The sequence below is a fragment of the Nelusetta ayraudi genome, unplaced genomic scaffold (genome assembly GCF_046127955.1).
Source record: "Nelusetta ayraudi isolate G7.1 ecotype Tasmania unplaced genomic scaffold, CSIRO-AGI_Nayr_v1 ptg000057l, whole genome shotgun sequence".
Taxonomy (NCBI): Eukaryota; Metazoa; Chordata; class Actinopteri; order Tetraodontiformes; family Monacanthidae; genus Nelusetta; species Nelusetta ayraudi.
This window is the reverse complement of record NW_027466107.1, coordinates 2982043-3120747: the sequence shown is the minus strand read 5'-3', so window position 1 is coordinate 3120747 and position 138705 is coordinate 2982043. Positions and strand designations below refer to the sequence as shown.

The 138705-nt window shown below is 45.3% G+C and overlaps 10 protein-coding genes across 25 annotated transcripts; 9 read left to right on the top strand and 1 right to left on the bottom strand.

The window, feature by feature from the left end:
* Positions 1-12342: 12342 nt before the first annotated feature.
* On the top strand, positions 12343-20491 carry LOC142896759 (hemicentin-1-like). The gene is made up of 11 exons (XM_076038642.1): positions 12343-12579; positions 13778-14041; positions 14122-14442; positions 14663-14890; positions 15012-15239; positions 15341-15604; positions 17049-17312; positions 17409-17567; positions 17802-18017; positions 18564-18806; positions 19609-20491. The coding sequence occupies exons 1-11, from the start codon at positions 12516-12518 to the stop codon at positions 19812-19814; spliced, it is 2457 nt and encodes an 818-aa protein (XP_075894757.1). The 5' UTR covers positions 12343-12515; the 3' UTR covers positions 19815-20491.
* Positions 20492-20757: 266 nt separating this feature from the next.
* Positions 20758-24550, top strand: LOC142896762 (intercellular adhesion molecule 2-like). 2 transcript variants are annotated; one of them, XM_076038645.1, is made up of 5 exons: positions 20758-20917; positions 21564-21827; positions 21959-22285; positions 22387-22650; positions 23397-24550. In XM_076038645.1, exons 1-5 carry the CDS (start codon positions 20830-20832, stop codon positions 23537-23539), a joined length of 1086 nt encoding a protein of 361 aa, XP_075894760.1. In that variant the 5' UTR covers positions 20758-20829; the 3' UTR covers positions 23540-24550. The 2 variants fall into 2 exon arrangements, with proteins under 2 accessions (XP_075894760.1, XP_075894761.1); XM_076038646.1 differs by lacking the exon at positions 23397-24550 and adding an exon at positions 22745-22984.
* Positions 24551-25343: 793 nt separating this feature from the next.
* Positions 25344-28064, top strand: LOC142896763 (intercellular adhesion molecule 2-like). Its single transcript, XM_076038648.1, has 5 exons — positions 25344-25592; positions 26168-26434; positions 26833-27165; positions 27246-27500; positions 27588-28064. Exons 1-5 carry the CDS (start codon positions 25487-25489, stop codon positions 27593-27595), a joined length of 969 nt encoding a protein of 322 aa, XP_075894763.1. The 5' UTR covers positions 25344-25486; the 3' UTR covers positions 27596-28064.
* A 139-nt stretch (positions 28065-28203) lies between these two features.
* Positions 28204-29066, top strand: cmc4 (C-x(9)-C motif containing 4 homolog (S. cerevisiae)). The gene is made up of 3 exons (XM_076038649.1): positions 28204-28495; positions 28602-28664; positions 28746-29066. The coding sequence occupies exons 2-3, from the start codon at positions 28604-28606 to the stop codon at positions 28880-28882; spliced, it is 198 nt and encodes a 65-aa protein (XP_075894764.1). The 5' UTR covers positions 28204-28495; positions 28602-28603; the 3' UTR covers positions 28883-29066.
* Positions 29067-29524: 458 nt separating this feature from the next.
* On the top strand, positions 29525-33019 carry LOC142896761 (hsp90 co-chaperone Cdc37). 2 transcript variants are annotated; one of them, XM_076038644.1, is made up of 9 exons: positions 29525-29710; positions 29775-29897; positions 30475-30756; positions 30964-31069; positions 31153-31268; positions 31424-31546; positions 31785-31967; positions 32054-32125; positions 32479-33019. In XM_076038644.1, the coding sequence occupies exons 2-9, from the start codon at positions 29790-29792 to the stop codon at positions 32620-32622; spliced, it is 1134 nt and encodes a 377-aa protein (XP_075894759.1). In that variant the 5' UTR covers positions 29525-29710; positions 29775-29789; the 3' UTR covers positions 32623-33019. The 2 variants fall into 2 exon arrangements, with proteins under 2 accessions (XP_075894759.1, XP_075894758.1); XM_076038643.1 differs by having other exon boundaries at positions 29525-29897.
* Positions 33020-34314: 1295 nt separating this feature from the next.
* tyk2 (tyrosine kinase 2) lies at positions 34315-44607 on the top strand. 2 transcript variants are annotated; one of them, XM_076038640.1, is made up of 24 exons: positions 34315-34468; positions 36072-36274; positions 36441-36564; positions 36676-36808; positions 36910-37073; positions 37273-37651; positions 37752-37943; positions 38235-38392; positions 38519-38636; positions 38722-38905; positions 39017-39123; positions 39221-39391; positions 39480-39567; positions 40134-40261; positions 40499-40634; positions 41178-41329; positions 41432-41573; positions 41669-41760; positions 41839-42022; positions 42216-42334; positions 42991-43163; positions 43259-43376; positions 43463-43573; positions 43666-44607. In XM_076038640.1, exons 2-24 carry the CDS (start codon positions 36091-36093, stop codon positions 43756-43758), a joined length of 3450 nt encoding a protein of 1149 aa, XP_075894755.1. In that variant the 5' UTR covers positions 34315-34468; positions 36072-36090; the 3' UTR covers positions 43759-44607. The 2 variants fall into 2 exon arrangements, with proteins under 2 accessions (XP_075894755.1, XP_075894756.1); XM_076038641.1 differs by lacking the exon at positions 34315-34468 and having other exon boundaries at positions 36137-36274; positions 36488-36564.
* Positions 44608-45485: 878 nt separating this feature from the next.
* raver1 (ribonucleoprotein, PTB-binding 1) lies at positions 45486-56742 on the top strand. 2 transcript variants are annotated; one of them, XM_076038628.1, is made up of 15 exons: positions 45486-45888; positions 46961-47027; positions 47872-48341; positions 49421-49612; positions 49719-49839; positions 50377-50477; positions 50628-50696; positions 51118-51196; positions 51777-51973; positions 52092-52173; positions 52282-52424; positions 52886-52957; positions 53054-53185; positions 53423-53485; positions 54414-56742. In XM_076038628.1, exons 1-15 carry the CDS (start codon positions 45559-45561, stop codon positions 54558-54560), a joined length of 2265 nt encoding a protein of 754 aa, XP_075894743.1. In that variant the 5' UTR covers positions 45486-45558; the 3' UTR covers positions 54561-56742. The 2 variants fall into 2 exon arrangements, with proteins under 2 accessions (XP_075894743.1, XP_075894742.1); XM_076038627.1 differs by lacking the exon at positions 50628-50696 and having other exon boundaries at positions 45490-45888.
* Positions 56743-68387: 11645 nt separating this feature from the next.
* On the top strand, positions 68388-109861 carry pde4a (phosphodiesterase 4A, cAMP-specific). Of its 3 annotated transcripts, none has more exons than XM_076038697.1 (15): positions 68388-69600; positions 97772-97957; positions 98907-98943; positions 99181-99251; positions 100040-100089; positions 100945-101057; positions 106427-106520; positions 106626-106789; positions 107090-107188; positions 107286-107450; positions 107562-107661; positions 107771-107925; positions 107998-108120; positions 108771-108953; positions 109160-109861. In XM_076038697.1, exons 1-15 carry the CDS (start codon positions 69305-69307, stop codon positions 109718-109720), a joined length of 2397 nt encoding a protein of 798 aa, XP_075894812.1. In that variant the 5' UTR covers positions 68388-69304; the 3' UTR covers positions 109721-109861. The 3 variants fall into 3 exon arrangements, with proteins under 3 accessions (XP_075894812.1, XP_075894813.1, XP_075894814.1); XM_076038698.1 differs by lacking the exon at positions 68388-69600 and adding an exon at positions 94449-95245; XM_076038699.1 differs by lacking the exon at positions 68388-69600 and adding an exon at positions 95240-95343.
* A 3886-nt stretch (positions 109862-113747) lies between these two features.
* prkcsh (PRKCSH beta subunit of glucosidase II) lies at positions 113748-119257 on the top strand. Its single transcript, XM_076038700.1, has 18 exons — positions 113748-113898; positions 114284-114410; positions 115046-115162; positions 115287-115382; positions 115466-115523; positions 115639-115756; positions 115967-116096; positions 116222-116306; positions 116531-116609; positions 116704-116787; positions 116871-117026; positions 117120-117216; positions 117453-117522; positions 117635-117724; positions 117818-117892; positions 118022-118121; positions 118217-118374; positions 119056-119257. Exons 2-17 carry the CDS (start codon positions 114329-114331, stop codon positions 118361-118363), a joined length of 1584 nt encoding a protein of 527 aa, XP_075894815.1. The 5' UTR covers positions 113748-113898; positions 114284-114328; the 3' UTR covers positions 118364-118374; positions 119056-119257.
* A 355-nt stretch (positions 119258-119612) lies between these two features.
* On the bottom strand, positions 119613-138491 carry elavl3 (ELAV like neuron-specific RNA binding protein 3). 10 transcript variants are annotated; one of them, XM_076038703.1, is made up of 7 exons: positions 138031-138491; positions 130869-131088; positions 130667-130770; positions 128224-128377; positions 127476-127701; positions 126517-126555; positions 119613-125614 (listed from the first exon to the last, which is right to left on the bottom strand). In XM_076038703.1, the coding sequence occupies exons 1-7, from the start codon at positions 138037-138039 to the stop codon at positions 125266-125268; spliced, it is 1101 nt and encodes a 366-aa protein (XP_075894818.1). In that variant the 5' UTR covers positions 138040-138491; the 3' UTR covers positions 119613-125265. The 10 variants fall into 10 exon arrangements, with proteins under 10 accessions (XP_075894818.1, XP_075894823.1, XP_075894816.1 ...); XM_076038708.1 differs by having other exon boundaries at positions 119613-125593; positions 138031-138489; XM_076038701.1 differs by having other exon boundaries at positions 127476-127704; positions 138031-138487.
* Between the last annotated feature and the right edge of the window lie 214 nt (positions 138492-138705).

Below are 138705 nucleotides of genomic sequence, written 5' to 3'. Positions count from 1 at the left end.
ACCTCAACCAAACATTTTTCTACAGTATTTAAGAGTTTACTTTGTAATTTGGAACCTTTCAGCAAATGCGTAAAACGACATTGACCTTTGTGGGGTTTTGTGAGCCAGTGTTTGGACGTGACACAGCCTGGAGGCAGAATTAATCGATGCGCAACAGATCTGAATTTAACGTGTATTCACTTGCCACAGTCGAGGGATAAAAGAAAAAACAAACACACCAAACGAATGAAACACTTTTGTGATAAGATTCCATTTGAATGTCGATTTCTACACCGGATGCTCTGTTACTTGGTGGCCTTTTCCCCTTTATTAACACAGACACCAAAAATTAAATCGATGCCAAAACCCAGAACAAATCAACAGGTTTTGGCATCTCCAAGATGAATCATCGCTGGGTGATGTTCCCACTCACGTCATTTGTTGAGCTTCGGCAGGAAGGGGGCTGACAAACAGTCAAGGTTATTGACCCACCTCAGGGGGAAAGAACAACCAATCGCGCTGCGTGTCCAAGCTGCTTCAAATTAATGATTACCCCCCTTTGACGTAAGAGGGACATCGGGGGCCAGTTTTCTATTACTGGCCTCCCGCTGCCACCTCATCTGTCTTTGTCCATTAATGGTTAAATATACACGAGCGCCCTTTTCGTCATCCGCCGAAAAGCTCCTTCCTCTTTGCTCCTTTCTTTTCTAATCTCATCCCTTCCTTTGCATTGTCCTGCCGCCGCGCCGCCACTGTTTGCAGCCAGGGAAGTGAAGACACCTGGATCTGGCGGACGGTTCCCCTGATATTGTTCTTTCCTCCAAGAGAGGCTTAAGGCCTGGGACAATGATGATGTGGCGACGACGTCTGGCAGTGAGAAACTCTCAGGCGTGGGGACTCCACACCCCCGTGGCCCCCAGAGCTCTCTCTCTCTCTCTCTCTCTCTCTCTCTCTCTCTCTCTCTCTCTCTCTCTCTCCCTCCCTTCTACCCGAACCCAGCATGCAGAGATGTGTGGGATTATTCTCACACGGGGGAACTCGAACCCCTCTGACTTCCTGGCCGCTGATGAGGTCACCGGTCTCACTGGGAGTGTCCGTGAGACGCCTGCTCAATAACAGCCTGCTTGACGGCCGGAGAGGAGGGTGGAGGGTGGAAAAAAAAGATGGGATGGGATGGAGAGTGAGAGGAGGAGGAGGAGGAGGAGCGGTAGGAGGAGAAGCAGGGGTGTAGATGACAGGTTGATGTAGAGGGGGAGGATTGGGGTGGGAGGGAGGTAGGTTGCCTTACTCTGGTGGCCCCTGAGGCCGTGTGTGAAGCACAGCATGTGTTCATTTTATGGAGAGGACTCAGCTCTCTCTTTAAAACACAAACAAAAAAAATTAGAGAGAGAGAGAGAGAGAAAGAGGGAGGGAAAGAGAGAGAGAGAGGGAGAGAAAGAGAGAGAGAGGGAGGGAAAGAGAGAGAGAGAGAGGGAGGGTGGTCGGGGATGTGAAGGGAAACACGGCCAGGAAAATCTCACAAAGCGGCTGAGAATGTTCCCATCTGACAAAACTCTCTGTTTTTCATTTATCACGTATGCGTCACGAAGCAATCGCTCGGCGAGGCACGCACGTTGCAATCTCGACTTCTGAGGCATTAAAGCGTAGGTCAGGTGGGGGTGTTGAGGTGGTTGGGGTGGGCGTGTGGCGGAATGCCTCGAGGCCGACCGACCGACCGGTGTTTACGACCACCAACGAGAGGCCTTCAGCGTGAGCCAGATGACTCTGCAACTGGGCCGTCGCACAGGCCCGGGTCGCTCTGCACGCTTTAACTCTGAGATCTCACCAGCCTCTGTTTTAACCGCTCGCAATTTTCAACAGAGTTAACAAATAATCAACTTTCATTTCATCGTGACAGAACTGGGAGGCTTCGAGACAGGACGCCAGAAAAATCTCCCCAAACAAATTCCAACGTGAAGCAACTTCTAGTTTTTCAGTTTTTATCAGAGCTGCGCTGCATTTTCACATTAAAGGGAAGAACAAAGAATTGCTGTGGAGGTTTTTTTTCCTCTGATGGTTTTTCCTTGACTCCATTCACTTGCCAAGAGTCCAGTCAAGCACTTGGGTGTGCAGCGGCCGGCGGTCACATCCTGCAGATGTCGACTCACGCACCTACAGGAAGCCTCCAAATTTAGTCATCAGCCTGAAATAGGACTGACGAATCCGATTGGTCCACTTGAAAGTGATGGACAGATGTCCTGCCTCAGCTTTTGTGCATGGCTGACCTGGAGGGTGGTGGGTGGGTGGGTGGGGAGAGTCCGAGGCCGACAGCCAGACCTGCGTCTCGCTGTTCTCTATGATGTCAGAGTGTGTTTACCTTCAGCAAGTCCCGCTCCCTGAATGACAACAGAGCCTAAACTGGGGGGAGCACCTGGCAGGCAGCGCCCGGGGGCGACCCTATAGGTGCATGTTAAAGGAAGGAAGGGAGGGGCATTATGGCGATTGCGCATACAAAGCCATCTTGTTCATAGAGTGGCTCCGCTGCCAAGGGTCCAGAACTCTACATCCTGCCACCCAGTTTAAAAAAATAAAATAAAATTAAAAAAAAACCAAAACTAATACGAGTGTTATGAACAAAGAAGCATACAGACTCAGTGAACGAGCCCCCTTTACTGCTGGTGCACATTCTAATGGTTCACGGTACTTTGCTATCTCCCATCATCTGAGTCTTGTTTTTTTCTCTCTTTTCAGTTCCAATCCCACCCTCATTCAAACTGCATTTCTCAAGAGGTCACGGTCTCACACACTCACGCACACACACACTCACACACACACACACACACACACACACACACACACACACACACACACACACACACACACACACACACACACACACAACAAAGTAATTAGCTTGTTCGTTTCTCTGTAAGAAAAAAAAATGCGCAGAGCTTGGTCCAAACACACACAAAATCTCTCCCTCTCGCGCGTCATTGGGTCCCAGTCGTTTCAACCTCGGGCAGCAACACGCTTAATGCCTTCCAGATGTTGGGATGCTGTACTTTCTCCGAGGGCCAGCCAAAGCTCTTGAAGCAGTGCCCCGCTCGCACAGTGCCCAGGAGGCCTTTGAGTGGGGGGTACGGGGAGGGAGGGAGGGAGGGAGGAGGGGGGTCACGAAAGCCCTTGGAGCCCCCGCTGAGCCTACAAAATAAAAAGAAAAAGTCCCCGCATCCTTTCCCTTTTCACAGGGTAATCGCTGCTCCGTCCTCCCTTTGGATTTCAAATGAGACGCTGCGTGGGGAGCGCGGGTGTGGTTATGAGAGACATCCTGGTAGCATTTTGATAAAAGGTGTGCTTATAAATAGCATGACAAAGTCCCGAGCTGCTGTTCAGCTGAAGAGCGGCAGTGAATGCTGTTGGTTTCAGTTGGTTTCAGTTGGCCGCATCCTTGTGGTGGGACTCAGGTACCTGGTGCCAGCTGCTACCAGTTTCACCGCTGCTGCTTTTCTCTCTTCTGTTACCACAGGCTGAGTCAGTTGAAAATATATTCTCAGCAGATGAACACCTGTTTATTTATCACGTCGGGCCTTATATGCCACTGCTCTCGTTAGTTTTCATTTGGCTGGAAAAAGAAACGACTGTGCCGCTGCACCAGTCGAAAGGGCAGCACTCCGGCGTCACCCTGCAAACATGTTTCTCTCATCAGCGACTTCCATCTGGGAAAGGCTGCACTTGTTTCTGATCGCCCACTTTGTGTCACATCTTTCTCATACATGGGTGTCTGGCTGAAATCGTGAGACATCCTTTTGTAAAGAAAAATAGTTATCAGCAACTGAAAACATGTTTTTATGAAACATGCAATGCATGTGTAGATGTGTTCCATTTTGTCTCGGTCATCCCATGTGTATGCTACACATTTGGCCTTTAAAAGTGAATTTGTCGAGCCATCATCCCTCTGTTCCCCGTGGCGTGAACCTCGCTAACCGATCTTGTGTCACACTGTCAGATTTATGCTCCGTGCAATGTTTCAGGCAGTGCACATTAATCCTGAAAAGGCCAATATTTAAAGCCCTATCTGTTTCACGGTATAGACAGAAGGCTCCAGGGCAACAGCACATGGTGAGCAGCTCCACTTCATCAGGCCATGTATGCATGAATAGTGAGAGAGAGCGACAGTCATTTATTGATTATGCTTATATGGTGAAATAAAAACTGTTTTCATGGCATAAACTGGAATTCTTGGAAAATACATATATAGTCAAAGGGTATTTCAGCAGCAATGCAATCAAGTCGATGGCTATACTGAGCCTCAAGTCAAAAGAGGAGAGAGTAAGAGCTGCGAGAAAGAGCAGAGAAGGGCTCCAAGCTGCGGCGCTGTGAGAAAATGTCCATGTGCGGCACGTTGGACAGGGCCCAAAACAAACAAGTTAAAATTAAACCACCGAAAGATGGCCGATCTCCATGTTTAAAGTTCTTACAAACAGAGGATCAACACGTTGCTATCTCAAAGCTTGAAGAAACTGACTTGTCTGCGCTGCCTGTCACTTTAATAAAGCACGGCCAGTCGTGTCTAAACAGCTTCACTGCTAAACCAGGCACGGCTGTTTTCTTTTCTTTTGTTATTTAAATCAAAAGTCATTGAACCATAGAATCAAATCAAATCCAAATCATTGGTCTGACTGGTCAGATTTTTAGAAAAATGAGGGAGACGTTTATATGTATTTTTTGGGCGAAAGTGTTTTGTTACATGGCTCCAGCAAACCTCTGTGACCCTTGACCTTTTTAACATCAGCAGTTAAAAAAGATAAACATGGCAATATCCTCACATGCAGTTGCTGCTGACATTTTTTTTTTCTTTTTTTTTTTTTTAAATAAACCCATGATGTCCTAAAGGGAACCAAACCCCATCTGTTTTCTGGAAAATACACTAAAGACAAAGCCAACCCAACAAATTAAAAGTCTTCTCTTTAAACTGCAGCACGTCATAAAATCAGCATTTGAGTCACATTTCCTGCTTAAAGTGCCTCCAAATGTTTACTCGCAGGACCAGCCGTGAAACTTTGAGCAGTTTCTGATGACAACTGAGGAACGTGTGGGTCACGGCCCGAGACCTCTGTACTCGCCCTGCCATCTGTCACTCATGGAGATTAATTCAAATTTAATCTGACAAACAGGAATTTCACTATTCAATTTGGTCGACTTTGACCTGGCTAATTGGGTTTTTCCAAGAGGTTTTGTTATGGCCTCAGTGTGAGTGTATGTGGTCGCTGCGGTTGCCCCTGCTTGAGGTTTCCCGAATCCATATGATATCCAAGTGTTGGCAGCTGGCCCCCTCCACTACCTTTACCCACAGGGCTGTCTGGCCCGCAAAGTCTCTGCAATCGGGAGAGACGATATAATCCGTTTGAACGTTTGAGGCTATGGAGTTGAACCTTACGCTCTGCTGCCATCTAGCGATGTCTTGTAATAATCGTGTTTTGCATTATTGCGGCGCAGTCAAAAACAAAAAGTGGGGTAAAGGAGTATACACTGTGGCGATTAGAACGTGCATGATTTCACAAACAAAGTCATTATTACTAATGAGCCCCGCTGCGCTGTGATTCAGTATCCGATGCCTTTTAGACTTCTTCAACGCACGGGGGAGCTCGAGATCGCCCTCCGCGCAGCGACTTGTGCCTCAAAAGATACGAGAGACTTCAACGAGTGCTTGGAACGAGGCGGTACTAGATCTAACACACACATGCTTCTCTTGTCCTCCGGGAGACATTTAAAGCGTCAAACAGATGTTTTCTGTAGGTTGGGAGGAGGTCTCGCAAACAGGTTGCAGGCCCTCTCGTGGGGGACTTTTCACACCAGAAGATATATGAGGGTCTGCGCAGCCAGCCTCAATGGAAAAGATTTTTTTTTTTTCTTTTTTTACAGTTTATTACTCCCACAAAACCTGACATCATTGCTCGTGAGCTCTGTAAAATCTCCCATGTAAATCCATGTGCCTCTAGGATGAGGCCTGTTTTGATTCTGCTGATAAAATCGACCGAAGTAATGGATGCTTACCAAACAGTTTTCTCTTTCTGTGTCAGTGTGTTTCTCATTTAATCAATTCAGAAGTGAGATTTGAGTGGTTGGGAGACAAAGACATTGTGTGCTTCTGTTTCAGTCGTAGTGCGTCACCGTGCACCCCTCTGAACATTACCATATGCCTGCGCTGTCGTGCTTGATATTGAAAAGAAGAGATGAAGAGGTCCCTCTCTTGGGACCTTCACACTCACACCCTCCTTCCTCCAGAGGACCTGAAACCACTCCGTCAGCGAGACCTCGTTCCTGTCGGACATTTCCTGAGCAGGATAAGCGTTTGACATTTCCTGGCTTCAGCTTCAGTCCACATCTTCTTTAATGTTTATTGCCATTATAGTCCCATCCCCTTCCCCCACTCTCCCCAAATGATCTAATTCTTATGATGTTCACTTTTGTGCCATTCGCCTGTTTTTACTTTGTGGTCGCTTTCGTGAAGCTCTTTGTGACTTCACATTTGGAAGTGATCGACAAATAGAGATTGTTGTGATGATGATGGTGATGATGATGATGTTGATGACCACATCTTCTCCATGAGGCAATCTCAAGAGAGGTTACACAGCAAGGACAACACTATAATAGAGTTAAAATATTTGTTACTGTATCCTCATATTCATCACTATTGTAGTTCTTGCTGTTGTCCCAACCAATACGAGAACTGACAGCCCTCAAGGGGAAGATAAGGTTGTGGTGGTCACACTTTTACTGAGAAACTGCCGGTCAGTCACTGTTTTATCAGGAAGTCCATAGTGTCCGTCAGTCTTCGTTTCCAGGGGTTTAGTTGTTAATCGGAACTCATTCTTTCCCCCTTGTTCGTGTCCGGATGAGGGTAAAGCAAGAGCTCAAGCAACTTTTATTGTCATCATTCATTATGTACAACAAAAGTCCCAGATCACAATAAGTGTTTCTGCTTGACCCTTGTCAACCGGTCTGCATTGGGGGAGTCCTGAAAGGCGCCCTGTGCTCCGACTCAGCTGTACAGGGGTGAGCCTCCTCTCACGCAACAACACAACCAAAAGAATTTAATTAGTGTGGACCAGCACTCCCCCATTTCCAGGAACATGGACACAGTTATAAGGAAAATGAAAGGGGCAAGTAGAAAGTCAAACAATGAAAGGGAAAACGCAACTGCCGGCAGAACTCAGACCCGCTGGCTGGGCTCCAGCTGCAGTCTAAGGGGTGGGGTCGGGGGGCAGGGGGGGGTGTTTGATAAACAGGATGTTAGTGCCTGAATGCGGATGGCGGGCACAGCCTGAGCGTGTGCACCAATTACGTGAAGTGCAGTGCTAATCTAAACAGGAAGTGGAACCCACAGGTGTGCCCCCAGTTGTGTACTTTTACTGCTTTAAATACAGTTCAGCCACTGAATAAAGCAGCCAGTGAGCAAAACAGGTTAGGAACGGCAAGTCGCCTCCCACCTCATCTGAGCTGGGTTGATCTGGCACCTCCTCCTGTCTCCAAGACAGGAAGGATCTGACTCCTGCAAACAGTGCACTTTCTCTTTAAACTTCCATTGCTAATTGGTTTATAATGTCTCTGGACTGTTTTTAGTTTTTTAGTTAGTTTAGTTAGTACTTTTTTCAGGTTTATTTGAGGTGGTTTCAGAGTGTAGAACTTTGTCAGAATTTCATACTGACACACTTCCAACACAAGAGACAAGTCACACTTATTGCTTAAATTAATCTGCAAAACATCCCATCAATCTATTTCCACCCATGGACATTTCCTGACCATTGTTCGAGTGCAGTACAATTTGAGCAACAGGGCTCAAGGTTAATGCTTAATTGCTGGGACTTCACGTTTCGCGAATGCTAAACCCTAAATTACTTTTAAAAACATTCAGTGTGTTGCCTCAAGACTTACATGCAAACCCGCTGCTTGATTTTTATTAACTGTCTGATGTTATATGCTATACGGGCATGTATGAGCAACATCACAAGACTCGTAGGCAGGTGTTAGAGCACCAATAACAGGTTGGAGACAAGATATTAAAAGTAAGGAAAAGAGTGACAGTGTGCGGAGAGCTGAAACGAGACAAAAGCAGCAGGAGACTTGACACAGGAAAAGGCCATCAATAAACACAGGAAGTGACGCAATGAGCACGAACATGGGTGTTCGACTGGCAGTTAACAGGAAGTAACACTTTGCGCGGTGAAGACTGATGACGCTGTCTCCTCACGACGCCGCCTGAGTGATCAATCATGAGTCTCTGTATGCTAATCAAGTTTAGCTCCAGTGCTCTGGGAAGTCTGGCAGGTGTTACAGCAGGAATAGCCGAAGACATGGGCCTGGAATAGCATAATCAAGTTAAATTAAATTGTTTAATTTTATAAAAATGTAATTACTAAATATAAAATAAACTAATGCTAAATTGCAAAACTGCAATCGTCAGTGGTATTTGGTATTCAACATACGTTGTCAGAAAATTCCAAAGTAATGAGGGTGAAAAAAAAATTCAGTCCTTCCTAAAATGTTTAGTTCTGGAAAGCATTTCTGCTGTGACATCAGCGGAGTGATACCTCTCCCAGCCTAGTGGCAACACCTGCAGCCAGATGCTCATTCCGCCTCGCAGTCAACTCCCAAACATTGAACATGTGAAAGGTCCAACAAAGTTTTCACAACTTGTGTAGGCTCACAGGTTACACCACTTTTTTTTTTTTTTTTTTTTTTTTTTAAAGCAGATCACCTTCATTATTAAAATCTTACGTCAAGTATGCATGCAAAATGTCCATCTTTATTCATTATTAATTGATCACAATATGTCTGACAACAGCACCTCCATGAATGTTCATGCTTTTTAATTTCACAACTTGCAGCTTTTTTAGGACAAATATTCTGAAATTCAAGCAGGCTTTTGCTTCTGGAATGTTCAAATCACAAAACACTGTGCTTATTCGTGACAGTGTCCTTCGCCAAAGCACACATGCAATCCAGAAACGACCCCTGCTCCGTTTAGTGACTGGGGGAAAGAATACAATCCCTGGCCGAGATTCATCTGACTCAGTGTTGAGGTATGTGGAGCCTCGGCTCTTGGTGGGACCATTGTGCCGCAAGAGCGCAGCGCAGAAATCAAGCAAAACTGAGAATAAATTCAAATCTTAATTTGTCTTCTGTGACTAATAATTCATTCCACTCTAGTTTTCCTGCCAAAGCAGGACACAAATAATCAGTGTGGAGGAAAGAATAATATCAGTCAATTATCTCATGAATGAATCCGTCCCAGTGGTTTATCTCTGGAGCGTCTTTTCCAGCCACTGCTGATCTTTAATCCACGACAAAGACCACGTCTTTGAGATAACAGAATATGGATACAAAGGAATCTCTTGGACACAATGGGACCTCTGTTGGACTCATGCATTTTTCATGATCATGTTACAGTGAAGCGCTGCCTCAGTGAGTAGATGCACAAAAGCCTTGTTGTTGCCCAGAGTGTTTTCTCTGCAGCTTTGCAGTTTCAGGTTTTTTTTCTTCTTTTTTTTTTGCATACTCAACTGACAAATGTTCAAAAAAGGAAATCTGCTTGTTCGAACAGAAGGAAGGTGAGGGGGAAAAATGTTCATGGGCTATTGTGGCTTTCACACTTCTGACAATTTATTTTTTTTACCACTGCCGAAAGTCTTCCGTTGTGATTGTCATCACACACATATTCACCCGGTTCCTCTTTCTGTACTGGGAACCATCACAAGTCACATAGTTTCCTGCATACCTACATGAGTGCAAAGATAAGCTGTACTCCCACGACTTCCCTCAGTATGTCCACTCTGTGCTTGCAGATGAGTAACCAGCACGCTCATTAAATAAAGATCCATTAAATGTTGTGTTCACAAAACAAAATCATCGTAGTTTCCTCCTTGGATGATTTATGTAACACTTTAGGTCACACAAAGTGGCCCCATTCCAATGATACTATAGTGCAGTGGTTTTTAGACTTTCTCTGTCATGTCCCCCTTTGGAGGAAGACATTTTTTCATGCTCCTCACCCTGACAAAATGGTGACAGAATAGGCTGTTCTCAACTTTATTGAAACAACATTAAAAAAAAAAAAAAAAACAACACACCATTCCTCTCACCTGTTTTAGTCATTTCTGTTGTGCAAATAACTTTTAACATTCATTTAACTTTTCTCTTAGTCAAGTCTATGTGGTGCAAATAAACAACAGCAAACCCCACCTCATGTTTCGCACCTCCCCCGACATGACTCCTCAGGGTGCCCACCACCCACTTTGAGAAGCACTGCTAAAGCGGAACCTGACATGAGAATGTTTTTCAGAATCCTGTGAGATTATTTCACATACCCACTTGAAAAAGAGACAACTGAAAAAGGTTTCAAAAAGGGGCTATCGTTTTTGGAAAATCTCTGCTCTGCCACCCTCAAAGTAGGAGCAGGGGGTTACTTTGACGCCCGCCGAGCCACGGGGTGACAAAAAGGGTGACATTGAGTGGGTCATCAGACGCTGTCCCTGCCCCTCCAGTGAGACAAGATATGCGGCAAAGCCAGTCTGGATTCAAGCAAGCTCTGTAATGCCAGTGAAAAATTGTTGTCGGTGCCAATCCCTCTTCTTCTCAAAACACCATCCAGATGTGATCAGCTGCAGCAGCACCCATGCTAACTCCATCGGCTGTCCCAGGGCTTGCAGTCGCTTCCTCTTCTGTGGATACTCAGCGCCTTCCCAAGAAAACAGAAGCTACACAACACAGCACAACACTGATTATAACCCTTCCACTGTGACGATACTTCCTTTCCCCCATGGTTTACGAAAAAAAAAAAAAAGTTACTTTTTCCTATCTGTTCTGTGCACAAACCTTCCTGAAATCAAAGTCAAAGTCTTTTATCCATGTTTGTTGTTACATTATGTAATATTTTGACTGGCTTGGGTAAATATGATAAAAGAGAAAAAGGGTCTTAAGGTCACATCCTCCAAGTCCATGAGCAGGAAAGGGGAACAGAGCGCTGTCAGTTCCAACACTCAGCTTTTCAGAAATTTAGGTGAATAAAGGAGGAGAAGAAAAAAAGTTGATATCATATCAATTCCTGCTCCTTTGGCTTTCCAGGAAACACATGTTTTTCTATCATGAATTCCCCACGTCCAAAGAAAATAAAGCACTGCCTTGGCATTGGGCCAAAAATAATTTATTAAAACATGAACAGTCACATTGCATGACTGATGCAAGTGCAAAGCACCCTGGTGTGAGTGAAGACAGAGAGAAAAAAAGAGTGCATGTATTCCCTGCTTTTAGATTGTGTGAGTGTAGCAGCTACATGAGTGGAATTTTAATGCTTGTTGTCTTAAACGAAGCCCAGTGTTTGTCTTCAGGCTCTCCCCTGGTGCTTATCTCTTTCTATCAGCCCTTTTCTGGTGCCATCCACTGGGCTGCCGAACTAACCTTCGACCCCAAGTGTATTAAAGACATCTCGCTGGGTGCAGCTGCGTCTTCTCCCTCACGCCACTTTAACTGGAAACACATTGTTCTGCTTTCCATTCATCACCTCCGCACGTCACGAGAGTGTAGGGAGGATATGACTATCCCGCTCGCTCCTTACTCCTTTGCAAAATCATTCGTATCGTCCCTTTCCTTTTCGCGCCCCCTCATAGAGATCCTAAACAAACGTCAAAACAGGATGGAACTTCATATTCGCTTTGTGTGATAGTGGAAATTCCAGGGTCCAGGTTTAGGATCCTGACGTAACTCTGGAGAAGCAGGACTGAATATTAAAATCAAGCACAACTCAATATACACATGTGTACATATATGCTGATAGATACTGAAGACATCAAATACATGAGCAAGATATATGTAGTATTGCAGCAAAGAAAAACACGTTAAATAACTCTAAATGTGCTTTTTTATGAAAGGTGGCTATTTTGAAGAATTTAAATATAAAACGTGTTTGAGTTATTTTACACTTTAATTGTTTCCTACATAATTCAAAATTGTGTGTGTTTTGATGCCTTCAGTGAGAAACTGCAATGTCATTAGTCATGAGAATGAAAGAAAAGACATTAAATTCATAGGGTGTGTCCAAACCTTTGACAGGTAGTGCATATATATATTCCTTCTTTTTTTTTTTTTAAATGTATACTCACTCACACACACACTCACAACACACGCAAATTCATACGCTTTTCTTAAGCAGTAAACTCTGTAAAAACAAACCAAAAAAAGCCTGATGTTGATATGATCTGTAGTCGGAAACAAATAAATGCGCCTCCCGAACGGCAAAGAGTGCAAGTTTCCAGTAATCACAAACATGCACTGGAATCGTGTGTGTGTGTGTGTGTGTGTGTGTGTGTGTGTGTGTGTGTGGGAGGGAGGGAGAGAGAGAGAGAGCGGCATCGAGATGTGATGTTGCCAGTTATTTATCCCAATCTCCGAACATAGGAGCAGGAGAGCGCAGCTCCTGCCAGAGACTGAAGTGCCGGGGAGAGATCGAGAACAGCCAGTGGGCAACAAAACAGCGGCCATTAAACTCACAGCGAATTGAAATGGACGTTGGCGCGACCGCGTTCGTCGCACTATCTGTCGCGGGATTGTTCCTCACCACGGCAGGTTCGTTGCACGCCGACACAGTGAAGTTGACTTTAAATGTATTTTAAATGATTTCTCTGTCACGACCACAATCATTGCGTTCAATTGTCAACTTTAAACTAAGACTTTATTGACAGACAAGCTGTGTTAAGTTAAAAGATAAACAAATAAATAAAAAAGTGCGCATATTGCAATATAACGGAACAAGAGAAAGCGACAAAGAAATATGTGAAACTTAACCGCAAGGGGGCGACATGATGGATAGAACGTGTCAGCAAGTTTTCGTCTGTTATGGAGCAAGCTGTACATTACAAGGATACGTTTGATAACCGTGGCAGTATTTTTTTTTTTTTTTTTTTTTTTTAATAGCAGAATCATGACGTAATTTCTTAAGATTAATCGCTAAATCTCAAGTGGACAATTAAACGGTGTTTTTGAAAACAAAGGTCTCTTCATAGAAAAGCTCTCCCTAAGCAGCCCAAGCCCCCTAAAACTCTTAAATGACTGAAATCGCCTTTTGTGTCTTTTTTTGTTTGTTTTTTTGTTTGTTTAACACTTACTGTTCGATTCATTGACCCGGAGTGTGGTCTGTAGCTCTGAAATCAATTTCGGACTGTCTTTAATGGCCTTAAACAGGCTTGTTAAATGAGAGGAGTATGTAAGAAGTGCCACCACAGTTGCACTTTCATTATTCTTTCATCAGCCTAATTTGAAAACCTTTCTGACCTTACAATTCGGGGTTGGAATGATATGTTAAATAATTGTGTTGTCATTCATTTTTTTTGTTTAACCACCCCTTGTCCTGCTCTAATATGAGGACCTCCAGCTGTCTTTGTGAAAAAGCACCCTGTGCAAGTTGCCAATCTATCACAAGGCCAACTAGGGAGGCAAACACACATCCACAAACACTTTTTGGAGAATTTGGAGTTTCCAGTTAACCTACGTGTGTCTTTGGACTGTGTGTGGAAGTAGGAATTCCCACAGGGAACACACAGAGACAAAGAAAGAGCAAGCAAACTCAAAATAGAAAGTCTTGGGTGGGTATATTCTACTCCAAAGAAAGTGAAACTGGAACTCAGACACCAATCAGTCGGTTGGATTGCAAACCTTTTTGTTTTTTTGGGGGAAAAAAGAGAACGTTTTAAACAGATCCAATTTAGGTTAAGAAAATGTTAAACATACAATCACTTGCAAACCACATGTTCTTTTCACTCTGTAGGTGAGCCTCCCTGTCCTGTTCAGCTGAGTCACTCCCGGGTCGTAGTAAAATACGGAGATCGGGTCTCGGTCAGCTGCACAACAGCAGACGGGAAGTTTTCCGATATAGGTTGGGAGGCTAAAAACGGAGGTATATCAATAGGCCGTGCCACCCAGGTCAACTGGACAGTGGAGAGTTTAAAAGAATGGGACACCACTCCCGTTTGCTTCATTAACTTAGAGAGGGGAAAACAGTGCACCCATGGCCCAAAAGTTATACTATACAGTAAGTCCTTCTTTTGTTTGTGCAGAACACTAAAGAGTGTGAACAGCACAATCCCATAACTCCTGTTTTTCCCTCTACAGCATTCCCAGAAAGCATTGATATCATTTCCCCTGCTGGCTCAAATGGTGTCATGACTTTAATGGAGGAGCGCAACCTTACATGTAGAATCAACAATGTTGCACCTGTTGAGTACCTCGTTCTAAAGTGGTTTAGAAATGGAAAATATTTTCACAATCATACCTCTGCCAGTACCAACAAGAAACCAAGGAATTTGACATCAGAAATTCAGATAAAGGCGACTAGAGAAGACAATGGAGCCGTGTACAGATGTGAGGCACACTTGGACTTGGAGCCTGGACCACAGTTTGTTGCATCTCAAGAGTATAACATTGAAGTTCACTGTAAGTAAACTGCTTAATTTACCTTTTTAACACGTCATACATTTTAAGGTATGCTACATCAGTCTGACGTATAATTGGATCCACATACATGAAAGGTCATCATTTTAATATCAGACATATCTGCAGTAGGAAAACACGAATGTTGAATCTTGCTTTTATTTTTGTAAGATAAAAGTTCAAAGTTTCTTGTACATTTTTGTTTGTGTTTTTCACGGTGAAGACGGACCAGATGTGAACTGCTCAGTTTCACCTGTGATGGTAAAAGAAGGGACCGCCTTAGAAGATGTCTGCACAGTGACAGGAAATCCCACCACATCTGTCCAATGGTTAATAGATGGAAAAGGCATTAACCAGAGCATCCCTCTCACCAGGGATAAAGCGGGAACATACACTTTAAAAGCAGAGGGTCATACATCCATTGAAAAGAATTTTACAATACTTGTATTGTGTAAGTATCTTGGCAATTTTATTGTTTTTTTGTTGCTTTTATAAGGTTTTATAACCTTTTATTAGGTTGTCAAAGAATTTAACCTTGTACAGTTAATATTTTGTGCTTGTTTTGATTGCAGATGGACCGGAACTAACATGCAAAGACAATCAAACTGTAATGCAGAATGTTCCTTTCAATCTCAGCTGCATTGTGGAGGGCTTTCCTCAACCTACATTGACATTTTATAAGGATCACGATGAAATAGAGCTCAAAAACAAACTAACAAGAAAAGATGCAGGGCTTTACACAATCAGTGCTTCAAACCGTCAACAAACAGTGACATCCCAAATTTATATTTTTGTCAACTGTAAGTCACTTTTTGGAATGAATTCCTCCTCAATAAATCAGTTTGTTGTGCTTTGACATTTGTCATCTTCCTGTCTGACTTGTTGAACTTGTCGTCTCCAGACCCGCCATCACAAATTATTGAATTGGAGGACACTGTCGTGGATGTTGGGAGTAATTTTTCCCTGAAGTGCTCTTCTAGTGGAAACCCACGACCTGAGTACTTGTGGAATTATTATCAAACTTCCAATGTGGATGAAGAGCGTGAGGACGGCGTGACCTATCTATCTATCACCAATGCCACGGCTGACAACATGGGTCTTTACACCTGTGAAGCCCGGAACAATTTCGGAAATGTTTCAAAAACAGTGACAGTAACTGTAAAAGGTAGGACAAGCTTTCAAAATACATTCACCATGCTATGTGTAGAGGCAAACACAAAATATAAAGTCCTTGCCCATTGTAAGAAGTCTTCTTTGTACATTTTTATTATACAATTTTGTTTTACAACTAAAGATTAATAGTCCTCTCTCGGTAAATGGAAGAACCCTCTGTCTATCACATTCCAAACAAACCTATGCTATGAAATTGTGATGTTGAGCTGACGTTGATGTCAGTGATAACAGCATGCAACCCTCCATTCTGCAGCATCAAGCTTGCTGTAGTTTGTTGCAACTAACCCCTGGGGAAGCTCCTGCCCCTTTGTGTCTTATGGCTTCTGATTGGTCTGGTCATAATTTTCCTTCTGCACCGTCCCTCTAAGCGGTGGCGGTGGTATGATAATGCTACCATTTAGCTGTGCCAAAATACCAAATCTGTTCGTGTCAGGACTCGGGCAGACCAGACATGAGTGACTTGCACCAGCAGCCGGTCACATTTATAGCCACGGTGGGTGTGAATGCTTGTGTGTGTGTGTGTGTGTGTGTGTGTGTGTGTGTGTGTGTGTGTGTGTGCGCGCGCGCGCCCTCTATGGGGGGAGGGAAAACTTGTTTCCACTTTCCTCTGGGTGATGCTGCTGTAAAGCCAGCCACAGTCACTTTAGCATAGCTTAGGATAGCTTCGACCCCGACGAGTCGCCGCTGAGCAACGGGAAAGTGTAGCGTGCAGCAGAAGAGAGAGAGAGAGAGAGAGAAATTGGAACAGACCTCTCCGTTTCTACTTTTTTTTTTTTTTTTTTTTTAACTTAAATGCCGATGGAAGAGTGCAACGCCGCCCGTTTCCTCTGTGCGCTTCTAATTGTGGAGCTGATGTCGCTGTGTAACGGAGCCGCGGCACGTAAGTTGTGACGCTTCGGACTTGAGCCAAGTTTGGTTTTCCACCAAATGAAGTGGCATGGCATTACGATTGTGACAGTTGAGCAACGAGACGCCTGGTTCTCCTGCTCAAATCTATTTATGAAGCCCTCGGAGCTAAGCAGGGGTAACTTCAGGCAACATTGCACCTTAATAGGAGGCTGTGTCCGGAAAAAGCCATTTCCCTCGTTGCTCTGATTTTAATGTCCACTCGTTAAACGTTCTTCAGACAATTGTATTTATTTAAAACAAACAAACCAACAAACTTATTGTGTTTTACTCTGCATCTTATGAGCTCGGTGGATTGTGATTTGTTCCCTGATTTGGAAGCAGCACAATCATGGTTAGTTGGTACAGACTTTTCTCAGGGAGGGGTATATCCTTCCTGCCCCGTTACTTCCTGAGAAACAGCCTGTTAAAAGTTTTTTTTTTTTTTTTTTTTTCACTCTGGCGCCTGTTGTTTGGAATGTTTGAATAATAAAGAATGCCAGTAACTTGGACTGGACTAACATTTCTTGTTCCTGGCATGTGATCCCAAGGTGTGGTTCAAGATTGCCCTATCGAAATAACTCCAAACAGGATGGTGGTAGAATACCAAAGTGAGGGCCAGCAAGCAACATGCAAAAGTACATTCAGAGACAGCCATCTGGACTTATACTGGCTGGACCAGCAAGGAAACAAAACTGGTGGCCGCTCTTGGTCTGTCCGTACCAACAACAGCTTCAACCTAAAGCCCTCTTGTGTAGCAGAGCCCCAACACGGTTTACCACGATGTCAGAAACATCTCAACGTCACTGTCTATAGTAGGTTTTGTTCATTTGCTTTGTGTGGGCACCCACCATGAAGACCGGATTGTCATTTTTAAAAAAAATTGCAATTAACAATTCCTTCCCTTTCAGAACGGCCGGACAGCATCTCCATCGACCTTGTGAGTAGCGCCAGCTCAGTGGTGGAGGACAAAGAGTTCCAACTGCAGTGCAATATCACAAATGTTGCTCCGGCCAGGAACCTCACTGTTCGTTGGTATCAAGACGACCAAATTTTCAAGCCACCGACAGGTCAGGTCAAACTTTCACCTAAAAAAAAATAATAAAAAATTAATAATAAAACTAAAGTTTGTCAAACAGTTCAAATGTTCACAAAAGTATTACTTCAAGTCCTAATATGTAAGGCAAACAACAATCACAATGAGTGTGGAATAAATATTTTTTATTTCTTTTGAAACCAGCTGATTCATGCGAAGTGACTTTGTTCCTCTAATCTTCTTTCCAAAATATGCATTTGTTCATCAGGTGCCATGCTGACTGACTGCCAGCCCCAGAATGATCCAGCCTGTGATATCAACCTGGTTCACACGCCTGTGAATGTTTTGTTTACCATTAGCCTCAATGTGACAAGGGAGCAGAGCGTAGCACAGTTTCGGTGTGAGGCTCTGTTGGACCTGGGACCAGAGGGACCGCAGCCCCCTCCCCAAATCAAATCCAATCCTCTCAACCTCACCGTCCATTGTAAGATCATATTTTCATTAGTGATGTCATATGGTGATGGTACTATATAATGTGTGACAGCATGCTCTGCTTATAGCATACAAACAGCACAGGTGTGAATGACCCATCTCCAGCTTTTTTTTTCTTTTTTTTTTTATTATTTAAGTCTCATATCCATGATACTACTGTATGTCCAGGAAAGCCTTGCGTATTCTGAATACTCATCACAGATAACTCAGTCCAAGCCTAAGCTGCAATATAACTGTTGTTATTCAGTTCTTGGGCAATTAAAAACTGGTCAGAGCTCTTCAAAGGAAGCAGCTCCCTGATTGGAAAAGGTCAGCCAGACCCCTCAGCGAAACGTCGGAATCTTCAATGATGGGTTCATCCTCTGTTACGCTCTGCTTGAAGCCATTGATTACTCAAATAGTAGCTGTGAATTGTCACAACCCAAACTGACTGACCAGTCAGTAACAGTACGAGTTAATTTACACACAGGCTCTTACAGTACACCTGTGTGCATTCTCATACACTCTGCCCTCTCTGCTGCCTTTGTTGTCTCAACAGATAAGCCCACCATTAACGTCGAAAAACTTCCAAAGACAATCCCGGTGTTCAGCGGTTACCCCGAGGAGCTCGTCTGTGACGCTGACGGAAACCCCCCTCCTCGTATAGTGTGGCTCCGGAATGCCAACGAAGAGCCATTCGGTTTTGGAACCAAGCTGACAGTGTCTGAGAAGGGCTTCTACAGATGCAGCGCCACCAATGATGTTGGTTCGGTGACCCGTGACGTCCAAGTGATCCTTAAAGGTAAAGGCACTTGTTCATTCAACAACACAGTGCAGTGCAGGTCATGTTGCCACTTGGATCCTTTTCTTAATAAAAAAAAAAAAAAAAAAAATCGGGAGAGGAAATTAAATGTGCACTCCATTCTACAATCTATTTCTTTTTGGTCACAAACATCATCTGTGGTCGTCCTAAACCTGCTTCGAGGCCAAGCTTCTTTTTTTTTTTTTTTTCAAACATCAACATATAATGTTGACAAACAAAAGGCCCAGCGGGGCGAAACTCATAGGGCTTCGGGAAGGAATTCATCGAGATTTAGACGTTTATATCACAGATGCGCCGTGTGATTTGTCTGAGCACTGTGATGCTACGATACTTGAGAGAAAGAAAAAATCTGAAGGCTGGTGGAGGTTTTGGTAAGTTCTTTGGTTTCTGGGCAGTTTATTGACAGGCTACAGACACACGTTATTGCTAGAAAATGTTGAATTTTACATAATATGGGTAATGTAATGTTCATCCCAGCATAATGCATGGAGGTAGGCGGTTATACATGATATCTATTATGTTTGTTTCTGTATTTTATTCATAAAGGAGGCTTAAAGTATCTTTTTGTCTCTCACACCAATATTTCATGTTTATTAGCGTGTCAGCCTTTAAGAAAGAATTATTAGAAATGAATGTAAATTAAATCTATCGTATCTAGTTTTCATAAAGCATGATGAAACATAGACATTTTATTCTATAGTTTTATCTCGACATTCATTGACATCAATATGTTGCCAGATTAATATGTTGCCCGTTTTTTTTTTTTCTTTTCATATTGCAGAGGACTACCTTCCCCTCATCGCAGGCTTTGTGGCGGTAGTGGTCATCATCATCTCCGTCATCTTCGCCTTCATCTACTCTATCTACTACAAGAACACCAAAATGCGGCGCTACAGTCTGAAAAACGTCAAACTCAACAACACTTACAACGGCAACGTGGCACATAACAGCTGGGAAAGTCAGTTTCCCATGACCAGGCTATCTTAGCACAGGACAGGACGGTTAACCCCGCTTGGGACAGTCACCTTACAAAACAGCATAGTTTGGTGTGAGATGATGTACACATTTGTGTTTTCTACTGATTTTTATTTTTTATTTTTCACTGGACAAACAAAAGTGAAAGGAGATTTGGCTGCAATAGTGTAACTTTATAACAATGTTATTTCCACTTCATGTGTGAATGTAAAATATTGACCTTTCAGAAGTGCTCTGTTTCACCAGAACAGCTTTTCGTCTTTATTGCTACTGGGCCCTTTTTTGACAAAGAATCTGTAGAGATTACATTCACTCTATTTCTGGACTCATTGTGTCTTTGAGCAGTCACTCAGTTCTTTGCGAAACACTGCAATTCTGTCTTTGTCGATGCCGGGCTATAGTCCTATGGAATTATGTTCAACAGTTAAATGCTCTCGTATGATGACTGCCTAGTAGATTTGTATATTTGGCATAATATTTTTTATGAATGCAAAAACTTAAATATTTATTTAAGAGTTTGGAAAAGAGTAAAGACAGAACAGAAGTCTTGAAAATGGACTGCAGAGAAAAATTTAGCTTAAACTTTATGCTACTTTATGCCCCAAAAAAGGCACATCTGTGAATACGGCTGTATATATTTGTGAGTAATGTAAACCTATATTTTAATATTAAATTTTTTGTCAAACAAATGTGTTTGTCTAATCGTACATATCTGTAAGGTGAATTATCAGAAGGTGATGAAAATCATGTTGAAAAATACCAGCCTACCAGGCAAGTCCATGGGGGGGATAGAGAAAAACTTTTACTGTAACAGAAGTGCGCAAACCTTTAATGAAAAATCTAATGACACAATACCCTTTGCACAATTAAATTAGCTTATCTTTGAGGTGTGCCGACCAGACCGACATGAATTCCCCCTCCCACTGAGGACCTCTGGTGGCGGAAAATGCAACACATACCTTTCATTTTCCCAACTGTTGATTGAACTGAAGAGACGGAAGGACACGACACCGGAACAAAAAACATAATGCATTTTTTTCACCTTTTAAACGTCGGCCACTCTGCCGAAATGATGGTTTTATTACTTTTAATATGCGACCGGACAGCGACTGCAGGTAACACGCGGTCTTCGATAGTACAGTATATGTTAGCATTGCGATTGTACCACGCGTCGACGCGCCATTGTGTGTGTTCGCCTCCGCACGTTCATATCAACGGTCAATCGTCAGAGGTGTTGCTGTAAAGCAGTTAACGAAATGTGAAGAAGAAAAAACTAAATGCCCGCAACAAATACAACTGAATGGAATGAGTTTGGTTATGTTGTGGTACTAATGACGTCTTTCCGTAGTCCGACAATAAGCCAATGATTCATTGAAAGTACTTTCGATTCCGTCTCTCTGTTGTTTTTACAACTTTCTGACGCCAACCAAAGTGTCCTGCTGAAGTATAAATAGGAAATAACAATCTGTCCACCTTATGCTGAATCAGTTTAATAAATATGTATCATTATTTTTCGCTTATCGTCCTCAAAACTGCATGAGATCAATTGACCTCAAAACTACCTGTACCTGGCTTTTGGCTCGAACCGCGTGGATATAAAAGTGAATTTGGCTCTTGAATCTGCCACACTTGAATTATAAATTGATATTTTACACAATACAGCAATGGTATCCGGAACAGATATGGGGTCTCGAGAGCGTATTTGATATATTTTCACCTTTCTGTTGCTTTAGAACAATATTCCATTCTTTCTGCTACCAGAGGAGGCCTGTCCAATTCAAACAAACCCCACCAGAGCCATTGTGAGATACGGAAACCCCTTCACAGCCAACTGCAGCCTATTGTCCGACCAGGTGGAGGGAATGGGCTGGGAGTCTAATTCTGGCGGCGTTCCACTCAAACTGGGAGTTCGATTTCTATTGCTGACCATACCAAAGGTGAAAGAGTGGAAATTCGATCCGGTGTGCTTCATCAGCAACACTGATGGTGAACAGTGTCAGCGCATGTTAAACATTACTGTTTATAGTAAGTACCCATTGCTGTTGAGTAATGTCTCCTTTCAGATCTCTGTCATTTTTTTCCTTGTTCAATCGCGGCGGTATTGTGACTTTTCACAGTTGATCTTAATGTTATAACCACTTGTTTTGTCTTGACAGAACCTCCGGACAGTGTTTCGATTTCTGATGCAAATCCAAGAGTACCTGTGGTTGAGGGGGAGAATTATGATGTTAAGTGCGATGTGACAAACGTGGCACCCGTGAGAAACCTCCTGGTGTCCTGGCACAAGGGAAACAAAGTGTTCTCCACCCAGACGTTTGATGATTCCACCGTGTATCCAGTCACCAAGTCAACTGTCATCAGTGTGGTGGCCGACAGGAACGACACTGGAACTGAGATCTGGTGCGAGGCAAAGCTGGTGTTTGAGCCGACAGCACCAATTCTCCCCTCGAGTCGGTCCAACTCTGTAAAAGTGCAAGTACTGTGTAAGTTCGCTCCTCAAACCCTATGTTTTTAATCATAAGTGATACTTTTATGAACTTGCTTTATCTTTTTTAAGTTCACCCTCTTCTTTACACACCTCTAGATCCGCCGACCTTTGCCAGTCCTGCCGAGGAGGAGCTTGAATTATCAGCCAACTTTAATATGACTTTGAACTGCACAGCCACAGGAAACCCACCACCAGTGTACAGTTGGAAATTCCCACATGAAATACAGCAGACAACCGAGGACAAACATATGAATCAACCCGTTGTGACCCCGTCCTATCAGCTTGAGGGAACCTACATCTGCACAGCGTCGAACTCGCAGGGCAAGGTGGTCAAGACATTCAAAGTCACTGAAAAACCAAGTAAGTTAAACTAAGTAACTCCCATACTTGTTTAATTTTAATATCATTATTATTATTGATGCTATAATCGCTTCGTGCTGTTGTTTCCCATCAGGAAGTCGCCCTGGGACCACTGCTGCGATTTTAGTGGCTGTTTTTTTTCTTTTGATCACAATTATGGCTTGTGTCGTTTATCGAAAACAGAGAAATTCCAGCGCTGATAGACCATAAGGTTTTAAGCAAATGAGCTAAAAGAGAAAAATACACTGTATGGTGCATGGTCACCATTAAAAAAAAGTGCATGCATGACTTTGCACAAGTCTTCTGTTCATAAATAAATGTATTATGTGGAAAATGGCTTCATACATGCTACTTGAGTCACGGAAATTAAATGTGTGTTTCAATGTGACTGTGAATCTAAAAGCCCTAGCTGCAGACATGTATATATGACTGATCTCTGTCTCCAAATTCTTCACGACCAACATTAAGTCAAGGGAGGCAGAAATGTTGAAAACTCTCTTACTGATCAAACGTGAAGAGCTGAGGTCAAATATTCCAATATGAAATAAAGGAAAAACACCAGAACCAAGCCGCAACATGTTTACACATTGCATGTGTTATATGTACACAGGCTGCAACAGCACAATTCAGCATTGTGCATTAAAGCAAAAATGATTAAAGCTACAAAAAAATTGTTCAAATGGTTAAAACCATGTCTGCATGTATTTGACAGAAGAAATTTGACGAAAACTTCTCCTCTTTCACAGGGGATCACACGATCTTAGCAGCTATAATCGGAGTTTCCCTGGTTGTTGCTGCCCTGCTTGTCATCGTCGGCTTTTTTTTTGTGGAGAGCGACGGCACATTCGGGAAATGCGCTTCTCCACCAAGCCAGCCAGGAATCATTTGAGGCTGTTGTCAAGAGTGCTTTTTTGTAAGTGAATGGATATTGCACAGATGCTGTCTGTTTTAGACGATCACGTCCGCTGTCTTCAAAACTGTTTTTGAAACTGCTTTTTCTATGCAGCAGTTCAGTTATTTTATCTTCAAGAACCTGACTCGCTGACTTTGCAAAGCAAATAGTGCCTTCTTCTTTTACTTAACCTGTGCAACATCCAGTGCAACATCCTGTGCAGGCTAAAGACTTTGTCCTTAACATACTTTGAATGTAAGATCTGTGTGCGTTTTATTGCATGTTAAAGCTCAGATGGAACCCTGGTGCACTGAATCCCACAATTTGCTACGGTGATAAGCTTTCTTGCTTTTCTTGCTGCTTGTGTTTGTTTCTTCATTAGTATGTCCTGCGCACTCACTATTTTGTATCAAAGGTCTTTCTCTACACGGTGGACAAAAATGCTAAGCTTTTGGTAAATAATTGACATGTTTCTTTCATTTTGTTTTTGCTTTTTAATAATTAAATACCAACCGAACAAGTGAGCAGGAGGAACTGAATGTTCAGACTGAGCTGCTATTATTGCCTCTGTTCTTTGACCTCTTCTGAAGAGCTCAACCAATACAAGTACAACTTGAGTTACTACTGTTTTTACTTTCTTCTCACCATACATTACTCGCCATACACTTACAGTCAGAATTTCAGTGTGCCAAAACCAACTATCTGTACTTTCTTGAGAATCTTGATTCTTATGTTGATTATTCTCATTTTAATGGGCGGTAAATTGTTTGTTGATCACATTTAGCGTGTCATATCCAGTCATAATTTATTGTTGCACTTTTTAAAATGCCCAGTTTATTGATGTGCCTTGATTTCACGGACAAAAAGAACCATATATTGTATTGATATGAGCCACTGATTTCTCATTTGTGAGTGTATAATTTTGATATCTGTTGTGTTTGAGCAGCTTGCTGATGCAATTGTTGAATAAAGACCAGTTGTCTGCCTGACTCAAGCTGAGGCAGAATACTGAGTTTGACCTGCGTCTCTCATTGCTGTCCCTCTTGTCAACTGTCTGAGTTCTAATTTTGTGCCTTTCTGTCTCTCGCTATGTCCAGTTACGCTATACAGACCTGAGACTTCCATACTAATGGGCGCTAGGCAATGTGAATGTAAAGGAGATCATTTGTTACTTCATCTCCGGTTGCCAACCAGTCCCCCCTCCCCACCACAGCCTGCTTCTTTATGTTCAGTCGCTGTCATTCCAGCAGAGGGTTTCAGCCAGAGAGTGCTGTTTGTGCATACTCTGGCTGTTGCCATAACAACTTGGCTCAGTGCAAGTTACTCAACTTTTCATGGAGTTCACAAAAGCAAAAGTGAGTTCTGTAACAGACACTCAAACTTTTACAGCATATTTCCCCCAGTCCTGAAGGTGCAGAATATTTATAGTGAACCCCACTTTTGCTGGAATCAGTATACAGCAAGTAGGATTTTTTTTATTTTTTTTATTTTTATTTTTTTTTTGCGGTACAGTTCTAATGTGTTGTGTACTGCACGCCAGTACTCCTGCCATCTCCGATTTCACATCTTGAGGAGACCATGCAGAGGGAAAAATTGTAAAAGTATGCAGGCTTAACAAAAAATCAGATCATTCTCCCTTTTAGAAGGTTCCATAATATGTACTTCACAAAATTAAAAGAAAACAACAGCAATGCAGATCAAATTCTGCAGCTGCTGTATTTCACCAAAATAGTTTCACAATGTGCTGCTGCACAATATGGTTTCACAATACAGTGCAAAAGCTTTTCTTTTCTTTTGCTTTTTCTTTTTTTGTACTCAAAGGCTTAGCACCTGTTAGATTTCCCTTTTCCCTTTTCCACCCCCCACTCCTAGAGTCGGCTGGGATGAAGGGGGCCCTGTTGTTCCATCATAGTTCCCTGCAGAGTGGAGTTTGTGCAAGTTGGAATGTATTTTCCCCCTCTGCTGCGCCTTCATCGACGGCTCGGTGCAGAAAATAACATGGGGAACAGCTTTTTGACGTGGATTGTGGTGCTCTGCATGTGTAGTTCAGGTAAGGCTTTGTTGCATTAGTTTTATTTATTTTTTTTCCTTTTTTATAAAAAAAAAACAAACACTCGATAGGATCTCAGGAATGAATGGAGCTGAGCAGTGACCTCGATTTAGTATCATACCGAGCAAGAGCGCAGCCACTTTGATTTTGCTTCTCCATGAAGAACTTGAATCATCTTTAAACCAGTACAGCATGTCCAGGTTTCTAAATCTTTTTATTTCACATAAATATATTATGTTACAGGATTGATAATCCGATAAGAGACCAGTTACTTGTGCTTGAGTGTAGATCAGAGGTCCTTAATCTGATCTACATAAAGATTGTTCAAATCAAATCCTAAAAAACTTTTGCCATAAGGTAACTTTCACACCACGTGTCTTTATTGGCCGGAGTGGGCTGTTCCCAGATTGAGTGTGATTAGGACCTACTTATGATTTTACAGTTTGTGTTGTAACTAGCATTACATAACAGATACTTGTGGCCTGTTTGTGAATATTTTGTTATTTGTCTCTGTCTGTTTTTTTTTTTGTTTTTTTTTGTGTTGCTGTTTCTGCTGCTGCTGCTTTGTGTGTCAGTGTCTGGTGAGGGCTGCTCCCTCGTCCTCAAGCCCTCCAGAGTGGTGGTGGGCTTCGGGGAGTCGGTGTCAGTCAGCTGCGAGGCCACCCGTCCTGTCCGCGTCCTGGGCTGGGAGTCATCCATCAGTGCAGTGCACACCCAGCAGGACCTGTCTGTCCAGTGGAAGGCAGACAGTCTCATCGACTGGATCGAAGAGCCCATCTGCTACGGGGTCTTCTTCACAGCCCCGAGACAGTGTGAGGAGAAGCTAAACCTCGTCCTCTACAGTGCGTTGCCTTTAATATTTCAACAACAAAAAAGAATCTGTCCTTTTGCTTCTTTTGTGTGCTCCACTTTTGCAGGAGTTGTGTGCAAAACACACAGTCCCTGCAAAGGTTTTTTTTTTGTGCTAGCAGCAGGCAGCTGAAACCTCGTGTTTGGCTGTAAACACAAGGCTAAATTTGATGTTGATCTGGACATTTGATGGAGATTTTGTTGTTTCAGCCTGCTCCACCAAAGTCCAGGATGTAAAATAAAGATCTACATTAGAAAAAAAACAAAATACTAGAAACCAAATCATTAATCAGAAATCAAGTATTTGTATCAGAAAATTAGCACACTGGGATCTTAAATAGGCAACTCGCAAGTTTGAGCTACTTGTTATGTCTGTGTCATTTTCCCACAGAAACACCCGATAGCGTCTCCATCAGGCCTGTTAACCACACGGGGCCCATGGTTGAAGGGAAGGAATACCAACTGCTCTGTGATGTCCAGAACATTGCTCCGGTTCAGTACCTCACACTTAGGTGGTACAGAGGGCAGACTGAAGTGTACAACCACTCCTTCACCGACCTCACATCTTCCTCACCTGTTCAAGTGTCCTCCATCTTGGTAGTCACCCCAACAAAGGCAGAGAACGGAGCACAGTACAGGTGCGTAGCTGTGCTGGAACTGGGACCAGAGGGACCACAGCCACCTCCAACTGTGACTTCTGAGCCTCTTAATGCGTCTGTGTACTGTAAGTTGCAAAGCCGTTCCCCATACATGTCATGTGCACGGATATTTGTGTCTGTAATTTTTTTTTCTTGTTTTCTCAAGTTCCCCCAACATTTCTCAACCCTGAACCGGAAGTTTTGTACCTACTACCGGGTGATGAAATTACCTTGAACTGCACTGCCACTGGAAACCCAGCGCCCATGTACAGCTGGCAATCTTCCCAGCCCATCCAAGTGGGATTGGAGAACGAAGCAGCCATAACCTCCAACTCACTTCTCCCAGGAACATACATCTGCACCGCTTCAAATACTCTTCAGAAGAAGATTAAGAAGTTCACTCTGAGGCCCAAAAACAAAGGTAAAAGGAATTGTACAATGATTTTGAGCATATTGTTGTCGTCAAAATTGTGTGTTCTAATCGTTGTCTTTGTTTGGTCCCATTCAGGTGTCTAAATCGAAAGATTCTTAAGTGCAAACCGATGACAAAGGATTCATCCAAAGTACATCTCGATGTTGTAAGACTGTAGTTGGAAATGACTACAGTATATAGATATATGACTCAATATTTATGATGATCTGAAAGAGGATCTTGTTTAAAAAAAAAAGAAGCTAAATAGTATCTGAATGTACTGTGTTAAATAAATATCACTTAAATTCTGTGAGATAGATTTGTGATTGCAAAAGTTCTTGATTTGTTTTTGGTTCTCATGTGACAGCTTATATCTAATTTATCTTATTGCTAGAATTATTATTTTTAATGAAGTTATTTAGTCATCACATTAGAAATACCTATTCTTGATATAGCAATGTGTCTTCTTTATGTTTGATACTAAAAAGTATTTGGACATCGCTGTAAATACATTCAGTTCCTTGATTTGTGTATCTAAATTAATAAACATTAAAATAAAATAAAAAATATATATTTAAGACGTCATGGGATAATGTATTTTATTTGCGGTTCATATACAGCAATATGTCAAAAGATTGCCACTAGATGTCACTGATGTACCGATTAAAGTACATCCGAGAATGGATTCTAGGAGACGTGGAGCTGGAGCGTTTACAAATGTCGTTTGTTTCTTTAAGTAGGGAAAGATCAAATAAAATAAAACGTTTCGCATTTCCCATTACATTTTTACGATAGTGGTAATTTCCCCCACACCCTCACGGCTCTAATTGTCGAAAACCGGAGGAGTGAGGGGGGAGAGGAGGAGAAGAAACAGTAGAAGAAGACGAGGCGGTAACGCTAACATGGAGCCAATGTGGTCACGTGATGGCAAACTCAGTCAACTTCGAACACTAATTTACGACATTGCTTTGTTTTGAAGCGGCTCTGTGTTGGAACTCAGACTAGTAAAGGTGGGAGTCACTCCGTAATTCTTGGTGATGATTTACTGACTCGTTGCTAAGTATGTAGCTTTTTAAAGGGTACCACTTGTCTATTTCATTTCCGGGTTAGCTATGGCGCCGCAGAAAGATCCTTGTCAAAAACAAGCATGCGCAATTCAGCACTGTTTACAAGGTAGGCGGCACGTCTAAGTAAATAAAGCAATCTACTTCTCTATTATTTTCCTGTCTTCTAATAATGGTCATCTTCCTGCAGCCAACAAGTACGTGGAGAGCATGTGCGCAGATGTCATCAGGGACATGAGGCGGTGCTGCGAGATACACGCTGCAAAATCACTCTGCTGCTCCGGGTTCAAGAACTCTGAATCTAAGGAGGGCCATAGTAATGCATAGCTCGCAAGACATGTCAATCTGTGTCGGCATTGTTACTAAGATAAAATCTATGAAGTGTGTTGCAACGCGATTGTATGGGTTATTCGAATTGTGTTGCACAATTGATTTATTTTTTAAATACGAATTATGTTGTAAAGCTGAACATTGTATATTTTAAAGTGTACAGATTAAATGATCGATCAACTGGCCTGAGTTGTTCATCTTATTCAAATACTCTCTACCCCAATGGTGCATTATCTAATGTGTATGTGGAAGTAATTTTTCCACATACAGACAGTTTCCAGTTGGATAAGTCATGTATTTAGTCGGCGGATATACCATTATACACTACATGGTCCACCGGTGTGTTGAGAACCATTGGGAGCTGGTCGTTCTGACAAGAACTTCCCACCACACTCAACAGTAATTTGGATTTTCATGCATTTGCATACATACAGACGAGATATACTCTGGTACCGAGAGGAGAGAAATATAAGTATATAAAATATAAGACGCAAATTTTTTTTAATTCTGTTTGGATTTTTTCCCCTTGTTTTATCCTTAAACATAAAAAAAGAATATGAAAGACGCTGCTCGGCTGAGTCTTACGCACGTCTTACGTATGTGACGTGATGACGTAAACGGAAGTTTCCAACGGCAAATCTTTCTAGAATTGTGTAGCAGACTCTTGCTAGCCCACGCTAGGTCGGTTCGCCTGAGTTACCTCAGCAAAAAAAAAAGAAGAAAATAAATTAAATAAAAAATAACAGCTGCCGCATTCAATATAAAGATTGATAAAGCTCGGAGAACATCACATTAACTATACATAATCTTATATTTCTAAACAAGGTGAGCGTCTTGAAGACCATTAACTTCACAGAGTCATAATTTAAGCTAACGTTGTTTACGTTAGGTTCTGGTTGGCATCATGTCCGGAATAGACTACAGCGTTTGGGACCACATTGAGGTGTCAGACGATGAAGATGACACCCACCCAAACATCGACACACCGAGCCTTTTCAGATGGAGACACCAGGTAAATATAATGCTCAGTCACGATTTGCAACTTGTAGAAAAACATACAGGCTGTTAACAGTAGTTGCTATTGCTAGTGGTAAGCTGTTCCTACTTGAGGGTTGTGTGCTTTCCAAATATGAATATTTAAGTGGTCTTCAATCGACCTATATATCATATGCAATATATGAAATGATGGTGGAGGTTTAGCTTGGCTAACCATTTGTGTTGAAAACTTAACTTGGACCAAAAGTAAAGACAGCAACATAAATTGAAGGACACACTGAAACAACTTCAATAGAAATCAAGCTATTATAATGATATTTGCAGTATTTGCTACTTCGCTGATCTGTTTTTTAATGTTAGTCAAACAATTCTATTCAACATTTTCATGAAATGTAAGTATGTAGTAACTTACCACGCCCCCAGAACTGCACAAAAATCTGGACAAATACTTTAAAATGAGAAAACAGATGGCTTTCAAAATAGACTCTTTAAACTATAGATTATATTGGCCTTTAACAGCCAGACATTTAAACTCATTTGTGGTGTTTGCAGTGCCATAAATATATGTATATGTTTCACCTTTTGTCATTCAGGCACGTGTAGAAAGAATGGAAGATTTTAAGAAAAAGGGTGAAGACCTAAATAAGTCACTCCAAGAATCCAGGCGTAAGGTGGCAGAAGCTCAAAAGAAAGTACAAGAGTTGACCATTTCTGCTGCGGATGACACCAAAGCAGAACTGACCAAGGCCCAGACTGAGGAAAAAAAACTAAAAAAAGAGGAACGAGAGTGGGAGAAAAAATTTGATGAGTTCAACCGAGAAGAGAAGAAGATGCCATGGAATGTTGACACTCTCAGCAAGGAGGGTTTCAGCAAGGTGATGCCGACAAAATGACGAGTTGTTCATTTTATTGATCATACTACATTAGTGAATACGTTTCCGTTACTTATCCATTATGAACATATTCTTATGAGCCAAGGACCTCAGAGGTCTTGGATTGAAATCCTATGTACACTCACTGTATTTTTGAAAGTTGTTTTTTTTTTTCCTCCCCTCCCCCTTCCCTTTGTCCCACTTCAACAGAGCATTGTTAATGTCGTTCGTGATGCCTCTGAGGAGACTGAAGAAGAGAAGGAGAAAAAACATAAAACCTTTGTGGAGAAATATGAGAAACAGATCAAACATTTTGGTAACATCCATTCTTTTTCTTCTTCTGCCTTTTGCCAGATACATTGGTATTTAATATTTTTCTTCTTTTTTTTTTGGATAAAGGCATGTTGCGACGCTGGGATGACAGCCAGAGATACCTCTCCGACAACCCCTCCTTAGTGTGTGAAGAGACTGCCAACTATCTTGTCATTATGTGTATTGACCTTGAAGTTGAGGAGGTAAGCATTTAATAGGAGTTTTTTTTTCTTTTGCATTATGTGAAGTGTTTGCTACCAAAGTGTAGAGTTTTACCGAACAAAGTAACTGTTTCTTTAGTCTTCCAATGTGTTTAGTGTGTAAAGTAATCAAATATAATCTTATTTTCTTCCCCTAGAAACATGCATTGATGGAGCAAGTGGCTCATCAAACCATCGTCATGCAGTTCATTCTAGAGTTGGCAAAAAGCCTCAAGGTGGACCCACGCGGATGCTTTCGTCAGTTCTTTGAAAAGATTAAGGTAATTGTTTGGTGGCTAGAAAATAACCACAGTTTTAAAGCGCAAGTGGAATATAGACATGCATCAGTAGAGCAGGGTGACGGTTTAAGCCTGGAAAGCTTCCAAGCTATCCAGGTTCTAACAAAATTTCCAGTATTCCTTAGTTTATACAAATATTCATCAGAATATTTGCATAGTTGCTTATGTTTAGCCGTGGTAACTAACGTAGTCAACTAAGAAAATGTGTGTCTTCTCACAGACAGCAGATCAACAGTACCAGGATGCCTTCAACGATGAGCTGGAGTCATTTAAAGAGCGTGTACGGGGCAGAGCCAAGATACGCATCGAAAAGGCCATGAAAGAGTATGAGGAGGAGGAGAGACAGAAGCGCCTGGGCCCTGGGGGGCTGGATCCTGTTGAGGTGTACGAGTCTCTGCCACTTGTAAGTTCTCAAGAAGCGTTTTTGCACACTCGTCTTTTTTTTCTTCTCAAAAGCACCCAACTCACCAAGTATGTTCTGAATTGCAGGAGATGCAGAAATGTTTTGATGAGAAGGACATTGGGATGCTCCAAGAAGTGATAAGCAAAATGGACCCAACGGTAGGTCCAATAAGTATATTTTTTTTATTCATTTTAAAAAGAGGGATATTGTTTGATCTGTGAAAGGTATCGTGTTTCAATAGCATTCATAGGTAATAAAGCACATTACAAAACTAAATTCATGCCAATTTATTGTGTATAGTGGTTTGCCGACAGCCATGATGTTGCCGTTTTATCAAAGCACTTAAAGATTAAAAAACTATGAAAATTTAAATTTCATTTTAATTTGAATGAGGCTACATATAGGTATCTATATAGATATATTGGTATATATATATATATAATACATTGAGCATTTAAAACTTTTAAAATCTATATAACGGTGATTTTGTTTTTTTGACTATACCTTTTAGGAGGCAAAAGTTCACATGAAGAAGTGCATAGAGTCGGGTCTCTGGGTCCCCAACTCCAAAGTAGACGATGGTGATGGCGAAAAAGAGGAAGATGCTACATATGAGGATGTGAAACAGGAGCAGCAAGAAACTAAAACTGAATGACCAACGTTGATAGAATCATCGTTTATTGTTTCTGCAACATACTTGCCCACATTATTGCATCTCCATTATATGTCTGACTAGAAAGTTAAAGAAAACCCCAATGAACTAGCTTTATTCAAAACATTTTGGCTGACCACCGGAGAATTAACTTTCACCAACTTGCACTGCTGTGTCAGTGAAGACAAACTGCTCTGTTATGTTTTAATTGTTGCTGTAGAAGTTATTTTAATCCGTCAGCTTGGGTGTGTTTGTGCACACATCAGTCTGAATTATTGTGCTGTTGTGTAGTAGACAAAACCTTCTATACAACTTTCTAGACATTTTCAGATTGTCTGTTATCAAGCCGTTTTGCTATGTTTGGGTTGTGCATATAATGAATGAATTTGTCATTTCCAAATATCCGACTCTCCTCTTTCCTTCTTCTGGTATTATCTTCACCGTCAAAGCATTTTCTATAAACATGCTGAATGAAAGGTTTAATTATATCCAGCTGCACTTGCACCTGCAGTTGTGTGGTTGTTTTGAGTGAATTTCTGTAGACCTTTTGTATACTCAGTCATGAAAGAAATCCAGAAAATACCCAAGGGTGTAAGTACATGTGCAAGGATGGATTCTAATCTATTAGGACTTGATGCTTCAAGAGATCCTAACAATTGGCCAGATTTAATGTTAAGTTAAAAATGATTAGGTTTGAGCTAAGTTAAACGAAGCTATGAGAAGCAAAACCACAACAACAACAAAAGGGCCAATCGGTGTTGGCAAATCAAAGAAATGGCAAAAAGCTAGAAAGCAAAGGGACTCTAAACATTTCAAACAACCCAAACATTAAAAATGAAACCTCAAAAACTTGCCAGTGTTGAAAAACAGAAACAATGTAATACCTCGCCCAGAAAGTGTTGATCACGAAATACAAGTGCCTCTCAAAACAAATACAGATATCAAAACATCATAGGCACACCCACCATGTACAGAACTAACAGAGCTTGTTCTTCCAGACAGTCATGTCAGGTTTCCTCTTGGTATGTTAGCACACTAATCAGACTCCAGAGTGAAAGTGGTGTTGGAGGAAGGCCACACTAATTAGGCTTCAAAAGTGAGAAGTCGGGTGAGGGAGAGGAGGTCATCCTCCTCCACCATCCCCAAACTGAGAAGCAAAGCAAAACAGCAGGGATGAGCAGCACTTTGGGCTGTAACAAATCACGACCTATATGTCTCTGTGATTTATGCTGTGTGGAAAAAAGGAAAAAGAAAAAGTAACGCCTCTGTCGTCATTAAAAGCAGCCTCAAGATACGCTATGGGCAGAAAGAGGAGGAATTAATGGCCTGTACAGCAGGCAGCCATTGAGGCAGCCATTTGAGGCGAGCAATATGTTTGTGCTTCAATATCGTGCTGCTATAATTTCAAAATTAAATAAATAATAATTAAAAAAAAAAAAAGTCGACAACAATCTACCTTTGTGACAACTTAATACAGGCTACTTGTAACAACACTGCCTACCTCACCAATAGGCTCCTTGTAGAGCGCACCAGTGCAGGCTGCTGCTTTGCTGTAGCTTTGCTTATGCTTGTACGCGTTAATTTGATTTGCGAAATACGAAGTTGAGTTGAACGTACTAAGATGGTGTTCACTGTTGGCACGGATGTACAAACACTGCGATTTCTGGGAATTTATGACGACGACGTTCTCGGAGGCGTGGCCAAGACCGAGTCGGAAGCGGTGGCCGTAGGTCGAGTGTGTTTGTGTGTCGTCTACTGCTGGCGTCGGGCACAGGGGACGTGCCTCCTCCAAGTTCGCCAGCTGGAACCTTCCAGTGAATCTTAAATGTTTTTATTACGTCGTCTAATGGTAAGTCACCGTCCACCCTGAATGTGCGTATATTCTGTCAGTCACGTCTCTTGAATCTTTGTGTCGCGGCTGTCGACACGCAGTGAGATAATAAAGTGTGACGCGTCCATGTTTTAGCCCCTTGTGACGCAGCTCTTCCATAATATTTCTCGTTAAAAACATTAAAAAAAAAAAAAAAAAGTGAGGCATACACTCCGTAAAACGCACACGCTGTACACTGTGAAGCTAACATCAAATATTTATTTAAGCAACGCGGGCTAATTTGTAGTAGAGAAAATAAGTTTACGTTAGCTTACGTAATGACAACCGTTTCCCCAACGCAAATTCCTGAAAGTTCCTTTTGTAGTAAGTTAATGTTAATATCTAAATATCACAGCGAAGACTACATGTTAGAGCTATGAATTTCCCACGGGACAGACATTCATTCTCACGCAACATACGTTTTTTTAAACCCTTGACATCACGGTGTCTTTTTGAATTCTTCCTTCTTTTTTTTTAAAAAAAAAAAAAAATATTTGAAAGGGACAACGCGCACTAATGAACATCTTTATGTGAATAAAGATGTTCGCAAGCCTGATAATTTACACTCGTTGTCCCTTGGCAGGTAAAAGAACATAAGAAATAGTAGTAGCACTAATAGTAATACTAATACACAGTCACAGATAGAGACGAAGTGCAGAGTGAGTTCAACAAAGTGTCGGGTGTAATGTGCCAGTTGTTTCAGTGCAAATACATGGTATTCAAAAATGCATATACACAAAAGCAGTATCACAGTGTAGCATATAAAAGTACAGGTAAATATCTTAATGTCTTTGTGATTAACCTGTGGAGAGGTGCCAGTCGTTTTTTATAGGTCTGAACAAGACAGGACAAGTTCAGCAAAATCTGAAAGAGTGAGAGGATGCCCAAGGAATGTTTTTTTTGTTTGTTTGTTTTTTTCCAGACATGCATGCTAGCTACAGAGTAATACGGTAGTGCAATCATTCAGCGAAGAAGTGAGATGATGGGCCTGAGTGAGCATTTGTGAACTTAAGTAGAGTTCAATATCAACTACAGGTGCGGTATCATATCCTCTCTGGATGTTGTTATAGAATCACAGAGAAGGTCGGAGAGGGAGCTGCATTTTTGCCTTAGTAGGGTTATGGAAAGGGCAAGAAAACACAGTGATGTTTGGTTTAGACAAGAGACAGTGACACTGAGGAGAGCTGGAGGTAGCAGGGGTTAAAATTTTGAACGTCTCCTTGGGATCAGGAACATTAGATCGAAATGTTACTATCTGATGTTCTGGAGATAAAGCCAGAGAGGCCAGACTGATGGTTGGTCTGGACACATACAGAGGGGGTAGCGGATAGTGACTATATCGGCAGACGGACACTGAGGTTGGAACTGGCAGGCAGAAGGATTAGAAGAAGACCAAAGAGAAGATTGGCTGGATGTTGTGAAAGAGGATGTGTGATATTAGTTGTTGTCAGTGAAGAGGATGCAGAGAATAGGGTTAGATGGAGGCAGACGATTAGCTGCGGCACTTTTTTGTAGACAACATTCAAAATGAAGAAGATTATCTGTTCTCATGTTCACAACTCATTTTGTGTTTGTGTGTCAGAGATTTGCCCATCATCAAAATGTCGTCCATTCGGGGTTCCAAGCGTTCAAAACCAAAGGCAAACGGGGTTCCGTGTGATCCTCCCCGTGGTCCCGGCATCCACATTTACTTATTTTGGACGAAGGAGGGTGAAAGATATCTATCCCACACAAGTGAAGAGGTGACAGCAGAAGAATTGTGCATCCGTGCTGCAAAGGCTATAGGTGAGCCTCGGGCCAAACCCAACCACGCAGACCTGAATCAGGGCACTTTGTGTGTGTGTGTGTGTGTGTGTGTGTGTGTGTGTGTGTGTGTGTGTGTGTGTGTGTGTGTGTGTTTGTACCCTGCCTACTTGTTGCACTGTGTTTAACCTCACTGTTTATTCCCCAGGGATAACTCCTCTGTGCCATGTTTTGTTTGCGCTGTACAATCCACAGTCACAGTGCTGGTACAGTCCAAAGCACATTTTCAGACTGGAGGACACCTCCAGCCTTGTACTCCACTACTGTATGAGGTTAGTTGGTGTTTTTTTTTTTCTTTAAGAATACTCACCACAGTAGAAGGCAGATAAAGTGCAGTGAGTTTCTTCTTCTTCTTCTTCTTCTTCTTCTTCTTCTTCTTCTAGATTTTACTTCCGGAATTGGCACAAACTAAATGAGAAGGAGCCGAAGGTTTCTCGTTATTCACCCAAATTGGGGAAGGATGAAGGGGGTTCTCTTGTGCTGGAAGTCACGTCCTTGGACTACTTATTTGCTCAGGTTCCACTTTTACATGAATTAAAGTTCACTCTGTTTTATTTTAAATGCACTTTTCCATGTATGAGTCACACAAAAAAACGTGCTTCTCTTGTTTCCAACAGGCGAAATATGAATTTATTAACGAGGGAGTGCCGATGGAGGAAATTGAGTCGGACGACGAGCTAAGTTGTTTGAAAAGCGAGAGCTTGGGGATGGCTGTGCTTCACCTCTCACATCTGGCAGTCGAAACAGGCTGCACATTACAAGAGGTTGACAAAAGAATTAGGTAATTGTTCTGTAAGGACTGAATCTTGCTTTGTTGATTCTTTTTAACCTCAAAGGAAACAGTAACGAAATTCTGAGACTATCATTTCTGCTACAACTGCTACTGCTTCCAGTTAGTCCCATGAGTCATTAGGGGCTATTTAAGTACCTCTGAACTTTGTAATTCTAATAATAACCTTTCTCTGTTTCTTTTCTTCAAGCTTTTTAGACTGTATCCCAAGGTCTTTCGCCAAACACATTTCCAAAGCCAACATCCTGACAAAAATAAGGATCAGGAGGGTGTTTAGAAATTTTGTGCAGAAATTCCAGCAGCACACGGTGGACAATGGACAACTGAGCATTTATGAGATCATTTATAAGTACATATCAACGTTTGAACACATGGCGCCATCTTTTGGAGTTGAGACCTTCCTTGTGTCCAGCCTGGAGCTGAGAGAGGAGGCGGATGAGAGCTGCTCGTTCTCCAACACCACACATGCACAGGGCATCTCGAAAGACAGCTTCAGAACTTCTGCAACGTATGAAATCATGGTGACTGGCACCAAGGGTATTCAGTGGAGGAAACTATCTACACAGAAGGTTTGTCGGGATTTTCATTCCAAACTCCATCTCTGTTACTTGTTTTGCAAGAAGCCCTGCGTCAACTGTGGACTTTTCTTCTTTTCTTCTCTCCGCTCAGGCGAAGGACAACACTTACTTGAGGAATGGCCCAAATTCCTACATGAGGATTTCGAAACAGCAGAGCAGTGAGACAGCTGGCCATGAAAAGGCTTCCAATATGTGGAACATCTTCTGCGATTTCCCTGAAATAACCCACGTAGCCATTACTGATACCAATGTGTCCATTCTTACTCAGGACAATCAGTGCATGGTAAGTGTGCTTGCTTACCCTTTGACGTCAAAGCAAGAAGCCTGTGAAGTTTCTCTGTTAATGCCGTAAATGTGGTGCGTCAATATTCTTCGTAAAGGAATCACCAATGTATTAGGTAGTTAAATGGCTGCATGCTGCAGAGCGTATTGATAGCGTATATGTTTTTTTGGTCTATAAGAGCTCCAGGTTTCAAGTACACTTTGGGCATTTTATCTGACACTTTAAATGCGTATGCGTCTGTAGGTGGGAACGCCAATTGTAAGCCCGTGGTGTCTCTGTGTTTGTGTGTAGGTGGTTCAACTGAACTCCAGCCAAGAGGCCTGTTCCTTCATCTCCCTCCTAGATGGATACTACCGGCTGACTGCAGACGCCCACCACTATCTTTGTCATGAAGTCGCTCCCCCCAGGGTAGTGCTGAGTGAAGCTAATGGGCTGCATGGACCTATGCAGTGAGTTCTTTTTCTCTCTCTCTCTCTCTCCTCTCTTCCTATACATGCACAAACGCAGACACGCACAAGCAAATTGTACGAAAATGCCGAACAATACGTAACAAGCTTAATGTGCTCTCTCCACAGTGCTGATTTTGTGCTGTTGAAGCTGCAGAAGAAGGCAGTGGAGGATGGCACCTTCCTCGTACGTTGGAGCGCTGTCAACTATGACAACATCATCCTGGCCGTCCTCGGCAAAAATGAGGTATTAGTAGCAATGATTACTGTCCAGTTGCTGTAAAACCTTTTAGCCATGATTGTGTGTTTTTGTGTCTCTCCTGCGGTCATAGAATGAATCAAAATCAAGTCTCAGGCAGTTCCAGATCCAGTACAATGGTTCGGCGTTCTGTCTGGAAGGCTGGGAAGGAGAATCCTCCACCATGAAGGGGCTCACAGACGGCCTCAAGAATTTCGTGCTCAAGTCTGGTTCAGAAAGCTTCACTGTGAAAAAGTGCTGTTTTCCTCGACATGGAGGTTTGTGTTTCTGGATTTCTCCATTATTATTATTATTATTATTATAACTTATTTTGCTCCAGGATGCAACATTGCTTTGGGACGTTAATAAATGTGTGTGTTCTGATGCAGAATTGTCCAACCTTATGGTGATGAGGCAAGGTGCCAAACTGCCTGCTCATTGTGAGTCTTCATCCCAGCTACGATTCCATCCAATCAAGGAAAGGCAGATTGTGAAGGTGAGAATGCCTGCTTCTTCTCTTCCAAGAAGCTGTGTTTCTAGCTATGTAACTGGGTTCCAATGTTGGTGTTTTTTTTATTTTTATGTATAACCAGGGACGGCATTTGGGCCGAGGGACAAGGACGAACATCTTCTCAGCACAACTGCTGGTGCAAGGTGATGGAGATAGCGACGATGATGATGAGTTTAACAACGACCCCATCAGCTGCAAAGGGATACCAGTGGTTTTGAAGATTCTAGACCAAGAACACAAAGATATTGCGCTGGTATGTTTTGTGTTTTTTGCACAACGGCCAAAGAAAAAAAGTGACAGTTCATTGTGTAATTTTTTGTGTTTTTTTTGGTATTTCTTAGGCATTTTTTGAAACAGCAAGTCTCATGAGCCAGATTTCCCACAGTCACCTGGTGTTTGTACATGGAGTGTCAGTCAAAGGCTTTGAAAGTAAGAGCAGTGTTACTCTGTCTTCACAAATACATCTCCTGGGGGAGTTTTGTCTATCTTAGTATTTTGCCAATGTGGATCTCTTTGCCCAAACGTATGATGAATATAGTCTGATGAAATTGTCATCCACTGTCTTTAGAAGCCTTTGCACTAATCAAGCATTCCATGTGGTCCATGGCAGCGCTCCTCTCTGGTCTTTTTTCCAGGGCTTTCTCAGAGTAGCTTTAAGCAGCAGTCCTTCCTTGTTCTTGTGTCCCGGTGTCTTTATTTTCAAAGGAGACTTGTGGGTTATGCAATCTAGATTGAAAACGGAGGCATGTGGCTCCAACGTGCTGAAAAAAAGCATATAATGCAATATTAAAAAAAAAAAGACCGGCCACCACGGATCACATTTACTCAATTCACATGTCTAGATAGATGTACTGTAAGCATATACTTTAAAAAAAATAATGAAAAAGTTTGTTTGTTTGGCAAAAGACCTTTGTGGTTGACAAATAATTACAATGTGTGGAGAGATATTTTGGAAAAGCCTGTGTGCATGTGGATGACTTGTTCTACTTCCGCAGACATCATGGTAGAGGAATTTGTGGAGTTTGGGCCTTTGGATGTGTTCCTTCGGAAAGAAAAAGCCTCAGTGACCCATCAGTGGAAATTCAACGTCACAATGCAACTTGCCAGCGCCCTCAATTATTTAGTGAGTATATTTTTTTTCTGCAACGTTGTATGTGAGTTCAATTTCCAGCTTAGTTCTCATTTTTAGTACAGAGATAGTTATGGGAAGTAGAGAAGATATTCACGGGTTTATTTTTCGTTTTTTTTTGGTAACTAAAAAAATCAGCTCTTCTAAGAAAGTGTGATCAAGCAACTTAAACATGACTTTAAAAAACTAATATATAAATATATGTGTGTGTATTTTTTTTTATTATTGTAGGAGACCAAGCACCTGGTTCATGGAAACGTCTGTGGGAAGAACATTCTGGTTGCACGCCGAGGTCTGGAGCAAGGCACTACTCCTTTCATCAAGCTCAGCCACCCAGGATTTGCCCTCAACGTTCTGTCGCGGGAAGGTGTGTGCTGACAATTGGTGTCACACTGCTGCGTTTCTCTCAAGGCTCTGAAGAATCAAACTGCCAGACAGCTTAGGTTCTTGTGTAATTTTTGCCTGACTGTAATCTGATAGAGGAAGCAGGAAGCCTTAACCACAGCACTTCTTTTTCCATTTGTGTCGCCGCCTTGTTTCACTGAGTTTTAATGTAGCCTATTTCAAAATGGTACCAAAAAACATGGGCACATAGCATAAATCATCATAGCACTGCTCATATTTTTTGCTACAACTTTGAACACACATTGAACAAAAAAACAACTATGTAAAGCCACAAGCTGCCATTTTCCTGTACATGGATTGCACAATTTAATGAAATAACGTTGGTCTTACAAAATGTTTTGGCAACACTATGCAAGTTTTTTTTTTTTTTTTTTTTTTTTCAACATGGCACAAACTTAATGCACTGTATTTTAAAATACATTCTACTGTTGCTTTTTTTTTTAAAAAAATATATATATATAATACGCAAAACCTTTACTCCTCTCCTTGGTGCTCTTCACTTCAGAGCGTATTGAACGTATCCCATGGATTGCCCCAGAGTGCATAGACAGCGGTGCACCCATTCGCAGTGCCTCTGACCAGTGGAGTTTTGGGGCCACGCTGCTCGAAATCTGCAACAACGGCGAACTTCCCATGAGTGGCAGCTCCTTGTCTGAGGTTAGACCCCCCAACTAACCGTGCAGTGCCATGCTGCAATATTGTCACACCAGTTCTACTGAGGTATCATTTTTACCCCTTTGTGTGTTCCATTTTTGACAGAAAGAGCACTTCTATCAGCAAAAATGTCGCCTCCCTGAACCGCCATCGCAGCAGCTGGCCATGTTCATCAGCAAGTGTTTGGCCTATGAACCTGCGGAGAGGCCTTCGTTTCCTTGCATACTCAGAGACCTGATGAACATAAGTGGGTCTTCAACTTTTCTATTTGCTTCTTTTTCGATAAGATCCCCTGTTGAGTTTTCTTTTCTAATAATGTGGCTTCTATGTGTGTGTCCACAGATCCTGATATGTCCCCAATTGAAGCTCTTAATGACACAGGCTCTAGTTTGTTTCACAAACGGTACTTGATAAAGATTTGTAAATTAGGAGAGGTAAGTTGGTTGTCACATTACATGGGTAGTAGTTTTTGTTTTTGTTTTTTTTGTAAAACCTCTCTGTTTTGCGTCCAGGGTAACTTTGGTAAGGTGCATTTGTACATGTATGACCTGCAAAATGACAACATGGGAGAGCATGTTGCTGTAAAGGAATTGAAAGAAGGGAGCGGGAATGTGAAGAGCTGGAGGAAGGAAATTGACATCCTAAAGTCCCTTAGCCATCGCAACATTGTCAAGTATAAAGGCTGTACAGAAGAAGGTACAGTAAATCCTCAGTCATTGTTCTGATGGTAGATAAACTAACAAACACTGTTCAGGTGCTCAAATACGTCTGAAAGGGTTTTTTTTTTTGTTTTTTTTCAAACTCCAGATCAGACATTGTGTCAATGTTGCCTTTCAGATATGAAAGTAGTGATGGAATATCAAAATTCTGGCATTTGGTCTTTTTACAGGGGGACAAATCGTGCAGCTAATAATGGAGTACCTTCCTCTGGGGAGTCTGAAGGAGTACCTGCACAGTTGGAAACCTGATATGACCAGGTGCCTTCTGTTTGCTCAGCAGATCTGTGAGGTGAGTTTTGTTGGTTTTGTTCTGAGTTTACAATTTCACTTCAAATGTCCTTGTATAGATTGATTAAGTAGCACGTCTCATCAGATGTATTGTTCCCATTGTTCACCCATCACCCCTTTTTTGAGGAAGGATCTGGTGAAACATTTGAGTCTGCATAAACTATTCAGGAGTTTGACAGAGGGAAAGAGATTGACGTTACAAGTTTGGCCCTAGCGGACACGTCATATTCATGTGGCTCTGGCTGATTTAATTGATACTCGTTTCCTCTGTGGGTCTCCAGAACTGTTACGTTAAATAGGAAAAGGCACCAGAGGCCTCCACCTCTATAGTAGTGTGGTAGTAAATGGATGGTGTTTGAGATAATTACTTGTGTGTCTGTTTTGTGATCACTATTATATTTGTTATTGTTGTAGCTATTGTTTGTCATTGCCATTTGCCACTTCTAATTAAGTTAGATGATACCCTTGGTTGGTTTTACCACCTTGATCTCGTGTAAAACGATTTGAACACTTGAAGACGCAGTTGCCTTCTATCATCCTCAGTAATAGAAGTAAAATATACTTTTTTTTGCATGATTGAATAAGTTTGAATATCAAGCTATTCCAATTGAAGCCCTGTGTGAGCTATTTCACCCATCCTACTGCTTCTTTTCTAAGGGCATGGAATACTTGCACACAATGCGATACGTCCATCGAGACCTCGCTGCCCGCAATGTCTTAGTGGAAAATGACAGACTGGTGAAGATTGGAGACTTTGGCTTGACCAAATCCATCCCTGATGGCGAGCTCTACTACCGTGTCATTGAGTCAGAGGAAAGTCCGGTGTATTGGTACGTTGTGCAGCAGTGAACACCATCGACAGGAGCTGCGTTCCATGACTTTGGCCTCTAAACTTTATTTTTCTTGCTGACTTTGGAATGCACAGGTATGCCATTGAATGCTTAAAGGAAAATAAATTTTCCTTTTCCTCTGATGTTTGGTCCTTCGGTGTTGTGTTGTATGAGATCCTGACACGCTGCAACCCGGCTGAACACCCTCGACTGGTACATCATCACTCACCTGCTTTAACAGGCTGAAACTATTTCCTGTGTTAAACCCAGTATCTTATCCTTTCCCCTCCCCCCCACAGAAATACAAAGAAATGATAAAGCCCGACGATGGAACGCTGACTTTAGTATTACTCATAAACCATTTGGAGAGAAATATGCGATTGCCTTGTCCAAGAGACTGCTCACATGAGGTAAATGAGACAGAGTTGTCCTTCTGCTTAAACTGTGCGTAGCCTATTTACATTTATATATATATGTTTAGACTCTTCTTTTTTCCAAACAGGTGAAGGTGTTGATGGAGCAGTGTTGGGCAGCAGACCGCAATCAGCGTCCATCATTCTCTTCCCTCGTTGAAAGATTTAAGGAGCTCCGCTAACCATATGGTGTGCAGCCTGACATTGACTTTTCACTGGGCCGAGAAATTGTATGTTGTATGATTCTCTTTTATTCCCATTGATCCACGTCCAGACTTTTCGATGGCACACACATTCAATGCCAACTGAAGTCGGCTGACCAAAGGGCTCAACTCATCCTATTTTGCATTAAGTAGTTATTGTAATTGTAAAATTTCATCAGTGTGCTATGTCTCTTCAGTTTGTAAATTTATACAGAGGTTACTTTAAAAAAAAAGAAACAAGATTACTGTTGATGTGTCATGTTCAAGCAAAATGTGCAGCAAAAGAAAAAAAAAAATCACCACTTTTAATGTAAACATGGTACACAGATAAAGGACCCCAACTATGTACATGAAGCTTGAAAAAAAATCACCACTTTACTTGGACTTTGTCAGGCTTCTTTAATACGTTTGCACTTTTAAAAGGCTTTTCAGTCACCTTTTTGGACTCACTTTATAAACATGCAAAGTTTTAAAACAAATAATCAAAAATGAAACACCTGTACAGATGGGCATTGTACTTTAAAGTGCACTAACGTGTCTTGCTAAGCCATGCTGACTCTCAGTGCCCATGTCTTGTTTTAGATTGTGTTTGCATGTGATGCGACCATCTTATCATGTCTTTTAATGTTTTGGGTTATTTTGTTGGGCTGTTGAATGTCACAAAGTGCAGAGTGGGGTTGTCAGATTGATTGTTTTCTTTTCGAGTACATTTGTCAGAATGTTATGTTTTTCACTGGACTAAATGCTTTACAGTAAATGTTTATCTTTACCTTTGTATATAACAGCAAAAAAAATAAATCAACCATTTAACCTTGTGAAGAAAACAGATTTTTATGCCTTGTTGTAGTGCTCTCACGATACTAGATTTCAGACTTTCATACAATATATGGAAAAGTATTGATTTTCAATATTATTTTCAATACTAGCAACCGCAGAAGTTTGGCGGGGGAAGGGAGGGAAGGACTGAAGTCCCACGGATGTTTTGTTTCGTCGATGGGGTGGGGGTGGGCAGGAGGGAGCCCTCGGAGTGCTTGTGTGTGTGTTGGCAGTGCCGCACATCACCTCAATGTAGTCCCGATATATCGATACTACAGAGAAGTCATATTGTATCGTTTTTAATTTTCAGTATCGAAAAAAATATCAACATTTCAATATTTTTGACAACACTACCTTGTCACATGAATAAAAATGCTTTTCTAAAAACTCTTCTAAAAATGTGTCAGTTAAGTGTTTGCCCATACCATGTTAAAAACAGTCTGAATTGAAGAATCTGAAAAAATAATACAATAGAAAGGAAACTATATTTCTCCACAATTTCAAGCCCTCAAAACTGAAAACAAAACCACAACAATATCTGAATGCAAAATGTAAAATTTATAAGCGACACGTATGTTCCCCAATGTATCCACTTTTTTGAATTCTTCGAAGATTTGTTTCTTGCTACTCATTGGGGGTAGTTTCCCAACATTACATCAATACAAAAGCCTTCCTGTTATTTTTTACAACTCTCGTGTAAGCAAACGCTTTAATATACGCAGGGCTTGGAAATTCTTTTTTTTATTTTGAAGCGAGTTCAGTTGGTTCCACTGGGGTGACATGTCTTTACTGGGCGGTGCAACGAGCGGTGGCCCCGCCTTCAGCATCCGTTACGTCGTAGTCATGGTGAATGCGTCCCCCGTCGTCCAATGAGAAGCGCCGCTGGGACCATGTGTGTATTGTTTAAACTGCTCAAATCAGGACTGAATATCCGGAGCGAGCAAACTTCCATCAAACTGAGTGATGGCGGCCGCCGTGTCCCCGAGCACCGCGTCCGGCGATGAGAGCACAGACTCCGGACTCAATTTCGCCTCTCGGCCATCACAAGAAACCTACGTGCTCGGCGGTGACCCCGAAAAGTGGCTGCCCGGAGATCGTCGCTATCCCGAGGTAGAAGCGGGCGGGGAGGACTCGAAAACGGAACGCGAGTGTCAGCAGCAGCGGCGGGTCGACGAGGACCTGGCAACCCTGAGTGCTGAAGAGATAGAGAGCCGCTTGGAAAGAACTCGCCGAGAGTTTTACAACCGCAGAAAGATTATCATCAAGAACTTGCCCTCTGACGTCAGCAATCAGGTAGGATTGTATCACGCACGGATTGATTAATTGTTGTCTTTTTTTGTCAGGGGCGGAAATAAATTCGGGTAATTGATTGATTGACATGCTGGTTTGACTGAAGCTGGCCTAGCTGCCAGCACGCCTGCCTGCCATGCTACCAGTAGCCTGCTAGCCACTGAACCCCCCCTAGCTAACTCAACTAAGTTTTCAGCACGCCTTTTAATGACTTTCTAAAGCCACAATTGGTGTGTTGGAAAGCTTGAGCGTCGTCCAGGCAAGAGTACCCTGAGACAAAACAGTTGGCGTCAGGTTTTGCTTTTCAATCCCAGCAATAAACGCGAAGGCAGCGTGAGGTTGCCAGATGACTTGTCAATAAGCGGTCATCTGTGTGGCCTGCGAGGCTACTTTGACAACCCTCGGTTTCCCCCCCCCCCCCCCCGCACACACATTTAGTCGCTTAATCAAAGTGAACGTTATTTCATTATTTTTCAACCAGCTGTGAATATTCCCCCTTCCCCCATGTTTTTCGACAAGCCCGGTTGTTCTTGTTATTTAGTTTTCAGAACCCCCATTTTCCTCACTTTTTTTTTTTTAAAGTCTTTTTTTTTTTTTTTTTTTTTTTTTTTTTGGAACGTGCCTGACTCGTGGGGAGCGTTGGGCCTGCGGGCGCTACCATTGTTCGCGGGGGCGGGGGTCAGCTGCGGTGGCTGTTCGAGATGCGAGTTGTCGCATAACAAAAGGTGGAAGGTGCGTGTGACAAAACGCTTCAGAAAATGCTCGACAGCATCGCCATTTGGGTGCGTGTGAATAGTCGCCAAAGGCAGCAGCAGCAGCAGCGCAGAAACCATTTCTCCGGCAACAATGACCCCCCCTCCCCACCCCACTGCACCCCACGGTTGCACAGGTGCTCCTGTTGCCGCATTCACACAGTTGACATGAATCACTTGATCAGTCTGCGGCCCGAACTTGCATTTTAATCCTTCGTTGTGTCAAATCTGATGAGTATGAATGCTGCGTCTAATTGGGTTGTGCTCAAATAATTGATTCAAATGTCCCGAATTTACTTTTTTTGTCTTGTATTTTGTCACAGGAGGTCCATGAACTGCTGGGAAATTATGACCTGAAGTACTGCTTTGTTGACAAGTACAAGGGCACAGGTTAGTCCGTCTGCATTGTACATGGCTTGTTGCTTGTAGTCAGTTGAGATCAGCAGATAGATAGATAGATGGACTTTATTGATTCCAAATTGGGAAACTACACTGTGGCAGCACTAGAAAACAGTCTAAAAAGTAAACTACAGTAGTTTCAAAAACGTTTAAATCAATCTATGTACAACAACCAAAGCAGGTGTACAAAAGTCAAATTGTGCAGTGTCTACACAATTTCTGCTATTTAAAGGTCTTCGTGAATTTAAGAGAACAAAGTCAACTGGCATGTAAAACAACAAAAGAGCTTTTCCAATTTAAATATAGATAGAAATATCTGTATTTACTTATTAATAAATAAAGAGAAAATATCTCAAAACCTTTAACATTTCTTAATTCCAGAGAACCTGGAAGTGGTGGTTGGGTTTTCCTGCAAGGTTGCTGATGGGGTCTGCTTGTATTGAGATTGGCTGCTGACAACTCGCATGGGACATTTTAAAGATTGCTATGCGTTATCATTTAGTTTCACTGATGATGTTGCAGTATTGCATTTGAACTGTATTTGCTCTTTGTGGTTTGTCCTGTGTACCCCCACACACTCCAAGTGGAACAGTTTTGTAATTGTAACAACCATGAATTTGGAAACTTTCAGATCAGAATCAGGCAGAAATCAGATTTCATTTGATCAATTACTGTTGTGCCGTTGTGTGGACAGCTGTTATATTTGCTGATGGTAAAAGGCCAATAAAGTTCTCAAGTGCTATACTCAATTGTCGTACAGCATTCTGCCTAAACACCTCTTAACATCCCACCCCACTCTTTTGTTCTGCTCCCCTCTGTTCCACGTCACCCTTAGCATTTGTGACACTGCTCAACGGGGAACAAGCACAATGCGCCATCAAAGAATTGCACCAGCACGTGCTGCGAGAGCGGGAGATCTCTGTGCAGTTGCAGCCCACGGACGCGCTGCTGTGCATCGCCAACCTGCCCTGCGCCTTCACCCAGCAGCAGTTCGAGGAGCTGGTGCGGCCCTTCGGCAACCTGGAGCGCTGCTTCCTGGTGTACAGTGCCTCCACGGGCCACTCCAAGGGCTACGGCTTTGTGGAGTACATGAAGAAGGACTCGGCCGCCAGGGCCAAGTCGGAGCTGCTGGGGAAGCAGCTGGGCTCCCGCATGCTGTACGTGCACTGGACTGAGGTGGGCTCCCTCACGTACCCTCTGCTGCACTCCAAGTGCCTGTGCGTGGACCGCTTGCCCTCGAGCCTGCTGACCGCTCAAGACCTCCACAACGCCCTCGCCGACACTCACGCACCAGTCTTCTGCCAGGTACGTGTGGCTCCTCTGAGATGGCTGCATGTCTCGCTTACCTGCAGGAATAGCGGTTGCTGAAGAACTGCACCGCTAGGTCCGTCGTTTGTTCAGACAGTCGGCAGAGTGAAGCATTTAAAGGAGTCTGTTGGCACAAAACTGACAATACTTGTGTGTTTACAGTCGGATTAATTCACTATAAATAAATGTGATGTGACAGAGTGGGACGTCAGAAAGCAGGGATTAAAATGGCGTTGTTGTTCTTTTGGGAGGTGTTTTCTTACCAGTGGATACTTCCACTGTGGCTTTAAATCTTCTGATCAGTTTTTAATTGTATTTATTTTGGGTGGGAAAATTTCCTACCATACGTCACGTTTCACCTTTACCCCAGGGTGTTCTTTTGTTACCCCACACTCCCCCCACTGTGGCCACTCAAAGTTTTCACAGCGATGACCAATGCTGGTTTCTATGGCGATGACCACCTGACATCCCCAGGTGGTGTCATTCAGCCGACCTTTCTGGAATGAGACAGATGCACATCCTTTTAGCGCGTCATGCACGTGTCAAGCGGCACGTTTTTCTTTTGCGCTTGTTCCAGGGTTTGTTTTTGTTGAGGGTCGTGCACAAAGACACTGATGATTAAGGATCATGAAATCGCTTCAGGGAAAGTACTAGCTCGAACCATATTTAACCTGATTTAATACGAAGGTAATTAATTGTGAGGCCAGATGAAGTGAACTCTTTTCTTTTTCTTTTTTCTTTTTTATGTCAAATGCCTTTAAATTAATTTTTAAAAGTACCCTTAAATTAGTTATTGCAAGGTGGTAATTATTAACAGGGTCACAAAGTCTGGTTTAGGTCATTGGTAACTATAGACACGAGCAGTAATTAAATATGAATCAATTAGTGACTCGTTTTCCTGCTCCATTCATTTCTGGGAAATCTTCAGTGTAATTTAAATTTGAAAGTTACACACTTGTGGTTTTTTCCCCAATGACATTTTACACATAACACTCTCACTGTGTCCCTGCTGTAACCACAACCGCCGTGTCTATGTTGCGTTTGTCTTCATTAAAACGTTCCTCCATTTTCTCCAGCTGGCTCAAGGACAAGATGGAAGTTTTCGTCGTTTTGCCGTACTGGAGTTTGCCACGGCCGAGATGGCCGAGGAGGCGCAGCGTCTCAGTGACGGCAGGCTGCTGGCGGGGACGCACATCCGGGTGTCCTTTTGTGCCCCCGGCCCTCCTGGGAGAAGCATGCTGGCCGCCCTGATTGCTGCCCAAACCATGGTATTTCGAGTTGACCGGGCCCCAGTCACCCATCCCAGAGTCAGCAGCCGACTCGCCGTGTCATTTGGCCTTGATATTTGTTTTGTCATCCCTTCCTCCCTGAAAGGCAGTGAACCGGGGTAAAGGTCTCCTCCCCGACCCCACAGCCATGCAGATTCTGACTGGCCTCAGCAACCCGGCCACGCTCAAGATGCTGCTCAACCCTCTGACACAAGGAAACAAACAAGGTGAGGGATGAGTAAGTGCTCGATGCCCCAATTTGGAGGCTGTAGGGGCCATCCGTCCTTGATATCCAAACTAAACAAAAATCAAGTTAATCAAAATCAGACGGCCTCGAAGGCACCGAGGGAGTGAATTTACGCAGGGATACGGCAGAGTCCATTGTCCAGGCCAAGAATTGAAGCTTTTTGTTGAGATTCTTCCATTTCAAGGAAACAAACCAAAGCTGCTGCCGCCTCTCTTGCCCTGGTAAAAAAAAAACACGACCCTTCCTGGTGCCGCCCCCTTTGCTGGGTAGACCCATATAAATAGATCACAGAGTGTTCCAGAGCTATAAAATACCTATAAAAAAAAAATAATAATTAATAAGCATTCACATTAACTCAATTCATTCTTAATATTATGGTCAAGCTAAAGGTATATTAATCAAGCCAAACAAAACTAAATAATTAAATATAACAAAATGATAAATGGCACCAACAGAGGGCTTTTCCTGTGAAGCGGCGGAACATTTTTTCTCTGATATCAATTTGCTACGGTGGCAGGCCTCCTCGGAGCAGCCCCCACATTACCCCTGCTGGCCAACCCCGCTCTCTCTGCTGCCCTCCTCCAGATGCTACTTCAGAACCAGGCCAAGGCCCAACAGGTAACACTTCCAATTTGCTCTTTGCCGTTTTGATTCCTTGATTGTTGCTCCTATCCCACTCTTGCGTTTTCTTTTTCTCTTTCTTTTTTTCTTCTTTTTTTTAACTATTTTCTCCTCTCCCTCTACATTTCTGTCCCTCTCACATATTAGCAAGCCTTGTTGGGGAATCATCTTCTCTGGGCTCAGGTGCTGCACAATGAAAATCTTCCAATGACGTGTGTGTGTGTGTGTGTGTGATGTTGCTGTGTTTGGGTGGGCTTTTTTTTCCCGAGTTTGATTCATATCTCGACCAGGATTGTTTTTTTTCTTTTCTTTTTTTCCCAATATGCTTCAGGAGGTGAGTGTTAAGCGAGCTCTTTTACATTTACGTGTGTGGGGTGTACTTTTAAGCGATGCAGTAGGTGTGCGGCTAATCTGTGCACAGATGAGGCAATTGTCTTTTCTGTAATGACATCCTCTGTGGTGCGGTGAGTAAGCCTCCGTGCTTGTGTGATTGCCATTTTATTCTGCGTGTGTGTTTAGGCGTTTGCGTCGTTGCCGGGTGCCTGGGTGACCCTCTCGCCACACTGAACTCTGCTCTCGCTCTCCCTCTCTCTCACTCACTCACTCACTCACTCACTCACTCTCCTCCGACCCGCAGGCAGGACTCATCGGGGAGAATCCTCTGGCCGCTCTGCCCGTCCAGCAGGGAGTCCATCTGCTCGGAGACCTGCCCCAAGGTTTGCCATCCGTACACTCCAGCCGTGGATGGAGTGAATCACACTTTTTTTCTCTCCCCTTTCCATTTATGATGCTTAAAGGGATAGTCCACTCTGAATTTAAAAAAAAAACAAAACAAAAAAACAGTCATGGCACTTACTATTCGTGCTTATAGCTGCCATGTCAGTTTTTCGCAAAATAAAAGCAATATTTCCAAAATTTCGACAAAGTACAATTGCGATTTGCAGGCGTTTACATTAAATGGTGTTAAGCACGTAAGCCGAATTCTGGTAAATCTCGTCCCGTGAGATTTTACGAGAATTACCTTTGCTTTTGTTTAATTACATTCACCTCTATCAATACAGAGTCTCGTCCACATAATGGTAATGGACTGAAGTAATGAATTCCATATGAATGAAAAGTCTTATTCCAAATTGAAAATATCAAATGCTAACAGAAATTGTCCTGCACCAACAACTTTTGACTTGAAATATGGGGAAAATTTTGACTTTGTGATTCACCAGCAGCCCGTATCTGAAAAATATAATTCGGATGACAAACGGAAGATGAAAAGGGCCATGCTTGTGTCTGATTCCCCAGGTGGTGTCATGCCAGGTCTTGGTCTCCAGACAGATTCTCTAAACCCTCTGAAGTCGATGGCTCTGGGCAGGAACAGGGAGCCGGAGTCGCCCCCGGCCGCCTGCACCTTCCCCCAGACTTCCTCTCCCACCCTGCAGGGCATATCCCTGTCCCTGATGGGTGGCATGATGGGGGCAGATGGCTTCACAGCGCAAGGGGTGAGGGCCAAATAATATCCATTCTTTTATTTTATTTTCCTGTCTAGTTCAATGCCAGAGTGCACATTGGAGGGTTTTATCCTGTGGATAACACCAGTAACCTTTTCACTCTGTCCAGGCCTCTATACTTGGAGATCCTCCCAAAGATGGGAACCATCCCCACAGTGCGTTTCTCAATGTTAATGGTGTTTACCCCTCTGGTGAGATATCTTGAATAATTTACCTTTACATTACATTAAAATGACCTGTCTTTATGTTAGAGGCTGTCATTCTAATATGCAACATCTGACTGTTTTCTCCCAACTAAGGAGCCAGTTGTAGACCTCACCCCTACAGGAGAAGGCCGACACTCAGTAATGTGTCCAACCAGCACGTGCATCAGAGCATACAGCCAAATTACAACCTTCGCTACCAGGATTCCTACAGCCCAGATTATCCTCCTCTACATCAGGTAGCCAGCAACGTTGTTTTTTTATTTTGAAAGAACCCGCATTATGTAGATCTCACTTTCTAGCAATACTGCATTTGCGTGCCATTAAACTACACAGACATAAGAGTTGAACACTTAGTTGCTTCCTGATTGCCAGTCGGGGTTTGGTTCTTTCTGTAATGTGTGAAACAAAGCCACAGTAGCTGCGTTTCCATGACAATTCCAAAATTTTGACAAAGTACCACCTCGTGATAGCATCAAAAACCTTTTAGCCATATATGAGAGGTTTTTCCAAGTTTAGGCGTTTCCTTTACCGGTTTTTCTATTGCAATGTTTAGGTTTTGCGCAATTCTGGGGCTCATGGAAATGCAGCCAGTGTTGGTGATGCATAATAAAGCAATGCTGCTTGACTGAGGTCCAGGCAACAATAAACAATCACAGTAGAAGTTTGGAAATGGACATTTTGTGCCTTTTCTCCTCAGGACCCTCTGGCCCACTTGTACGAGCAGCAGGAGAATCTTGACACTGGAGCCTTGGCAGGATTCAGTCAGCAGGTTGTGTGTTAAATCTTTTGCCAGTGTTACATTTTGAAAAATGATGAGAGAGACTCGGGTGGTGGTAACCTCTCGCGGCGACTCTCATCCGAGCAGCTCTCCCGCCACCCCGACTACAGCGAGAGGTTTTCCCGGTTCGGCTACCCCCAAAGCCCACCCATGTCCTACTTCAGCTCGGGCCCTGAGGTATCCAGTAGCAGCGGCCTGCCAACCACGCAGCTCAATAGGGTGAGCCCCCCCCAACCCCCACAAGAACTGTTTAACTCTCCCCTCTTTTTTTTTTCTTTTTCTTGTGTGGAGCCATCGATTGTTTGAACGCAAGGCGAAAGTCAAAGCGAAGTGCATGAAAAAGATCAAAGCACTGCAGGGTTTGATTCCAAGAAGTGCCCGTGCTTTAATAATTAATACTGCGCTGAGTGCCTCAGCCGGACTGTAGGTCACTGAGAGTTGACTGTTTGTCCCCAGGCTGTGGGGATGCCTCCTGTGAGCCACACTGCCAACTATCCCTCAGGCCTCGGCAATCCAAAGGTAATTCCTCTGCTCTGTTTGGCTTTTTTTTCTCTCTCATCCTTTTAATGGTTCCATATTCGGCAATATGTTTTAAACCTGTGGGTGAACTTCGTCGGGAGTCAGAAAAAAAGGTGTCATTTTACTTTGTCTTTTAGTTCTTTTGCTAGTGTTGTAGTCAAGACTGCACCAACCTAGACCAAGACGTTATCAAGTCTAGAGAGTATCGAGACCAAGACAAGACCAAGACTTCATATATCAAAGAAAAATAACAACAAAACAGAAAAAAATGATCAGTATCTTTTTCTTTCTTTTTTTAATTCAAGTTTGCTTCTAAATTGAACAGCAACATCTATTTTCAGCAAGGTGTCTTTTAATAATTTTCTTTAAGGTATTTACCAACTATTTGGAACCTTTAAAAAAAAAAAAAAAAAAAAATCAACAACTTTGCTTCATAAAATTAAAAAAATCAATCAACTAGGAATAAGGGGCTGTGTCACTCTGGGTGTTAAACGGCAGCAGCTTGATTATTTTCCGCTCTGTCATTGTAATGTCGGCTGAGTCTCGACTGGTCCTGATCAAAAATCCTGAGTCCGTCCAGTCTGAGACCGAGACCCTTAAAAAATCTTGAGTACTGCAACACTAACTTTTACTTTCTCCGCGTTCCAGAAATTGTGTTTAAACCTTTAGATCCGGCAATGAGTTCTTCGTGATGTCACAAATGCCACTGCTGCTTCGCTGGCCCAGGTCACATTTGAGTGTCATGAAAATGCACTCGATGCAGAAGCTAAAACCGAGCATTTCAGCCAGAGGCTGTAAACGCGTAGCTAAAAAATCAGTTTTCTGAATGATTAATCATGCGAGGCATCACTGCTGGCTGAAAAATGAGTCTTTCTCTCTCCAACTTCACTTGAGTAAGCGGCATATTTTACGCCCCACATTTTTCCAGACCCCTATCGGAAGCCACAAGCGCGTCTTCTCGCACCTCATCCCGTCTCCGGAGCCGAGCCCCGAGGGCGGCTACGTGGGCCAGCACTCCCAGGGCCTCGGCGGCCACTACGCAGACTCCTACCTGAAGCGGAAGCGCATTCTCTAACTCCAGCTGGACGCTTCGCACAGCGTGCAGCTGCCATCCAACAGCTGGGATACAACAACGGCGTCTACACCACCCTCTGTCTGGCACGAGGTTCTCCGTAGACTGCTCTGTCCCATGATCCTCGGCGGCACTTTGAGCGAGCCTTTTACAGAGCAACGCAGATGATCTGGAATCCAGTTTTGTTTTTTTTTTATTTTTTTTTATTTTTTAAACCTATATGTTCGGTTCCAAGAATAATATGGAGGCTGTGAAACACATGAATGAGGGCATTCGTTATATAAAAAGGCACAGATATAATGAACTACATTCCCCATGAGTGCATTCTGACTGCAGCGGTGTGTACAAGCCGCTGGAGCTTGTGCTAATACCAAAAGGGATCAAGTTGGGATTTGGACCCATCTCCTCCAATCAGCCTGAGCGTGAGGAGTCATAGCTTTGTTGCTTCCTGTAGTCCTGCGTGTGACCTCCAGAGGGCGTTGGGTGGCATAGCTTGTTGCAGTCTGGACAGTTGTCACTAATGGTGCTTTTTTTTTCGTGTGCATGTGTACATTTATATATATATATATATATATGATTTTAGTGTGTTGGTAAATTAAGTTTTTAGTTTTTCTTCCTTTTTATTTTGACTTTAAAGTTCATTGTTGAAAAATGTGTACAGTGAAGGAAAAAAATGGTTAATCAGTGAATGGAGTCTTTCTCTTTACATTATTTTTTTTCTTCCTCTTCATCAATCGTGAGATCATGACTGTGTTTTTGTGTCGAGAGTGTGGCGTATCAGCAGAGCCACAAGTGGTCCGGCCAGTTACCATTGGCCACTTTGCCCATTGACCTCATACAAAAAGTGACGCTGTCCACAAGTTCAAGCAAAGGGATGGTACAAAAGCTTTTAAGCTTTACTCTAGTTTGTTTGTTCAGCTGGGTTTTTTTTTCCTTTTCATTTTTGTTGTTGTATATGTGTCTGTACAGTCTTGGTTCTCAGTGTGTTTTTTGGCTTTTTCGTCACATTCCAGTGACTCTTTCTGGATCAGGTCTCTTCTCATTGGTCAACATTCAGCTACTGGACCTGCTGTGTTCCACGTTGTTCGTTTTTTTTTTTTTTTTCCCATCCACACACACCCTCCAGCTTGTTTTTTTTCCCCCTCTCTCTCTCTCTCTCTCTCTCTAACGGAATCTGTTCTCTCCACTGTTTGTTGAGCGGTGCACTCTATGAGCACGGGTCACAGATCATCTGTTCATCACTTCCCAAAGGGGCCGTTCTTTCTTTCACTCGGTTGTCAGTGAATTGGTTGCTTCATTTCATTTTTAGTATTTATTTTTTTTTAGTTCCATGTGAATTTTTTTTTTTAATGTCTCCATTAGTCTTGGATCACACCTGGATGGGTGGTGTGCTTGTGGTGGGTTCTGTAGCATCACCAGCTGTTGGCAGAAGGTGAGCTTGACTTCTGGAGCTGCTGGAGGGATGGACACGGCACAAGCTCAGCTTTCTGTTAACAGCTGTGTGTGTGGTTGTGTGTGTGCGTGCATGTGTCTCCATGGGGAGTGCTGCTGGAAGCTTGTGGCAGATGACTGGTCAGTCACACGATTGTTCATGTTCTCTTTAGTTTGTATTTTTTTTCTCTTTTTTTTTTTAAGCGATAATCTGGTTGACAGTTTGATTGTGAAAACCCATTACCTCTGACTTCTGCGCAGAAATGCAACTACACATGAGCCTTAACGGTGTCTTTCCCGTGACGACATCCTGCCCTGTGTTGGCTTCCATCTACACTTATCATTCGTGTTCATTTTGCTGTGTAAATAGTTAATCATTTTCCATAGTCTTAATTTTTGTTTCCTTTTAATCTCACCTGCCTCTGGTCTGGTATTTTTGGAATGAATTTGCTGCTTCTCGCAATATTGTTTTCCCCCCCCCCCTCTCACCGATCCTCCCCCAACCCACCCCCCACTCCCTCTCTGTCGTTCTTGTTCTGAAAGCTGACGTAACCATTGGGTGGCGCTACAGCAGACTGCTCATGTTGTGTATGGACCAAGAGACGCAGCCGTACTGTATGATCATGATTAAGTTTGATCGCGTTGACTGTGAACTGCTATCTACTCTGTACCGCCATGGTTGTCTCCGTTTGTGTGTGTGTGTGTGTGTGTGATGTGTGTGAGATGTGTGAAAGTAAATGTTGTTCTAAACTCATGCTGTTGTGATGTCATCTTTTTAACAACGCAGATTTCTGGCTGTTTTAAACGGCAAATGCGTGACTTACCTTTGGTAAATCTCTGCAATGCTTCCATTATTACTTTATTATAGATCGCCATTAGTCGCTGCCTAAGGAACTTCCTGGGGTTCGAAATCATGTTAAAAAAATATCTCAACATACATGAACATTCACACATGAATGCATGAATATGCAAATACTACAAACATTATTCAAACGGTTCTCAAAGACGATTATCTAAAAGCAACAAACTACTACAAATACACAACACACCAAGCAAACAAGAAGGCGCTATAGGTCCCAAAATTAAATTAAGTGTGGTCCAAAATAATTCCTTCCTTTTTTGACACTTTCTCAGTTTTTTACGGGAACCAACTCCCATTGATCTTGGCTGAAAAGTGCTCATCTCAAGCTCTCCGAAGGAGAGAAACTCATTTTTGCTTTCAATAATATTAGTATTTACCCTGAGGTCAAAGCATTATGTGGTATCCCCCAGTAATCCCGTGTACTTAATCTATGTTAAGGCTACTGTGTCAATGGGTCACATGGCATGGAAGCTATTGCTTAAAAAAAGTTTGACGACCCATTAAAGTGGAATTAAAAATACCTTCATTTATCAAGTTCAATAAATTCACTACATAAGTGGTTTTCATTCGCTAATATGTTGTGTCACCATGCACCTACATTAGCCAGTCACCTGTCATACATGAGCCCAGAGCCTTTTTAGACTGTCTATCTTTTTGCTTTTGCGTCAGTGTATAGGGATTTTTTTTTTTTTTTTTTTTTTTGGTCCACAGCGAAATTGATGTGGTTCCTATTGGCAGAAGGGAATACAAATCCCTAAGAACATATGTGAATACTGCTTTTGTCATGTGACCAAGTGGCCCTAAACAGATTGACAAATCCATTTCCTTCTTTTTGTTATCAGACTAGAAGTTTAAGATTTACAGATTATAACAATATTGCTCTGTCACAGCAATATTCCCTGCAAACAAAAATGAGTGGGCTGCTGCTGAGAGGACAATTGGGGCTCTGCGAATGAGTAATAAATTTGTAATAATGTCACTTGGAGGCGAAGGAGGGCACGACAGGTTGCGGGAGAAATCTAAAAAGTTGGAGGAAACTGCGTTAAAAACGTAATTTCCACAATGTTGAGACTGCACAAAGTTTAACTTGGGTCTGTCTGAGAAAACATCAGACAGAAAGCCCAGGTGGTGCTCTGTCTCCTTGCTGGTCCGTCTCGAGTCTGTGTCTGAGTGTGTCGGCAGGTGGACGTGTGGCAGGATTAAATCCTCCGTCCTTTCGGCTGTCCATCACCCTTCAGACTGAGGTGCCGCAGGGTTAAGGGCCGAAAAGAGCTCACCTCTTCCTCTCAGCGGCCGTCACCATCAAAAGGTTTTTGATGAGCTGTTATTCTTGGGGGTCCCCACGGGGGCCTTCGAGGAGCAGAGCCGGTGATGGAGTTTGTCCCCTCTCAAAATGGCAAAAAAACACTGCAGCAGCAGAGCAGCGCTCTTGGGAAAGAAAATGCTTTTTTTTCCCCTCTTTAATTTGTTTCACTTATCACTTCATATTTGGATCTGTCACGGCACGTCAGTGAAGAAAGCAGTCCAGAGGAACACTGGCTGTTTCTCTGAAAGACGAGGACACGCTGAAGAAAAGATGATCTTATTTTTATATTAATACGCACGTTTCCCCGTCCTTGCTGCTGGGGTTTATTTGTGCGGTGCCCAGAGCGCTCCTGGATTCTGTTCCTATACCTGCAGCCAGTGTGCTCACAGTTTCTCTCCCAGGGATCCTCCGTGGCGCGGCGGACGCTGTGTCAGACACATTTAGAATTCTGCCTTTCATATTTCCACCCACACAGCCACCCTGCACGGTCGCTGCCGAGCGCTGCTGAAACCTGCATTTCTTTTTCCCTTTTTTCTCCCTTCATGCCCCCACCAACACCGACCTACAGAGAAGAACGGAAGGAGGAGAAGGAAGAGCTCTGAGGGCTGATCACTGCGGCAGCGTTCATCACAAAAGGCGGCAAATCATTTTTTTTTTAAAAAAACAATGTTTCTGTTGCTCCTCACACAGAGCTGAGAACAGAGGTGATCCCTCTCACTTCACCGCCCATGAGTGAGTGCATGAGGGAAAAAGGTGTGTTTAAATACAGGTTGCCTGCAATCGATGTGGAAAACACACACACACACACACACACACACACACACACACACACTCGGACGCCTGCTGTATTCACAGGTGACCAGATTTATTGCAGCCATATCTGGGCGAACGAGCAGGAAAAGTATAAGCGAACAGGGTGTCACTGGAGCCGTTTATAGCAGGATTAGTCATAGAAAGCAGCCCACTCCCCCTTGTGACAAACAGTCTATAAAACAGCAGAATCTCCACGGCTCGGCAAAAAACCTCCAGCCTGCCTGCCTGCCTGCCTGCCTGCCTTCCACTCACAGGAAGCAGGGCGAGCGAGCGAGCCACTGAGCCTGATCAGTGCTCCTGTTAAAACACCCAAACAAGATTATATTGGAGTGGGGATTTAGACTTCCAAGCCAGAACACAGACATCCGCACGCCCCCAGCCCCACTCCCCCGTGCGTCCCCCACTCCCTCCCGTCCTCTCACCCGGGCGCATGAAATATGGATGGCCATTGTTGTACACTTTGTCTCTCTTCTTTTCCCGCTCAATCCTCGGCCGTGGTTTCCCCGTCAAAGACAGACAGCGGTCTGTGGTTCTGGGGGAATGAAAGACGTCTTCCTCCTCCCGTCAGGGGAAGAATGCGACTTACTGCTTTTGGTGTTTTTGTTTGTTTGTTGTTTGAAAGGATTTACAGGCAGAGTAGTTCTTGATTTGGGAGAAACTCTTATCTTTTAAACAACAACGCTCCACCGAGTGTCCCTGACTCTTCCTGCTCTGCCTGGTCCCACTTCCTCTCTTTATCTCGAGACACATGTTTCCCGTTGCTGCCTCTTGTCTCTTACCATGATCCCCGTTGAGTCGTGGCTCTTGAATGGGTGAAAGCGCAGTCAGCAGATATCGGTCTTCATCACAGCCCAGACGGAGCCTTTCTTGAACCGGCTGGATTTGTTTCATACAACCATCTGGCAGAGAAAACGCCCGGAAAGAGAAGGTATATTATTCAATAAGAAGGAAAAAATAATATATCAGATAATTGGATGAACCGTCGCAAGCCTCTTAGCCTGTGGGAGACTGCTACCTCGCTGTCCTGTGGGCAGGGGTCCGAATGCCCCCAACATTATTCCAATATAACAAAATGTGCCTTCAGAGGTGCTGATAAAAGCTGGACGGGGCTCAGGCGCTCTGAGGCGTGTGGGACCAGTGGGGGGTTTAAAGCTGTAAAGCAGCGATAGCGGCAAACCTACAGTGGCCAGCTATAAGTAAAGAGCGTAAAGGGAGAAATCGTGATGAGCTGGGGGTCAGCGAGGTCAAGCGATCCCTCCCGAAGGCTGAAGTCACTTGTCACTTTTTCAGCATGGCGCACGTTGGTGAGCGGACATCTACCCGCTGCTCTGTGTGGGTAACCTTCATTAAATGTGGGGTCTCAGTGTGAAAGCAGATCAAAGTGGACCAATCAGACTCTTCACTGCCGTGTGAGCCAGGTAGCAACATCAGCCTGGCCTCCTGCTGGTGCGCCGGCCAGCGCTAGATGTGCGTCACCGCCCGTCAGCCGGCCGTGATGCAACACGAGCTCAGTTTCCATGACCCCCAGAATTGCACAAAACCTAAATATCGCAATAAAAAACTAATGGTAACACCTAAACTCGGAAAATGCTTTCAAATATGGCTAAAAGGTTTTGACGCTCTCATGAGGTGGTTTTTCCAGACATATCAATATAGATGTATATCGCAAAAGTGTCATGGAAACACTTTTTTTGCATTTACACGCCAGCAGGCGTGGCTTTCTTTTTTCCTTCTTAACCTCTTCGAACGTCAGAATGGCGCCCGGTTTCAGATACACAAAAAGCCTTGACGAAACTTGACTCGCTCTCCTTCTCGGGCTTCCTCTGTGGTTTGTCGGGGCCAGCCGTAGCTACAGGGAAGCTGATCGGTTACTTAAGGCCGAGATCGACTGGAATTGCTTTAGATTGGAGCTCAGGAAGATTGTGATAGAAAGGTTTCAAAAAGACTTAAATCCGCACAGGTCTATTTTGTTTGGATGGGAGTTGTTAAAGTGTGAGAGTTTGTGATCGTTTCCTGTGGACAAAAACTGCACTCTGACAGTAATTCCAAATGGGCAACAAATGGAGAAATAAACAGAAGTACCGAGGAAAAAGCTCAGATTTTGCACAAAACTGGTTAGCAAACCATCAAACATTAGAACTCGATATTTGATTGAGCGTGATAAAGATGGCGATAAAAAACGAATAAATTGTTAAAGGCCTTTTAATTTTTTCAAATTCTTCATTATTCCGCTGACTGCGAAAGTACTTTGCGGGAGCATCGACGGCCCTTCTGTCACTTGACTCCCCTCTCCAGCCGCCGTCATGGCACCGCGGCGTCGTTAGCGAAGCCGCTAGTGGCCCTAAAATCTATTTACCGTGTCATTTGAGGATTGGTCGGGTCTCAGCGTGTCCCCAAAGTGAAACCTTGCCTCGTGCTGATGCAACACTGCATCACTACACCCCTTTCCCGTCAAACTCCTCCTCCTCCTCCTCCTCCTTCAGTCTCTGCGATAACCCTGTCTTGGTTGGAAGCACAAAACTGGAACGCACTCTGGTGGAAACGAAGCAGCGTCTCGCTCTGCTGGGTCCAATAATCACTTCCGAGCAATTGTGCTTGTTTTCATGTTGTTGTCGCTCGCCGTGCGGAGGATTCCTGCGGCTCGGCTCCAGCCGTTGTAGCTTTGAGTCAGCAGCACTGATTTTGTGCACGATATGTGCACGTGGTACCGGCGGGAGGACAGTCCGCCCCCACGGCTTCTGCACGGCGCAAGAGGAAGAGTATCTCTGGTTATTTCAGGAAGTCTTGTAATATTTCGCATGAATGACCTGTTACATAGTGCAGCAGATCATGTCTGAGCAGGCCAGGTGTTTTTTTCCCCACCCAGACACACATTCATTGTCCTACGTATGACCAAATACAAACATACACACATGCACATACTGGACACACAGTAGGTGCTTGTCCTAAATATGTGCAAAATATAAACACATGCACACTCACACTCACACACACACACACACACACATTTAATATTTAATGGACACACATTAGGTGCTTTCATTGTCCTTTGTATGACCAAATACAAACACACGCACATTTACTGGACACATATTGGGGCCTTTCATTGTCATAAGTATGTCCAAATACGAACACACACACACACACACACACACACACACACACACACACACGCCTGTTTGCTGCCAGACTATTGCTCACTGTCCAGTAAGTGGTGTGGATTACTATGTCATAGCCCTTCGCTGGAATTAAGCAAATCAGTTTCCCAGCATTCCCTGATGACCCAGCACAGACAGTGGGTCAGCGGGGCCAGGCCAGCTGATGAGGGCCTCAATGCTGGAGCATCCAAAGTTCACTGCTGCCGGCGGATTGACTGTAACGGAAATATTGTTAGAAACCTGGCGTGCCAGGTCCAGCGTTTCCTTCATCCTCTGGATCTCCTCACTTGTGTGCGTGTGTGTGTGTGTGTGCGTGCGTATGTGTGTACGTGCGTGCGTATGTGTGTACGTGCGTGCGTATGTGTGTGTGAATCAGATCCATCAATGGAATGCAGATCAAGGCGGGTTTTTTTTTCCCATCTCGCTGTCGTTTCCCACTATGTTGATGATACACACGATGATAATGATGATATACACATTGCTCTATTTTTATCCATTTGTATCCAAGGTGTGCCAACGCTAGATGAGAGTAAAAGCAAAAACAAGCTGTCCAATGCGAAAACCGTTCTTTCTTCATTGTCCGTCCATCTGATGCGAGTCCCGACATGATTTGTGTGGCGCTCGCACAACAAAGTTCTTCGCAGCAAGCAACGCACCCCCGCACACAGGGACAAGCCGCATCACGACCTAAAATTGCCGCTCGCAGTCTGTGTGTATAATTGCATTTTCCTTATCATCACGGCGTTGAAATCACGGTGATCCAGCTGCTGCCGAGCGAGGTCAACATTGGCTGCGCAAGCCCCACACGCACGTTTGTATAAGACAGCGGCAAGAGAAAAAAATCCAAACGGCTCGGGCGAGTCAGTGATGGCAGTTGGTTTTCTATCGCAGCAGGCATCTCGAGCACACGTGTGGAGGAGCTCGAGAGCGAGGTTCGCTCCTTCCTCGAGATGCGAACGCCATTTGGTGAAGTCGCTGGTAATAAATCGCATGCTCGCTGAATGAAATGTGCAGCCGACTCAAGCAAGAGGAGGAATATTCTTCCTCTCACACTCGTTTTTTTTTACCCCCCCCCACCCCTGCCAGCACTGCAGTGAGGCACGCCAAGTCTCTGCACTGCGGTCCGGGGTCATTTAGTCATCCACCACCTCCCCGTTTATTACTTTCCTTGCATTTGAAGGATGTGAAAATAGATTTTTGCCCTCTTTAGCATTAACTAGGAAAGTAATGGCATATGGGAAGTCTACCTCTCCCGTGCAGCATTCCTTTTTAATACAAGCCTATTATTAAAACTGAGGATGTCCTTTTAATACTTGAATTATCATGCCCAAGAGCGCGGAATTTAAACAAGCTCTTTTTCATTTGGAAGTCAATGTGTTGTGCAAAACGACTGCCTTGTGACCAAAAGCAAGGGGTGTTGTTTCAAGTGGAATTCAGCACCGTGTGTGGGCAGGTCTCTCTTTTGTGTTTGGTCAAGGTTCTTTGAGCTAAGAGAAAAAACGAAAGCGGGCGAGTTTATTCTGCCGAAAATGAGAGAACATAAATGGACTCCTGGAGTCATTGTGTCTTTCATTGTGGCTTCTGTGGGGGGAACGAACGCTCGCATGTTTGATTGTTCTAAAAATGTTCAAGAGACAGGCAACTCTTCTGGGGGCGGGTGGATTTGAGTCAAGTGAAACATTAGTGTTTTTATTTTAAAGGCCTGGGTGTTTTTTTCCCCGGAGACACTATATAATGCAATCAGTAATTCTGATGAAACAGCCCCGAGTTGTTCTTTCATCAGCTTCAAATAGAGAAAAGCAGCCGGTTCCACAAATTTGTTCTGCATCCTGCTGCACACAGCTTTTTCTTTCACTTCTCTCTTTTCATTTTCCAAGGCCATGCAAGGCAGACAGGTTATTTTCTCAAGGAGACAAAATGAAATGTATTATAGTACAGCCGGCAAAAAAAAATAAAAATAAAATCAAGCTGTAATTGGATCGGTGAGTCATTTCGTGCCCTGTAAGTGAAATACGTATCAATACTTCACAAACAATGGGACATTAGAATAGGATTTTTCCCCTAAACACACACACAGTTTAATCCTTGATTCAAAAAGTGCAGCACGTTTGTTGATTTCCAAGCAGAAGCTGTGCACAAACACGGCCAGGTGCCAAATGTGATTTGTGGGCGAGGCGAAAGGTCGGCAACAACTGTTGATGAGCAAGTCCATTTTTATCCAATATCACAACAGTTTACAACCTGTTTGCCTGCAACTGTTTGCTTGTCAACTTAGTGAACTTGGCAGAAATGTATCAAACGAGGTGCAATGACACAGGACAGGGATTGGGGTCGAGGTCAGCGTTGCTCCAACACATCAGCGCCGTCTGCCTCCAGCGAGCTGCCTACCAACCCTTGGCGCTAAAGGTGAGCTCGCCAGATGGAGTAAGTGACCTAAATGTTGATTTGTCAATGGTGTGTCATGTGTGTGCCGGCTGTCTGTCACAGTTGCCATGGCTTAATCTCCATTTCGGGCGCAGAATCGCCGATTGGCCAGGGGAAAAGTGGCAACGATAAAGCTCATTTTGAATGTGATGGTTCCACTCACTCCATTCACTCGCTGCTGTTCAGTTCGGATCTGGACTTGGTGAAGTTTTGCATTAGGTTGTTGTTCCGTGTGAAAGGATAATACATGACACAAGCATCAGAAAAGTTCTTCCAGTTTCTTCTTTCAAATAGTATAATCCTCAAAGCCCACTCAGACTAATGTGTTTGATCAAACGTGACTTTAGCAGACACAAACAAGTCAAAGCGAAATGACGACTGACAATGCATTTGTGTTTTGGACTGATAAAACTGAGAAGGGGAGAGAGAATATGGGTAATAAATATCCTGGCTCAGAGGACGGGATGCCATGTTGGGAGCTTTACTGTCAAACTTCCACTGGAGGCGGCCTCACGTGGTAGTGCAACCATCGAACCTTTGAAATTCGCCATTTGAGATCACACTGACTCAGCTGAACTGACAACGATGATCAATGCCAGTTGGACCCCACCCCTCCAAAACTGTTGAGGAGCACATCAGGCCCAGAATTTGGCTTCTTATTGTTGAAGCGAGAGTCCAACTTTAGAGAAAGATGCAACTGTGGATTTTTGTTTCCTCTCAGAAACAAGTTTTGCACCCCTGCTGGCTGTCCTTCAAGACAAAACTATCAATACCTCACAGGTCTACTGCAGTGCCTCTACATCCTGTCCAAGGTTGTGATACACAAAAAGCATCGAGGGAGAGAGAGAGAGAAAGAAAGAAGGAAACAGCATTTCCCTTTGCACCAGGCTTGAAAATGCAGACAGCTGGCTGTGAGCACGAAGGGAAAATAACTGTTCTGTCTTGGCAGAGGAGGAGAGGACGAGACTGACGTAGCATGTGGACGAAATGAAAACAATTTGTTAAAGGGAAAACTGTTTTATTTAGAGTGGATGCCCATTAATGGTCACACATGCATATGTATGTATATAAATATATATATATATATATATATATATATATATATATATATATATACACACATATATATGCATATATATGTGTATATATATATTTATATATATACACATATATATGTATATATATGTGTATATATATATTTATATATATACACATATATATGTATGTATATATATACATATATATATATATATATATATATATATATATATATATATATATATATATATATATATATATATATACATATATATATATATATATATATATGTATATATACATGCATATGTATATGCATATACATAGATAGATAGATTGATAGATCGATAGTGTGTACTTTCCCAGCCTGGTGGTCTGGTTTTATGCTCCTCTGAGCTGAGGCACGACCGCCGAGGGAGGATGGGGAGAGTCTTTCGGGGAAAGGCAGGGGCAGCTGAGAAATTTTTATTTGAGCGCTAGTGGCACAACTGCCTCCTCAGCTGTGCATTTTTCTCCTGCCACAGTGTGCTGCAAACCGAGCGTGGCAGCGGTTTCTTCCTCGGGTGGCCTCGGGCTAATAAGCTGGACTCTCCTGAGAAGCGACGCCTGAGGTTTGGAGCCGCCCGACTGCAACAGACCTCCGAGTTTTCATTGGCTGGAGTGTCAGTTTTTTGGTTAGATACAGTACATATTTTTTTTCTCCCGATCACTGAAAGGATATGACACCCGGTTCTTCTGTTTTTCGAGCCCTTTCATTACTTGTTTGTGACTGCAAGAGCTCACATCAAGATGTTGCATTCATTGATTTAAAAACTTTTTTTTTTTTTTAGCTGTCAGCATCCCCATTCATGTTATTCATTCTGGAGCAGAGGCAACTTTTAGAAGTTGTCTTTTTTATATATAAAAAACAAACAACAAAAACAAAAACAAAAATACTGTCTGTTTGCAGGGGCAGCAGGCAGCAGAGCTGCGCATTTGTCTTGTTTCCCAGCAGCCTCCTCCAGCTCCTCTGGAGGAGGCTGAAGGTCAGCTGAGGCTGTAATGAGTCGAGCCAGCATGGTGCTTCCTCGGCTCGTTTCGGGAGAACGTCTGGGAGGCTTCTCTTTCATTTTTGAGTGCCTCTAACTGCGCATCAACCACAGTCGACGCTCAGCGGCAGCAGTCGCCGCTTCACTTCGTCAGTCATGGACGAATGTGAGACACGCGGCGTTTGCCTCGCCAGTGAAAGAGAAACCATTATACGGCTCTGATGATTCAGGTTAAAGGTATGCGGACGGCACAAACTCATCTGAAGTGCGTCATGTTCAGATGATGACCCGTTTCAGTGCAAAAAGAGAAACTTGAGACATTTGTACATGTGAAAAATTAAGGTTAATATGATGAACTAGACTTTAGCTGCAGCTTGATTAGAGTTGGATCAGGTGCTGCTGCAGGTGAGTTCAGTCAAACTAATTTCAGAAGAGGAGCCTTTAAGTTGCACCGGCTGAGCCAGATGGAACAGCCAGTTCATTTCTTTATAATTTATATGTAATGAAAAGCTGCGTGGCTCAACTCTGACAAAACAGCACTTTAAGGACCATAAAGATTTATTCTCATCCAAAGGTAAGAAAGTTTCTCACTTTTAATTCTGAATGTGAATTCCTGTGATGTCCATCCTGAGCAGAAGCACCATGAGAAACACTAGACGTGGGGTGGCAAAGCATCTGCGCCCAAGTAGACCAACTCTTTTTTCTATCAGCTACTTTAGCTTTGACTGAAAACATGCATGAGTACCCCCCTCCCCTCCCACCACCACCATTTTAAATTTCATGTTATGCCCTTAAAATGTTTAACTATGGGCCTTTAATACTGGTGATTCTTTTAGTTGTGGAAGTAAAACTACATAAAAATATTTTTTGCTTTTAGCTTAAATCAGAAGATGTGGTTCTCTTGTTTTGTTCCTCCTCTGCTCTAAAGATGTTACAGTAATTGATCAGTGAAACAAATCACAAAAAAATATTAAATTCAGTTCACACAGTGTGACTGAAAACACGTTTTAATGCCAGCGTCTCACTTTCAATGTTACACATTATCATCTTTTTACGAGCTTAAACAGGTGCTCCTTAGAAAAAAAAAATAAAAAAAAAATCCTAAAATACTTGGCTTTAATGGGGAACAATGAAACCGCAGTGTTTTGCGCTGCAGGGCAGTGACCTAAAAACATTGCGCTTGAATCCAGCAACTCAAACAGACATTTTATTTCATTATTTGAAGAGGTAAAATAAAAATGATCATCTGTGGCTTTTCTTTAAAGAAAAAAAAAATATATAATAATAAAAAATGTCAGGCCTTGTCGTGTAAAGCTCCTCTTTTCCCCCGGCTGACATCATTCGAGCAATGTGTTGTTTGTATTTCTGTCAAGAAAATGCGCAGCGAGCGGATACACGGCGCAAAAACGCATGTGGATGAGCGCATAAACGGCTGTGGGGGGAGAGGGGAAGTGGGGGGGGGAGATAAAAATAAATAAATAAAAAAAAACCCTCGGGTGCCTGCAAATCACCGAGGAGAACAAACCAACCAACCAACCAACCACCATATAGGAGGACTCGACGGGAGAGGGAGGCAGTGGAAGAGGAGAGAGGAGAAGGAGGAGGGAGGGAGGAGGAGGAAGCCAATGTTTGCCGTCGAACTCCCAACAAAATATGAGGATGGGAAGATAATGGCCCGCGCTGAGCGAGATGATGACCGAACATCTGCAATCATCAGTTTGCGTCTCTCTAGGCTTTCATTTCTCAAACGACGCCTTCTGACCAACCGGGACCTGGAAAAAAGAGACTCTGGGCGGCCAAACCGTGAGTGGATTTCCGGACACGTCCAGCTCCCTCTGTCGCTGCGTCCCGATTTTGACGAGGTGGGGATGGTCACTCAGTTTGATTCAGCATCTCTTTGAGATAAGACGGACCTCCGTGGAGGAGTCACCTGTGCGGAGAGTGCGCGCGCGCGCGCGCCGAGAGATGCCGTAGCTCTGTGCGAACCTCGGTGGGAGTAGGGTACTTTTTTGGGGGTGGACATTGCCCGGACATATTTCTTGCTTTTTCACTCTCTAAGCTCAGCTGGAGAACGTGCTGCAAGAGGGGCATCAAAGACAGTAAAGCACAGCGCAGCAGACGCACTGAAGCAGCAGCCACGATATCCGTGTGTCTTTGCAATAAGTGGCCGATTTAAAAGAAAGAAAGAAAGACAGAAAAGCAATAAATTCCATTGGAACAAACCACAGCCAGTCGCCCGCCAGTTGTGCGCCATGGGCGACGGTGCGTCAAACTTCAGGAGGAGCAGGACCGGACCGGCGTCTCTTCACCAGGAATGCACGACTGGAGAGGATCGAGGCACGGCGCAAATTCTGGGCTGAATTACAGCTGATCAGCGCTCAGCGACGATGAGACTGGTTGTGTCTGGACGACCACTCATAATACCACTGTGACAGTTTTTGAAAAAATATATCTTAATTTTCATGTTCAGAAATCGACCCTCGGATCTGGGCAGCGCTGGACTTTGTCACTTTGATTTGTTCACTCTGAGGGATGGAGCAGCAGAGAGGGACATGAGAGGTTTCATTTTGTTGCTCCAAGTCCAAGAGAAAAACACAGCCATAATTTTATTGAATCGATAACCTCAAGGTGGATCTTTAAATCTATTTCCGCTCCCCTTATCTCATTGTTTGGGGGGTTTTTGCACTATGATGGAACCACCACCATGCTCCAAGAAGAGCCTGTCCCTGTCGCTCCCGGTTCCCCGGGAGGGACAGGCGACTCTCAAGCCTCCGCAGCATCTATGGAGGCAACCCCGGACCCCGATCAAAATCAAACACCGGGGATACTCCGACACCGACCGGCACCACCACCGGCACATGGAGCGCTCCGACGCCGTGGATACGAGCGACCGGCCGGGGCTGAAAAAGTCTCGGATGTCGTGGCCGTCCTCCTTCCATGGCACCACCAACACGTCCATCGGCAACTGTGTCGGGAATAAACGGTAAGGCGAGAGAGAAGAACGTCCCAATAATAGAACCATCTCAGCCCACAAGGCAAAAATGCGTAAACTAGGATGGGGGGACGAAGTGGGGGAGAGGGGCATTTTAACGAGTGCGTAATAACGCAGAGCTCCTCAAGGGTTAACCGATGTGGAGCGGTTTCTCCCCCCCCCTCTTTTTTCCTATCGGGGAGGCGGGACGCGTGGGCTTCGTTTTTGGTGCTGATGCTTTATGCGTCTTTGGATAGACTGTGTCAGATTGGTATGGAGCGCAAACTGGTTCGCCCACTCGAAACGCAGGAGGCTGCATCTGTACTGGGGAGAGGGGAGGATAGGGGAAGGGAGGGAGTGTGGGGCTGGATGGAACAACAAAAACATTTTTTCTCTTTTTTTTGTTGAATTATTGTCCACATGTTCCAGTTGATGAGGCACCAAATGGCGCCAAAGGTCTAGTGGATGCACCCGAGCGTGTAACGCAGACACACACACACACACACACACTCCAGTCCTGCAGGCCTTTATCAGTCTGCAGGCAGACGCTTGGTTCGGGTGGGGGGTCCTATGTAAGTCGTGAGTGCTGGCGCAAAAAACTTGAGACCACAGCAGCCAGAGGCCTTTCCTTGAGTCCTTGGTCGGGGTGAAAGTCCTGCTCACGAGGCAACACCTTATAAAACCATCCGCTGCTATCAGCTGGATATCTCCAACAGAAATGCCTTCATTTCCTGGTAAACGAGGAAGACAACACTAACCAGAAAGTAATTAGTATCGAGATCCCTTCAGGGGAGCTCGGCATGCGTCACAGAGTTTCATGTTCAGAGCCATCAAAAAGAAAAAAGAAAAAAGAAAAAGTAAAAAAAAAAACAAGGCGGCTTCCATACTGCTGCTGCTGCTGCTGCTGCTGCTGTGGATGTGCAGCAAGGCAGTCTTTGGCCAAGCCGCTGCACAAGCGTTCCTGCCCCACTGCGACGGCTTAGTCACGTCGCCCTCAGCTGCAAGGTAGCGCAAAAAACAACAAAACAAAAAAAACAACAAAACAACAAAACAACGTCCCTTCCGTCTCCATCAGCACGAGACGGAAGAGAGATTCTCTCGGCTTTTAGTCACAAATTAGATGTGACAAAGTTAAGTTAAGTGTTGTGCAGGACTTGGACAGGAGCGGCGGCCGCGGCAGCGTCCTCTGATCACATGTGACAGGGTCAGAATGCACGGCGTCGCGGCGAAGGACGGGAGTGACTGACACTGGAGGCAAATGGTCGGACGGGTGGTGGAGGGGCGAGAGGTGCGCAGGGTGCTCTCCTCGTCAGACGCTGCAGCCGAAAACCAGCCGTGCCGCTCACGCAGCAATGAAATCAAATTACTGCCGCGCACGTTAATCAAGGAGATTAGATTAAGAGCTTTTCATTAGGTGAGTCATGGAACGAAACAATTCTTGGATGACGACGTTTGTTCTTGAACAAACGTCGCCTCCGTTCATCCTCCTCAGACGGCAGCGAGGACGTTTGTTTCCGCTGTCAGACTCCACCGAGGGGCCCAGAGGGGTCTCTGGTCTCTTGTCCAGGCCGTCCAGGCCGTCCAGGCACCAGCAGGTCCTCCAGGCCGCTGTCCTCCCTTTGACCTGAAGCCCAACCCCTCTGCACACCCACCACTACCACCACCGGTGCTCCAGCAAGTGGAAGTTTATTTTTTTCACTTACGGGGCTGTTTCCGACAACCTTAATGCCTCTTGCATACTGATGAAGCCCAAAAGTGCTCTTTGCAGGAGAAACACATTAAACGAGGCGATTACTGAAGTAATAACACAGCCTCCAGTGTGCGCTGGCTCTCCAGGGCTGCTGCCTCGGCCCTCCAGGGTTTCCATGTTTTTACTCCCTCTTTTATTAGTCGTAGTTGTTGTTGTCGTGTTTTTTTTTCTTACTCTTTGTAATGGCACATGCAGCCTTTCCCAGCATCCCCCCCCACATAATCTCACACACATACACAAGAGTGTATTTGTGCGTGGGGGGCGGGGGGCCGGGGGGGGGGGGGGGTGTGATGTCGAGTCTGGCTGAGTAGAGGAAAAGGCTGATTTGTATTTCAGACCTCAAGACACACTCGGAGGTAGTCCGATCTTTAGTGCGGTGGGACTGACTCTGCCTGCCCTTCTCCTTCTGTGGGCGGCGAAAAAGCCCAGAGAGGGCACCGATGGAGGGAGAGAGAGAGAGAGAGAGAGAGAGAGAGAGAGAGAGAGAGAGAGAGAGAGAGAGAGAATAATTTGATTCTGACGTGCTCAGTTGTGGGAGAGAAACCAGCTGGCTCCAACCCTGTTTTTGTCACTGAGTTGCCTCTGAGTGCATGCGTGTGTTTCTGCGTGTGTGTCTGCGCCTGCCTGTGTGTGTGTGTGTTTCTGCGTGTATCTGTGTGCGCGTGTCCAAGCCGTGAGGCGATTTGTTCGCTCTGTGGGTGTTTATGCCACACAATGGTCAGTAAGGAGGGTAAATGTGTGCGATAAGTAGTGGCAAAATGCAGTGTGCGTCTGTGTGCGTGTGTGCGTGTGTGTGTGTGTGTGTGTGTGTGTGTGTGTGTGTGTGCGTGCGTATGCGGCTATTTATAAGCAGCCTGTGCACAGGTTAGCTTCTGACCTGCAGCCCATATTGTGCTCATATCAGCGGGGAGCCAGAGGCATTTCCCGCACGGTGCTATTATTTCCATTCTTCCCACCTCTTACGCTGACTGTATTAGGCTGTATCCTCTCCCCACTGCACTACCACCCCCTCCACCCCCACCCTCATTTTATTTATGTCCACATAAAGCCTCCTCCCGACGGCTTTCCTCCTCACCGGGTAAATCAGCCTTGATGATCAGCAGCCTCCGTGTGTTGACTTGCTTCTCGGTCTCGCTGCTCCTCGGATCCTCGTGCTGCGTTCACATGCTCGCATCCAGCGCGTCCTCTCGGCTAACCCAGAGCTGCGGACGGTGGCGAGGGCACTGAGTCCCGCTCTTGATTTTTGAGGAAACTCATCGGAATGCCGATGCGACGGGATGATTTTCCCCACCCCCCAATGTGTTTGCCAATGGTATCGAGACCTCGTGGTTATTTGGCGAGCAACACATGGCGGCTCTCGTTGTTCGGGGGGAAACGGGGGAGACTAATGGGCCTCCTCCACTCGGGCGTGGATCGACCCGGGCCGGTGACCTTAAGCCTCTCGGCGAAGCAGACCGCTCAATCACGACGGAGTCGTCCGAGACCTCATCTGGCGGGTTCCAAAGATCAATCAGCCTGTGAGATGCTGGTGAGATTGTTTCCAATAAACTTCAGAGGTAAAGAAGGAGAAGAAGAAGGAAAAAAAAAGAAGGATTGGACCATGTTACTGTAATCGATACAACTTGCTCCTGAAATTAAGTACCCAGCCGTCCCCAGCAGGGGGGCTGCACACCCCCCGCATGAGGGATTGCGGCCGCACAACAATCATTGTGTGTAGCTGTTGTTCTCTCTCTCTCCCTCTCTCGCTCTCTCTCTCTCTCTATCCCTCTCTCGCTCGTCTATTTCTGCCTCCGAGTTGTATTCCACAAAATGGCAGTCTTAGTGGCATCCAACCCCCCGCCCTCTCATCACCCACCCCCACAACCCCCTTAAAGACTGTCAGTTTGCCTCGTCCTGCCGCCCCCCCTCCTCTCCCCGGCGTCTTTTGTCCGCCCTTTTCGTCGGAGCGTGCTAATACCAGCCTATCAGTCATCAGGTCTCATGGCCGGTGCGCCGTGGGAAGTTCCCACACGAAAATGAATGACTGACGCCGAGCGAGTAACGGCTCTTCCCGCGATTCTGTTGCTATGGTTACTTGTTTTGTGCGTTTGCGGGGGGAAAGGATGCGATTTAGCCCAAAAAAAAGATGATGATGAAGAAGAAGAAGAAGCAGGAGAAGAAGAAGAAGAAGAGGCAGAGCCTAAAGGCTCTTGATGGGGCCCCGACTGTATAATTTAGTCGCTGTGTGGTCGAGTCGACTGGTTGTGGATTCACGATTTGTTTATAAAAAAGTGGACTCAAATACATATACGAGAGCCGCAGTGGGACATCGTTGGGTTTTCCTGTACGGTTCTCTGCAACAATTTCATGCCCCCCCGCCCGCCCTCCCCTCCATCCACCTACCACTTCATGTATTTTTTACACCTTTTTTTCTCTTTTTTCCTCCCCTGCATTGGGACCCGGGAAAGATTTTTGCGAGCCGAAGCTGCTCTCTCTCGCTCTCTCTCGCCTGCCTGCCTGCCTGCCATCGCTGGCCAGCTGCCATAATAATTTAGCTCATAATGAGGTGCAGCTCCACTTAATTACCGCAACAGCTGTATTTTCGCTGCGTTGATCTTACATTTCCATCCTCCAGGAAACTGAAAAGGGAGAGAGAGGGAGGGGGGAAAAAAAGTCCCTCTGTAGACATTTCTAGAGGAATAATCCTGACAAAAGTGTTGTAATAGCTTTTAAGTAATAGACCTCTTATCTCATTTGTGTAGTGGAATCATCTGTTTAAAGCTACAGATTGCGCTCTTCTCGCTATAGTCGCCGCGCTAATTAATATCTGGAGGCACTTTGTCTACCGGAGCGCTTGGCTCAGGCACATCCCGGAGACCCCCCACGTCCCCACCCTTCCTTCCCCGCCTCCGCCTCCACCACATCTTCGAGCGACGCCACCAAACAGGTTGCTCCTCTCGAGGGGGAACGGTGCTCCCCGATTTGCCGTTTTTTGCTCGGCGCTCGTCGCGTCGTGCCGTCGCAGGACTTTCTCGCAGGCCACGTTCAGCACAAGCCGCCCGCTCTGTGAATCAACCGAGAACAAACCTTGGCATCTTTGCATTTCAATTAATTTCACACTCCTTCCTCTCCCAGGCCTGGTACACTAGTCAGTTGTTTGTTTTTTCTTGTGTCTATTTTTTTTGACAAGTGTGGATGGGCAACTTTCCCAGAACAAGGAAACAAAGCGAGCCAGCTCAAAAAAAAAGGACAAGAAATGAAGGAAAAATAATACACCAACCTACAAATACACCTGTTATACACAGAAACCCCCTCTTTTGGTGGTCCAACTTTCTTACATACGTAGATTTAAGATCCACCTTGCCAGCCTCTGGTAGAGATGATTTTCAGTCAATCTTAATTTCACAAGAATTCCACAGCCAATTATCTTCCTTAATGGTGGAAGAAGTGAAAGGCATGAGGGAAGGTCGCTCGTTGCTAAACAGCTGCCAGCTGCTCCTCAAAGCCCCCCTGCCAGCCCCTCAACCCCCCCACCCAGGAAGCCCAGGGCCACCAGACGGTGCTTTAGTATCAAAGGAAGAACAAAAAAAACAAAACACTTTCCCTCAGCAAACAACACACTTCCACTCTATTGCCAGCGGATTTTGGCAAGCGTGGAGGTAAACAGTGCAGCGAGCCAGCCAGGGGGCAGCGGTCACGTGCTGCGGATGCCGTCCCTCGCACCGACGCTCCTGAACTCCAGGCCCCCGGCTGAGCCAGCAGAAAGAGATCCGGCCGCCTTCTCTCGCCTCTGCTTTCTTTCGCCCTCCTCCCGCGTGTTGAAGTCAAGCACCAACCGAGACAAAGACATTGACAAGACCAGAGAGTATTGAGATTGAGACAAGACCAAGACATTTGGGGTTCGAGACCAAGACAAGACCAAGACTTTATGTATCATAGAGAAAAATAACAACAAAACAGAAAAAAAAAATGACCAGTATCTTTTTTAAATTCAAGTTTGCTTCGAAATCAAACAGCAACATCTCTTTTCAGCAAGGTATCTTTTAATAATTTTCTTTAACATTTTGCTGCTTTGCCAACTATTTTGAACCATTTTTTAAAAAAACAACAAAAAAAAACGACAACAACTTTGCTTCATGAAATTGAAAAATAAATGAACTAGGAATAAGGGGGCTGAGTGTCACACTGGGTGTCACAAACAGAGTGTCACACAGCAACAGCTGGATTATTTTCCGTTTGTTCTATTATCTGCCATTGTAGTGTTGGCTCAGTCTTGATTAGTCTTGATCAAAAATTCAGAGCCTCCGAGTCTGAGACCAGACCAAGACCCTTAAAAAGCGGTCTTGAGACCAAGACCGATCTCGAGTGCTACATCACTACTCCTCCCTCCGGGCTCCTCACTTCCACAATGCGAGACATAATTCCAGCTCGTTTTCGCAAACGTTCCACTTGCAGGTAACCGACACAGGGGATTTTGTCTTCCTGCCCATTAAGCGGCCCCTCTCCCTGCCACAGTTTATTATGCAACCGTTTCCTCTGCCACAGTGTCCAATGTGAATGTGATGAGCCACTTGACGGTCATTTGTTATCTCCCAGGAATGGTAATAACATTGTCTCAGCCTCCGGTCAGTAAAAATGACAGGCCTTGGATTCCCGGGTTTCCCTCTTTTTTTGGTCCCTCCATCATCTCAGCACTTAATTTCCCTCTCGAGCAAACAGGAAGCATTGATTCAGTCTCCATTTAGTTTTTTTTCTTCTCCCCCCCCCCCCCCTCCCCCTCCACCATTGCATGCATGTATTAGTGCCTGAGATCTTCTCTGATGTCATTTTCCCCACAGCATCATTAGGCCATGAATATATTATTTTTCCTGTCTTGTCCTCTCTTGTCCATTGAGATCATCAGCTGCTGGCTATCGTTTACATCAATTTCTTCTACTTTAAGGCGCTGCGTGTGAGATTCAGTAGCTCGTTATGTAAATATAAATGCATATTAATGTCTAATTAAACGCCGTATTTACGATGGGCGATCTTTAAGCGGAACTTAAAACATGCACGGATATTATTTTCTAGAGTGACAAACCTTTTGAAATGCATTTACACTCTGGCCTTGTGAAGGTACGATAATGTTGCTGCTGTGGTTGTTTTTTTTTGCTTCAGGCCCAGACGGCAAGTTAAACAATTTGAGACTTTTAAAGGGCAGAGCAGACCACATGTGCATTATGCTGCCATTAAAGAGGCGGCTAAAGTGGAAAATGTGCGTTACAGAGGAGTTAAACTGTCACTGACTGCCGTGAGACAAAACCCACTCCACAACAAAACCCTCTGGGAGAAAATTAGAGAACACCTTTTGCTATTATTTGTCCTTTGACATAACAAACTGTTTAGTAGTAATTTATGCCCCCCAGCTGGGAGAAGAAGCCAAAGGAAAAACCCTTTTAGTCTAATCAAGTCACCCACTCCAATCCAGGAATGTAAAGGGCTTGGCAGAATCTAGGAGTTGCGGTGGGTGTATTCAGTTTCACAACGAGTGGCCGTCCTTCACCTCCTCTGCAAACGGCTCCTCCGCTCGCCGGTAAACTCTGATTTAGGGTCTCCTGCGGAAAGTGAGTCAGAACTGAGATGACCCCGCCCCCCTCCTGTTCCAGCCGGCAGACTCTGATGCTGCTGCTCACAGGAAGTCTGGCCACCCCGGAAAAAAGTGCTCCAGGGTGCTGCTGTCTTTACGCAGATCTGTGTGAGTGACGGAGACTGACGAGTCGTCTGTCAGCTGTGTGTCAGCGCCATGCGTGCGCGTGCGCGCGCGCACACACACACACACACACACACACACATGCACGCATGGCGAAGCAGAAAGAACAAGCAGCCGCGTACAGCTGTCAGGCACAGCGCCGTGTCAGACTAAGGAGCGAGGAGCGGAGGGAGTCTCCTCCCTTCACATCACCAATTCGCAAACAAATCAGAGCCCAGGCTCGGGATGAAGGAGGGCACCTGGGGACCGCACTCGCCACGGACGGACGGAGATGAAGAGCGACGGCTCGCTGCAACTGGCTGGTGCAGGCTTGTCTGAGCTATCACTTCCAGAGCTCCTTCCTGCCTCTGGGCCTGATTTCTCACCCCCAAAAAAAAGTCACTGATGGGGGAGGCGGGAGGTCCACAAGGATAAGAGAAAATCACCACTGTTAGGGCAGAAAAATACAATAAATCTTAAAAACAGGCCTCGCAGTTCATCGCTGCAGTATCCCATCCTGTAATTTCCACTCTGTTCGTTCGTAAACTTGATACCTCCGGGATGATTCAGACTCGACATACACAAACAGAGCATTTGAGGAAATGTTTCTATTTCCGGGTTGTTCTGTGACTTCTCTGACTCACATCCACGGCGTCGTGTGAGCTTCATTAAAGGAGCGCCGCAAACAAACAGCGGATAACGTCCCTGTCACCACTCTCACAGTCGCAACACAAGGACGCGCTAAATATTTTATAGTATGCTGATTTGGGGAGCCGGAGAGGGGGTGGGGGTGGGGGTGTGGGGGGCAGCATTGTCACTTCAGCTGCAAGGGATCGACTCTTTTGCAGTGCTGCAAGATTTTGAAGACAAAAGTGAGCCCGGTGAGGAATTATTTGAAAAGGATCCAAAGTATCTTGTTATGGAATAAAAAATTACGGCTATAAAAACGGTGCTCTAGCTTTTCGTAACCTTATAATTCACTGGTTAAAAAGCTCTCGGTTTTCTTCCTCTGCTTCCAAGTCCCGCGCTGGCCTTCAGCCACACTCACACATCTCCTCTTTAAAGTTTTCAGAAATTCACTGCAAGAGTTGGGCCTCCCCCCGTCGAGCGCGTGGCTCGTGCATGTGACGGGTGAATCTCGCGGCGCACGCCACATGTGTGCACACAGCAGTGTCTCTTTTTTTTTTCTCCTATTCGCTGCAGCGCACTGTGCTTTTGGTACGACGGTACCAGATGCCGTTTGTGCTGCTTGGGGATGCAACACGTGTGCGGGTTCCTACCTTTTACTTCATACATCAGACATGAAAAAGATATACATACATATAAATGTATATATGTGTGTGTATATGTGTATATGTGAATGTATTCTGTAACTTCATAAAACAGAAATGGAAGATTTATACATACATGTGTGCGTGTATATATGTATGTATATATATATATATATATACATATGTATTTACACACACACATATTTACACATATATACATATATATGTATATTTATATACATGTATATGTAAATGCATTGTGAGGTTCATGTGAGCAGCAGCAGCAGCAGCAATACTAATGACAGATCTAGCAATGTTGAGCAATCTCGGTGGAAACACCTGTGAACTTTACATAATGCATGAAGCGGCGTCGTGATTTATGGCCGCTTGACGGTAAACGGGCTGATGCGCGACCCCGCCGGTGGAGAACAGCCCCCCCCCGCGTCGCCCCCCTAACCTCCGGATCCGTGTGCGAAGCGTAAAGCCTGTCATTTCGGAGCAGCGGGGTCATTTCTCGCTATAGGTCGCACATTCGCGCGTTAGCGCTCGGCGTTGTCGCTGTTGCGGGGCAGAGAGGGAAAGCGGGGTGGGGGGGGGGTGGCGGCGGGTGGGGGGGTTGGCGGGGGAGAGAAATCGTGGCCCGAGGGCGACGGCATGATTTCATTTGACGCTCGGCTTTCCCGGCTGAAGACGGCGGATGTTTTTGATGCTTGTGCCGCCTTCTCTTTCATTTCACCCCCCCTCCGCCGCCATTAGGTAACGTGCTCCATTACAGAAACTCCCTGGATGGAAGAGTCTAATGATGCTGACACAGACGGCGAGGTGTGTTTTTAGCCCCAACAAAGAGAAAATAATAAAGTGCGTGCGTGAGGGCTCCCGTCCATGCAGCCTGTTTTTTTTTTCTTCTCTCCAACACTTTCATTTTCGTTATGTGGGTATCGGGGGGCTTTTTGGGTTATTACTTGTGTGGATTGGGGGCTCTGCTGTGATTTCCTTAAAGAAGATCAAGACAGTGAGACTCTCTCACCCCACCCTGCCTCACCCCGCCTCACTCTCAGCTCCAGGCTCCGTTGTTTGCATGAGCCTGAAAGGTCGCTGGCGTCCGGTCCAGGCAGCGCTGCCACTGCCAAGCAAACCATTCAAAGTGGCCCCCAGCAAAGCGCACAAGGTTTTACGCCAGCGGCACGTCAGGATGCTGGAAGGTGGCGACAATCAGCTGAATGCAAGAACTCCTGCGCCTCACTCCTGACTCCCGGTGCCAGCGGGAAAAAAAATTCAGAGCGAAACATCTTGAACTGATTGCAGAGCAGCAACAGGGAGGAAGCACCTCCACCTCTATAAGGTCCTTATAACTGCTTTTGCAAAAAAAAGACACCCCTAAACGTGAGCACGCCGAACAGGTGCAGTGAGTGAAGGGAGATCATCCTCAGGAGAGGCTGTGAAGATGAGGAGCGTGAGCGTGGAGACGAAGGGGATGGTAAACGTGGCAAAGCGCCGAGCATGCGTGCGTGCGTCTCGGGTGTGGGTGGGTGGAGGGGGAAGAAAGTGAGGGTGGCTGTCTTCGCACATCACCGCCGATTGTGCATTTTGTCATATCTAATTTGACGCCGGAACCCGTCTGCGATTGGCCGCGTCCCCCTGCCACTCGCCCCCCCCCCCCCCCCCCCACAGGACTCGAGCAAGCCGGCGATGTTGCGCACCAAAGTGGGCCCTCCTCCCATTCAGGCAGCTATAAATAGGGGGGCAGAGAAGCCGCGGGGCTCTCAGTGTAATGAGATTAGACCAAACCAGCCTCGGCTCGCAGTGTTTTATTGAGCTTTATTTCAGCTTCAATTCTGCGTTTCAATATGTATAAGGAAGATATTGAGTGTGGCTGCTCCCGCGTGCCGAGTCCACGCGGGGAACGTTACGTGAACATAATGTGAACGACACACTGCGCGCCCGCCTGTTTGTGCATGCGCGTAAGACGTTCCTCATTTTGCACCCTGCAGGGGGCGGAAAATCTCCCGAAAGATGAGTTTCATCATGACGGTAAAAGTCACCATCTTGTGCCGGGTGGAGATTTCCCTCCTTCTGTACGTGGCTTCCGCACTTCCGCTGTTTATTGCAAGACCCTTCCCTGAGTGCACGAGCGCCCCCCTACGCCTCCTACACCTCCTCCATCCCCCCCTTCCAACCCCCATTGCGTGAAACACCGTCGGCGAACGCGGATCTCCGCACGTCGGCAGATGGAAGTGCCTCGCTGGCGCAGGCGTCTGCGCTGGCAAGCATGTGCCGCTGCGAGATGGAAAGTGTCTGGGGGACGTGCGTGTGGAGTGGGAGACGTCCATTCTGTTTGGACATACTGCTGATTCTCACAGCACATATTCCCAGACGGTGACGTCTGCCAGACTCGCGGCTCTCCCAGCACGCCGCTCAGCCAGCACGGCTCATTCCTCATCTTCTTCTTCTTCCTTTCATCCTTTTTTCTTCACGCAAGCACCTTCGGGTCCACGTTAGCTTCTCCCGATCACCTGCATCTGAATGAATTCAGGTCCTGTTCTCGACTCTTGACACGTGTGACACGATCAACGTCACCCATCGCTGGTGAGGAGGGGATTGAGACGGTCGGCAGAGTCTGAGCTGAATGACGAACCTCTCCTTCTTTTGTCCGGCCCGGTCAGTCCGCCTGACCCCTCCACTCGTCGGTGGTCTCACGCTGGCAAGAGGCGCGAGAGGCAGGCTCGGCTGTTCCCCCTCGCTGGGATAATAAAGGGCCCGGTAGTTTGAGCCAGAGACAGAGGGCGCCTTTTAATCGGAGGAATGTTGCTGCAGTCGGAAATTACAGCGGGCCGGCTCTCTCGGAAAACAGGAGAGCAGCGAGGGCAGAGCGAGTGGCGTAAGAATCACAGCGAGTGACGGACTGAGTCATCGGGCTCGAGCGTGTCGCACGGCGCCGATTTGGGGACAAATAAATTCCGCGGAGATCATCCTGCTCGGCTCCACTAATGGTTTCTAACTGGATAATCGCACAGATTTCCTTTTTTTCCCCCTTCAACTCCCCCCCGCTCCTCCTCCTCCATTGTACCAGCGCCGTAATTGGAATACAGTTCCACGATAGGTTTTAATGACCGATGATTTCATTCGCAGCATCAAGGAGTTTTATCCACCTAAGCGCTTCATTTGTTACCCGAATTCATCTCCTGGAGAAATGTAACAATTGAATGAATTTAATTTTTGGAATGTACGCATTCAATTTTCTATTATCTTTTAAAGCAGGTGCTGTAGTTCAAGTGATAATATCGGCTTTAACAATGAGGGAGGTATTAAACTCTCCAATATCTAAGGTGCATGACATGTAATTTCCCGTGCAGTGTACAGTGGGGGGCTTTCTCCGATTGGTCAATTTCGCCCAGCCGACACGGAGACACAGGTGCCAAAACCAGGTGTCTGACGACGCCATGGCAACACCACCACCGACACGGACACCGGCGAGTGTCTGAGGTTTGGGAGCCTTGTTAATGTGTTTGCCAGGGAACAAACCTTCCCCGGAGCTTTCATACGGCTCTTTATCTTGTTGACGAGGGTCAATACACCAGGCGTGCGGGCCTGTCTCACCTGTGCAATGCGAGCGCTGCTCGCAGCTTGACAGCCAGACTGAGCAGTGATGGAGAGATTTGGTCTCTGATTGTAAACGAGTGACTCAGACCGTATGAGCTGAAGTGAAGCCAAACTGTGTGGTACATATTTAGGGATTCCACGGGCAAACTAGATAGGTTTGGTCTTGTTTTGCCTGGGAGTCTCTCTTTTTTGCTCGTTGTCACTGGTCTCGCACATACTCACATACAAATAAATAGAAAAGCTGCAAAAGAGGCTGCTTAATGTTGCTTTTTCTGAACCAAATGGCAGAATGAGTCGTTGTGGGTTGGTCAGCCGTCCTCCCAGAGGAAAACGAGCTTCCGCCAAAGTGACACAGCTCTGAGCGGCTGTCATAATTGCGGTTGTAATCTGTCAAAAGCCAACAGTCAGACAGTGTGACAGACGTTAGAGAGGCTAGGGGTCCATGGGGAGGTACCATCAGTTTGATTGATGGGTGATTTCACATTCATCCCAACACTTGGCTTTGATGGAACATGACGAGACGAGAGGGCGTTGAGGCCGCTTTGCTTTTTTTTTTTTTCTTAACCAAAGCAGAGCTGAGAGGACAACGGAGAGATGAATCTTCACCTGCCAGATGTCGAGTCGCGTGTTGACAGGCCGTCTTTAAACGTGATTAAGCTCACCCTGTCAACGTCGCGATGCCTCTGTTCACTGGCCGCCGTGTGGCAAACTGTGTTAGCGGAGCAGCGTCATTCAATCCAAAGCTCTCCCATCCATCCTCCGCAGATCCTGTGAGACGTTTTGAAGGCATCAAGACTTTCTCCATCTCTGGGCATCGCCTATCCACATTGTCCGGTCATTTACAGTAAATGCAGCTTAGACTAAACATGTTCATTTGGTCTTCATTGATAGATTACTCTTATTTTCTTTTGTTCAGACAAATAAGTTGGGATGGAAGGATGTTGCCTGCTTGACAGTTTCGACTGTGACTCCAGTCTTCCTCAGAAGTGTCGCTTGGCTAGAAATAACCACACCATTGACTGGGATGAGGGCGAAATCATCACATCTGAGACCAACAAGTTAGAACGTTGGATCAAAGAGGCCATTGAGATCAGGAGGAGGGCGAGGAGGGCGAGGGGGGCGGACACCCTCTCGCACACCAGGGATTCCCTCCTCCAGAGACTATTCGAAAGAAAATAAGAGTAATATATTCACAGCTTTCCTTAAAGTCACCTTCTTACTGAATATTACCTCCATGACTAAATGATGAAGGATAATGCGGCGCAATTAGCAAGAGGGAAGCTGTGAACATAGACGACTCAGACTAAATGGACTTTCGCTCCGCTGCAAGTTCAAATGAAACAACTCCACCCCTCCCCCTCCTGGCATTTGCATGTGTGTGTGTGTGTGTGTGTGTGTGTGTGTGTGTGTGTGTGTGTGTGTGTGTGTGTGTGTGCGTGCGTTGTTGTTTTTTTTGCAGCCTATTATATCAGTAATTATCCATCATTCCGGCGTAATGTGCAGCCAACCATCTTTGTGCCGGGCCAATGTGTATGACGAATCGGACGGCAGGGAGGCTTATTAGGGGCCATTTCAATACTAGACCGGATTAAACGTGACATACTTTGAAATTAAAGGGAGAACACTTGGAGATTTTCAGGCCATTACGTGCACTGTTGACAGACGGGTAGACGGGATGGAACCACCGTATCCATCAAGCGGACGGCTCTCGACGGTGGCGTGGCGGCCCAAAGATGTTATTTCCAGGAAAAACCAGAGGCGTCCTCTCCCTCCCCCTTCCCTGCAATATTAACTCCACCCCTGCATGGTGGTGTCAGCGAGGAAGTGCGGGTAGCCGCTTTGTCCTGGTGAAATTATTTTTGTATACACTTACTTTATGTATTTCACCAGCGAGAAGTAGATCGAGAGATAGAGTGAGAAGGTGCCGCAGTACAGTGACACAAAGGTAGCTCGGGATGACTCACACACACACTCTCCCCCCTCCGCTCACCCACCCCCCACTCTCTCACTCTTTATCATCTCTTCATCCTTCTCGTCTGGATTGAAATAAAAGAGGCCCAGCAGCGCCGGCCTCGCAGAGAGGGAGTTACACGCTCCATCTTGGAGATAGGCTGATGCGCTAAAAATACCGCTTCTTGTGTGGGCTTGGACTTGAGGCGGGCGGGCGGGCGGACGGACAGGCGGGAGAAGCGGTGGCCAGAAAAGGGGGAGCGGGGGGGGAGTTTATGGATTTGTTGCTGGAGTCCAGACACGTAATGCAGCGGCAGCCCGTCTGGATGGCGTCTCCGTCCTGCCGCCGCCTGGCTTTTCTCTCCCTGCCACTGCCTCCTATCATCGGTCAGCGCGATTGCAATCTAGCTCATTAAAATCAAAGCGGCTGGTTGCATCGTTTGTCTTGTTAACCCCACTGGCCACTCCTCCCTGTCGAGGCGTCTCATCCTCGTCGGAACCCCCCCCCCCCCCGAAACAAACAGAACTCCATGAGACAGCAAAAAACAAATCAATATAATTTTATTCCGCTCGCTGCTGCAGGAGCATTACTTTACACGTTGACGAATTTGTCTCTCGTCTCCCGGTTGTGTGTTTTTTTTTTCTGGATGCGAGTGGCAGGAAACTAAACAGGGCACTAATTGAACATGTCTCCCCATCTGCCGTCTCTCAGGATGGTTCCCGGTGTCAGCTGATCCATCTGTTTAGCCTATCTTAAGCCTGCGCTGCAGCGGAGGAAAGGAGAAATAAAGTGGGCTTCCCGCGCAACAAACCCGCAGGCGTGTCTTCAGGAGCAACGCAACGCTCATTAAACACTTTTCCCACAGATATTTGGGAATCCCTTTTTCGAAACCAGGCGGCTGTTTGGAGTTTAGACTCGCTAAGTAGTGAACTTGAGCACTAAACAGCCGTCGGGGTCACGAGGAGGAGGGATTTGCATACAAGAACAGAAAGGACGTCTGAGGCAAGAGGAGGTTACAAAAAAAAAAAGAGGCAGGAGGAAAAGGAAGAAGAAGCAGGATAAAGATTAGCTACTAAACCAGAGCCAAGTTTTCCCAAATCTCTGCGGTAAATAATAATTTTGCGCCAAAGAAAGTTAAACAAAAAGTATGTGAGGGAGAAACGCTGGGGACGCGAGAAGAATAAAACAGGAAGGTGCAGCACAAGCTGTGCTACAAGCTGCAGACAAAACAAAACAAAACAACAACTTGATGTAGCACCATTGTGCATCCATAATGAGGGTTCCCTTTTTTTCCTTTGGCTGAACCCCAAGTCGGTGAATGTAAAGTTAAAGTGGAGACTTAAAGGGTCTTTGTAATACTTTGGTCGACTTATAGTGTTTTTAACTGAAGAAGAAGAAAAGAAGGTTTTATGGTTTCAGAAAACTGGTGGTGGGGAAAAAACTGCAAGCACTCAGACGATGTCCAGAGAGTGATGTCATCTGTGTGAGCTGGATTTAATGCACTGAAGACCAGATTTAAGAGGTGAGTCTTCTGGCAGAAACATGAGGGTTGACGCAAATATGGGGAAAAAAGAGCGATATGTCCCGCCTTCAAATATAAGATATGATGTAAAAAATATACTGAAAGGATTTCTGACCTCATTGACACCAAGACAGCACAGCAACACTTCAAACTAAAAGACACACTTGCACAGACGCATCCGGAGCATAATCTGCAGCAGCTGCTCGCCGAGCATCACCCAGTTGCACTCCAACAGGAGCTGACAGCCGAACAACCTGCGAAGCAGACGCGGCGCTGACAGAACGAGTCGCTCGTCACCTGGGGAGGGACGGCGGCAAGCTTTCTCTGGGAGTTCCGACGGGCCGCTGACGGTGACGGGAAGTGACGGATGCCCCTAGTGGGTAGTTTGGAATGCGGGCAAGGCGAGTGTTGGGGATGGGGGAGGGGGGGGGGGGGCAGAATGGGCGCAGCTCAAACTCTTCAGGTGAAAGGGGACGGACGGCGTGCTAAAAGCCTCTCAATCCGTGAGGAATTCACTTTGTACGGAGAAATAGATTTAAAAAGGCGGCGTTGACAGGCTGCTTATCCCGTCTGCCATTGCCCAGAAAATAAATCCCTCTCCTGTGACATTTGCCAGGTGTGTGACCGCCGCCAGCCCCTCGGGGGTTCCTCCTCAAAGGTGTCCGTTCTCTTCTTCTCAGAGGCCGAGACCGGCGCTCGCTGTGTCGGGTCGGGGGATTCCCGCTGCCAGGATAATCTCCGGTAATCCCCGACTCTGCAATCTGACCACAGCGCAGCGGAGATGTGGACGGATGGGAGGGCCCGTGTGGACCAGTCGGATAGGGAGGGGGTGGAAAAAGCGTAGCGGAGCTCAAAAACACTGATAACGTCAGTGAACTCAGATGCAGAAATATCATCATACTTTAAAGACTCCCGCAACAGACCTCCTTTTAATTTAAGATCTTAATTTTCCACCCGTTGTGCCAGTGGAGCAGCTGCACACCATCAACTCCTGATCCTCCAGACAACGCCGTATTTAGCCTTTATTTACAACATCCCGCTAAAATTTGTCGGGCCTGTTTGTCTGGGAGAGAGAGGAGCCGACACCTGGCTGGGAGTGTTGCCACCAACACACAGGCCAGACATGCTTTCGGAGAGGCGGAGCAAACTGAAAAGAAGGATTGACTTTGTTAGTGGGATGTTGGTTTCTCAGAATACGGTGGTGTTGTAGTACTCGAGATTGGTCCTGGTCTCAAGACCACTTTTTAAGGGGCTCGTCTCAGAATCGGACGCATTTTCACTGGGGCTCGTCTCGGTTGCAGACTGGATGGACTCTGGGTTTTTGACAATGACACAATAATAACAGAAAATAATGCAGCTGCTGCCCTTTTACTCTCTGTTTGTGACACCCAGAGTGACACAGACCCTTATTCCTAGTTAATTTATTTTTCAATTTTATGAAGCGAAGCAGTTTTTTTGAAAATGGTTCAAAATAGTTGGCAAAGCAGCTAAATGTTCGAGAAAATTATGAAGATATGCCTTGCTGAAAAGAGATGTTGCTGTTCGATTGAGGAACAAACTTGTATTTAAAATAGACACTTGTCATTATTTCTGTTTCATTGTTATTTTTCATTGATATATAAAGTCTTGGTCTTGTCTCAATCTCGAAACTTTATAGTTTTGATAATGTCTTGGTCACAATTTGCGCGGTCTTGAGTACAACACTAGAATACGGGACGGTGTTAACACTGTGTGAAATCACCTGTTGCCTAAATGAAGATCTCTGCGGTGAGGATAATCGGTACTTGTGGTCAATGTAACATCAAAAGGCCAAACGGAGGCTGGCGGGAAGCAGCCGAGGCCGCTCACTCCCTCCGTCGCTTGCCCTCCGCTTGCATCAGTCCTCTTGCCGTTGATGGGGCTTAAAGGCCTAATGTATTCAGAGTGATGGTTCACTTTTAGCGTGCAGCCATATTTAGTCTTGCATTAGACGTACAAGTCGGAAGACTTGAAAGCGGCCAGTGCTGGACGGGTGAAATTCCAACCAGAGATTCAAAACGAAACCACTGATGGGTCTCTGCACTGAATGAGACATATATTGCCTTGTTGTATGTCAGGGACGTATAACATGCTGCTGTAAGTATGTTGAGCCTCTGGTCTTCGTCTTTTCATGAAAGCGCGTACACTGTGACAAACTCTCTGCCGTCACACATTCAGCCTTTCCAGCTCCTTTGTTTTTCCCTCCTGCTCCTCCTCTTCTTCCTCCTCATCCTCCTCCTCCTCCTCCACACACGTCACTGCTTTATTCTCATCCCGCCTCCTATAGCTGCGGTGGCCAGATGCCCTCTTCTCTTGCCTGTGCGTCTCCATCCCAGCGCCTTCCCTTTCAGCGCCGCTCCGCCTCCCATGCGCTTGTGCACGCTGTAAATGTCGACGGCGAACGCAGGATGCCGGCGTGCAAGCGTGTCTCCGGCCTTCCATCCTCCCTCGTCTCCCTCGCAATTGCCCGAGAGCCACAAAGGGCAAGACTAGGCAAGCGGAGATGGCAAGCGCACTCTGGATATGTCATCCGAGATGTGTCAGTAACGGGCGTGTTGCCCTGAAAGCCTGCCCCAGCCGGAGAGAGCCGCGTTGTGAAAAGCCCCTTTTAATAGATCCACGGATGATTCAACGTTTCGGCACTCAGCTGCAGCTGCGACGGCACGGCCCGGCCCATCAAAGAGCCACCCTTCCTCAATTTGCAGGGCGCCTTTCTCTTCTTCTTCTTCCTCTTCTTCTTCTTCTTCTTCTTCTTCTTCTTCTTCTTCTTCTTCTTCTTCTTCTTCTTCTTCTTCATCTTCTTCTTCTTCATCTTCCATTTAAACCCAGACAACGCCACCACTACCATTGACAACGCTGCTGGTAGCAATCAGCCAGGTGCAAGATGTCTCAGATGTGTGTGTGTGTGTGTGTGTGTGTGTGTGTGTGTGTGTGTGTGTGTGTGTGTGTGGATGGGAGGAAATTGCACGTGGAAATAAGCATCTGCGGCAGAGTAGGAAGCGGGGGCAGGAAATAACTGTCATTCTCCCAGAGGGGCCGAAGGGGCCACGGGCACGGTGGGCGTGCATGTGAACTGCGGGAGAGCGTGATGGACTCAGGCAGGTTAATCATTAACGCAGCCAAGTGTGGAGAGGGGAGGGATGGAGGGAGGGAGAGGGGGGCTCAGATCGACTTGGAGTGGGTTTACTTTGAGCTTAAATTAACAAGTGGGGGCCGGATCACCCACTTCCTGATCAGTGGCGGCGTGACGGAGGGCGAGGACGGCCGGACTGTTGGGAACAACGCTTATACGGCAGCAGCCACAGTGGGGGAGGGGCGGCACTAACTAACTGATGATTGTTAATGAATAATCGATGGAGGGAGAGAGGGTCAGCGCAGGGGGGATGCATGTAAATCTCCCCGACTCTCTCGCACAGACTTATAGGTTTAATTAAACTAATCGCTGCATTGACTCGGAGCTCGGCGGCGCTTTGAAGCCTGCCGCGCTAATGACACCAAATCCGGCTCCTCCCTTTGTTGCGGAGACGAAGGAGAAGGAGGGAGAAAGTCGAGCGCTGCGGCAAAACAGTCGCATTCTTCCGCATCTGCTGCAACGCTGTTAGAATTAAAATTAAAAATTTTGCCCAGATGTGGATGGCAGCTCTGGTGGATCCACGTCACCATCCTTGAGTTTCACAGAGGTCAAGAATTCCGTCCAAAGGAAGTCTGCCATGGACAAGGACTCAGAAATACAATACAAGTTGAAAGGAAAAACCTTGTATGTCTTCATGCGGCGCATACGATCTTGTCTGAAAGCCCTGAAGATGCACCAGATCAAATATGTGTCTCACTACAAAAATAATTTCCAGCGAAAAACTAAAATGTTCTTCGTTTGTAATAACAATCCCAGAACGCAAAAGTATTTTCTGGTGCACAAAGCGGAACATTCAGCAGAATTCCCAAAGTGTGATGAGACATGTGCATGAAAGTTGAAGAATCTAGACGCAGAAACTTCTTCACGGCAGTTGGGTGTGTGAAACATTTGAGACTCCCAGTGACGTCAACAAAGTCCCACACTGCATCGTTTTGCAGCAGGGGGGATTATCTGCAGCCAATCAGATGTCGGCGGCCGAACTTTGTGGTTTTTCAAAACAAACTCTTGATTCCAAAAACGTTTCCCAAAGGAGAAAGTTGTGCCAGATCTAGTTGGCGATACGAGTTGGCAATGCTGCCTCTGGTGTGCACGTGTGCCATTAGCCGGCGAGAAGGGAGACACCCGATTGGCTGCAGACCGCTCCCTGCTGCGAAACAATGCATCTGTGAATTGTTTTTTTGAGTCATTGGGAGCCAAGAATCAGATCAAAAGCTCTTTCTATCGAACGTAACAATATATGTTTTTATGAAAAATGTTGTGCGCGCACACACACACACACACACACACACACACACACACACACAGAGTTTTTTTTTTACACATGAATCCCTACATACATTCGTTATTTTGACCCTCTGTGTGTATTTACCCATTGTGAAACATCTCTGACTCCGTCTAAGCATGTTAACCTCCTCCTTATAAGGCATATTTGCATGTCACATGTAAATGTGATCTGGTTACGTGCGTCAGATAATGTCACTGGAGCCTTGGCTTACATGGGGTGGCCAGGAAATGGGTGACATTTCAATTTGGGTGAACAATCTCCCTGTGAATACGACTGGCTTAATAATTAGCACTGTGATAAGTTATTAGATTCCAGGCAGGTACAAGATTGCTGTGACAAAATAGAGCCAAGCTCACATTTACACATGGGCTTCACATTTTCCGAGCCAGCGAGTGCTTTGCTCTTTCTTCTCCGTCGCGCTGATGTAAAATGAACTTTACCACCATCAGCAAACGCAAATGATATTTTGTTGATCTTATTTATTCTGTTTCAATTTGTTTTCCTGGGGCAGACTATTATTAGTCCTATTAGTCATAGCAACAACAACAACAACAACACAACAACAACATCAAAACATCTGCTTTTAAATGAAGTAAGTGATTTTGAATGCAAAAGCAACGTCATACAGTATTATAGACAGGACTGTTTGTACATTTCAGATATGAAACTGGCTGTGCTTTTTTTCTTTGTTTGATTTAGAAAAGAAAAAGCAATTTTGTAGGTTTTTCCTCATTTAATAACATAAAATATGTATGCTGTATTGCTTTTCTAGCTCTCGGGAGCTGAAATCACGTTGGCAGTCAGGCAAAAACAACCCCATTACTGATCAATGGTCATTGACATTACATGGAGAAAGAAAGAAATAAGGGCTTGATGAGTTTGTTCTGGCTCTGCCTTCATTAGGAGAACAAACAGCCCTGCGGAGGTCCCGCATCCCGGCGCTCGGCCTCACATCCGCCACTCGCTCGAGCTGTCTTGTTTGTCGAACGCGCTCTTTATTTTGCCGTGTCTTATCTTGTATACCGCTACACTTCCTGTCAGGTCTCCGGCCTTCATTAATTTACCCGAGGTGCTCTGCCTGTTCGTCGTCACCTCCGTCTTCTGAAACTTTTCAGGCTCCCTGTCACGTGTTTTTCTCCCAAAAGAGCTTCAGTGAACCTCCAGTGTGGGATCCATTTGGCAGGACTGAGCTGAGAAAGTTATTTTTCCTCTGTTGAAACCTAGTATCAGGTTATTGACCAGTTTCTGAATGAATTCTTCACCATTTTTACCCTCTGAAGCAGCAGACAGGCCTTCGTTTAAAACCACTTACCAGCGCTCATTATCAAATGGTAATTTGACTTGATTTAAGTGAATTGAAGTTCAGCTGAACTTGTGTTTTTTGCTCCAACAGACTTTTAAATCAAACTGGGTTTGTTTTTCTGAGCTTTCGGTTTCAGTGTTTGTGCCACTAAATTTAATTCGCCAAGTTTGAGTATCGATTGACATTGAGGTAGAATGTGGGTGAGTGTGCACGTGCCATTTGCCAAATGAGGTGTTCCAAAGAACACCGGGACGTCCTGCTGCATCTGCTCGCAATCCTTTGCACGGTGGAAAGCGCATCACGTCAGCTGGCCTGCTGAGAGAACGGCGACAGATGACAGCTCATTAAAAAATAAGAGCGGCCCCAGCAACGAACGACAGCACATTTGAATAAATGGTGCACTTTCCCTTTTTTTTTTTTTTTTTTACCTTCAGATACACGTGTATAATTATTAAAATAGTCCTGCAATGAAAACATAACGGATGCATGAGCAAAGAGGACCACAGTTAAAGGCTCAGGCTGGCAGAGAGCTAAATTGTCCTGATTGCGCAAAATGCTGCGCGCAACGGCGAGCCCGTAATGGAACATAATGATATTTAATTTCAGTACAATATTTCACCCCGTTGCTTGTTTAGGACCTTTTTGCTCGGTGAGGCAAGCTGTTTGTATATTTTTCTGACTGCATAGTAGGAAGCGGCAAATGAATAAGCATGGAATGAAAAGCCTATAGATTAGTATCCACAAAAATTGGGCTTCAGTGTCTTCTGCCTTATGCAGCAACACAAACAAGTGTGTGTGTGAACAGGCGTTAAGACATCAGGTTTACCTCTGACATGTCTCACTGAGCTGGCCAGCAGAGCGAAGCCGTTCAGGTTGCAGCTTGACACGAGCGAGAGCAGTTTCAAAGGGATAGCCCAGGGATTGTGTGGCGCTAATACAGTATATTCAACATGCATTGTGTGCGCACAGCTCCTGCTGAGGTTCAAGTTCATATTCTGACCGTCGCTGTTCGGAGACAAGCTGGACAGAACCGCACAACGCAGACATGATGCGCCGGTTGTTGGTGTTTTTGGTGGATTTGGTGGTGAACTGTCCCTTCAATGTCCAGCAGCAGAGGCACCACCACCGCCGCCGCTCTGAACGAGACGTTATTCTCCGTGAGGAGCAGTCACTCAGCCGGCACAAATCCCCGTCCTCTGTAAAACCTCTGATCATCATGTCATTGTCCACAGCGACACACTCCAGGGACTCTCACATAATGAAAGCAGGAGAGCTGCCCACAGCACGCCTTGTAATCACCCTGCGCACCAAAAAACCCTCCAAAACAAAAGAGCTTTAGCATTAATTCTTGTGTGTGTGTGTGTGTGTGTATGTGTGTGTGCCTGCGAGCACGCGAGCGACATGGGGGTGTGTTTGCTCCGGCATGCGTGTCTGAATCCACGTGTGAGCACATGAGTCATTTTGAGATGGGGCCTGGACTTTGTGTGTGTTTAATGGGAGACGGAATAATTGTCTCCTCCCGCAGCAGCAGCAGCGGCAGCAGCAGCAGCAGCAGCAGCAGCAGCAACAGCAGCAGCAGCAGTTCTCTGGAGATGACAACAGCACTTGACATGTGAATCAGGAATCCTTTGACTTCCCTTTTAAGAAAAAAAAAACAAAAAATGGAAAGTCTCTCCTCGAAAGTCACAGCTCAAAAACGGAGCACGTGCACGTGAGGCCTGCTTCTTTCTGAATGACATTCCAGGACTCCTCCAGCCGGCCCCCTGGTGCACTTGCCAAGAAAAAAAAAGTGGAGGGAAAAAAGACAGTTGGTAGAATGTGTTGCAAGGCACAAGGAGAGGAGGCTTGTCAAGGCACTTCATCTTCCCCCTGTTTCTTTCTCTTTTTTTTTTCTTTGCGCAGGCTTTGAGCTACTTGCCGCAGGGCTGAAAAGAGTGGATTCGAGCAGCAGCAGCAGCAGCAGCAGCAGCAGCAGCAGCAGCAGCAGCAGCATGTCGTTGCTTTTTATTTATTCCCTGCTCTCAGCTCTGGTGGGAATAAAAAGCGTCTGAGGGGAAAACAGATACCGGTCGCTAGGCGTCTTATTTGAGCTCTCACTTATAGTCTGTGCATGCGCACACCTCGCGTGTGCACGCACGAGTCCACAGGAATACACATCGTCGTCATGCTGTCAACACCAGCGGCGTCTCTCAAACGTCCGCTCTGTCTGTGTTCTAAACACGGACAAAAGGTTAGCGCCGCATCTGGGAAAACACAACGTGACGGCTGAGGGGATTTTCCACCCCGATGGGCGGAAATGGAGACGTTGAATTAATCGAGAGCCGTGAAACTAATCAAAGCGTTTAACAACCTGTACATTTTGAATCCATGACTCACCTCAGTTATATTTGAATGAATAATATAAATCACAATCAAAGTGTTTTTAATTGTGTAAAGTTGTTTCTTATTACAACTAGAACTTTATTGGATAATAACGACACGTCTGACTGTATTTGCTTACTAGTGACTTCATGCTGCTCCATGAATGTGAGCGCCGCAACCTTTCGCAGACACTCTTGCGCAACGACTTCTTCTTGAACTAGTTTGTCGTGCCTGAAGGAAATTGCCAAATCTTGTTGTTTGCAAATGTTGCCTTCCTAATTGTGAAGGTTAATGAGGTGGCCGCCGTGCTTAAAAAATGAATCGATGGCGTCTTACTAGGTCGGGATTGAAACCTCGGGGCTGTTTGTGCGTCCGCAAAGCGCGACACCTGCAGTGTTAAACGGCTCCAGATGCATTTTTTTCCCCCTTTTGTGCCTCAGAAAAGCAGCAGAGAAGTTTTTTTTGTAAGCACTCTCTGAAGGCCGTCTGACTCTCTCCCCACTGCCACAGGTGCACCGGAGTAGAGAATGCACCCTGTTTGCAAGCCATTTCATGGTCCAACTGTTGCTAATCGACAACATTAGGTTTTTTCATTTTTTATTTTTTGTCCGCTGCGGCTCACGTGCGGCGGGGTCGCCTCGTGCCGCGAGACCGCCGGCAGGGACTTGTTGACGTCAAAACACACAAAATGTTTTGGGCTGGGCCCTCGCCCGCTCCTCAGTGTAACGTGTAAACATTTATACTGGGTTATAAATCAACCCCATCACCCCTCCCTTTCTCTTTCTCCTTCTGTCTCCCCCTCCAAACACTTGTTTCCCAGAATCACTTTGTGGCTGCGCTCTTGCGTCGGTGCTGCCTGCTACCCTTTTCTGATCAAGCTTCCTGTTGCTGCAGAGGAACTGTGTGCGGGGGAGATAAGGGATAGTGTCAGCGCACGTCGGGGAGGTTTGCGAGGGTTTGCGGGTGGAGGCGAAGACGAAAAGTAAGAGGTAGAACGTGAAAGGCAAAGACAGCAGGCGGCTAATTAGGAAGGTTATAGAAACCACTGGAGGCCGCGCACTCGGTTTCTGTTCCTCTGCAGGAGGAAGTCGAGGAAGACGAGTGTCTCGGGGTGGAAGCGAGCGTGAGGCGGAGCGGCGGACGGGTACGTGGAGTCCAGCTCAGACCGGAGACGGAGCCGAGGTGGTGAAACTTCTCTTGGGGCGCCGAGGAGCAGACGAACCTTAAGACCTTTACGGGCGAGGATTACCGAGACCTGTATAAATCGGAGCGAGGATGTGGAGAGGGGTGAAGTGGAGTTTAAGCATCCAAATCCGGCGCCCTGAGGATCACCGTGCAGGATCTGCATATTGATGCACTTTGACTCCTCTGGCATGAACAAAAAAAAAAGAAAAAAAAAAGCAAGCAGAGCAGGCGGGGACTGAAGGGAGGATCAGGCCTCGATATCAAGGTCTCGCTCTGGATTGAGGACACACTCGAGCACGTTTCTGTTTTTTTTCTTCTTTTTTTTTTTTTGCTACTCTTATCTTTCTTCGACCGGCCACCCGGACGAGGCAATGAGTCAGGGGAAGTTATCGCGGCAGCTGACGCTGTGGGAGGGTCCCGACCCCCCGTCCGCCGCGCCCTCGCTGACCTCACCCCTGTCGCCGCTCGATGCGGGTCGAGGTCACGCCGGCTCGGCCCTGTTCCGCCGCATGAAGCTCAACCGCAGCATCCAGGAGCGCAGACGCTCGTACCAAGGCAGCTACAGCAACAGGTTTGCCCCCCGAGTCGCCCACCTCAGACTGGAGCTCTTTGTCTCTCCTGTCTGAGTCCCCTTTTCAACACCAGGCCAGAGCTACTCCCCGTATTTCTGCACGTAAACCTTTTTTTTTTTTTTTTGCAAATGCTATACCTCCCCGGAGAGCTCTTCAAGCCTGATGATTCCGCACTCACACTCCCGTAACCTTGTTTAGGCGGATTAGATTTGTGTAAGCGCTAAATTCAAAGTGCTCATAATTAGTCTCAGTGAGAAAAAAAACAAGCCGAGAAAAATAATTAAAGAAACAAACAAATCTGGATTAGCGCAGGAGGTTGCAGAGGATTCCCCCGCCAGCAGAAATCCCGGATGTGTTTTTCATCACTGAGTAAACTTATTTAATGACAATTCCAGCTGTACTTACAAACACACAGGCGCACACTGGCACCCAATGCCTTGCAGGTTCAGAGGAGTGGCTCCCTAATTGGATAATTTAAAGTGGCACAGAGTAAACTCTGAGAGCTACGGCACGTCACGCTGGATTGTGGAAGGGAGGCAGCAGCAGTGAAGCCAGGAGACGAGAAGAGGCGCCGAGGTTCAGGGGGAAGCAGCAGTGTTGTGGAGATAAAAGTTCCCCCCTGCATTAAAAATAGATGCCGGCGCTACACGGCAACCTGTTTCCTGATCTGTCACTTCAGCGTCTGACTGCAGCCGGGAAGTGACAAACACAGATTAATATTAGTGGAACTGGAAGGTTGGGATGGTGGGCGTTTTAAAGCTCAGCGCATCGTATGGAAATTCTGGCGTACTTTTCATGAATATTTTCAGATGATTTTGTGCATTCAGATTTAAAGGTATTGGGGGCTGGTTCCGATGCTACGGAGGGAACAGAAATCGAATGCTAATATGTGCGTATGGGCTGAAAAAGTGTGTCTCTGTGCAGACTGAACTTGAGTCATTTGCATTTCGTTTGACTGCTCGACTAATTGCACAATGTGGCTGAGTTGGAAGGATGTGGCTGGAAATTCAATTTAACTCTTTGCAACCGAAGTTTCATCACATATATATATATATATATATATGTATATATATATATAGATGGATAGATAGATAGATAGATAGATAGATAGATAGATAGAAACCACCATAAAAAAACAGAATAACATCTGATTTGAAAAAAACAAACAGATTAAGATCATATTTGAAAGCTAAAGTTTCCTGCTGCGAAGCCAAACTCATTTGCTTTTTATCCAATTAGAACATGCTCTTTGACCAAGGACGATTTTATACCAGTCAGTGTCGCAGGTTGGCGTCCGACATTGGGCCGCATGTGAGAGTTTTTGCTTGTGTTTTTCGCTGCCTTAGTTCAGGCTACTAGTTTAAAGCAAAGCCGGGATTTGGCCAAACATCACTTTGGTCGCAGCAAACTCTCCCTCCCTGAGCCACAAACTGAACTGCGAGAGCTAAATGTGTGAGCATACCAAGAGCCGAATGTTCTGCCAGGAGTAAAAATGCAATCTCATCACCGACGAGTCCAGCTTCATAACACTCAATTCAGTTTTCAGGTTTATTGCAATTCACCCGCAGAAGAAATTCACTTTCTGCCTTTCCCCAAATTAAAAAGAAATCATTCAAACTTCATTGTACAAATTCAAATACAAGCAATTCGTTTTCAGCCCTGAATAAATTTTTGTATACAAAAACTCTTGTATTTACCTTAATTTGTTCCAAAGTTTTCTTTGGGTTCTCCAACTTCCTCCCACAATCTAAAAACATGCACGTCCTCATCACTTCTGACCGCGATGAGGCAACATGTCATGTGACCAACACCCTCTGAAAAACGCAGTGACGAGCGTGAGAAAAATACCTCGGTGTCGTCGAGCCACATACTTTTTTTTTCTCCTCGCTGCTCACGTCTGACTCAGATGCACCGATACTGACACACATGAAAATATGATGATATCAGCCGTCCGATTATTTGCCCAGGCTCTATTTATGGCCTTCAGGTGTTTACACGGCCTGCACTGCTGAACCCTCGACACGCTCGCCCCCTCTGCCAGGGTTTTCTTTTATTCTTTCCTCTTCAGATCAGTCCTTCTCAGAAATGTGCTGACCTGATGCCGTGTCGACTGCCAGACATCGATTTGCATCCTACATTCATCTTCTGTTTTGTTTTTAAACATTTTTAAGATGCCGTCATTGCCCGACAGTTGTTTTTTTTTTTCAAGCGGGTGCAATAAATACAGGATCAGGTCTAAATTCAGCTTTTTAAACAAGTGGCTGCAAAATATGGGTTAGTCGTCAATTGAAAGATTGCTGGGCAGCAGAGTCACAGCTGTGTGGCTGCAGCGCAGCTCACTTCCCCTCCCTTCCGCTTCCTCTCCAAGAAACCAGAAACACTCAAACAGAACTGGCCTGTGTTGTGTGTTTGTGTGCGTGTGAGAGTGTGTGTTCTGGGTTTTCTCCCTGGAGAACTTTAGAAACCTCACCCTGTGGTTAACTGGTTGTAACCTCCCGCTCTCCGCTCTCCTCTCTCTCCCCCAGCTTCGATGCGGAGAATGGTCCCTCGCCAGGCCGCAGTCCCATGGATTCGCAGGCGAGTCCTGGGTTGGTGCTCCATCCCTCCTTCCCCCAGAGCCAGCGCAGGGAGTCCTTCCTGTACCGCTCCGACTCCGACTACGACACCTCGCCCAAAACCATGTCGCGCAACTCCTCCGTCAACAGTGAGGGGTGAGCATAATCATCATCATCATCATCAGCATCATCATCATCATCCACTTGTCAAAGACTGGGAAGCATGCTTTTTTTGTCTCGTTAAAGGAATAGTTCACTCAAAATCAATGCACAAAAATGCAAAGCCGTTTCTCTATTTTTAGAATTCCACCTCACAACAGATGCTCGTTATGGCCGAGTAGATAAGAAACGGTACATGTGTCGACCCTGCTCGTCATGCAAAGCCTCTGCAGCACAGTATGACTCAGTCCAGTGGTGTGGAATCGTGGCACCATGCTTGTAGCCACTGCAGCCTCCGAGCCACTGGTGGCTCATCATCAGGTTCTTGCTGCGTGTCGACCTACTCGGCAGAGTCAAACTGGGCCAGTTTGTTCACCACCTAGACTGATAAATACTGCTATCCAGAAAAAAATAAATAAAATAAATATATAACTTCTATGGGATGTGTGCTATAGTAGTGTCAAAACTACTCCTTTTCATCTGGAAGCTTTCGCCAGTAATGTGGCCAAGCCACCAGCTTCCATCATGAACACAAAAATGAGTTGAAATCCAGAGTGAAAGGTCCTTTTTTTTTTAGAGTGTCCAGTCACGCTTTGCACACTCACGCGGCGGTGACTGCATCCAGCCACAACCAGCGCGGCGAGGGTTGTGAATGTAATTATGCAGTCCTCCTTATGCTAATGAAATCACGATGAATCCTCTTAGCGCTAACGGTTGTACTTTGCTTCCTGGCTTTTCTCTCGGCGAGCTGAGATAAAAACAACTCCAGATGAGCCCTCAGTCAGATGGTGTATATGCAGGAGCTGTTTTTGTTTAGGGACACGCAGGTCTTCCGCGTAAACATCCGGCTCACGTGTGGCGGCCGCTGATCCAAGCACTGGAAACCCTCTCTCTCCGTGCATTCATTCTCTGCTTCTTCCTTTTTTCTCTGCCTTTGGTCCTGCAGGCACGCTGAAGACATGATCGTCACCCCTTTCGCTCAGGTACGACTCCCCCCGCGACCTCCTCCAACATGTTGAAAGGCTGTAAAAAGAGCAGATAGAGGATGGATGATGAGTGCAGTGAACTTGACCCCCCCCCGCCGCCACACACACCTCCCTGCTGTTTTCTTCCCCTCTCTTCCCCTCTCTTTATCTCTCCCTCCCTCCCTCCTTTCTCCTCCTACACTGTCCATCCAAACCAACCCCCCCCCCCCCCCCGTCCCCCCTTCCTCCCCCCAGGTGTTGGCCAGCCTACGAACCGTAAGAAGCAACTTCACCATCCTCGCCAATGTCACAACACCCACTAACAAGTCAGTATCATGCCGTCAAGACACCCCTTCCAACCCTCACCCTCCTCTCACGACTCCCCCCTCCGCTCCCCCCCACCCCCGCTCGGTTTGTGGCCACCACCGCTCTCTGGCCGTCTCAATCAACCAGTTTATGATCACCAGATGACGCCTTACAAAATTGTCACCTCCCCCGACTTCGCTGTCTGCCACCCAAACAGCCACTCAGGGCTGAGCACAGACTCCCAAGAACGTGGCGGCGTTTCAGGCGCACAGCCACGACTCTGTGATGGCCCGTAACTCTGAAATTATTCCCCTCTTTATAATGCAGCAGACAGAAGGAGCCGCACTTGGCAGGCTTTTAAGCGCCGCGCAAACATGATTTATAAAGCCTGCGCGGTGCACATTTTTCAGGATCTATAATTACACTGTGTTGTGCCCTGAAAGTGGCTCACAGGCCACTTCACAATCACGAAACCAAAAAGACTATTTGAACGGAGTGCAGGGCCTTGTCTATTTTTGGATTATTAAATATTTGAAGAGGAACGAAGGGATCTCGCTGTGATTTGCACCTTTAGACTTTGCGCCGTGATTCAATTTTAAAACACACTTCAATGCAGACGTGGTGTTGCCTCTTTTTCACCCTCCCCGGGGAATGTGAGTGAATAATACCCTTTCAACAACAGTTACTACCCTCTGGGTGAGCCGAGCCTTTTGTGGCCTCATCTTGTAACGTGGAGTGTGTGTTGCATCCCAGCAGGGGGCGGCAGCGTGCTGTTTTCCATCTGATGTAGTGGTGTGTTTGTCCGCAGGAGGTCGCCAGTGACGAGCCAACCGACCGTCCCCCAAGCCACGCTCTCTGGTACGCAGACGGCCAGGTCTAATCAAAACTCACCGTCCTGAGGGCCCCACAGCACACAGGCGGCGGCAAACACACACATGATCCGCCGTAATGAAAGTGGCTCCAGCCGAGCTCAGCAGTATGTGGCTGCAGCTCAGGATTGTTGTTGCTTTTGGAGGTCCCACGTTAGGTAGAATTCAATTGGCCAGCGTTTTCATGCAGCGTCAACGTGCATCTGCTCAAGCTATCGACGAGAAACGAGAGACTCGGTCCTCGGTTCTTTTCTCAGTCCACGTTTGAGTAAGTACAGTGTACAGAGTAAGTTTGCTCTTGTGAGTTACGCTGACAGGTTTGTGCTCTAGAACTTTACACTTTACTTTCCTCAGGCAAATATTAAAAAGACAAAAATAAAAAGTAAAAAAAAAATAATCAAAAACATATCTGCTACTGACGCGTGGCAGATGATAGTTGCCATTTCCCCCCTACACACTCTAGCATCCACAGTCGCTTTCTCACATTTTTGGAGCATTTTGATTCAGTGTGCAATTTTACCAGCAGCCGCTAGATGCCGCTAGATGCTGAAAACTGAAAACTTACAATTTATAATCTATCAAAGGCTGCTGTTTATAAGGTAAAATACATAGATTATTATTATTATTATTATTATTATTATTATTATTATTATTATTATTATTGTGGACCTGGTAAAGCAGTTTGATTCAAAAAATGTTTCAATTCCTAATTAGTAAATATAATAATTGTACAGTAAAGTACACAGAATAAAAACAACATTTCTGCTTGAGGGTCACTGAGGGTTCTCAAGCCTGTGTCAGTGTCATTGTGCCTCATTTCTGTTTCTGTGTGTGTTGCTTCCAGAGGAAACGTACCAGCAGATGGCTCGTGAGACTCTGGAGGAACTGGACTGGTGTCTGGACCAGCTGGAGACTATCCAGACCCACCGCTCGGTCAGCGAGATGGCCTCCAACAAGGTGAACACCTGTGCCCACAGCAGACATGTGCACCTGTGCTTTGACTGTACTCCCACTTTAGCAGCAATTGTGACTGTTGGTAAATCAACGTGTAAAGTGGGAATTTTGGAATGGCTGAGGACGCTTGCTGGCTCGCAGCCGTGCCTTTGTATAGTAATAAAAATAGCCATTTGTATGTACGAGTTCCTACTCATGGGACATGCACAGATCATGTTGCTGAACATCAAAGGTGCCACATGAAGCTGTTAGATGTATTTTGTACTTCAGATTCAGTGAAGCACACTCACAAAATCTGTTATCCCAAAAAAATGTGTCATCACTAACCGAGGAGACGTATCGATGGTAATGGGACCAGTTTGGGTGTCGTTAAATGAGGGATGTTCATTTGTGGACATGTTTGCACTCCTGCGGCATTAACTGTGGAAGTGTGGCTTCACCACAGACGTGACCCTTCAACTTGTTGTTGGCAACTGGAAGAAACAATACCGCAAATTCTGTTTTACTACGTTTACACGCCTCTGTGGCCTGTGTCTGTGTGTGTCTGTGTGTGGATGGGCAGGCTGGCGTTTAAGAGTGCATGATGTTGTGTTTTTGCTGCTGATAGATAGATAGATAGATGGATAGTGTGGTGGCAGTGATGGCCCTGGTGGTCAGAGGTGGTGGTGGTGGTGTGGGGGTTATCGTCGCCCCTGATGCTGATGTCTCTGCTGTAACCTTGGTTGCTATCGAGCAGCAGCAGGCTCTGCCCTTCCCTTTTAGCCATTGGCTCGCCACTCTGACCAGGAGCCATGTGGTTCTCGGCAGTAGCCAATGAAATAAAAGGTTGTGCTCCTTTAACAGCAGTTCCCTCTTAAAGAGACAGCCTCGTGTTTGTTTTATTCAGGCAATTCCTGCCGTGTTGTGTTGCTTTCCAGTATGAGAATCATACTGACGGGTCTGAAGAGGAGGATGCTCCTCGTCCACGTCTTGTCCGTGCACTGCAATTAAAAAAAAAATCATCCGAAACGAGTCATCCTCCTGCAAGCACAGCTCCATGCTGGCAGCCACAGAAAAAAAAAATCCTCCCCCCCGTGGCTCCAACGTGTGCACATGAATATTCCCAGTCAGTTTCTCACCCTCTCTCACACCCTCACTCACACACATATTTTCGACAGACGTGCATGCTGTCTCACAGGCGCATGCGCACTGTAGCTTGAGAGGCGAGAGCGGATGCGCGGATGCACACACACACACCAACGCTCACTCACACACGCTCACTCACGCACGCACACAGGCACATGCATGCGCCCGCAGTCACACAGCCTGATTAGCTTGCGAGAGCTGTCTACAGCATCCAGGGAAATGGCGCAAGAGGCAGAGCAGTGGAAGAGGAACGGCAGCCCGAATCGGCAGGATTAGACCTCTGGCTCCAGGCATGGACTGAGTGGGAGGCAGCTGCTGGACCATGGAGGGATAACGGAGGCGGCCTGACTGACTGACTGACTGACTGACTGACTGACTGACTGTCTGTGGACTGATGCATGGATCTGTGTGGCGAGGCGCAGGCGGGCTGATGCACCGGTAGGACTGGGCCGGGCCTGTGGATCTGTACCGTGGTGGCGGTGGTGGTGGGGGGAGGGGCATCCGTTTTTTTGAGGGGAGAAGAGAGCGTGTTTTTCCCCCTGACCACAGCTCCGGTGTGATCCTCCATCCCGACCGTCTGCTCCGGGCCTCCCTGCACTCCCCTCTCCCCTCTGTCTATTTCTCTCACTCCTCCTCCTTCTCCTCCTCTTCTTCTTCTTCTTCTTCTTCTCCATCCTTGTTTATTCTCTGGCTGTTACCGTTCGCCTCTCCGTCCCTGATGTTCCCGCTGTCATCCGAGCCCGCTGCACCCCCCTCGCTCAGCACCGCGGTTCCGTCCCGCCGTCGCTGTCAGTTCATCCTTCTCGCCTCAGTCGGCTAAAAAAAAAAAAAAATTTAACCAGCGTGTGCCGTCGGCACCTCCCGCCATCATTTTCCCTCGTCGATCTCAGCCACCGCCGCCGCGCTGCTCGCCACCTCTGCCAGCTCCCCTCCGTGCCCTTCAGACGGTCCCCCGTTCCTCCTCCCTCCTTCTCCCTTCCCCTCCATCTTCCCTCCTCTCACCCTCCGTCCTCCCTCTGTCCCGTGGCGGCTTCACACTCGGGTCAGCCTGCTCGGCAAATGGGATGAGATGTAGTCTCCGGCGCAGCCACATCCAGGGGGCTCCCGGTCCGCCCGTCGGGGGGGACCCTCGGCCACGGGGCTCGATCGAGGCTGGGGCCGCCTGATTCCGAACCAGCTGGGCGGCCTGCTCCGGGGCGCTGCTGCATGTAGGCAAGGACGGTCCGCAGCTGCAGCCCCCACCCTGCCCCCCCTCCCTCTCCTCCTCCTCCTCCCCCCCGGTCCTTATTGCCCCCCCGGCTCGGGGCACCTGTGACTCTGGAGTGTCCCGGACCGACTGGCTGTGGCCTCTCTCCACACGCCCTGACGACGCCCTCATGCCACTGGGGCACGCACGGTGCCGCCGCCCCGTTCCACTACTGCTCGTCCTGTCTGTGCCATCGGCCCAAAGCCCCCGTGACCCGCAACATGGGCGTCGTGGAGGCCATTGACCCGGCGCCGTCCCCCTGCCCCTCGCCCGTGCCGGGAGGTTACAGGCTGCCCCGCTCCTCCAGCTACAGTCCCCTGCAGGGGAGGGCAGGGGCAGAGCTGGACCTCAGCGCGGCCACCGAAGGGGTTCTGGAAGGGGCCGGGACGACGGCGGAGCGCAGGACGCCCTTAGTGGACCTGTTCTGTGAGACCTGCTCCAGGCCCTGGCTCATTGGCTGGTGGGACCAGGTAGGACTCGGGAGGCTCCCGCAGGTTCGAGGAGGCCTGGCTCAGCTTCATGAACAACTCATCTTGTTTACACCTTGTTGTCGTGTGTGTTTAGTGAACCGAAAAGGCATTTTATAAACTTTTATATGAATACAATGGACTAAGTCACCAAATTGCTTTTTTTCTTTTAAAAACTGTTTAGAGGGTCTAGAAGACTTCCACAATTACTTTTTGTCTCTCCCTCTGAATCCTCTGAGCAGGAGCCATGATAAAGTCCCAGACTTTAATAACTCTCCTCCATATTTTTATATTGCACTGAGACCATAAACAAAAAAAAAGCCATATCATAGTTGTACCTGTTGAGAATAACTTGTCTGCCTGCTGGTAGCCTTCAGATTTCTGTGGGAAGCAGCATCAGGTCTTCACCGTCAGTATGTTGCAGTGTCACACCGTGTCCGTTTTTCATCCACCTGTGTCCTACTTCTGTCCCTCTCTCCCTCCTGCTACCCACAGGCTGGCCTCGATATAAACTCAAAGAAAGCTCCTGCATTTGAAGGACATTGTGTCTTGTCCTCTACATGAGCAGAAGTGTGTTTGTTCCAACATGACACATCCTTAGCACGGATTAGGCTGCACGTTGCATGTACTTGCGAGATGTTTACACCCAGTGCACAATATGATGTTGGATCGAATAAATGAAGCCCTCCTTGGTCTTATACATGCAGGTGTGTGTGTGTGTGTGTGTGTGTGTGTGTGTGTGTGTGTGTGTGTGTGTGTGTGTTTCTGTGCATGTGTGTGCGCGACTGGTCATGTCTGTGCAGCGTTCACGTCTTTGCTTCATTAATCAGTGTCGGAGGAAGAGTGTTGTTTGTCCTAGCACCAGGACTGGCACCGCTGAAGTGTTGGTTGGCAGCTATGACTCAGCGTTACAGCATTAAGGGAAGGAACAAACCGGAGAGAGCGAGAGAGAGAGAAGGAGGTTTTCGGGCTGAGCCCGCTGCCTAAGTGTGCCACTCGGCCTTGCGTTTTTCCCTTCTCTCCTGCCTCCGACTGATTCTGCACCAGTTTGCATGACAGTGCCATGTACGAGGGCTGATTTGATTGGCCTGTTCATTTAGGGGGTGAAATAGAACAAACAGGATGTGTTGGGTGAAGTCAGAGTGACAGCTGGAGGAATAAAAATGTGGTAAAAAAGAAAAAAAAAGAGAGATTTGGTGTGTGCTTCGGCTGGAAGGTGAAGTGGAGGATGTGATGGAGGAGGATATTGAGGCTGCAAGGCAGCGGTGTGGAGTGTTGTTTACCTCGAGAGGGAGGCAGCGAGACTGGCTGGGCGGGAGGGAGGATATGTAAGGAACAGGGAGACGTGGCGAGGAATACGGCGGTGGCAGTGGAGGGGAGGGTTGACCTTGGAAAGGTCAGAGACACCTGCCTATTCCCTCTGATTGTCACCCGGGCAGCCAACACTCTGGCATCCAGTTGAAGGGCCGACAGCGAGGAGGCTGTTGCCATGGCAGCCCGACCAGTTGCCATGGTGATTGTTATGTGTGAAAGATCAGTCAGTAGGACACGGGCCCAGGGGTCTCGTCCGGACTGCTGTGTTGGTGCCTTTGGATCATTATTGTGCACAAATGTACAGTCAGCATCAGCTTTATCAAAACATGACGCATTTGACTCATAATAATAACAATATATATAAAACATTTTATTAAAAGGATGCGAGTTCCCTCAGTTTTAATGGTCTCATATTATGCCCATCACATTATTTCCTTTTTGAGCAGCTTTGCCCCAATTAATTATTTCAAATTTCTACAGAATCAACGTAGTTAGCTCTCAGTTTGTAGCCTCCATTTAGCTTCCTGCTAACACTGGAGCTTTGCCGTACCTTCCACATGGTTTGTGAGAGGTCAAACATGAGACATCAAGGTGTGGAGTGGGCATCTGGCTGTGGCAGCACAGCTATCAATAACAGTTATCTGTGCCCTCAGTGACATCATAAAGACCTAAGAGGCGTTTTTGGCAAATACTGTGGCCAGCAAGCAAAAAGAAAGAAAGAAGCCCTTTTGTTGACACTTGACACACACAGTGTTACAAAAAATCAAACATTTGTGAGTTGATTGCACGTAATATGAGAGCTTTTGTGAGTATTTTTACGCTTGCTAATACAAATACATACAAAACAGTCTTTCAGTGGATGATTGGACACGTGCACCTCTCGCACGCCACAATTCTGCAGCCTGCTCTGCAAAACACGCGGCTACCAAAACACAGCACCCCACTGGACCCAGATATGGAACAGTATGTTCTCAAATAAAGGAGACGTGATTCATAATTAATTTAGCACCCTTTGTTGAACCAAGTCAGTTTGAGGAGCCTTAATTTATTTTCTCCCACATGATTCAGTGTATTTAGTGACATATCAGTGCAAAAAATGGGTGAAGACTCTGAAGAGAAGATTATTTCCATGTGTTCCTGATGTATGTCCAGTTTACGGACCTGCCTGGTCTGCATGTTGTCAAGTCACTCACTTCATGTGTCTGTGTTTTCTCCCTCAGTTCAAGAGGATGCTGAATAGGGAGCTGTCCCATTTGTCAGAGATGAGTCGCTCAGGGAACCAGGTGTCAGAATACATTTCCACCACTTTTCTAGGTAACCCAAACCACTCCACACGTCTTTGATCCTGGGTCAGGGCCACACTCTCCTCACTGACCTCTGACGTTTGTCAACCCCACTCCCCTCCCTCCTACCACCCAGATAAGCAGAATGAGGTGGAGATCCCGTCTCCAACCTTGAGGGAGAGGGAGAAACCCATGTGTCACATCAGCGGCGTCAAGAAGCTCACACACAGTTCCAGCCTTTCAAACTCTGCCATGCCTCGCTTTGGTGTCAAGACGGAACATGAGGACGCGCTAGCCAGGGTGAATACATGCGTGATTGTCTTTCTTTGTGTTTTTAACTGTGCTTAACGTGTACATAAAAGATTGTCTTAGAATGGAATACTGACAAAACCTCAAATATCCCCAAATAATACATTGTTTACCATAATATTATAAGTTGTACACATTTTCAGTCTTTTCCAAATGAATAATGCATGCCAGAGCACAGATAAGGTCCTATTATTTATTGCATATAATCCAAAATCTGGTAGCAAGAAGATGAACAACCTCACTTTTTGCTGCTGTGGAAATGTGTCTTCATTATGCTCGTGATGCCTTCAGGAACTGAACGACTTAAACAAGTGGGGCCTTAATATCTTTCACGTGGCGGAGTTCTCGAACAACCGACCCCTCAGCTGCATTATGTTTGCCATCTTCCAGGTGAGAGACTCGGACTTGGCCCTCACAGGTTAAACGATGTAGTGTTTTGATATAACTGACCCTCACAGCCGTCCGTCCTTCCCCCCTCCATCTGCAGGAAAGAGATCTACTGAAGACTTTTCGGATCCCTGTGGATACCTTTGTTACCTACGTGATGACCCTCGAGGACCACTACCATGCCAACGTGGCCTACCACAACAGCCTCCATGCTGCAGATGTCACTCAGTCTACTCATGTACTCCTCTCCACACCAGCTCTGGATGTAAATATCTCCAGCGGTCCGCCAGTCACAGATGAAGTTGAAGGCTTTGCGAACGCCGACCACCCAACCTCACCGACTTTTTGTGTCTTTTTTACCTTTTCCCTCCGACAGGCTGTTTTCACTGATTTGGAGATTTTAGCTGCTTTATTTGCTGCTGCCATCCACGACGTGGACCATCCGGGCGTATCCAACCAGTTTCTCATAAATACAAGTAAGAAGGAGCTACTGTTTGGTGGAAGTTTGGACTTAATGGATGAGTTGACATGAGAAACGCAGGGTTGTAGTAGGATTTGTGTACTCATGTGCGTTGCTTCCCCCAGACTCGGAGCTGGCCCTGATGTACAACGACGAGTCCGTCCTGGAGAACCATCACCTGGCTGTGGGCTTCAAGCTCCTTCACGAGGACAACTGTGACATCTTTCAGAACCTCAGCAAGAGGCAGAGGCAGAGCCTGAGGAAGCTCGTCATAGACATGGTGAGTCTCGCCCCCCTCGTCTCACCCACCACTGCCCCACTGTTTTGCTCACTGACACTCGGATCTATTCAGGTGTTGGCAACAGACATGTCCAAACACATGAGTTTGCTGGCTGACCTCAAGACGATGGTGGAAACCAAGAAAGTGACAAGTTCTGGAGTGCTGCTGCTCGACCACTACACTGATCGGATACAGGTGGGAGGCCATTGCCATGGTTGTTTTGCATTGGTCAGGATATTTGTTTCATCAAAATGATTCATCTACAATGGTGATGAAATAGCTTTAGATTTGTATCTATGGAAGCAAAGAGACTTGAGGGAAAGTTTTGTGCAAAAATTATCTAACTGAATATGTTGGGACAAACTCTCCCAGTGCATTGCATTTGGTGTGGCCCATATACCTTCTAAATGACTTCTGATGTAAGTGTAAATGTTCAGTTTGCCAGTTATGTTACTGTCTATGGAGTGTACAAGATTTATTTTCCACAGTCATAGCAAACATCACATTTGTTTGAAGTGCATTCGATTGCCGTTTTTTACGCACCAAAGGTTACTGCACCGTTCAGTGAGTGCAGGAGGGAAATAAAGTTAAACCTGACAAGAGAAATGGAAGATAGGTCTTTAAGCTACAATTTGGAGTGCATCCATGGCAAATCAAATTGAGAAGTAAAGGATAACGGAGGAGCAGCAGATGAAATGCTGGGACGGGAGTTTTACAACTGAAGACTGGAATTTGCAAGATCCAAGAAGATAATAGAGAGGGAAGGCAAAAAAGTACAGTAAGTCTTCTTGTGCCTCAGTGTGTTTTTGATTGTTTCCGAACAATCCGTGCATGTACCCGTGCAGGTGTTACGGAACATGGTGCACTGCGCTGACCTGAGCAATCCCACAAAGCCCCTGGCGGTGTACCGGCAGTGGACGGAGAGAATCATGGAGGAGTTCTTCCGGCAGGGAGACAAGGAGCGAGAGCGAGGGATGGAGATCAGCCCCATGTGCGACAAGCATACCGCATCTGTGGAGAAGAGCCAGGTGAGATGTTTTTTTTATATATATATAATGGCTGTTTAACACTGTAGGTGGAATGACGGCGCCGGCACTGAGTGAGTGATCCGTCATCTCTGATCACAGCAGTCATCCTCATGCATTTTTAATCCCGATTTGCAGGGAGCAACGTGACACCACCGCGCTGGTTTACGTGATACTGATACTTTTTTTTCCCCCTGCCCTGGATGCAGGTGGGCTTCATTGACTACATCGTCCACCCACTGTGGGAGACATGGGGGGACCTTGTGCATCCCGATGCCCAGGAGATCTTGGACACTCTGGAGGACAACAGGGACTGGTACCAGAGCACCATCCCGCAGAGCCCCTCGCCGCCACCTGTGGACCAGGACAAGGAGCTCAACGCCTGCATTGACAAGTTCCAGTTTGAGCTGACCCTCGAAGACAGCACTCAGCGGGAAGAGGGGGACGTGGGTAACGATCCCACGATGAACCACGTGGCCCAGGGCCGCAATCAGGGGGAGGAGGTGGACGAGGAAGAAGAGGAGGAGGAGAAGAGCACAAAAGAGGAAGAGGTAATGGCAGAGGAGGAGAACGAGGACATCATAGAGGAGGAGGACGAGGTGGCAATGGAGGAAGAGGTGGAGGAGGAGCAGGAGGAGGCCGAGGAGGAGGAGGAAGAAGAGGAGGAGCTCAAGGCTCATTTGGAGGTTAGATCCGCAAAGGAGAGACTATCCGACACAAGTCCTGTAGAGGAGGAGGAGGATTCTTCGTCACAAGCCGAAGACACATGAAGCCCCGGCGTCTCCCTCCTCGCTTGCACACGTTGTGTTGTTCATCGTCCCAAACAGCCAAATCAAGAACAAATAAGACTGCAAAGAGACAATAAAGACCTTCAAGATATATTTTTCAAAAAAATAAAATAGAAAAAAAGGGAATAAAGTTTAAAATTGCTTTGAGAGAAGGTAAATTACACAGCAACTGTAGATCCGGGATGAGGACACGCTCCCTTTGAATGATTTCACAGCAAACTTTTAGTCCAAAAGGGGGGGGTTTTGGTGGACCGTTCGTGACGGGCGACCGAAGGCAGCGTAGCACTCTGGGACTGGAATGCACATGCACAAACACACGTAAAAGTGACATGCACGCGCGCAAGCAAGCGAGCAAGTGGTAGGAAGCGAGGCACGCAGGATAAAACGCATGTATGCATCGCCTGCACCGCATAACTGGAGCCAGAATGTACCGCTACTGCAAACACTTGGCTGTATGTTTGCACGTGTGCATCGAACCCCCGAGGGACGACGGGCAGTGAGGAATCTCTTCGGGAAAAAGCCATCTCTTAATGGAGTATTTACTAGTGTTCAGTCAGTATTAGTAATCCATGTTTGTTAGAAACCTCAGCAGAAACTGTTCTCCTCAGAAAAAGCTACACATCTGAGTGTCTCTCTTTTTTTTCCATTTTTGTCGGAAAGAAAAATGAAAAAAAAAAGCACGTCCACAGAGTTGGAAGAGGAGAGAGGAAAGAGAGGAGGATGGAGGAAGATGCTGCGACGACAGGGGCCACTGGGGCTCCGCTGCCCTTTTTTCCCTTTACGAGGAGCGCGCGCTTACTGGTGCAAGATGGCTCTGTGCCTTTCTGAAACACCAGCTTCCTGAATGGAGCTGTCGTGAAGCAATGCATTGTGGGACAGGAGCGTCAAGCTTTTTTTTGCCCCCCCACCAACCCATCCCACCGCCACCCCTTGTTTTGTTTTTTGTTTCCTCCAGTTGCCATATTTCAACTTGTCTGGCATTAAGGATCTTGCTCTTCACTGGTTATGGTATTGTTGTGTGTATTTTTACGCTGTAAGTCTTCCTTTGTTGCTCTTCTGGTCAAACAATAACTCAGAACTTTTAGATGCAGAGCAATCACTACCGCCAACACGTCCAATAGTGGACTCCAGCTTTTGATTTTTTTTTTTTGGTTGGTTTTTATTATGATTATAATAATGATTTTATTTTATTTTTTTAACCTTCTGAGAATAAGCCATGTGATGCTTTTGGTGCATAAGTTATATGAATATTTTCTACTTAGCAGTTGCTTGACATGTTGAAGGGATACGGGATTGTTTCAAACACAGGACAACTTTTCACTCACCATCTTAACCCTACTTTTTTTCGCTCTTTTTTGTTGATCTCTTCATGCACATCGACTCTCGCCAAAGCAGAGGGTTAATAATTAAACTTGGTGGCGTGGCTCGAGTAGGAAAATCAGGGCAGGCAGAATGTCAGGGGAAGGAATCATGACTTTGACTAACAGGCAGGCAGTCTGGCAGTCCCTAATCATCCTCGTTATAATTGATGCTTTTTTGCCTTAATGTCAGGAGGAGCAGCAGGGGTCACACCTGCCGGTATGTAGATTTTTAAGATATACAATAGATCTCCTGAAATATTTATATCATATCTCTATGCTTTTTTTCCTGTGAGTAAATGTACCCAACATTGCTCTTGGAAAGGAAAAAGGGAAACATTGCTGCCAATTAATATTTGTGTTGTCGTTGTTGTGCTTAGACCAACTTTAAGAATGTGTTGTCACTCAATCAGGACGGTGACACGACCTCCTGGAGGCATGCAAAGGAAATAATTAACGATAGATTTTTGCAGCCATTCAGGATGAATAAGGACGTCCTGTTTTTTTCAAATTTGACCCGTTTTGGATTTCTTGACGTGATGGTTTTAATGCTCGCGTGTTTGTTTGCATCGCTTTTATTGTGATGTCACGGAGGAACTGGGCAGGGATGCTGTGGTTTTGTCTGTAAATGTGTCATCGTTCCCTTGCTGGCATCGCCACATTTTTCTTGTTGAACGGATTTCAGGAAGCGATTGGCACAGCTCGGCTAGGTCACAGTCTGTTTAGGTGTTTCTTTTCTCACAGGGTAAAAAAAAACAAAAAAAACACACCTACAAAATAATAATAGTAATAAAAGAACGTGGATTTGGTTCTTTCAAAAGGTAAGAGCAAGTTTCTGCAGGTCAGTAACTGAGCTTACCTGAAGACTCCGCAGCTCAGTGTGTGTTTGTCCTGCTCTGTCGTGAGAGGGAGCAGCGCTGTGGGGCCACTGCACAGGCTCACGTCTTTGTAGAATGAGAATCCAGGATTCGTGTCCAAGTTGCTCAAATAAAAGAATCCCATATGCATCGGCCTTTTTAAAGATGTTGCTTTGTTTTTTGTTTTGTTTTTGTTTTTGTGGCTTCTCGTTATAGCTCTCATCAGCTATAAAACGTTAATATTTAATTGCCATACAAACACAATACTGTAGCAATTGTTTCTATTAAGAAATTATTCAATTTAATTAACTGCTGCCATTCTTTTTAAACAATGAAAAGAAAACCATGGGAAGTGTTTTCTTTGAACAGTCTGTGTACAGTTTATTTTTATATCATTCTGGTGGAAGGTCTGGAAAAACGAACCGTGTTGGTGATACAGCTATAAGCATTATTGCTCTTGTACATAATGTAATATTGGATTGTAAATTATAAATTTATTCAAGTTATAATGATTGAGGAACAACCACCAGGTTCTTAGCTGAACCACTGAAGCACTGCGGGCCACATTCCTATGTTTTCATCCTCCTAATCATGTTTCTGCTCACTTGTGTTTCGTTTCGAATGTCCATGTTTATTGTTCCAAATCAAAACTTATTTGTACCAGCACTTTATTCCATCAGGTCTTGAGGTATAGACAGTGTGTTTCAGGTAGTGTACAGTCTGGTGGTTTGGTCATCGGCAGTCACATGTTGATTGAAATCCAAATCACACACCTCTGTTGTGCAGTAATCAATGTTAACACATTTTCTAGAGGTATAATTGATCGGTCGAGCCATCTTCTATTAATAGTCCGTGTAAGATGGATCATATTTGACTGATGAGGTCAGATGTAGGCGATGTAGTCACATATAATGTGACATGTTCAAAGATTAATAAACGTGTCCTTATATATCTTGGCCATTTCTTGTACTACCACAACCTCTGTTTCTTAGTAACTTTAATTAGCCTGAGAGCCTCAGTGTCTGTCCAATGGTGGCCTAACTGGCTGGTTCCCACTGGGAGGCTGTCAGGTTACTTTGTCGCAGACTGACTCCCTCTGTGAATAATTCTCTGGGCTTTAATTCATGTGTTTGTCACAATTAAGAAGATTATTCAAGGGGAAAAAAACGTGAAAAATGATTGTAATATTTGTAAATTATCTTGTTGTAATGTGTAAAATGTGTCCAAGTTATTTTTTATTATATTATTTTTATGAAAGTTTTCCCCCCTCTTAACAAGAGCTGAGGTGTCATTTTGTGAATAAATGCATTTAATAAGCAAACATCTATATATAAAACAATATTATAGTATATCAGTATATTTTTCTTTTATTTCACTGTTCGGTACTGTAAAGTGTGTTTAAAAAAATACAAATAAAGTAAGATTTTTATATTAAATACAAGACCATCACATGACTGCGTTATTTTTGTTGCACTCTTACCTGACAATAAACAATAAAATAAAATGGCTCTGTTGTAAATTGTTGAACGATCTACTTATTATGACCATTCTGCGAAAATTTATATAATCTTGCGACAGAAACGGAGCACATTTCTTAACTGAAATTAACGACACAATTCGGAGGTCGTTGATGTCCAACTGTTGCCACGTTACGCATCTTTCACAAACGATTCACGAACGTTTACGAGTCCCTGCAATAACTAGTTTGACATCGCGCACAGCGGGTTACTGTCACCTTTACCTGTCACAAAGGCACGAGATGAGATGGCTGCATCCTCTCGGCTTCCCATAATCCTTTGCTCAAAATAGGCACTGCCACTCCGGGCCAATCGTGTGAGCTGAAGGAGAAGCGTCGACCAGTCAGAGTCAAACAACGCAGGCGACGGGGCGTTGTGTGATGTACGCAGGCGTCCAGGCTGCGCGGAAGTAGAAGCAATATCGCCGGGTAACGACGAGCTATTCATTTTGCTGTTGGAAATTGACCGTTTTACCTTTGGTATTTTTTTTTTTCTTCCCCCAATGATAACTGATATTCTTGTTATTGCTATAATTACAGCGAATGTACAAATTGTGTGTTTTATTCTGTTTCAGGAAGAATTACAGCTGTAGCATTAGCTACTTAGCATTTCTTTATTAGCCCACAGCTAACTGACAGTTCAAGTCCAATTTTAAAACCAACCTAAATGTCTTTTGTGGTTTTGTTAGAGTCGATGTGTGTGTGTGTGTGTGTGTGTGTGTGTGTGTGTGTGTGTGTGTGTGTGTGTGTGTGTGTGTGTAACCGAGTTACATTGAGTTGCTTTACGCTAACCACTGTTGTGTGTCCTCTGCAGCCGAATCCTGCTAACTTGTAACTAACCATCGACGTCGGAACCACCATGATCCGGTTCGTGCTGTTGCTGCTGATTGTTGGAGCTTCCGCGGTGGAGGTGCAGCGACCTCGCGGCGTCCCTTTGTCAAGTAAGTAAGCAATGCAAATCTGCTCTACAATGATTCATGATTGATCCGTCGATTTTATTACTACAGCTGCGCTTTTCTTTTTTTCTTTTTTCTTTTTTCGAGGGGAGAGATGTACAGATTTTCATTGGATACTGAAAGAAACTGTTTCTCTTGTGCATGGATTACATCTCTCTCTCTCTCTCTCTCTCTCTCTCTCTCTCTCTCTCTCTCTCTCTCTCTCTCTCCGTCTGCAACGTTTAAATATCCACCCTTTTCTTAAATATTTGTATGATTGACATGTGTAATTGAAGACACCCCTATCTTAAATATTTGAGGAAGGCCTTCGAGTCGAATAGCTGTGAATTTTGAAACCTAACTCGATATGGAAAGGCCATTGTCAATTTTCTGATGACTCTAGCTTTTCTCCGAATACTATCCACCTGCAACATTGAACTTTTAGGTTCACTTCTAAAGTGCCCAACATATGAATTTATTTGCAAAGATAAATTTAGGATGAGTTTTGAGAGCCTGAAACTGACGCAGATTGAATACATCTATTTATTTTCTGTGCTTATTTTATAAATATAATCTCGTTGTTTACTGATTGTGCAATATCTATGGTGACGACATCATGTGCCCCCTCTCTACTTTCACAGAACGTCAGTTCTATGAGGAGGGCAAACCTTTCACTTGCCTCGACGGCTCCCGGACCATTCCCTTCGACAGGGTAAATGATGACTACTGCGACTGCCACGACGGCTCAGACGAACCCGGTGTGTATTAAATGCCAACACAAGCCTGTGTTCTTCATAGTTCCCACTGTAGTGACTGACATTGACTTGCCCAAGACAATCCTGACCAATTGCTTTTGTTTGCTTGATAATATTTTCTTTGCAGGAACTGCCGCGTGTCCCAATGGCAACTTCCACTGCACCAACGCTGGCTTCCGCCCGATGTTCATCCCTTCCTCCCGTGTCAACGATGGAATCTGCGGTACAACTCTGAATGGGTGTTTCTTTCCCTCATGTTTGTTGTTTAAGCGGGATTTATTCTAACGTCTGTTTTTCAATATGTAGATTGCTGTGACACAACCGACGAATACAACAGTGGCGCTGTTTGTCAGAACACGTGCAGGTAGCGGTGAGCTTTATATATCTCATGTTTCACTTAACTGCATTTTATGTTGCAGCTTAACTTCATATATTGTCAATGTCAAGTACGTTTCTCTAATAGCCTCTGTCTTTTCCAGGGAGCGTGGTCGTCAAGAGAGGGAGAGCATGCAAAAGATTGTAGCTATCGCTAAGGAAGGTTTCCAACTGAAGCAGCAGCTTATCCAGGAGGCCAAGAGAGGCATAGAAGATAAGAAGGTGAGAATGTGCAGCAAAACTTGCAATTTGTTTTAAAAGCCAGAGCTCTGGCATTTAGGTTATTGTGTCATAAATGTTATTTATAGAACTAGAAAGATAGGAAAGTTTATCCTTTGTCTCATGGATACAATTTTTAAACAACCTATTTGATTCATTCCACACGTGTATCTTTATTTTTGTTTATTCACAAATTTTTATATTCCATAACAGAGTAAAATTGAGGAAATTCAGTCAGGAAAGAAGGATCTGGCAGACAAAGTGGAGGCTCTGAGAACCGTCAAGGAGACTGTAGAGCAACCTGAGAAAGAAGCCAAAGAGCGCCATCTCAAGGCTTGGGAGGGTAAGTAAAGTTATTCAACTGTGTTGCCTGCCATCTACCGTCTATTAAGAGAATTACACTACAAATAAAGTTTTATTCATTCTCATCTTTAGTTAATGTAAAATGAAAATGTATCTCTGTTTTAGATAAGAAAGCTGTTATTCGCGCGGAGAAGGACAAAGCTAAATTGGCTCAGGTGTTTCTGGAGCTGGATACGGATGCAGATGGCTTGTAAGTATCGACACTCTCATACATGTGACATGTTTAATGTGACCAATTTAGCAATGGGCCACTTTAAAAGCAAACTTATAAAAACTGTTCTGCTATCAAGCATGAGAGATTAGTTTCTAATTCAAACTGTGTTTGCACAGAATGATGAAAACCTGAAGATACACTTATTTGGAATTGTGTTTCTATTGTTTTTTAAAGAAACTTTTTCTATTTTTTGCTCCTAGTGTCTCAGTGTCTGATCTCCAGCTGCATTCGGAGCTCGACCCAGATTCAGACGGTTCGTTCACAGAAGCAGAGGCTCAGGTTTGTCCGAACTTGCACTCACGTTGAATGCAAAATGTCCCGCATAGTAAATTATTGGAAAAATCAAATGTCTCCCTTCCTCGTCTTTTTTCAGGTGCTGCTGGGAGGATTAGACAAAGTCGACTCGGTAGGATTTGAGTCCGTTTGGAACAACATTAAGGAGAAATACGTGTCAGTGGTAAGGACCTACAGAAATGAATAGTAAAGTTGATTTGTGGGAGACTGTGAGTGACCTGTGATGCACTCTGTCTCCGTCGTCAGGCCAGTGCAGCATCAACTGAGACTCCACAGGAGGAGGTTCCAGAGGCGGCCGCCGACAACGACTCGGAGCAGTTGCCTGAAGACGAGAACCCCGAGGAGGAAGACGAGGACGAGGACGACGATGAGGAAGATGAGCCCTATGAGGAGGAATACAGGGTAAGTCCCCTGAGGTTCTTCAACACACCTGTGCTGGATGGTTTTTCAAGTTTATTTTTAATGAGTCACCGCCGCTGTGTGTTTGACAAGCAGAGTCCTCCTACGAAACAGACTCCGGAGAAAAAGGATGACGACGATGACGAGGGAACGATGCCACCCTACGACCCAGAAACGCAGGAACTTATCGATGGTATGTGTGCATAAAGCTGAGTGACTCAGCCAGTCTTCAGCTGTGTGTGAGTCACTCCAAGCAGAGGAGAAGGAAAGCGCAGATGTGACTGCACACCTAATCTCGTTCCGTTGCGGTCGAAACCACAGAATGGCAAAGCATTTCTTTTTTTTGTTAACCACATCTTGTATATGTGGGTGATTTATTATTTTATTTTATTTTGCTAACTATAGTGGTGTGTTGTGTGTTGTTCCCAGCTGGCCAGAAAGCCAGGGATGAGTTTGACGAGGCGGAGAAAGCGCTGCGGGAAGTGGATGATCAGATCAGGTAAATACTTTAAGGCAACTTGGCCGAAAATAAAACCTAATGCATTTTACTTGGAACAAGGATAACATGTTTCTCACAATATGGATTCACATCTCCCCCCCCCCTCCCACAGGAATCTTGAGAAGGAAATCTCCTTTGACTTTGGAACCAGTGCTGAGTTCTCCTACCTCTATGACCAGTGTTATGAAATGACCACCAGCGAGTACGTGCCAGATGAAATGCTTGTTTATATAAATATATTCTTCAACGGAAGAACCTCCTAACACAATATGATGCCTTGGCCCTGTACTTTCAGGTACATCTACAGGCTGTGTCCCTTCAGCCGAGTATCCCAAAAGCCCAAGTATGGCGGGTCAGAAACCAGCCTGGGGTAAGAAAACATCTGTGGCGCAGTTTTTCTTTCTTTCTTTCTTTCTTTATTTTTCATTTTTTTTTATAATGCCGTTTTATTGAAATCTAAGTTGTGTCATTTACTCAATTTTTTGATTTTGTCCTGCAGAACATGGGGTAAATGGGCTGGTCCTGCAGACGACATCTACTCGCTGATGAAGTATGAACATGGAATGGGATGCTGGCAGGGCCCCAGCAGGTCCACCACGGTCAGCCTGCACACTGAGCTCACCAGTCTTCCGCTCTCTCTTGGGTTTTTTCCTTCCAACAAAGCACATGCAACAGGTCTGAATGTGCATTTCAGGTCAAATTGATTTGTGGAAAAGAGACAACAGTGACGTCGACCTCGGAGCCCAGTAGATGTGAGTACCTGATGGAGTTCATCACCCCGGCTGTCTGCCAGGATCCACCGAGCGATGACCTGCACCACCTTGAGCACGAGGAGCTGTAGAGCCTCTCGATGTGAGTAACATATTTGTGTTCCTTGTCAGACAGGAATTAGAACATATTGTATCAAGGAAGTGCAGTCGCCTGGAGGAACTAGAATCTAATATACGTCTTTTTACAATATCTGCTAGACACATATATTAATGCATGGCGGTTCTTGTCAAATGTTTGATTAAATTGATGTAATATTTTTTTCGTGTTGTTCGGTTTTTCATTCCATTTTTGTTGTTTTGCAAGCAAAGGCTTCAGGTTCATGTTTTCCTCCAAGATCACAGTAGCAACATATATTGAAGTATATTCCAGTTGTTTGCGTTTTCCCGCTAACGCTACTGAATTAATTTAATCTTATATTGTTGGCCATCGCTTGAGACCAGACCACCGTGTCGATGCAAAGAGTAAATAAATATGCGGCGCAGCTGCACTGAAATAAGCAGGAACCCCAGAGGCAGAGCATCATATATATTGTTTTAGATTTAAGGAAGACGCCTTGAAATGTAATATCACTGTTATTGTGTTCTGTATGTTGCATTAGATACATAGATAGATGTTATTGATAAAGATCATTAAAATGGCGCTTGCGTGCCCAGGTGTGAACCTAAATACAAAATGAAACCAAGAATGTGTGTGGCTGTGAGAACCTGACATGGGTAAAACAAACAGGTCGCTGAAATGAACGTGTGCGATTCTGTCTCACAGGTTGTTCCAAGGGACCACAGTCACTAAGGCAACAAGAAATTACCATGGCACTAGCAGCAGTAGCACCGTGGCATCAAGAGTCGGTGGAAATTCCTTTTTGCAGTAACATTGTCCACACCGCTAATTTGTTCTTTTCTGTGTTGTCGTTGTCACATGCAGTCATTCCAATGGTTTAATAAATAAAGTTTTACCATATTCCAAACTTGTGCTGTCTTTTTTTCTGCTTGTTAAACCCCAACACTAAAATGAAAGGGTAGCAGGGGGAAAATATTGGTATGTTGAGTTGGCAGATGTACGGTGGTGCTTTGTCTCTACAAAAACGGCAACATCAGCAGCAACTGCAAGCTGGCTGTCTGCTATTAAAACCTTTATTCCTTAGCAGCCTTTGTTGATTTAATGTTTTATTTTAGGAAAAAAGAGTGTTTAAGGCAAACATTTTAGCCATAGCATTATCATTCATTTATTAGCAACCAGCGAAGCCGTTCAGAAATATTTAAATGTTTCATGTTCAGTGTTGCACGATTCATGTTTTGACAGTCAATAAAAACAAGGCCACCCAATATTTGTAACTTTTATTTTTTCTGGCATGTAAAGTACAAATAATTAAACAATTCCATGAAAAAGTCTTCAAGCGTCTTCAGCTGAAATCCCAGTAATAAATATCCTAGACTAAACTGAAAGGTTTTATTTTTTTTTCTTTGTTAGTTTTTTCTTTTCATCATTGTTCATTTGGTCGTGTTTGGAAGTATGAGATTTTGTTTTCCTGCCACTGACACTGGCGTCGGCAGAGCTGTTTTTGATCATTTCTCGACTTTTGATTTGTTCTACCATTCCAGGAAAATGTAAGAAAAACATCACTAAGTTACTGCGTCCCCTCTTCTAAATAAATAGACACAAAATACAGTTGGTTGAGAAACAGAAGGACCACTCACCCCTTAACTACCCTAGAGACTCCCAAGAAAAACCTTCCTGCTGTGCTCTGCCAAAGCTTTTGGCAGCGTTTCCAAATGCATCTCGGACTGTCTTTGCCTCCACTGCACAAATTGATATTGAATTTGATGCATATGGCCTCAGGATTACAATCCTTTTATAGGAAAATCGAAACAAACAAATCTTTGTTGTTGTTGTTGTTTTTGTTGTTGTTTTTTGTTAAAATACATGAACTTTTCAGCATCAACAGGAAAGCTTCTTGAGAGCACATCGCACCCAGGACACGCCCTCTGCTGCCGGCTAATTGCTAGACCCTCAAATGGGTCGAGGCCTGGCTGCAGGGGGTCATCCCGTGTCTCTGGGGGGCTCCGTTGAGTGGTTGAAAAAACAAGACTGTGATTAGGTTAAATAATTAAAAGATTTTCATTTAACAAGACAAACAGAACACAGGCAGTAAAGGCATAACATCTAGCACACAGCATGTATGTTTATACACTTCAATTAGGTAAATATAGCAGTGCATTCTTTGACTATGGAGAACGTTTCCAAATCGTACTTCTAAAGCTGTTTTTTTTTTTTCTATTTGTCCCCCTTTTTAAGAAACGAAATGGTGTAACCACAATTTTGGCAAACTTAAAATCTTTTAAACTTGCAAATATAATGAAATAAACCATAAATATACACAAAACATACTTTATACGAGGCAATAATAATAATCATAATAAATAGTTTTTAAGTTAACAATAAGTTAAAACTACAAGCTTAAAGTCGCCCAAATAATACAAGTTTGTTGGCGCTATTTTGAATTTTTTCTGTTTAAATTATTTTTATGTTGCAACAAAAGCTACCACAGACTTTTACAAACACAATTGAACACAGTTTGATTGAAATAAAAAGTTCTAACTAAGTCTAAAGTCCGCATACACTGTAAAAACTGCAACTAATTCATTAAATAATGGAAGGAAAAAAATAAACTGGTACCCAATCAATGCAACCAAACATAATCTTTGACCCATGTGTGTTCTCTATGGCAACATCAACAACACAAATACGTTTAATTAACAAGCGAGTCTTGATATGTAAATGAAAGCAATAAATTACAAGAAAAGAAAAAGAAAACGATGCCGGAAATTGACATGGGCTAAAAAACTGATGATATATTAGACAGTATTCCTTTCGAGGTCGTTGTTCTATTAAGTCAGCCAAATATGACGTTTTGTCCACGTTTGCATGGTCAGAGCACGAATCGGGGGGGCTGAGGAGGTGATGGAGAATAGTTTTTTTTTTTTTACGCAACTGTCAGAGCTGTTGTTGCTTATCTGATCTCTGTTTTGTTTTGTTTTTTTGTTGTCGTGTCATCCCAGAACTTTTGCTCCTTTTTTGCCGCTCCGCAAACCTTTTTCAGTTGTGACGTTTAGTTTTCTTTTCTAAAAAATATATATCATTTGTTCTCAGTCAATATAAAAACAAAGCACATTGCACTTACTGTTCCATAGGAAAAATCTTTTGTCTTTTTTTTTTTTTCAAATGATTATTGTTGTTGCTCAAGCAGTGTAGTACTGTTTCCTGCCACGGTCCCCGGCTCTCTACTGGAGGTGTGGCTCTCTGTGTCAACTGTACTGCGTGTGTGTGTGTGTGTGTGTGTGTGTGTGTGTGTGTGTGACGGGGGTCTTTTTTCGCTCTCTCGGTTTTGACTGGACTACTTTGGACGTGGCTGGGTCAGCAACTGCAGCTGCAGCTCAACGTGGCCTGTTATCTCGGTTGTTCCTAACGTCTATCACTGGTCTCGCCAAGTGCTCTTGTCCTGTAAGGTGGTGTTTTCTCTCGCAAATTGCTCTTTGTCTCCAGAGGAGCAAGGAGCTCGTTCAGCGTTTTTGGGTGGTTGGGATTGGGACAGAAGAGCAAAAAAGTCATTTGGAGTATCTTGAGGGAATCAAAGTGTATTACGGGTCAGATCTCGCGAGTTTCAGCCGTGCGACGAGTTAGTTTTGATGGATTAAATTGGCCACAAGACAAAGCAGATGACAAAAAAATGTGAGGGGAAATAAGTTGTGAATGCATTCTTGTTTTATAGACCAATTCACTGTAATGCATAATTTTGATATGCCTTTTTTTTTTTAATCATGCTGTGCTTGCATGAAATGCATCTGTCACTTAAGCATCTGATTGAGTGGTTTAAACGTTCTACAAATGCAAACTGATATGCGCGAACTTAGATATTTAAAAAACGTAATGGAAACTGAAATCATAGAGGGTCCTCATTTTATACATCACATAGATTTGTACAGCAATTACTCAGGGAATTATATCTTAATTTATCCTTCTTGGTACTGAGTTTCCAAGCAATTCTTTGGCAAAATCAAATCAAATCTACCTAATTGGAGAGAATCGTGCTCAGTGTTCACGATGAATCGTCGCATCGCCGTTTGAATCTATTTGCCATTCAGTTTTTTGTTTTTTTATTTTCTTCTTCTCCTTTTTCCTAAGTTTCAGCCGAGCGGCAGGCCGCTCTCGCTGCAGCTGTGTCTGGGATTCTCAAGTCAAAGAACTTCACTTCACTGCACCATCATTGACGCAACACTGTACACGACTTCAGGACGAGAGATGCACGTGTGTCCGAGCACTCAGAAGCGTAGTAGGCGTGACTGTCCGGCTAAGCTCCCAACTGTTTACAATTTACATCAAATTCTTTTTCGTTCTTAAGTTTGCCCGCAGGTGTTTTGATATGATTACATTTGTATGAGATAGAATCCTTCGCCCCTTTCCCCTAAATCCCCACCCATACACCGCATGCTTATTGCCCCCTTGCTCTGCAAAGATCAGAGGGCTTAGAATAAAGCCATGCGATGTCCCAATTTTTTTTTCTTCCAAGCTTAAGAATCTGTAAAAATTCAGCACAAGGTCTTGCTCCTTTGTATGTATAAAAATAGATTTATCTCTAATGTAATCCTTTCAAAGAGATCGTCCTCTTTGGCTAACACAGCGTCATTTAGAAAAGCAAAAGCAAAAAATGTCTTGAATATACTTGACCTTATTTAATCTATGATCATGTGCAAATGCCTTGATATTGAAAGACATTAGCTCTCCCCACGGTAACATCATGCGTCCGCGCCGCCGCAGACGTCTCGGATAGACAGGTTGGCCTTAATGTTCCATCAAAGGTGCCATAAATAATTTCCTTTCCAGTTGGGTGGGGTGGGGATGGGGTGGGGTGGGTTGGGGGAGGGGGGGTATTTTGAGAGGTGCTATTTTTTGCAGTCGCGCCAAAGAGATCTGAGGTGGGAAATAAATAACCCCTGCGTTGCAAACAGAGGTATAATTATGACTCTTAGTTGCCGGCTTGGATTGTTGTGCAGTCATCTTTTTTTTTTTCCGAGAGGGTAGGAGTTCAAAGTTGTTGTTTTTTTTTTCGTGGAAGCTTTTAAGAGAACAGAGAGGTGTGTTCAGATGAAGCTGAGGAGCGTTTGGCAAAGCTGGAGGGAGCGATAATCTTTCTCCGGAAAGGATCAGCGATAATTCTAACATTGCCAGGTATGGCAGTGTGTACGCGTGACTCCTGGTTTGGAACCTTCCGTGGTTTTGAAGTGCGGTCCTCTTAATCTGCTCAGTCGCTGCAGGGCCAATGTTTTCTAATGAATGGCAAAAAAAACTCTATTTTATCTCGGGCAGCTTCTGTCTGTACACTAGTCTGAAGAATAATACCGGTGCTCTTGATTCTTTTTTTTTTTCTTCACGTTTCTCATATTTCCACAGACCAGAGTTCCATCCATGTGGGTTTTGGTTTGACATCGTCATCAGAACTTTGTCTGGCGCCTGGTTTTTACCCCAAAAAAATAAAAAAAAATCCTCAAATTCCTGCTCCCACTCACGCAGAAACATTCATAGTCAGGTTTTTCTCTCTCCGAAGGCCTTTCGGTTAAAGGGATATGACTCTAAACTGGCAAAACCACACAAGAAAAAAAAAGAAGGCCTGTGGATAATGTTAAATGTTACAGGTGCAGGTTGGAAAAGAAACAATGCAAAAAACAAAAAGCGCAAAAGCACCGGTATTTTCCCTCTGATGCGGCTGCGTTCTGGTTCCCCCCCGCCCCCTCCTCCTCGCTGCTCGTCGCTCTGTCGCCCACCAGAGACTGAAATCTAATGAACGCCGTCGCCATGGGAGCGCTGCCACTCGGCTCTGGGTTCACAGACTGTCTGCGCGCGAGGAGCGCGGGAACCTTCTTCCTGGTGTTTTGCATGGACTAAATATATATATAAGAGCTAATGACTGGACGTGTCTTCTTTCGATGTGGCGTATTTGGTTGCGAGTCTCTGAGGCTGGAAAGTACTTCGGTAGCGTTCGGACTATACTCTTCTCTTGTGGCCGGTATTCATGAGTTTGCCTAAATCTGATTGGGCCTGAGCAAAGAAGCTCACACTGGGTAGAGAAACCGCCTTGACGTCAGGCACCACCTAATGCAGGTCAGGAAACAGTAGTCAAAGTTTCTAGAAAATGCTTACATACTCGGCTATTATAACCACCTTATATATTGAATATATAGTTATATTTTAATAGACGTATATAAGAGAACACTGTTTTTTAATTTTCTTTTCTTTGATCTAAAAAAATCGCTGATTCAAAATGCCCAAGTGTAAAAAAGTGACTACATCCTCTCCAGCGAGATAAATGGGAGAGATGGAGGAGGTGGAGGAGAAGGAAGAGGAAGGGAGGAGGAGGAGGAGGGTAAGAGTTTAGGTAAATTGCACATATTCGTTCATTTAAATTCTTTTTTTTTCTCGATCGTTTTTGTTCGTCGGCCGTTGCGATTTGCCTGAATTCAATCAAAGCGCTCAGTACACATTCTCTGTCACATTCGTTCGACTGTCTTCCTAAATAGATAGATAGATAGCTCTTGACCCCACCCAACAAAACCGGCTACGTACCCCCTTGTAATTCAATCCAGGCAAATACAGGGAAGGACTAACATGTTGTGTAAAGAGAAAAGAAAAACTCCCACTAGAGTGTGTTCTGTTTTTTTTGTTTTTTTTTCAAGTGTTTTTTTTTGTTGAAACTCTGACTTCTTGCTTATGGATATGTCTGTTTGTGTGTGTGTTGTCTGCATGTCTGCGATAATATATTATGAATTTGTGTCAGAGACAGAGAAAGAGAGAGAGAGAGAGGGAGAGAGAGAGAGAGACTCAGTCCAGGCCCATGAGTGGTAGCACAGAGAGATCAGGTCGAAAGCAGCTGGTGCCAGCGGCCTTTTTTTTTTTTTTTCCTCTTCCTTTCCTCTCCCCCTCTCAGGCCTTGTGCTGCTTGCTGGTTTTGAAGGAAACCTGCAGCACGCGGTCGCCCAGGCGGTAGCCGTTGAGGCTGGCGATGGCCATGGCCGCCTCGTCGTAGTTGGTCATGGTGACGAAGCCGAAGCCCTTACATTTGTTGGTGGTGAAATCACGGATGACCTTGACGTTGGTGACGGCGCCGAAGGGCCCGAAGAGCTGCCACAGGACGCTCTCGTCGGCCTCGGGGGACAGGTTGTACACAAAGATGCACCAGCCGGCGCCAGTAGGGCCGGTGAGGTTGACTCCGGCCAGGCTGGTCATGCTGTCGATGGTGATGGGCGAGAATCTGGGGAAGAGAGTGGGAGAGCTACCATGGGTGTCATTCTGAAGTTCAACGCAGCGTTTACTTTCTCTACACTGTCTCTCATGGCCTTTTTTTTTCCTTCTCAGCGAGAGAGAGAGAGAAAAAAAAGAAAGATTGGCATGGAGTCGGGAGACCCCCCATCTCCATCCCCTCTGCTGTACAGAAGCTATAGATAGTAAAAAATATGTTCGAGCGCCACAGTGGCTCCAAACTACCAGCTTCCGTACAAAAATGCCACTGTGTGCCCTGAGACACACTTATACACGCACAAACACACACATACACACACACTTTGTATATCATTCGATCTCTCTCTGCTGACCAAAGCCTCTGGAAGAATTCAAAAACAAAACAAAAGACATGAATCACAATGTCGAAAACGAAAATTCACGGCACCGAACAAAAGACAGAAACCTAGAGAGGGATGAAAAGCAAAATCAGGAATCAAATCATACACAAAACTGACTGGAGCAAAAACAGAGGAGACGCAAACGGAATCTGGTGGTATGTCCATGCTGGTGAAAAAAAGGGGACATTAAAGCAACTGAAACTGACAAATGTTAGTTTGTATAAAGAAAGACACAGAAATTATTTCTATCACTCGGAAAAATAAACAAAAGGACAGAAGGTTTTAAACAAAGCCATGCCAGAATACTCTGCTGTCTGTTGGCCGCACTCTGGCGCTTCCAGATGGCGTTTTGCATACGGGGCTGCTTTAGTCTCAAGGTAAAAATGGGGGCAGTGTGCAAAAAGAATCATGGCTCATGTATCTAATTCTTTTTTTTTTTTTTTTTTTAGGCGGAAGTCAGCAGGTGGTATTCCAGGCACTTTGTTTTAAGGTTTTCTCTTTTTTTTTCTTTTTTTTTTTGGCATGGATGCTTGAAAGTACACCTGTTTTCATTTACCTCTTGACTCCGTAGCTGGCGTTTAGTAAATTGTCGAGTCTGCAACGCAAGAGGGAGAGTGAAGGGGAAGTGCAGAAGTTAGTTGTGAGGTCCACCAGAAGTGTGGGGGCGCTTCCTTTCGCTTAACAAGAAAGTCACTGCTCCAGCAGCCGCCGGCCTCCAGGGGGCATCCTTCACTGCAACGCTTCCCCCCAAAAACCCATCCAAAAAAATTCAAAGTGATGGTGCGTAACATGGACCAGCAAATGCGCCTTAGTTCACACTTTAATGGTGTCCGTAATGCTGTGACCCAGATGAACAACCCAAACCGAGGTAGAAATATGTCTCATGCTCTCGTCTGTGTGATGTCTCTGGCAAACTGTTTTGCTGCCATTTCTCTCAGATAGACACGTGCAGTAGTGCATGACTGTCTGTGATTGAGCGGCTTTTTGGATCTCATCCCTTTCAATATCAAGGAATAGTGCAGCGAATTTTAAAATTCATGGAAAGACCAGGAAGAGAGAGAGAGAGAGAGAGAGAGAGAGAGAGAGAGAGAGAGAGAGAGAGAGAGAGAGAGAGAGAGAGAGAGGAAAACACAATGTATTATCGTGCGTTGTTGCCTGTTCTTTCACTTTAGATCAAGCAATCGCGGTGCTTAAAATGGTGGACGTGTTAGCCGAGTTAATTTAAAAAAAAAAACAACAGAAAAAAACAGGAAATGCGGAAACATCACATATCATCATGTTCTTTGAGTTATTGTCAAACTTTAAAAAAAAAACAAAAAAAAACAACTTTTTTTTTACCATTGTACTTAATTGCGACATACAATATCACAGTACATTACAAGAAAAAAGACAAACACACACACACACACACACACATACACAGTGGGTCACTGACAGTGTGATGGCACACTCGTCACACTCCTGCGGACTATCAGGCGATTCCAGATTCGCGTGAGGTCGGTGGAGGTTCAGTACCTGAAGCGTTGGGTCTGGTGGTGCAGAGGTCCTGTGTAGCGGCGTGCGGCGGTCTGGTACAGCTGGGTCAGTAGGGCCTGGCCCGTCTTCTGGCTGGGGTTGTTGGCGAACTTGACGGTGATGGGCTCGGCCGCTCCCAGCGGCTTCTGTCCGTTCAGGCCCTTGATGGCCTCCTCCGCCTCGTTGCGCTTATCGAACCGGATGAAACCCACTCCTCGCGATATACCTGCTCCGAATAACACAAGGAGGCCAGCAGCGGCGTTACTACCTTGGCATCTGGGATGGCCCCTCACCACCTCGGCATTTATTAACGCTTCCCTTATTGTGCGAAATTCACTAAGCTTCTGTTTTCTAACAATAACATGAGCCGCTAGGTTGAGTTCAACTCCTTGGACATTAGAAAGTCCCTCCTTTCCTTCTTTCATCCCAGAAACTGTTTGCTTTTCCACTTGGGTCCAGCATCGTGCCCTTTGTGATGTCACAAAGGGCCACCGATCCCTGTCCACATTAGTGAAAAATCACCACCTCATGGCCACCTTAACTTTGTCTCCTTCCAAACTTGTGGAAAGTGAAACAAAGCCTCAGTTTGGCCTGTAAGCAGAGGGCCAAATGCGATATATGAAGTTTATTTCAACATGTAGAGTTGATTTTTTTTTTAAATAATGAACTCTACCAGGTTTGCTCCACTGATCTGAAAATGTTATACTTTATAAACACCTTCACCATGAAAATTGAAAAAAGGTGATACCTGTGACTTGGTCCACGAGGATTCGCGATGTGATGATGCGACCGTACTGGGAGAAGAGCTGCTCCATGTCCTTCTGGCTCATGGTTTTGGGGAGCCCGCTCACGTAGAGATTGGCATCACGGATGGAAGCCGAGCTCGGCCGGGCGTACGACACCTGCGACACGCCAGTGACACGAGTTAGCGAGTGCGTTTCATTCGCCTGCTCCCGAAAGACGGGAGTTTGTCTCGGAGAAAAAAGCAACAAATAGACTTACTTAACACACTGGAAATATCTGACGCAACTGGGTCGTGGTTGCAAAAAGAAACACGATTTTTATTTTTATTTTACCCCACGCCACCCTACCCCCGCCCCTTCTCTCCCCATTGCTAATTTCCCTGGTTCCTCCATCTCCGCTGACTGAACTGTGTCTTTGCTGTTTGTTGACATAACCGGCGACGGAGGCACAACGCGACCGCCGCACATGTGCCGAGGCAACCGTCGTCGTCGAGCAAGATGATGCCAATCGACAGCTAACAAGCCCAAAGACTCCTTCTTTGTTTTGAAGTGAGAACATCGGCCTCAGCTGATGTATTTTACTGAACCCACTTGTGACTTAATTAGAGTGCAGCCATTTTTGGTGTGTTTGTGTTTATATCCCCCCGTGGTTTTTGCTGCTGGTCTACTTTTTCAGACTTTTTATTTTTTTTTGCAGCCGCTTCTGCAACGAAATATCAAGATTGAGTGTGAAGAAAGGAGAGTGGGGGCAGGGGTCTAGTTTTCTGGTAGCATGTGAACATATGTGTGATATAGTCCAGTCCAGTGCTGTGCTTGTGTGTGATGGTGAGACAGAGTGAGTGTTGTCTGAGATCCGCTGAGCTCCTCCCTCTCTCATCTGCCTCTTTCCTTTGTTTCTATCCTCTGGGAGGGTGAGGAGGGAGGGAGGGCGGGGGCGGGGTTGGGTGGGGGGGGGCGTGCGGCTCCTCTGGCAAGCAGCAAACAATATAAGTGCATCACAGGACTCGCAGGATCCTTGACAACTTATCAACACGGCGCTCGCAAAAAAGCCATTCATATTGGCTCGCGTTGATTTTTTAAAAAAATTCCAGGCATTTTGAACTTGGTTTCAACTGGTGCAAATAAATAGATACATAAATAAATAAACAAAATACTTAAATGCAAATGAAAATTACTTTTTTTTTTCTTTTTTCGCCAGATGAATACAGGTGCTCTGATTTCCACAACCCCGAGTCTATTGTGTGCACAGCAGGAGGGCTGTGCGGCGCAGCGATTAGGGGGAGATGCTGCTTTCGGGGAGCAGAGGCTGCCCTATAATTAACCCTCTCCCTGTCGCTCCCACAGTACAGATGGTGCCTGGAGCCCATATGGCCTCTAATCCTGTCATTGGCATTCTGCTCTCTCAGCTACCCCCTGCCCTTTTACTGCTGCCCCCACCCTCCACCGCCCCTCTCCTCCTTCCACCCCCACCCTTTCCTTTCTCCATCGAAGCGTGGCGCAAAATCACAAATGATTGACCGGAGCTGTCGTTTTTATTCATTCCATTTTGGAAAGATGGAAAGTTTATTTTGAATAATGTAACCTGTGAGCGTCTCCAATGAATATTTATCAGACCCTATGCTGCCATCATAATTGAGATGATAGCGTTTCGTTGTTTTTTTTGCTGTTTCGGACTAAAACATAAATTCAGTCATCTTTTGGATGCCCCCCTCCACCCCCAAATATCTACACCCCCAGATTTCAGTGACCTTTTTGCTGCCGCCACTCATGAGATCAGCCGTGGCTGTTCAGCTCAGTCGGAAATGTTTGTTTAGTCACAGTGAATGTCCCTTTTGACGGCCAGCTGCACCGAGCGTCACCTGCTCTGCCGCTGCCTCACAGATTTGATTTCTCAAATCCTGCAGTTTGTCTCAGTCTTTGATCATGTTGGGGTGGGGTAGGGTGGGGGAGTGGGGTGTTGTGGATGGGAGGAAGTGGTCTTTAATAATGTGCCCCCCCCCCCCTTCCTTCCACATCCCCTTTTCCCTCATCTGGTTTTGGGACAAAGAAGCCCCCCCCCGACCCGTAATTAGCCTAGATTGGAGGCAGATGGGATAACCTGGACTGACCCTTGTGCACTGCAGTCGGGCTCGCTAATTACATTTCCATCACAATAACCTCTGCACGCTGTCCGTCTTGTGCTTTCTGACCTCCGCTCTCCACCTCCTCTCCAGCCTCTCTCTCTCTCTCTTTGTTCTATAGCCACCGCACTCCCTTCTGCCTCTTCCTCCCCTCCTGCTGCCACGTCTGCCACCGCATCACTCAGCCTCCCCTCCTTCCGTCCTCCTCCTCTGCCCCACCCCAGGCCTGTCAAGATTTCCGCTTCCTTCTCTCCCTCTCTGTCCTGCCATCAGGGGTCGGGGGAGGGGGGAAGGCGGAGGGGAGAAAGAGAGAGTGGATCCGGCTCACCTTGATTGTTTTAGTCTGCAATTTGAGACCGTTGAGTGTGTTGATAGCCTTGTCTGCGTCATTTGGATCTACGTAGTTCACAAAGCCGTATCCCAAACTCTGGCCTGCAGACAAAGAGAGAACCAGGCCAACAGGACGTCAGAGCCACTTTCACTTTCCGCTGGTGTGGCGGCGAGGAGGAGGAAACCAAACGGAAGCGTACCTGTTATCTTGTCTCTGACCAGCTTGCACGACTCGATCTCGCCGATGCTGCCGAACAAACTCTTGAACTCCTCCTGGGTCATGTTCTGAGGCAGGTAGTTGACGATCAGGTTGGTTTTGCTGTCGTCCGTGGAGCCGTTCGTGCTGATGACGGGGCCGTTGGGCAGGCTGGTTCCGCTTGGACCGTTGGACACCTGGGTTTCCATGGTGCTGATTATCTGCTGAGAGAGAGGGCGGAGTTAGACTCATAATTCGAGGACGGAGGAGGAAGAAGAGGAAGGAGAAGGAGAAAAGAAGTGTCAGAGTTTGCATCGATCGGCGGCTGTGAGGCTGTGCAGGCTCTGCCGCTGCTTCGGTGCTTTGGTGCAGGGAACTATTTATCACAAACGCGAGCAGACACGCTGCTGGCCCCGTCTGAGTGCGAGGCCGGGAATCAGCGATGCCGAGATGGTTACAAGATCTGATTTATCATCCCTCCCCTCCCCCACCCCTCGCCCTATCTCTCCCTCCACCCTTCGCTGCCTGCCTCTGGTCCTGCAGATGTCACAGTCCTTTTTCCTCGCCCCTCCCCTCCCCTCGCCTCGCCTCGCCTCGCCTCGCCTCCCCTCCCCCAGCCAGCCAGCCAGCCAGCCAGCCAGCCAGCCATCCAGCCTCTTCCAGGGTCAAACGCCATTACATCATTATGCAGGAATGGATAATGGTGATGGTGGTGTGCAAGTCCGCAGAGAGTGGCTGGGGGGAGTGAGGGATGGCAGGGGTCGAGATGACAGACAAAAGGCCGGGTGACGAGGCCGAACGCATGTTGTGCTCCACTAAATGAGATGTTTCGCTTTGGTGATAAAAGCTTGGATCACGCGTGCTTTGCCTTTGTCTCTCTTTTTTCACTTCACAATTTCTTTGTCCTATACTGGGAGTTTTGTTTGTGTATGTGTGTGTGTGTCCTTCGTGTTTTGTTGTTTGTTTCTCCTGTGTTGCTCAGGACGACTGCGTGTTGCTTAATTTAATTTGCATGGATTTCTCGAAGCGCGTCCTTAAGGCAAATTTGTTGCTTTGTCATCACTTAGTGTGTTGCCGTTCAGTCGCTTTTCAAAACAGAGAAATGTTGAGTGTTTCTGAAAATGGAAAGCGGCGCTAAGCACGCTTAATTTGACCTTTCTGAATCTCACGATCGATGCACAAGTTTCTCTTAATTGTTGTCTACTATTTATTTGTTATGCTGAAACATGATTCATTTCCTTGTCATAGGACAACGGCTATCTCCATTGTGAGGTTTGTGCTGTTGCCTCATTCTGATTAAAGTGAGCTACAGTACGACTTCATGTGTGCTTCGGCTTGCTGCTGCCAGCCCTGTCCCCCTCCTGATCGATTTCAACGCCCGTATTCGTTGAAGAAGAAAAAAAAAAAAAAAAAAGCAGGGCTTGTTGGACGAGCGCTCTGAATTCAAATACTCGCCGACTGTGCCAAAATGTAATTTGTTATGCCAGAGTGTAGGTTCAAGCTGTTGCAGATCTCAAACTAGTGGGTGTTATGAATGTCAATAAGTTTTTCTCCTCTTCTCCTCTTGAAGCCACGTGATGCAGTCTGAGGCTTTAGAGGGACTTGAGAATCATTTCAAAACCGTTCAGGGGAAAGGTGTTATTCAAATAATTAACCTGTTTGGTATACACCCAAAGACAAACCTATTCTAAATATTTCAAAGGTATCGTATAAATATTAAATATTTCCTGTTCCTTGTTACATAGGGCTAATTTGTGTCTTTGACTCTGTGCCTTTTGTTTTGCGTTACCTAACCCCTTTTTCAGCATCTGCAACTGGGTCTCTGTAACCTGCCTGTCTTGCTCGAAGCCTCACCTCCACTCCCGTTGCCCAGGTAACAGCCCCTCAAAGACTGCATTGTTTCTAAATGGCTGAATGGCTTCCTTACTCAGGGCTCCGTGTGCGTATTTGTGTCTTCTTGTGCCTCACAGAAGTACATATGGAGGTCAGACATTTTGCTCCCACGTTTACCCATGCAAGGCAACATCCGTAAGTTAGATTGGCGGTGACAGGGGTGGGAGAAGCTTGGGAGACAACGATAAAGAAGCCCTAGATACGAGCGCATGCAGAAAGTAGCACACCGTGGATAGCAATCACATCAAGGTTTTGGTTTGTTGGCAAAAAAAAAAAAGAAGAGACAAACCCAAGCTGTTGTATGTGTTGTAATATTAACCCAGTACCTTGTGCTTTGAATCTGACTCACAGAAAAAATAAATATATATATTTGTATGAAAGTAACTGAATGTGCCCCAAATATGACAAAAAACATTCTGAAGCAAAAACATATTAGGGCAAATTGGACTTGCCAACTGAAATAACCCTCAGCATGGCAGAACACATTCCCAGTGAACAGTGTGAAGTTATATAATTCACAGAGCCACTGAGGATGGGCTGGGCACCGAGATTGGCTGACACAAGCAGCAGCTAGGATTAGGAATTTAATGCTGAAATTGAGTGAAACACCACAGCGCTTTGATGCTATGTGAAACAAGTAGAGACAGATAAAAAAAAAAATCAAATAACAATCCTCTGTTTTATCTCTAGGCCCCTCACACTCGGTATTATCCCAGCATCAGAAATCAGACTTTGGTTTGCAGTTACCCTATTTTGTGGTTGTAAAGAAATGATTCAAAACGCATCTGGAAAGACACAGTATAACAGATAATCACACGCCCAAAACATGTCTACTAGAGCAATCGATCGGCTGCAGGGATCTGTTATGAAAGACAGTAAAACTCAAAAGGTTACTTTCTTAACATGGATAAAGCCAAGGTCTTGTGCTTCAAATTATTCTACCAATTTCTTTAAAAAAGAAAAAAAAAGTGAACCAAGGGGAATTCAATGACAAGAAAAAGTCTCTTGTAGCTCTTTTAAATGTCTTAAAGATTACAGTTGTCAGACTAGCACTATGTGTCCCCACACTGCTTTTTTCTATTTTGGGGTTCTGTGAGATCTCCCTTAATATTTAATGTACTGCATCAGCATCGCCCACACATGGTCCCAGACTCGCACGCAAACAAGAGCCCTGCCTCCACTGCCAAACACATGAACCCAGACTTGCACGCAAACAGGAGCCCTGCCTCCGCTGCCAAGCACACATACCACCTACACTGTACACAATTAAATTACAAAACGCACAGGCATCACAGGACTGTATGTAAATGCCGTCTGTGCTCCTCGGTCCTCTGATGCTTATGTGAACAGCTTCCACCCCTAATATCTTTCTGCTCCATATGCAGCACAGCGCTGGAGGCTCTAATGTACAGATGAATATTCTCAAGATTTTTCAGCGATTGTAACACAAAATTTGCATTATTGGAGTTTGAAAAAAAAAATGCAATTTTTTTAAAATTTATGTGTCAGCCAAGAATTGTACATTAAAATTCATTTGTTGTGCGCCTGTAAAATGTGCACCAAGCCAGGGTTTCAAGCCAGAACTTAACTTGGAAAAAATCCACAAGCATTTATTATGCCGACAAGTGCAACAAAGCTGAAAACAAGTTCTCCTTCTTTCAATATGACCTTGCCTTCTAGTCCGCCATATAAAGCCCTAAAAAGACCTTTTCTCTCTCCTCTGGAAGGCGTGAAACAAGACTGAATGCGGGGCTGAAGTGTAAATGAGCCCTCTAAATAACACAGATTACAGGATTAGCCCAAACAAAGGGCATTAGCCTCACTCTCCTGCAGCTTAAGGGATCATGGTGGCAGCTGTAAAACAACAGGACGACAGGAGTCACAGCTCATGTCAGCCGTGCGCCCATGCAAGCTCTCTCTCTCCCTCTCCCCACCATCCACCATCCTCCAGTTCTTATTCTTCGCTCGGCACAAGAAAAGAAAAGATTTCTAAAAAAGATTTGAGCTCCGAGAGCATGTGGCGCTTTGATAAGATGGGAGCAGACAACGTCAAAAGGCTGCCGGAGACAAAACTGCCCTGCAAGGCTCGCTTGTAAGCACGCGGGGCGCTATCCAGCGTGCTGAAAAAGGGAGTGGCTTTCTCGTTCGGAGGCCCTCGAAACCAGTTGACGCTACGAAGTCCTACGTTCTCCTTCAGAAATTTTCCTTTATTTTAAAATCGTCACATTAGGATTATTATCATTATTTTGTACTATTATTATTTTTAACTACAAGAATCACATTTTGCGGGGTTTTTTTTTTTTTTTTTTTTTCAAATACCGTAAATTCAAATTCCCGACATTTTATTTGCGTATTTACGCATTTTTCTCTTTTTTTTTTTTCTCAAAAGGCAAGACTTGTGAGCTCTGCTGGCATTCATGAGGCGGGAGCGCCTTTTTGCTGAATAAACGTATTGAGATGGCCAAACAAAAGAGCCACCCGTTCCTCCTCTTCTCCCTCGCAGCGGCTATGGCAGCACTATGAATATTAATGTAAACAGTGGCGCTTTGTGTCGTGGCCATGGGGCTGCAGGCAGGACTCTGCGGGAACAATGACTGGTACAGTCGCCAGCCACGATGTCAAAACGCCACGATGGATCCGTTTTTTTGTTTTTTTGTTTTCATTTTTAAACCAATCTCTTAAAATTTATAGATCGTTTCCCTGCACATGAAAACGGTTACTCGTGTTTTTCCCCCAAAGTGTATCTTTCAAACTGATGCTTTGCGGTTACAAATAAGTAAAATGGAAGCTCCAGAAAAAACAGAGAAATTCAAAATAATTATACCAGACGCGCGATATGTTTAGTTACATTTTAGAAGTGAAATTATTATAAGTGTTCTCTTTTTTCTTTTAATTAAGAAGCCTCGTGGATAGAAAGTCTGTATTTAAATGTCTCCCAACAGGCGTTATATTTGTTGCTGATAAATACAGTAAGTCACTGGCAACAGGAGGCAGATCACCGCTTACATAACGTAATTGCATTTAACGCCCCATATGAGCCGGTCGAGCCATTTCTCAGCCACAACAGAAAAAAACACAAATCGACGCCTTGAAATCGTTCTATTTTCTGCCACGCCGAGCACAGTCAGTCGCCCTTTTCAAAAAATATTAAATTTTTAATTGTGTTTGGTCCCGGCTTCGCTGATGCGCTGCCACGCAGCGGCTTTGGGCTGGTTCACAGGGCCTCGGCTGCCCTTGTCCTTGAATTGTGTAAGTGGCTCGGATAGGTTGTCTGACTCAACGCTTTTTTCTCTCCTTGGCACTGCGGTACAGCCACGGAGGACTGCGGACCATGTGGAGGAGACGAGTGAGAGGCTCTTCCTCGGTCTGTGTAACAAAGCGGAACTACAGAACCTTAGCCTGGATCGTGTCAGGTGGACGGCTGGGAGGCTCACAAGGCGGCTGCAGATGAAAGCAGCAAACCCGGCTGTCCACCTGACTTTTGACGCACATCTACAGAGGAAACATCCCGGCCAATTAAAAATTAACAAAATCGGGGGATGCTGAAGTTGTTTGCGGGACTATTTATAGAGGCAACTCCGCCCCGCGCCTCCTGTTCCCTCTCCGCGTTGAATCATCTATTCAAAGCAGCGTGATGCTAAACGACGCCGAGGCGCGTGCGTCCATCACGCAATGTCACAGCATCACCGGGAGCGAAACGCGCTCGCGTATTTCCTTTGTTTTCAATGTCACCTCGTGGGTGCGCGCTGGTGCACCTGCTCGCGTGCCACCGAGCGTCCAGGCCGAGCAGCGTCCCGTCCCTCCCCTCCTTCCTCTCTTTATCCCCTTTTTCCAGGCGCCTGTAACCTTATGAAAATGTGTCTGGTCTTAATTGGCCCGCTTGTTGTAAACTCCGGAGCGTGTCAAGAGGTGCAGGCGGAGTGGGGTGGGGTGGGGTGAGGGTGCGGGGGGGGCTTCAGAGGCTTTAAATGCCCCTCGTTCGGTGCTCCAGTCCGACAGAGACACGCCCAATCCGACCGAGGCTAATTTATCAGCTCGCTCCCTCCCCCGCCTTTCTTTCTGTCTTTCTTTCTTTCTTTCTTTCTTTCTTTCTTTCTTTTACCTGTCATACGTGCAGCGAATCCCCCTCCCCAAATTCTGTTATTTATTTTTATTTTATTTTTAAAAAAGCTTTTATTTTCTTTGAAAAATAATAATAACAATAAAATAACTCGTTTAAAATGGAGACGTCCGTGCGCGTCCTTTACAGCCACGGCCTCGGAGGTTTCCAACCCATTTACTCGCTCGCATCGCACCGAGAACCCTGAGGAATTTTGACTTAGTCTGATTTCAATGCAAACCGATGGGTGCGTAATTCCCTCCCCCCCCCCCCCCCCACCCCCCACCGCATCCTCTTCCTCCTCCTCCTCTTCCTCCTTCTCCACCCCCCACCCCCCCACCCCACCCCCCCACCCCCCGCCTCCTCTCCCGGAGTGACTCGACCCTTTTTCCCCCTTCTCCGCCTTGCTGGATGGGCCCTGCAGCCTCCGAGGCATCGTGTGTGTGTGTGTGTGTGTGTGTGTGTGTGTGTGTGTGTGTGTGTGTGTGTGTGTGTGTGTGTGTTTTGTCTCAGATCTCCGGCATCCTTGTGCAGCACCAAGCAGGCAAAAAGAAAGCGTGTCTTCCTCCTCCTCCTCCTCCTCTCCATCCCTCCACTCCCCCAGCACATCACTCACACTATACGCAGCGCCGTATTCCTCGCCGCCTTTCTCTAACCCCCATCTCCGTCACTGTAATCCTGCGGAATTTCTACGAGCCTCGCTTTCCGTGGAATATTATCGAGGCTGCCACGTTTACGCGGTTGTACAAAGGAGCTGCGACGCCACAACGCTAGAAAAGAGAGACTCGAAACGCTGCGCTATCTAAGATGGCAGGGTAAAGACTTTTACTACCGCTGACGGTGATGACTAAAGGCTGGAGCGCGGAGCCGGCATGGCGCATCCCTCCCTATGAGGTTGCTTGCCGCTACCCAGCGTTAATCTCATTATGCCGATATACGTATAGCAGAAATAACATTAGTGGGGAGATCATAACGGTCCCGTACGGTGACACTGCACTGGTCCTCAGTTTGAATAAATAGCATTCTCCACCATAACACTCCCCGTCCGTCTAGTATCAAAGAACTGTATATCTTGTACAGTGAAGCCTGACAAATCCAGCATAAAGACACAGCGGTTACAGTTTTCTGCTACATCGCCGACACAGCTAGAGGAAAGAAATAGAGTCATACGTACAGTAACCATTCTTGACGTACAATGAAAGAAATCTAGGTCCTCCTTTGCACTGGTCTTGAAGCTGAGACGGCTGAGGGCTGTTTATGCTCTTCGGCCTCTGTGTTGTATGGCACAGGAGTATGAAAAGGAAAAAAAAATAAAAAAGGAAAAAAAAATACAATCTTCGTCAGGGAATCTCAGCCCTCGGAGATTGTGGGTGTCCTCTACAGGATGAAAATGAGGAGAAAAGGGTTTTCTGCCGGAAGATGATGCGGGAGAGCGTGCTCTTCGAGCGGCGTTGGCGATGGTTCAGTCGGGGGAAAAAATGAAGAAGTAGAAGAAGAAGCAGTGATCCTCGGCAGGGTGTGTCCACAGGAGGGTGTTCTGGTTCTGCTGTGTTGTTTTTTTTCTCCTTCTCTTAATGTGTAATTCCCTGCTCCTCTCGCAGTCTCCTTCTGTGCCTCTGCTGCAATGTTCTTCTTTTATGCATCCTCCTGGCTGGCAGAGCGCACTGCTGATTGGCTAATTGTGCAGGGAGGGTACTACATGGCAGCCATTGCAATGCGCTCCTCGCCCATTATCCCCTTCAGGAGAGATCACCAAGAGTCCCCTCCACCCGCCCACCCCTTCCCTCCCTCTCCCATCCCTGCCCTTCCATCTCTCCACTCCCTTTTTCTCCGTGCCCTTTCTTCCTGC

Bases quoted from the DNA above. Each gene is read 5' to 3' on its own strand.
- LOC142896759 (XM_076038642.1), top strand. From the start codon at position 12,516: ATGGACGTTGGCGCGACCGCGTTCGTCGCACTATCTGTCGCGGGATTG. The intron at 15,240-15,340 runs GTAAGTCACTTT...TGTCGTCTCCAG, and splicing joins AATTTATATTTTTGTCAACT to ACCCGCCATCACAAATTATT. The intron at 17,313-17,408 runs GTAGGTTTTGTT...CTTCCCTTTCAG, and splicing joins TCTCAACGTCACTGTCTATA to AACGGCCGGACAGCATCTCC.
- LOC142896762 (XM_076038645.1), top strand. From the start codon at position 20,830: ATGCATTTTTTTCACCTTTTAAACGTCGGCCACTCTGCCGAAATGATG. The intron at 20,918-21,563 runs GTAACACGCGGT...TTCTGCTACCAG, and splicing joins CGACCGGACAGCGACTGCAG to AGGAGGCCTGTCCAATTCAA. The intron at 22,651-23,396 runs GTAAGTTAAACT...CCTCTTTCACAG, and splicing joins CAAAGTCACTGAAAAACCAA to GGGATCACACGATCTTAGCA.
- LOC142896763 (XM_076038648.1), top strand. From the start codon at position 25,487: ATGTATTTTCCCCCTCTGCTGCGCCTTCATCGACGGCTCGGTGCAGAA. The intron at 26,435-26,832 runs GTGCGTTGCCTT...ATTTTCCCACAG, and splicing joins GCTAAACCTCGTCCTCTACA to AAACACCCGATAGCGTCTCC. The intron at 27,166-27,245 runs GTAAGTTGCAAA...TGTTTTCTCAAG, and splicing joins TCTTAATGCGTCTGTGTACT to TTCCCCCAACATTTCTCAAC.
- cmc4 (XM_076038649.1), top strand. From the start codon at position 28,604: ATGGCGCCGCAGAAAGATCCTTGTCAAAAACAAGCATGCGCAATTCAG. The intron at 28,665-28,745 runs GTAGGCGGCACG...ATCTTCCTGCAG, and splicing joins AATTCAGCACTGTTTACAAG to CCAACAAGTACGTGGAGAGC.
- LOC142896761 (XM_076038644.1), top strand. From the start codon at position 29,790: ATGTCCGGAATAGACTACAGCGTTTGGGACCACATTGAGGTGTCAGAC. The intron at 31,547-31,784 runs GTAATTGTTTGG...GTCTTCTCACAG, and splicing joins AGTTCTTTGAAAAGATTAAG to ACAGCAGATCAACAGTACCA. The intron at 32,126-32,478 runs GTAGGTCCAATA...TATACCTTTTAG, and splicing joins TAAGCAAAATGGACCCAACG to GAGGCAAAAGTTCACATGAA.
- tyk2 (XM_076038640.1), top strand. From the start codon at position 36,091: ATGTCGTCCATTCGGGGTTCCAAGCGTTCAAAACCAAAGGCAAACGGG. The intron at 38,393-38,518 runs GTGAGTTCTTTT...CTCTCTCCACAG, and splicing joins GGGCTGCATGGACCTATGCA to TGCTGATTTTGTGCTGTTGA. The intron at 40,262-40,498 runs GTGAGTATATTT...TTATTATTGTAG, and splicing joins CCAGCGCCCTCAATTATTTA to GAGACCAAGCACCTGGTTCA.
- raver1 (XM_076038628.1), top strand. From the start codon at position 45,559: ATGGCGGCCGCCGTGTCCCCGAGCACCGCGTCCGGCGATGAGAGCACA. The intron at 49,840-50,376 runs GTGAGGGATGAG...CTACGGTGGCAG, and splicing joins GACACAAGGAAACAAACAAG to GCCTCCTCGGAGCAGCCCCC. The intron at 53,486-54,413 runs GTAATTCCTCTG...ACATTTTTCCAG, and splicing joins CAGGCCTCGGCAATCCAAAG to ACCCCTATCGGAAGCCACAA.
- pde4a (XM_076038697.1), top strand. From the start codon at position 69,305: ATGATGGAACCACCACCATGCTCCAAGAAGAGCCTGTCCCTGTCGCTC. The intron at 99,252-100,039 runs GTCAGTATCATG...GTTTGTCCGCAG, and splicing joins GTCACAACACCCACTAACAA to GAGGTCGCCAGTGACGAGCC. The intron at 108,121-108,770 runs GTGGGAGGCCAT...GTACCCGTGCAG, and splicing joins ACTACACTGATCGGATACAG to GTGTTACGGAACATGGTGCA.
- prkcsh (XM_076038700.1), top strand. From the start codon at position 114,329: ATGATCCGGTTCGTGCTGTTGCTGCTGATTGTTGGAGCTTCCGCGGTG. The intron at 115,757-115,966 runs GTGAGAATGTGC...ATTCCATAACAG, and splicing joins GAGGCATAGAAGATAAGAAG to AGTAAAATTGAGGAAATTCA. The intron at 117,027-117,119 runs GTAAGTCCCCTG...TTTGACAAGCAG, and splicing joins CCTATGAGGAGGAATACAGG to AGTCCTCCTACGAAACAGAC.
- elavl3 (XM_076038701.1), bottom strand. The intron at 128,378-130,666 runs GTGAGCCGGATC...GGCGTGTCGCAG, and splicing joins TGCAGACTAAAACAATCAAG to GTGTCGTACGCCCGGCCGAG. The intron at 127,705-128,223 runs GTATCACCTTTT...TGTTATTCGGAG, and splicing joins CCTCGTGGACCAAGTCACAG to CAGGTATATCGCGAGGAGTG.